Source organism: Bos indicus x Bos taurus, chromosome 18 (genome assembly GCF_003369695.1).
Source record: "Bos indicus x Bos taurus breed Angus x Brahman F1 hybrid chromosome 18, Bos_hybrid_MaternalHap_v2.0, whole genome shotgun sequence".
Taxonomy (NCBI): domain Eukaryota; kingdom Metazoa; phylum Chordata; class Mammalia; order Artiodactyla; family Bovidae; genus Bos; species Bos indicus x Bos taurus.
In genome coordinates, this window is record NC_040093.1 from 14,421,981 (window position 1) to 14,537,464 (window position 115,484).

The following is a 115,484-nucleotide window of genomic DNA, read 5'->3' on the forward strand; positions in this document are numbered from 1 at the left end:
TGAGCACACGTCCACCTGGATGGATGGTTCTTCTGCCACTGAACAATGCCCATCGTCCCCCTGGGCTCACCCTGCACTGGGATGAGGTCAGGAAACCTGGGGACCCACAGTGACCTGAACCCTGGCTGATAGCCTCTAGTCTGGAGGTCAGAGCCCACCTCTGTCCAGGGCACATAGCCAACTCACATCCTTTGGCGTTTGCACCCCAGCAGCCCACTCCAGTACTCTTGCCTGGAAAATCCCATGGACGGAGGAGCCTGGAAGGCTGCAGTCTATGGGGTCGCTAGAGTCGGACACGACTGAGCGACTTCACTTTCACTTTTCACTTTCACGCATTGGAGAAGGAAATGGCAACCCACTCCAGTGTTCTTGCCTGGAGAATCCCAGGGACGGGGGAGCCTGGTGGGCTGCCGTCTATGGGGTGGCACAGAGTCGGACACGACTGAAGCGACTTAGCAGCAGCAGCAGCAGCAGCAGCCTGTTACATTGTCCCCGGGTCTGCTCATGGCCTCCAGGGGGCAACATTGGGCCAAACAGAAAATTAACAGGAAATTAGCAGGTGAACTTTGTTTTGCCTAAGGAAGTGGAGAAGGAGCCTGATTTCCATCCCTCCTTCTAAACAGTGGTCTCCAACCTTAAGGGCACCAGGGACCGGTTCCATGGAAGACAATTGCGGAGGGTGGAGATGATTTTGGAATAATTCAAGCGCATTACATACTGTGCACTTATATCTATTATTATTACATCAACTCCACCTCGGATTATCAGGCCTTAGACCCCAGGGGATCCCTCCTCTACAGACCCTCAGAGCCCCTCATATGTGCCCACATTATGCTGCCCAACCTTCTAGGGGCCTATGGGCACCCATGCCAGCTCGCATCCCTGCCTGCAACCACCCATGGGAAAGATCACAGTGACCACAGAAAGATCAGCCAGGGTGACAGAGGAGGCCCTGTAATGGCAAGAAGGACCTGAATAGTTCTGAACCAAGGCTCAGGCAACAGACACGGAGAGGAGAGTCTCCCGGAACTTGACCCGAGGACCAGGGAGCCCAGAGTCAGCCCACCCCTCAGTACCAGGTTCCTCTCTTCCCAGGACACACAGGAAACCTTTCCCTTCTCACCTGCAAACTGCAGCTCCTCCTGACACCGGTTCTGGGTCTCTGTCCCTGAAAACAGATGCCAGGCTGGTGACACTCGAAAGTGGAGGTCAGGTCCCCTCTCCAGTCATTGCTAATCTGACTCCTTTCTCTCCTCCAGAGTCAGTGTGACCTTCAGGTGGGGAGTGAATGCAATCTTCTCAGATATTTGAGAACAACAGGAAGACCCTGGGCATCCAGCTGGGTTTCTGTGTCACAGGAACAATTACCAGCAAAATTTGGAAACCCCGGGATCGTGATTGTGCTGAGAGACCCCAGACCAAAACACAGCAGAGGCCAACACTGGGGTGGGTGGGGCAGCCTAACCGGTGTTCTGGGGTCTCAGCCAGGCTGGGCGAGCGTGTGACCTGGCGGCTGCTGAAACAGCATTTCTAAGGTGTCACCTGGGGGTTCGCAGTCTTCATGAAGCTCCACAGGTGATTCCCACGCACCGTGGGGAAGACATCCCTGTGACAAGCGTTCCTCATGCACCCCCCACCCCCAGGCTCCTCCTCTGAAAGGAAAAGCCAGAAGGGGATGACAGAGGGCTGTCGGGGAGGCTGAGTGTGCATCTGATCCAGAGCAGTAGGGACCTCGGGCCCAGACACCCCAAGGTTGTGCTTTTCCAGACAAGGGTGTGTGTGTGTGCCTGTGTGTGTGTATAGATGTGTGTGTATGTAGGTGTCTGTGTGTAGCTGTGTGTGCAGGTATGTGTGTGTGGAGTGTGTGTATGTAGATGTGTGTGTGTGTGTGTGTGTGTGTGTGTAGGTGGAGAATCACTGCTGTAGAAAGCAGGGGACTCAGCAGAATTCAGGGAATAGAAATACAGACAGAGAGGGAAGGGGGAGGGGGACCACCAGGGAGGGAAGGAGGAGAGGGGAGGCAGAGGGCGGGGCCTGGACAGAGACCCCGCCCCGGGCCACGTGACCCAGCGACGTGCTCCTGCCCCCGGAGGAGGCACAGCACACAGAGGGAAGGACAGCGGAGCTCACACAGCAGGCTGCAGTGCTTCTGAGCGTTTCTGGACCAGAAGTTCTCCTCGCAGAGAGGGACACAGCAGACAGCAGGCGCCATGGAGCCCCCGTCAGGCCCTGCAAGCAGGAGGCATGTCCCCTGGAACAGGCTCCTCCTGGCAGGTGAGAGGGGACGATTTTCAGGGAGTGGGCAGAGACTGGAGAACAAGAGACTGGCTGGTGTCTGGGGGAGACAGGGCTCTGAGAGGGGACAGAGGGCTTGTGTTCACACCTGAGCGCAGAGGACAGGGGAGGGTGGGGGGCTCAGCCACAGGAGACTCTCCATGAACTAGAGCTGGTGAGGGGTGGGAAGACCTCAACCGCTGTAGGTTTCATGAGTTATTCTTCACTGAGCAGTAATTGTTGAAAACTGATGACAATAATAACAGTTTATTGTGTCAGTACAGAAAAACAACCAGAACAGTAAACACTGTCCTTACCCGCACCCTTAGAAACTGACAAATAAACAGCAGGCTGTGGAATTCCTGGGACCTCTCCTTCCTTCCCCCCCAGGTACTAATGTCTGGAGCCTGGTCCTGGCCCTGGGTTTCAAGCAGGATCAGACAAGCCCCTGCCCTCACGGAGCCCACGCCCTGTGGGGAGGAAGACAGACAAGCAGAGAGATCAAGAGTGTGCTGGCAGGTGCTACAGGCATCACGCAGGAAAGGGAGCGGAGAAGGGTCAGCAAGTGAGCACGAAGGGTCTTTACAGCAGCTGGTCGGGGCTAGGGGCATCTCCCAAGAGGCCCTGAGTGTGAGCAGGCATGTGAGGGCAGCGAGGGAGTGAGCCAGGGGACAGCGGGGAAGCAGAGGAAAAAACGAGCCCAGAGGGGCTGAAGTGATGGGGGTCATGCTGATGACCTTGAACCACACACACACATACATGCACACACACCCACACCAAGGCTGAGGGATGAAGAGACCTGCTCAGGACCCAGGGCAGCATTTTCCCATCCCCCACACAGGGCACAATATTAACTGATTTCTCTCTCTTCCCTCCTAGTCTCCCTCTTAACTTTCTGGACCCCGCCCACCACTGCCCAGCCCACTATTGAAACGATGCCCCCCCTTGCTGCAGAAGGGTCGAATATTCTTCTACTTGCCCACAACCTGACAGAGAATCCTCTAGCCTATGCCTGGTACAGAGGAGAAAGGGTAGACAACAGCCAGCTAATCGCATCATATAGGGTAGACACTAACGCAACTACCAAAGGGCCTGCACACAGCGGACGGGAGACACTTTACCCCAACGGAACCCTGCTGATCCAGAACGTCACCCAGAAAGACACAGGCTCCTACCTCCTGCTCATTACAAAGGATGATTTACAGACAGAAAGACAAACTGGACACCTCCATGTACTCCGTGAGTGCCTCCTCTCTGACCTCGGGGTGTTGGGGGATGAATTCTGTTCTGACTAACCCGGATGGCACCTCCATCCCCTCTGCATTGTGTCCCGTGTTGGGGTTTGAACATTCAGTGCAGCGCGCACACTGTGGAGACCAACTCCAAAGGGTCAGAAATGCTTTCCAGGAAGCCAGGCCCTGCAGACACTGTGTAGAGAGAAGGACGGTCTGATGAGGGACTCGGCAGAGGGAGAGCACTCTTAGTCAGCCCCCTGGGCCCCTCCCCATGACCATGACCCTGAGGAAGACCCTGCAGGACTCAGGGAAGACCCTGGCCTGAGGGCCCCCAGGGATCCTCACAGAGAAGCTCAGCCCCAGGAAGTCCCTCCCAGACCCTGTCCCAGGGCTCCTGCCTCCAGTGACCCTGGGAAGCCTGTGCCAAATCTGGAGGCTCCAAGCTGGTCACCAGCCAGGGCTCAGCCCCAAGAGCCACATCCGTGCAGGGGCACAGTCTGGTCCTACTCATGAGACTCAGCATGGACAGCACACAGGTACAAGGTCCCCAGGAATCAAGCAAATGCCCTAGGGGACTTAGAGACGCCAGAAAAATCTCAGCACCCCCAGAGAGGAACACAGAAAGGAAGACACTGCTGGCAGCTCCTCCACCACAGGGTGCTGCCCAAGGAGCTCTCTCCTGACGCTGGTTGGTGAAAACTCGGAGATATGTGAGGCGGTCTCTGAATCTACCCTGTTCTGTCCACCACTAAACGCTGCTGCACAATCAACCCCCAAGGAAGCCTGTGCTTCTCCCAGACATAGAGCAGGTGGCCTCACACTCACTGAGCTCAGGTCCCCATGCATTTGTCCTGCCACACACAAGCCTGCCTTATTCTTTAAAGTCTGGCTGAGAGGCGAAGGATGCCAATTTTGTTGAAAGATGCTTTCAGAGGAGCCAAAAGTATAAGAAAGTGAGAATGTTAATCGTTCAGTCATGTCCTACTCTTTCCTATTCCATGGACTGTAGCCCACCAGGCTCCTCTGTCCATGCAATTCTCCAGTCAAGAATATTGACTGGGTGGCAATTCCCTTCTCCAGGGGATCTTTCTGACCCAGGGACTGAACCCAGGTCTCCTGCACTGGCAGGAAGATTCTTTACTGTCTGAGCGTCCAGGGAGGCTCAGGGCAATGTCCTCTCTGTTATCTGCACAGCGGTGCTACCCACACCCGTCATCACCAGCAACAACTCCAAGCCCTGGGAGCACAAGGACACTGTGGTGTTAACATGTGGACCTGAGACTCAGAACACCTCCTACATGTGGTGGATCAGCAATCAGAGCCTCCCCAAGAGCACCAGGCTGGAACTGTCCGAGGACAAGAGGACTCTCACAGTGGTCACCGTCACAAGGAAAGAGAAAGGACCCTATGTGTGTGAAACCCGGAACCCAGTGAGCATCAGCCGCAGTGACCCATTCACCCTGGATGTCCTCTGTGAGTAACCTCTGTTCCTATGTGGCCTGAGCTGCCCACCCAAATGCACACTGCCAGAGGCCAATCCACACCCATCCCTCTCAGGTCTGAGTACATGGGCCATCACCCCTGGACACCCAGACTGGCCATGACTTCCTGTCCCAGGCAAGCCCAGGCAGGTCCACCTTGAATGAGCACAGGGAGGGGATGGGCTGCTCTGTGTGGGTGGCTGAGGATCACCAGAATATGATGGGAGAAACAAATTAACCTCAGACTCACAATGAGTGAGCATGAAGGACCCAGGGGCCCCAATACAGACCAGGAACTTGCCTTCCCTCTGATTGCACCACGTGTGGCTTTCTGCTCTTTGCTCTAAATGGTCCGATCACCCCACCACTACCCCTCAGACTCCTCTGACCATCCAGAGGGGAACCTCAACCTCTCCTGCCACACAGCCTCTAACCCAGCCACACAGCGCTCCCCGCTTCTCAGTGTGAGGCCCCAGGAATACACCCAGGCTCTCTCTATCCCCAATCACAACATGTACTCTCAGATCCTACATTCTCTGACTGTCCTGGATAGCCCCACAGTCAGAAGATCAAGGTTCCCAGGGCTGAGAGCACAGAGCTGTCTAGTACTAGAGTATTGTCCCAGCAACCAGGCAAGGGTCCCTCTTGTGTGATCTGGGGGTCAGAGAAGATGTGCGATCATCTCTTTCCCGTTGCCGCCTGAACAAAGACCCAGGGCCTTCCTCACAGTCATCTTTACAGAGGTCTTGGGCCCCAAGACTGAGGAGGGAGCAAGGCCCAGGCCCCTGACCCAGTCTCAGCAGTCACCGCTCTGTCTCTCCACAGACCCAGTGGCACGGCCTTCCCTCCAAGTCAGCAACACCACAGTCCCAGAACATGAGGGCCCCGTGGTCCTGACCTGCCTCACAGATGAGACTGGGGTCTCCATACGCTGGCTCTTCAAAGGCCAGAGTCTCCTCCTCGCAGACAGGATGACACTGTCCTCAGACAGCAGCACCCTCACCATAGACCCCGTCAGCAGAGAGGACGCCGGGGCTTATCAGTGTGAGGTCTCCAACAGGGGCAACTCCAGCAGAAGTGGCCCCCTCAGGCTGAGGGTGACCTGTGAGTGACCACTGTCGCCTCCTGTCTTAGTCGTTCAGTGGTGTCCGACTCTTTGTGACACCACGGACTTGAGCTCACTAGGCTACTCTGTCCATGGGATTTCCCAGGCAAGAATCCTGGAGTGGGTTGCCATTCGCTACTCCAGGGGATCCTCCTGACCCAAGGATCGAACCCGTGTCTGCTGCACTGCAGGCAGTCTTCCCGGCTAAGCCTCCAGTGAAGCCCATTTTCACTGGATAAGCTTCTTTTATTAACTCACCAACAATTAGCCTATCATCTCATTTCCTTCACTTCAAGCAATTAGAACATGTGCTGTCTCTCCCCTCCTCATCCCCTGATTTCTCCTGGCCCTCTGCTGTGAAGCCTCGTTGCCAAGACCGCTGGAAGCAGCACTAAAATCAGTACCTGGGACTTCCTGGGCAGTCCAGTGGTTAAGAACTCCACCTTCCACTGCAGGGGGTTGCTATGACCTCCTCCAGGGGATCTTCCCCACCCAGGGACTGAATCCGTGTCTGTTATGCCTCCTGATTGGCAGGTGGGATCTTTACCACTGGTGCCTCCTAGGAAGCCCTGGTGAGTCATAAAGCCTAAATCTCCTTTTTCTTATGTGTACAGTGGTGTTTGTTATGCACTTTATAGAGCTTTGTGAATACGCGCTCCGATGAAGGTGGAAATTAACAGCAGACATGTTCAGGCAGTAAGTGTCAGGATGTTAGTTCGCACTGTTGTGATTGCAGGCTTGCTGCCACACTCAACTCCAGGTCCCTCACTTGGCTTTCTTAGTTGCACCTTCGTCTCTACAGTGGAAGTGACACCGTTTCTTCACAGGATGGGCGGTGGTCATGTGTGGTGAGAGCTGGGGGCCTTGAGGACTGCACTTTGTGGCAACATAAACTCCTATGACTGTGTGTTGTCTGTTGGTCGGTTAGGTCTCTGGTTTACAGTGTTCTCACGGTCTCTAGTTGTCACTGAAATCTCTCTGACTGCTGTGTCCATTATTGAAAGTGGGGTGTTGTAGTATCAGTGTTATGACCGAGCTATTTCTCCCCTCAATGCTGTCCATTTTTGATTCACAAATCTGGTGTTGTTGGGTGCATAATGCTTATAATTGTTCTATTTCCTTGATGGATGAAACTTTTCTTGATATGCAAGGTCCTAATTTTCCTTGCAGGCTTTTTTGATTTAGAGATGATTATAGCAGACACTCATACAGCCACCACAGTTCTCTTTTTATTGCTATTTGCATAGAATGTCTTTTTCCAGCCTTACTTCAACCTTCTATGTTTTTGTATCTAAAGTGAGTCTCTTGAAGAGAGTATAGAGAGGGGTCATAATTTTTATCCATTCTGTCAACCTCTGCCTTTAATTTGAAGGTTGAGGCTATCTATCATTCAAATACTTCCCAATAAGAAAGAGCTTCTGCCATCTAGCTATTTGTTATATGTCTTACATGCTTTATTCATTAATTCCTCTATTACTTCCTCTTTGGTATTTAGATGATTTCCTTTCATATGTGTCATTTTGATTCTGTTCTTCCCCTTTCCAATGTATTTCAGTTCTTTTCTTAGCGCCTAACTTGAAGATGACAGTTATATCTTAAACATATAACTATGGAGTTGAAATACCAACCAGATTCTATGATGTATATTACAAATGAGGTGCTCTGTGCATCTCCATCGCCTCCATATTACACACTTACTGTCCTATATTTCAGCCGTCCTTGTACAATATATGCCCGTTATATAGATTTATAAACATTGTCTCATGTAATATCTTTGAAATAAAAAACAAAAATGAGCCATTACATAAAAGATAATAATACCGGCTTAGATAAGATAGCTACCTATTGTGTAATTTACCTCTCTTCTAGGTGCCTGTGGCTCTGAGTTACCGTGCAATGTTTGTTCAGTCATCTTAAAGGTTTCCTTTCACACTTCCTATATGCTGTGTCTCCAGGGAATGAGTTCCCTTGACTGTTGTTTATCTGGAAAAGTCCTAATTTGAGCTTCATTGAAGGAGAGCTTCTCTGTACATTGCTTCGCCAGTTGGACAGTCTTGCTTTTAGGACTTCAGTCGGTCATCCCAACGCCTTCTGATGTGGAATTCGCTTTTCACACTGTTGAAGATCTGCTGCACACGCTGAGTCACTCCTCTCTCGCTGCGTTTTTCACTTCCTCTTTCCCTCGGTCTCTCAACAACTTGACTCTATTGTGTCACAATGTCTATATCTTGAGTTACCCCTTTTTGGAGTTCCTCAACCATCTCTAGTATGTGATCTCATCCACTTTTGGAGGTTTTAAACCATTCATTTTTATATATATTTTTCATTGTTTTCCCTCTCTCTTCTCCTTCAGGAACTGCCATCCTGCATATGTTTGTCCACCTGATGGAGTTCTGCATAGTACTTTGCCTGGGTCACTATTTGCCTTCTTTTTTTTTCCCTTTCTACTCCCCAGTCTAAATACTTCTTTTTTTCTATCTTCGTGTTCATGGATGCTTTCTTCTACCTGCTCAGACGTGCTGAGGAATCGCCCTTCTAAGTTATTGTTTTCACTTCTATTCTTCAGCTCCTGATTTTCTTCAACCCTGTTTAAATAATTTAACAATGAGGAAGAACACATCGTTCTTGAGAAGCAGGTGCTCCTCAGACCTGACCAATGTGGAGACAGCCATCCCCTCACACTGTGCACTCCAGTGCTTTAGACATGGACACTGATTATGTGGCTAGTGGGTCAATCTCAGACAAGCACACTAGGAGCAGAAAACCACAAAGAGAGGAGGCTAGTTGTGGACCCTGAGAAGGAAGGCTCATCCCACGGAGCTCTCAGATGGCATCAATCAAGGAACTGGACTTCTCCTCAAGTTTGATGTACTCCCTTCCCTCTCTAGGGGCTTCTCATGTGGGGCTAGTGGTAAAGAACCTGCCTGCCAGTGCTAATGCAGGAGACTAAGGGATGCAGGTTGATCCCTGGAGGCAGGAAGAACTCCCTCTCAGGAGGAAATGGCAACCCTGAGTCCAGTATTTTCTACCTTGAGAATTCCATGGACAGAAGAGCAATCCCAATGAACTGGAACCACAGACAAAGGTCACGCTCTTTGGTAGTTAATCCCTCCCTCTTCGAAATCCCACGAGCCTTCCAATCTGGGTGCAAAACAGACCAAGTGATATGGGCAAGCATCCAATGGTCGGTGAATCAATGAGCCTCAAGTCTGGTGTGAGAGCTTTTGCCATCTCTCCATGCTTCCAACAGAGCAAGATTCCTGCTGAAGGACAAGTGGGGCCTGAAGACCAGTCTCCAGGGTACAATCTGTCACCTGAGGGCTCCTCTGTCTGCCTGTGAACCCCAGGGAAGTGAAGGAACTAGGGCTCCACAGTCACCCCAAACTTCCTCTTCTCCATAAATGTACCATTGACAGGGGTAACTCTGATACCCAAACCCAGCACTATACTTCCCAAGGGCTCAGGTCTAACCCATCCAGCATCCCTAATAGTCATGTAAAACGCTTGAGATACCCAGTATAATGGTCACCGGGTTACCAGGGGCCTCCCCTATCTTTCATGGGGAAAAATTCTGCAGGAATCACCTGGGTTCATGTGCACCACCTGTGGAACCATGGTGTTTAAATGGAGCAGCAGAGGGAGCTACTGAGGGTATCTCAGGGGTCCTGGCATCTGGCCAACCACAGAGGCACAGCCACAGGACTTAGTGAAAAGATGAACAAAAGGATGGGTAGGGGATAAAGGAGGGATGGTGTGTGGCAGAGAGGTGGACATATGGACACAGGTGCTATCTCCTCACAGAATTTTTTCCGTAAAGGGTGAGGATGTTGGAAATGAACGTTTTCCTCTAGTCCCCATGCAGATGCAGTTTAGGGGGATACAGTGGCACTCAGTGTGCACACAAGTTAACCAGGACTGAGTTCTAAGAGGATCCCTGAGCTGGGAGCTCGGACATGGAAGGATTCACCTGTCCTGCTTCTGCTGAGTCCACCAGCCAGCTCCAGGCCTGATGCAGGGAGCTGCATACCTGTGTGTCGAATGAATGAGCCCCTGGCTCACACTCCACGGGGGCCGAGATTTGTGGTGAGGATGTTCACTGCAGAGCAGATGGTCAGTGTGAAAGGCGGGATGCTCGCTAGTGGCTGTTCCAGACTGAAAACAAATTTGCAGTGAAGTCACCCCAATGGCAGAGCAGGTCCTCAGCCTGTAGAAAATCAATGTTTCCATGGTGTTCTGGATGTTTGAGAAAGGAGATGAAGACCTGACAACTTCGGGAATAACATTTAATTCTGAACTATTCTTAGCAAATATTTTATTTATTTTTTTATTTCTGGCTGCACTGGGTCTTCATTCTTTTCCACGGGTTTTCTCTAGTGTGGTGAACAGGGGCTACTCTTCGTTGCAATACGCCGGCTTCTCATTGAGGTGGCTTCTCTACTCCCAAGCAGGGGCTCTCGGGAAGCAGACTTCAGTCGTTGCAGCTTGTGGGCTCAGAGCACAGACTCAGCAGTTCCGATGCATGGCCTTAGTTTCTCAGAATCATGTGAAATCCTCCTGACCAGGGATCAAACCCGTGTCCCATGCTTTTTCAGGAGGATTCCTATCCACTGAGCTACCAGGAAAGTCCTCTAAACAATGCTTAACTTGTAGGTAGACACTGGTTCATCATGGCCACCCCGCACACGAGGTTTCCCTAGATACCTGCCTCCCACAAGTGTAGCGCCTCCTAAATATTCAACATTCCACACCCAAGGTGTACATTTTATCAATTGATGAACCTACATGGATACATGGAAATTACCCAGCTTCTATAGTTTCCATTAGGGTTGACACTTGGTACCGTAACTTGCATGGGTTTGAGCAAGTGATCATCAGCAACATGGGCTTCCCCAGTGGCGCCATGGTAAAGAATCCTCCTGCCAGTTCAGGAGACCTAGGTTTGATTTCTGGCTCAGGAAGTTCTCCTGCAGAAGAAATGGCAACCCACTCGTGTTCTTGCCTGGGAAATCCCATGGGTAGAGGAGCCTTGCGGGCTACAGTCCATGGGGTCACAAGAGAGTTGCACATGACTTAGAAACTAGAACAACGCAAGGTCAGTGACAGTCCTGCTGCCCAAGTCACACCAGCAGGGCTAGTGAGCACAGACAGGTGGTTGTGAGTCTGCAGGGCTAGTGAGCACAGACAGGTGGTTGTGAGTCTGCAGGGCTAGTGAGCACAGACAGGTGGTTGTGAGTCTGCAGGGCTAGTGAGCACAGACAGGTGGTTGTGAGTCTGCAGGGCTAGTGACCACAGAGCCGATGGTTGTGTGTCTGTAAATTCAAAAAGGATGACATACATCACTTGTTTATTTACCCACAGGCAAATACGGAAACTTCATGTGTGCGGTGGCCATGATGAACCAGTGTCTACGTACAAGTTAAGCATTGTTTAGAGGACTTTTCTGATGGCTCAGTGGATAGGAATCTGCCTGCCAAAGCACAGGACATGGGTTTGATCCCTTACCCCCACTTTTGCTGTGAAACTGAAGCAACTATAAAAAATAACCTTTAAGACAACTGAACCACCCTGGCGCCAACCCTGCTCATGCTCAAGGAAGATGGAGATTCACCTTTGAAACTTCAAATATCAAAAGGTAAAAATAAATAAAAACAATCTAATAAATTAGAATACAAAAGAGGCCATTAGATCCAAATAATTCAGTTACTACAATCATCTACAGGGTGACAGGGACACTGAGTCCAGAGCTAGCGTGCTTGATCCCTGGGTCCCTTTTGCTGAAAGAATCTCTGATCAGGGGCCTATGGAGACGCCCCACCTTCCTTCCCACCGTGAAGACCAGGTCTCCTGATGGGGGCAGAGACAGAGAAGGCGGGAAGATGAGGTTCAGAATCACTGCACCACCCCTGGTCTTCCAATTCCACCTGGCCCTGCCCCCTGTGGAAGACACTAATGGGACACAGGAGAAAAGGAAATGCAGCCTTTTCATGTCCACATGGACCCTCTGGCACAGGCAGGACACACAGACGTTTCCTCACCCTCCTCCTACTTACAGATGCTCCAGTCCTGCCCAAGGACTGAGAATGTTGCATCTGGATCCTCTTCTACAGAGAGAAATTGGCCTGGTATCAACACAAATCTCACCTGGATGAAATCTTGGAGTGGGGTATATAAGAGAAGATCTTGGATGAGAGACATTGGAAATTCAGAGTGGGACATGATTGAGCATAAATGATATGTAGTGTTGAAAGGGTTACTCGCTAGGTCGTATACGATCCTTTGCGACCTCATGTCTGTAGCCTGCCAGCACCTCTGTCCCTGGGATTTGTAAAATGATATGTAAACACTTGACATATGCCGAGTTGTCTTAGGAGAAAACCTACTTGTGGTACTTTCCCTTCGACGCTCCCCTCCGTGGCCACCAGAGGGAAGCAGAGCTCCTCCATAGTCTGGAGCCTCCACAGGGCTGCCCACCTCCTTCCCACTTAGCTCCCACCGCCCAGCAGCCTCTGACCCTCAGCAACCTACTCCTTCCACAGTCCTCCCCACTCTCCCAGTTCCCCACACTGGACTCTGTCAGCCGTTCCTCCCAGCCGGGCCCATCTGAAGGCCAGACTCCCCTAGGTAGTTCTGCCCTCTGAGCCCCATCCTTCTCTGCTCACCCTTCACATCTCAGTCAAAAGATCACTTTCTCAGGGGGTGCCTCCCATGACACCCAGTCCAGCTGAGATTCCATGACAGATTCCAGATGCACCAGACCCTTCCCTTTCAGTCTATCCCTCCATCATAATTAGCTCCTTATTTCCAGGATGTTCTCTGAGTGTCTGTCTCCTTGTCACAAGGTCAGGTGTGTGAGCCCAGAGTCCAAATCTATCTTATTCTCTTGAGTCCAGGACACAACCCAGGGCTGACATGTCACACATGCTCAATAAATACTCTTTATTTTGGGGGGGCTCCAAAATCACTGCAGATGATGATTGCAGCCATGAAATTAAAATTGCTTACTCCTTGGAAGGAAACTTATGGCCAACTTGGACAGCAAATTAAAAAGCAGAGACATTACTTTGTCTGCAAAGGTCTATCTAGTCAAGGCTATGGTTTTTCCAGTGGTCATGTATGGATGTGAGAGTTGAACTATGAAGAAAGCTGAGCACCGAAGAATTGATGCTTTTGAACTGTGGTGTTGGAGAAGACTCTTGAGAGTCTCTTGGACTGCAAGGAGATCCAACCAGTCCATCCTAAAGGAGATCAGTCCTGGATGTTCATTGGAAGGACTGATGTTGAAGCTGAAACTCCAATACTTTGGCCACCTGAAGTGAAGAGCTGACTGATTTGAAAAGACCCTAATGCTGGGAAAGATTGAGGGCAGGAGGAGAAGGGGACAACAGAGGATGAAATGGTTGGATGGCATCACCAACTCAATGGAGATTTCGGTAAACTCAGGAAGTTGGTGATGGACAGGGAAGTCTGGTGTGCTGCGGTTCATGGGGTTGCAAAGAGTCTGACACAACTGAGCGACTGAACTGAACTGAACTGAAATAGATAAGGGAATCTGCATAACAGAAGCCACCCCCACACCCCACCCATGTGACACCGAGGGGTCAGAGAATATTCCTTGTGGACACAGGGGCTCTGGCATCACAGTGGGAGGAAACCTGCAAGTGCCCACAGCTGCTCCAGGACGGGACTTTATTCATCCTGGAGTCAGGAGTGAGGACAGGGGCCTCTTAACTGTGAGGAGTCAGACCTCTGCTCATTCCCAGATATTCACACCCCCTCCCATCTCTACTCAGGAAAATCTGGTAGTCTCCCTGGAGGGCCTGAACTGGCAGCTTGAGTCCTTCTCCTTCTCTCTGAGAGCTACCTGGCTGACTTCCAATCCTCCATCCCAAGGGAGTGCCCACAGGGGAGGGGGAAGCCCCAGCGTGAACTCGCGGGAATCGGGGAGCAGCTCCTCATCCCAAGGTCCATGATCTGTGGGGACACCTGGGTCTGGTCCCTGGAGACATCTCAGCCCCTCCCTCCAAAGGTGTCCTGGGAAACGAGGGGAACTTCTGGAGCAGAGGGAAGAGGGGAACACAGTTCTGCAGTTGCTCCATCTCAGAGGGGTTGAGGTCCCAAGGGGGTCTCCCCTCCCCTGCCAGAGTCTCCACTTGGAGCTGCCTCAGGTCCTGGCACTGTGGAGAGGCTGAGAGCAGACCACTGATGGGGCACAGAGAACTAGGATGCGGGCCCAGTGCCGTGAGGTGGTCCAGCCCACAGGCCACCACCCTCTGTCCAAAGCCCCAGACACCCCCAGCTGGCCCCTCCTTTGAAGCCTCGGGTACTGAGAGCTCCTCCTGAGCACACGTCCACCTGGATGGATGGTTCTCTCCTGCCACTGAACAATGCCCATCCTCTCCCTGGGCTCACCCTTCACTAGGATGAGGTCAGGAAGCCTGGGGACCCACAGTGACCTGGACCCCAGCAGACAGCCCCTCAGTCTGGAGCCCACCTCTGCCCAGGGTGCAGAGCAGTCTCACACCCTTTAGCGTTTGCATCCCTGTGCAGCCCATTACATTGTCCCCAGGTCTGCTCATGACCTCCAGGGGGCGATATGGGGCCACACAGACAACACGAAATTAACAGGTGAACTTTCTTGGGCTAAGAAGGTGAAGGAGCCTGATTTCTATCCCTCCCTCTAAACAGCAGACTCCAGTCTTAATGGCACCAGGGACTGGTTTCATGCACAATAATTGCGGAGCAATGGAGGTGGTTTGGGGATAATACAAATGCATTACAATTATTGTGCATTTATTCAGTTCAGTTCAGTTCAGTCGTTCAGTCGTGTCCAACTCTTTGCAACCCCATGAATTGCAGCACGCCAGGCCTTCCTGTCCATCACCAACTCCCGGAGTTCACTCAGACTCACGTCCATCGAGTCGGTGATGCCATCCAGCAATTTCATCCTCTGTCGTCCCCTTCTCCTCCTGCCCCCAATCCCTCCCAGCATCAGAGTCTTTTCCAATGAGTCAACTCTTCACACGAGGTGGCCAAAGTACTGGAGTTTCAGTTTCAGCATCATTCCTTCCAAAGAAATCCCAGGGCTGATCTCCTTCAGAATGGACTGGTTGGATCTCCTTGCAGTCCAAGGGACTCTCAAGAGTCTTCTCCAACACCACAGTTCAAAAGTATCAATTCTTCGGCGCTCAGCATTCTTCATAGTCCAACTCTCACATCCATACATGACCACTGGAAAAACCATAGCCTTTTCACCTCAGGTCATCAGGCGTTAGACCCCAGGGGACCCCTCCTCTAACAACCCTCAGAGCCCCTCCTGTGGGCCCACACTACACTGCCCAACCTTCTAGGGGCCTATGGGCACCCATGCCAGCTCCCATCCCTGCCTGCAGCCACCCATGGGAAAGATCACAGTGACCACAGAAAAATCAGCCAGGGTGAGAGAGGAGGCCCTATAATGGCAAGGAGGACCTGAATAGTTTCTGAACCAAGGCTCAGGCAAGGAGAGGGAGAGTCTCCCGCAACTTGACCCGAGGACCAGGGAGCCCAGAGTCAGCCCACCCCTCAGCACCAGGTTCCTCTCTTCCCAGGACACACAGGAAACCTTTCCCTTCTCACCTGCAAACTGCAGCTCCTCCTGACACCGGTTCTGGGTGTCTGTCCCTGAAATCAGACGCCAGGCTGGTGACACTCGAAAGTGGAGGTCAGGTCCCATCGCTCATCTGACTCCTTTCTCTCCTCCGGAGTCAGTGTGACCTTCCAGCGGGAAGTAAATGCAATCTTCTCAGGTATTTGATAACAGGAAGACCCTGGGCATCCAGCTGGGTTTCTGGGTCACAGGAACAATTACCACCAAAATTTGGAAGCCCCTGGATCTGTGCATTTTGCTGAGAGACCTCAGACCAAAACACAGCAGAGGCCAACACTGGGGTGGGTGGGGCAATCTAACCGGTGTTCTGGGGTCTCAGTCAGGCTGGGCGAGCGTGTGATCTGGCGGCTGCTGAAACAGCATTTCTAAGATGACACCTGGGGGTTCGCAGTCTTCATAAAGCTCCACAGGTGATTCCCACGCACCTTGGGGATGACGTACCTGTGACAAGCATTCCTTATGCACCCCCCACCCCCAAGCTCCTCCTCTGAAGGGAAAAGCCAGAAAGGGATGACAGAGGGCTGTTGGGGAGGTTGAGTGTGCATCTGATCCAGAGCAGTGGGGACCCCGGACCCAGACACCCCAAGGTTGTGCTTTTCCAGACAAGAGTCTGTGTGTGTGTGTGCGTGTGTGTGTATAGGTAGGTGTGTGTATGTAGGTGTCTGTGTGTAGCTGTGTGTGTATGTATGTGTGTGTAGGGGTGTGTGTGTGTAGGTGTGTGTAGATGTGTGTGTTTGTGTGTGTGTGTGTGTGTGTAGGTGGAGAATCACTGCTGTAGAAGGCAGGGGACTCAACAGAGTTCAGGGAATAGAAATACAGACTGAGGGGGAAAGGGGAGGGGGGCCACTAGGGAGGGAAGGAGGAGAGGGGAGGCAGAGGGCGGGGCCTGGGCAGAGACCCCGCCCCCGGGCCACGTGACCCAGTGAAGTGCTCCTGCCCCCGGAGGAGGCCCAGCACACAGAAGAACAGCAGAGCTCACAAAACGACTGCAGTGCTTCTGAGCGTTTCTGGACCAGAAGTTCTCCTCACAGAGAGGGACATAGCAGACAGCAGGCGCCATGGAGCCCCCGTCAGGCCCTGCAAGCAGGAGGCATGTCCCCTGGAACAGGCTCCTCCTGGAAGGTGAGAGGGGACAATTTTCAGGGAGTGGGCAGAGAGTGGAGAACAAGAGACTGGCTGGTGTCTGGGGGAGACAGGGCTCTGAGAGGGGATAGAGGGCTTCTCTTCAGACCTGAGGGCAGAGGACAGGGGAGCAGGGGAGGGTGGCGGGTTCAGCCACAGGAGACTCTCCATGAGCTAGAGCTGGTGAGGGGCGGGAAGACTCAACTGCTGTAGGTTTTATGAGTAATTCTTCACTGAGCAGTAATTGTTGAAAACTGATGACGATAATAACAATGTGTTGTGTCACTACAGAAAAAGACATAACCAGGACAGTAATCATTGTCCTAACCCGGCACCCTTAGAAACTGACAAACAAATAAAAACCAGGCTGTGGAATTCCTGGGAACTCTCCTTCCTTCATCCCGAGGTACTAAGGTCTGGAGCCTGGTCCTGGCCCTGGGTTTCAAGCAGGATCAGACAAGCCGCTGCCCTCATGGAGCCCACGCTCTGTGGGGAGGAAGACAGACAAGCAGAGAGATCAAGAGTGTGCTGGCAGGTGCTACAGGCGTCACGCAGGAAAGGGAGCAGGGAAGGGTCAGCAAGTGAGCACGGAAGGTCTTTACAGCAGCTGGTCAGGGGGAGGGGCATCTCCCAAGAGGCCCTGAGTGTGAGCAGGCATGTAAGGGCAGTGAGGGAGTGAGCCAGGGGACAGCTGGGAAAACAGGAAAAAACGAGCCCAGAGGAGCTAAAGTGATGGGGGTCATGCTGCTGACCTTGAACCAGGAGGACACACACACACACACACACACACACACACGCACGCACGCACACACACACAAACACACGCACACACATACACTCACACACTAAGGCTGAGGGATGAAGAGACCTGCTCAGGACCCAGGGCACCATTTTCCCATCCCCCACACAGGTCACAATATTAACTGATTTCTCTCTCTTCCCTCCTAGTCTCCCTCTTAACTTTCTGGACCCCGCCCACCACTGCCCAGCTCACTATTGAAACGGTGCCCCCCCTTGCTGCAGAAGGGTCGGATGTTCTTCTACTTGCCCACAACGTGACAGAGAATCCTCTAGGCTATGCCTGGCACAGAGGAGACAGGATAGACAACAGCCAGCTAATTGCATCATATAGAATAGACACTAATGTAACTACCAAAGGGCCTGCACACAGCGGACAGGAGACACTGTACCCCAACGGAACCCTGCTGATCCAGAGCGTCGCCCAGAAAGACACAGGATCCTACACGCTGCTCCTTACAAAGGATGATTTACAGACAGAAGGACAAACTGGACATCTCTGCATATATAGTGAGTGCTTCCTCTCTGACCTTGGCGTATTGGGTGGGAAAGTGAAAGTGAAAGTTGCTCAGTCATGTCCGACTCTTTGTGACTCCATGGACTACACAGTCCATGGAATTCTCCAGACCAGAATACTGGAGTGGGTAGCCTTTCACTTCTCCAGCGGATCTTCCCAACCCAGGAATCTAACCCAGGTCTCCCACATTGTAGGCAGATTCTTTACCAGCTGAGCCACCAGGGAAGCCCAAGAATACTGGATTGGGTAGCCTGTCCCTTCTCCAGCAGATCTTTCTGATCCAGGAATTGAACCGGGGTCTCCTGCATTGCAGGCAGATTCTTTACCAACTGAGCTATGGGTCAGGGTGAATTCTGTTCACACTCACAGGACTGACCGACCCGGATGGCGCCTCCATCCCCCTCTCATTGTGTCCCGTGTCGGGGTTTGAACATTCAGTGCAGCGCACACACTGTGGAGACCAACTCCAAAGGGTCAGAAATGCTTTCCAGGAAGCCAGGCCCTGCAGACACTGTGTAGAGAGAAGGACGGTCTGATGAGGGACGCAGCAGAGGGAGAGCGCTCTCAGTCCAGCCCCCTGGGCCCCTCCCCGTGACCATGACCCTGAGGAAGACCCTGCAGGACTCAGGGAAGACCCTGGCCTGAGGGCCCCAGGGATCCTCACAGAGAAGCTCAACCCCAGGAAGCCCCTCCCAGACCCTGTCCCAGGGCTTCTGCCTCCAGTGACACTGAGAAGCCTGTGCCAAATCCGGAGGCTCCAAGCTGGTCACCAGCCAGGGCTCAGCCCCAAGAGCCACATCCGCGCAGGGGCACAGCCTGGTCCTACTCCTGAGTATTGGCATGGAGAGCACACAGGTACAAGGTCCCCAGGCGGTCAGTCAACTGCCCCGGGAGCAGCATCCCCAGGGAGGAACAGAGGAAGGAAGACACTCCTAGAAGCTTCTCGTTCTCCAGGGTGCAGCCCAAGGAGCTCTCTCCCGAGGCTGGTTGATGAAACCAGGACAGACGCCAGGTGGTCTCTGAATCCCACCCTGTTCTGTCCACCACTAAACGCTGTTACATAATAGACCCCCGAGGAAGCCTGTGCTTCTCCCAGACGTAGAGCAGGTGGCCTCACACTCTCTGAGCTCAGGTCCCCATGCATTCGTCTTTGATACACAGACCTGCCTTATTCATTAAGGGCTCAGTCTGGCTGAGAGGTGAGAGATGCCAATTCTGATTGAAGATGCTTTTAGAAAAGCCAAAGGTAGAAAAGGGCAATGTTCTCTCTGTTATCTGCACAGCGGTGCTACCCACACCCGTCATCACGAGCAACAACTCCAACCCCGGGGAGCACAAGGACACTGCGGTGTTAACGTGTAGATTTGAGACTCGGGACATCTACTTGTGTTTGATCAACAATCAGAGCCTCTACAACAGCACCGAGCTGGAACTGTGCGAGGGAAACAGGACTCTCACTATGTTCAATGTGACAAGGAATGACACAGGACCCTATGTGTCTGAAGCCGGGAATCCAGAGAATATCACCCATGGTGACCCATTCACCCTGAATGGCCTCTGTGAGTAATCTCTGTTCCTGCGTGGTCCAGGCCTCCTGGCTGAATCCACAGTACTGGAGGCCAGGCCATACCCATCCCTCTCAGATCCAAGTGCATGGACCCTCACCTTTGGACACCCAGGCTGGCCATGACTTCCTGTCCCAGGCAAGTCCAGGCAGGCCTACCTTGAATCAAGACTAGGAGGGGATGGGCTGCTGTGTCTTGAGAGGTTGTGACGAAAGAAACAGGTTAATATCTCAGGCTCGGGATGAGCGAACATGAGAGGTAATTGTTGAGACTTTCTACAACAAAGCTGTGATCCAGACAGAAGGACGCTGTGGCCCTAATACAGACCAGAAATTTCCCTTCCCTCTGATTGTACCACGTGTGGCTTTATGCTCTTTGCTTCAGATGGCCCGGACACCCCCACCACTTCCCGTCAGGCTCCTGCTACCATCCAGAGGCAAACCTCAGCCTCTCCCACCACACAGCCTCTAACCCCAGCCACACCGTGTCCCTGGCTTATCACCGGGAGGCCCCCACAATCCATACAGGAGCTCTTTATCCCCAACATCACTGCAGATAAGAGTAGATCCTGTAACTGCCTTGTCCATAACTTCATCACTGGTCCCAGTAAAACCACAGTCAAGGCTATCACAGTCTCTGGTAAGTGGCCCTTGGCCCATCAGTACCAAGCTTTGTGGTAGAGCCTGTAGGTTTTCAGAAAAAAATCTGAAAGAAGTTACCTCCCAACTTCACAGAATTTACAAGCAAATTCCAAATCAGCCCCTGAACCCTCCCACTACATCTCAGCAGACCCTTCTTCCTCCTTCTGTCTGATTTCTCCTGGCAGACCTTGGGTCCAGCCTGGAATGCGGGGGGTGATTCTCTCAGCCCCTGACAGCTTCATGTTGGGGGAGATAGGAAACAAAGAAGGGTCCCCAGGGTCAAGTGCCTTTTGTTGTTGTTGAATTGAAGAAATAGATATTAATCTCTTACCAGATGAGATATGCTACTTGCTCGGTTGCTCAGTTGTGTCCGACTCTTTGCAGCCCCATGGACTGTAGCCTACCAGCCTCCTCTGTCCATGGAATTTTCCAGTATTTGGAAGAATACTGAAAGGAATTGCCATTCCCTTCTCCAGGGGATCTTTCCCAACCCAGGGATCAAACCCGGGTCTCCTGAATTGCAGGCAGATTCTTTACTGTCTGAGCCATCAGGAAGTTCTATGAACTCCGTTGATTTCTTTAAGCACCATGGGTCTCAGACGTATGCACACCTAGCAAGAATGACACCCCCTCCATCATAGGGAGGGAAGGATCAGAACAGATGTGCGTAAAGGATTTCCCCACAGTGCCGGCCACACAGAATGGACTGGAAACAGTCGGCTAATATTATTATTACTGAGCAGGAGTTGAGCAGACCTTCCCTCTAAGACTGACAATAGGGATGGGAAGGAAACACAAGGGCAGGGGCCGTAATGTAAGAGGAAAGAGCCCTTAACAGGAACACAAATAGGACACAGAGCTGGCTACAGTGAGAGAATGTCGAGTTAGAGGAAGTCCGAGGTTTCAAATGTGATTAAAATAGAGAGAGAGAGATGCAACCACCTGCAACAGGAGGGTTGGGAAGACACCGTGATGACAAAACACACAACCACTCACAGACCCCAAAGTATTTCCTTCCTCCCGAACCAGGCCCTCTCCCCTGTAAGACTTCTTGTGGTTTCCCTGGTCAGGTGAACTCAGGCCTTCACCTTCATCTCCCCCTTTATCTTCTCCTTTCAGGCCAAGAGAAGAGCCCAGCCCTCAATAGGGAGATCGTTATCGTCATCATGATTGGGATCCTGGTTAGGTTGGCACTGGTGACCACTCTAGAGTGCTTTGTTTTCCTCAAGATGACTAGAAGGTACAAATGGCGATGCCCGATGCTAATCCTGTCCCCCAGGCTGACGCCAAGCCAGGAAGAAAGACACCCTAGCCTTGGATTCTGGGCCTGGCTCTCCACAGCCTCCCCACTTCCCCCAAGGACATTCCGTCTCATCCATTGGCCCCTCCTTCACCAGATGCTGACCTGGGGTGGCTTCCCAACACCTTCTGCATCTGTAAATTAGACACTCCCCACTGCTGTTGTCCAGGGTTTACCCTGTGGCTCAGTGGTAAAGAATCTGCCTGCAATGCAGAAGATGTGGGTTTAATCCCTGGGTCGGGAAGATCCCCTGGAGAAGGCAATGGCCACCCCCTCCAGTATTCTTGCCTGGGAAATCTCATGGACAGAGGAGCCTGGCGGGCTACAGCCCATGGGGTCACAAAGCATTGGACACGACTGAGCGACTGAACAAGAACAACCCACTGTTTTCCTAGTTCCCAGAGCAGACCTGCAGCTGTGCTGGCAGGGGCAAATGCTCAGTAAGCGGCACATCCTGCTATTTATTTAAATCCAGTCACCCTGAAAGGAGAGGTTGACAGCCTCAGAACCCAAGGGTCATCGTGGCCAAAGAGACTGAAGCCACCTGGACAGGCCAGGTCGGGTCAGATTCTACCATGAGGCACATGTGTTAACCACAGCCCCTGATGTATGAGATGGGAGAACGTGGATCCGGCCAGGACAGCAGGTCGGGAGCTGAGCTTTATACCTCTTTCCAGGCAAATAAAGATAGAGAACGAGGCCATTGTCTAATTTCAGCATCTCTCAGCCTGAGGGGCTGGTCTGGCCACCTAAGAGCCACCATAGTCACGAGACTCAAGATGCACTGGCTCTCCAAGCGTCCTCCATGCGTTCTGGCCTTGCTCTCCTCTGAGGACCTGACCCTTCCACTCAAAGCCTTTGGTCTGATTCCTTTACTGGGTCCTTTTTCCCTTCTCAAGTCACTTTCTCCCGGACTATCATTGACCTGCACATCCTTCCTCTCTGAGCCCAAGATGGATGTGGCTTCTTAAGGACTTTCCCTAGCTCCTCTCTGCTGGGCCCTCTCCCCCTAAACAGCATTGGTGGAGAATGGAGTTCTGTCCATTCCTTGATTGGGTTTCCCTAGTGGCTCAGTAGTAATGAGTCCACCTGCAATGCAGGAGACGAAGAAGACAGAGGTTTGATCCCTGAGTCAGGAAGATTCCCCTGGAGAAGGAAATGGCAACGCACTCCAGTATTCTTGCCTGGAGAACCCCATGGACAGAGAAGCCTGGAGGGCCACAGTCCACGAGATCCCAAAGAGTGGGATGTGACTGTGCATCTGACCACATATGTACACACTCCCTGTTTAGAAAAGGGAACGCTCCTTGTTCCCTGTTTTGACACCAAAGCTGTGACCTCCTCCTGCTTCTTGCAACCCTCAAAAATAATCTTGACCTTTCCTAGGGCCAGTGGCCAGAATGACCTCATAGAGCACCAGCCTCCAGCAACCACCTTGGGTGAGTGTCTTCTAAGCCCGGGAGCATCTGGGACACCCTGGTCCTATCCTCCAGTGCCTGCTCCAGCCAGCCGTCCCCCTGGGGCTTCATCACAGGGGACCCACACTGACTGGTCTGTTAGATGTATGAGTTCTGAGTCATGGGTCACCTCACTGGACCCTAAGTGCCCAGAAGGTCTCTCCCTGGGTGATGCCCCTTCTCCCATGGTTCTCCGGAAGCTGAAGACTCCCAGCCTCTCCTGGAGGATGGGCTAAACTTCCTCACACCCCTGATGCTAACTGCTGTCTCTGCTTCTAGGACATGGTCCCTCTGGCAGCTCTGTCTTCCTGGTAAGCACGTTCTTTCCTTGTCTCTTCTCCCTGCGGTCCCAGCTGTGCAGACTCAGGGCAGTGGGACTGTCCAACATTTCACAGTACAGACACCCTTCACTCCAGGGTAGCCAGCAACATGAACCCCATCCTGGTCAGGACTGGGATTCAATTCAGGGGCAGGACACCCCCACACCCTGCACTGAGCCTGCCTGGTCCCTTCACAGTTAACCCTGGAGTCCAGCCAGGAATAGAGTGGGCACTAGGAGCTTCAGACAGAGCTCTCGGGCTATCAAGGGTGGAGCATGCAGCGCAGATGGGGACTGAAGTGAGGGCTTCAGGCTTGGAGGTGGCTGCTTGGGAGGCAGGGCTGGTCACTTCTGAGGAGAAATGACTCTCTTCTCTGTCCCCCTGACACCCACTTTCTCCCCTGCCCAGGCCTCCCTACCCAGCCCCAGGCCAGCTGTTCCCATCTATGAGGTGAGTGTTGGGGATGAATGGTCTGATCCTGCACTTGTAAGGGTACTTTCTTGAGGTCCAGGAAACAGCAGCAAAAATGGAAAATGGATGAAGAGGAGCGATGCATCTGGAGCCAGAAAGCCTCCAGCACAGCCGGATCCCCCACAAAGCAGCCCTGTGGACCCCAGGCCAGGGAGATCCTGGGACCTGTTTTGAGAAGTTTATAGGGGCTCAAAGGCCTCTTCTTTCTTTACAGGAATTACTCTATCCCAACACAGATATCTACTGCCAGATCAACCCCAAAGTAGATGTGGTTTCTTAGTTTGCTCCAGGAACTTCCCCTTAAGGGCTGTGGAGAAGAGCCCACCTGAGACCCCAGAGTCTGAGTGAGGTCAGACACCTGAAGCAGAGAAACAGCTGTGACCCCTGAAGATACTGGGGGGCCTGGGCTCAGCCTTAGTGTCCCTCCTGGCCTTCTGGAGGCCCTGACAAGGCTGCCCTGAGCCCTGGATGGGTGAAGACAAGGACTTTCATTCCCCAAGGAACTGAGGACTTCCAAGGAAAGTGGCTGGGCCTGTGACCCACTGTGGACCACCTGAGAGATCTGAATAAAGAGGACTTTCCTCTCGTTTGCTCTTTTTGTGCACATGGGCTCCTCACACCTAAAACTCACCCAGGTTCCACAGCAGTGGGACAAACTGTCTCCTCGATGTGACCCGCGGGCCTCCTCCCACCTGGGCCTCATCTGCAGCCCCCTCCACACACCTGAAGAACTGAGGTCACCTGGGAAGGGTGATCTTCCCGTGTAAGTTCACATGGGTCAGTTTACCCACATTCACCCAAACAAAAGTGGTCTGTGCACTAAGGCACAGAGCCCAGAGTTCAGGAGGATGTTCGGCCACTGCCTGAGTGTTGTTTGTTATGAGATAAGAGACAGTTACAAAACCTGCTAAGTTTCACATCATGATTTGGCTCTAAGATACTCCTTATCTCGTATGCACACAATGTTGGGTTAGAGAAGGTGACACCTCTTGTTGTTTCCTATTGCTTCTGTAGCAACTTATCACAAACCTGTGGTATAAAACAACACAAATGAAGATGTCAACACAGCTCTGTTCTTTCTGGATGGTCTAGAAGAGAGTTTGCTTCCTTGCCTTTCCAAGCTGTGAGAGGCTACCTGTTTTCCTTGGCTTGTGACCCCTTCCTCCATCTTCAAAAGTCAGCCGTGGAGTATCTTAAAGTCATGCTCTGCTTCCATCATCACATCTCTTTCTCTGGCTCTGCCTCTCCTGCCTTCCTTTTTCTTTATAAGGACCACCCTTGTGATTATGTTGGGCCCAATCAGATAACTCACCATAATCTCCTAATCACATGATCCTTAATTTATAAATTCCCTTTATCTTGGGACATCTGCAGAGATTCTGGGTATTAAGATGTGGACAGGGACTTCCCTGGTGGTCCAGTTGATTTAGAATCTGCCTTGCAATGCAAAGGACATGGGTTCAATCTCTGGTCGGGAAACTTAAGATCCCACTTAAGCCACCTAAGCCTGCATGCCACAACTACTGAACCTACACACCACAGCTAGAGAGTCTGTGCACTGCAACAAAAGATCCTGCATGTCGCAACTAAGACTCAATGCAGCCAAATAAATAAATAAAAACTTAAAAAATATGTGGTCAACTTTGAGGGGCCGTTGTTCTCTCTGTCACATCTCTCAAGGTTGTCATCATCGTCTTCTCTCACCGCAAACTCCTCATAGTGGTTTAGTTGCTCAGTTGTGTCTGACTCTTGCGACCCCATGGACTGGGAATATACCAGGCTCCTCTGTCCATGGGATTCTCCAGGCAAGAATAGTGGAGCGAGTTGCCATTTCCTTCTCCAGGGGGTCTTCCCAACCCAGGAGTCGAACCTGGGTCTCCTGCATTGCAGGCAGATTCTTTACCGACTGAGCTACAAAACCACTACTCATGGGCAATCTGGAATTGGTCTTCCTGACTGTGGGGTTAGTTCCTGATTTGATGTGCACAGGCACCCTCACTGTCGTTTAGCCATGGAGACAGAAGCCAGTCAACACTCCCTGAAGCCCTCTCCACCTCTTCCTTGTTAGAACGCTGTGTTAAGAATGTAAAAAAAGCAGATGCAGCTCCTTTGGGCAGCTAGTGTTGGTCAGCACCATGGGCAGGGTCTTCACTGTGCTCATCCCAGGGGCTGCACAGAAAGGACTCAATGAAAAGGAACGACTGGAAACCCAGCCCATTTCTATTCTTTCTATGAGAAAGATCCAACGAGGCAGAACTTTTAAGGGATAGCCTGCTTCGCTCTAATTTATAAGTCGTGAACCTTTTGCACGTGTCTGGACAGTACTTATTGGCACATCTTCTACAACTTGCCACACTGCTGCTGACCACTGCACCCAGAGTATGGCCCTGGGGAGGCTGAGAACTTAACTCTGGCATCTCAGGGAATCTCCCCACCCCTGAGAGTCAGGCAACTGTCTTGCCTACAACATTAAGGGAATATTTCATGATTAACCTTCTGAACCTTGGTGCCTGACCTTGGAAACACACCCATCCATCACCCAGCCTGGAACACCACCTGAGCACAGCCTTCTGTTCGCTGAGCCCCAGCTGAGCTCCCTAGACAGCAGGCTGAGCAGAGCTCTAGGCTACTTTCCCAGCTCCTCCAGGCTGAGAGCCCTGTGCTGGGTGTCCTTCCCAGCAGAGCAAACATTTTTCCTGAGGGAACAGTGGAGCATGAAGACATATTTCCCAGGGCAGAACACCAAAGAACTGTTCCATCTGCCTGCAACCCCCAGATGAAGAGAAAAGACTGGGACCCTCACAGTCATCCCATCTTCTTGATCCCATCCACCTCACACTCACAAAACTAAATCTGACCCTCCAGACTCAGCCCTGCCCTTCCCAGTGGCTCAGGTCCAAGCCATCCATTCACAGAACCTAGTGTAAGAATCATGAGTGCTCTTATTTTTATTCTTTCTTCTGCTTTGAGTTGGATTCTTTTTGTTGTCATTTTTCTAGTTTCTTGTCATAGAATCTTAGATTATTAATTTGAGGTGGTGTTTCCTCTTTGCTAATATAAGCATTTTGTTGCATAAAGTACCCTTCTCGGCATTACATAAGCTGCATTCTATTAAATGGTTGGAGGTTTGTTAATTCAGTATTTAATTCAATTCTTTTTTTTTAAATTTCCTTTGAGACTTCATCTCTGGCCATAGATTATTCAGAAATATGTTGTTTATTTTCTAAATGTTTCAGAGATTTTCTTGTTGTCTTTCTATTGCTGATTTCTACCGTGACTGTATTATTGTCAGAGAACATACTCTGTTGGATTTACTTTATTTTTATTTATTATTTTTATTTTATTTTACATTTGGTCAGAGTTTAGATACGATACCAAGCCTAAGCAATGAAAGAGAATGAACTGGACATTGTTCTCTTTGGCCAGTCTTTGAAAGGTCAGTTAGCAGCAAATCCTCATAGTTTTCCTTCATCAGAGAATTTCCTGATTCCCCTTTCATTCCCAAAGGATAAATTTGCCAGATGTAGAATTCTTAGTTGACAGTTCTTTCCTTTCAGCACTTGAAAAATATGCCACTTCCTTCCACATTTTCAGGTACAAAATCTACTGTCATTTAAATTAGAGTTTCTGGGATTTCCCTGGTGGTCCAGTGGTTAAGAGTCTGAGTTTCCACTGCAAGGGGCAGAGGTTCAATCCCTAGTCAGGGAACTAAGATCCCCCATGCCTCGTGGCCAAAAAAAAAAAAAAAATCCTGAATAGGAAATGGGTTGTTTCTCTGGATTTTTTTAAATTGAAGGATAACTGCTTTACTGTATTGTATTGATTTCTGCCATGAATCAACCATAGGTATCCCTATGTCCCCTCCCTCTTGATCCTCCCTCTCACCTCCCTCCCCAACCCACACCTCTAGGTTGTAAAGATATTTTTTCCTTTGTCGTCAGTTTTCACAAGTTTACTATGTATCTTAGTGTGAATTTGTCTAGATTGATCCTACTTTGAGTTCACTCAGCTTCCTGAGCCATTATTGTTTCAATTTTTTTTGCAGTCCATGTTTTCTTTCCCTCTGCTTCTGGTATTTCAATGGTACAAAAGTTAAATCTTTTTATTATTGCCCCCAAAAGCTCTGGGACTCTGTTCACACATCAAATTCTTCCACAGAATAGAAAAAGAGATACAGTTCCGGACTCATTCTGAGATTAAAACCAGAACCAAAAGGAGAATGTCAGGCCAGTCCACACTTACGAACAGAGAGGCAAAAATCCTAAACAAGGTTTTAGCAAACCAAATCCAGCAGTATGTGAAAACAGATGACACACCATGACTAAGCTTTGTTGGCCCCAGAGAAGTAAAGGTTATTTAACATTATAAATCTGTAAATGGAAGTGGGGGCCACAGCACCCCATCGCCTTCCTACAGGAAGCTGCAGTGGTCTTAGGCATACCACACAGTGAAGATCTTTGGATTCTGAGAGTTTTATACGGTTTTAAGACTTGCCCTACATCTCTGCAAACACCCAGGAGAAAAGCACTTATGACTTGTACGTGTCTTTGCATGTAATACATCAGTTTTTAGAGTTTTAAAAAATCTACATTGTGTGCCATATTAATATCAAAGGGAAAACTCCTGATTATCTCAATAGATATAGAAAAATAATTTGATAATATCTGCCATCAGCTTATATTTGTAAACTATTACACTAGGAACACAAGGGAACCTCCTTAATCTGATTAAGAATACCTAACAACATCTACGTTCTCGTGTTTTTTGCAGCATTATTCACAATAGCCAAGACTTGGAAACAACCTAAGTGGCCATCAGTGGATGACTGGATAAAGATATAAAGAGGATGCAAGACAGAAAGATGAAATATCATTCAGCTATGCAAAAGAAAGGAAGCTTTCCATTTGCAAAAAAAGAAGAAAGGTGGATGGACTTTGATGGCATTATGCTAACTGAAATCAGTCAGACAGGCAAAGATGCATACTATATGACAGAGGCCACAACCTTTTTTAGCACCAGGGACTGGTTTCATGGAAGACAACTTTTCCACAGATGGGGGCTGGGGGATCATTTCAGAATGATTCAAACACATCACATTTTTTTGTGCATGTTATTTCTATTATTACATCAACTCCACCTCAACATCAGGCATTAGATCTCAGAGTTTGGGGGACCCACGCTATATGACATCACTTACATGTGGAGTACAAAAAAAAAGCCAATGCATAGAAACAGAAAATAGGATGGTAATTACCAGGAGTTGAGGGGTGGGGGAAATGAGGAAATGTTGCTCAAAGAGTACAAACTTCCAGTGGTAAAATAAACAGGCTCTAGGAATCTTATGTACAGCACGCTGCTTATAGTTAATAACACCGTATTGTATACTTGAAAGTGCTAAGAGAGTAGGCTTTAAATGGTCTCACCACAAACAAGAAATGGTAATTATGAGATGGATGTGTTAGCTAATGCTACGGTAGCAATCATTTTGCAGTACACATATATTTCAAATCATCACAGTGTACAACCTAAATAAGTGTTGCATGTTCATCATATGGGGCTTCCCTGGTGGCTCAGTGGTAAAGAATCTGCCTTCCAATGCAGGAGACGCAAGAGACGCAGCTTCCATCCCTGGTCTGGGAAGATCCCCTGGAGGAGGAAATGGCCACCCACTCCAGAATTGTTGCCTGGTGAATCCCATGGACAGAGGAGCCTGGCAGGCTACAGTCCATGGGGTAGCAAAGAGTTGGCCATGACTGAACAACTGAGCATGATGTCCCTTATATCTCAAAAAGGCTGGAAAAAAATTTTTTTAAATCTATCTCCCTCAAAAAAGCAAGCAAACAAGACACAGCAACATTGTTTTCTAGAAAAATGGCAGTATTACACTGAAAATCAAGAACAACCCAAGAATGCCCAGCACTGTTACTGCTGTGCTGGGATGTCCCAACCAGCACAGATCGACTGTCATTATCCACAGATGCTTTTTATCTACACAGAAACCTCTCCCTAAAACCCTGTAAACAAATTATTAGAAATAATAATATAGTCTAGCAAAGTGTCTATCTTTAAGATCAATACACTGCACAAAAATTTATTGCATTTCCACGTTAGAAACAAATAGAAAATGTAACTTTAAAATGACATCATTTGACTTTTCACTTTCATGCACCGGAGAAGGAAATGGCAACCTACTCCAGTATTCTTGCCTGGAGAATCCCAGGGGCGGGGGAGCCTGATGGGCTGCCGTTTATGGGGTCGCACAGAGTCGGACACGACTGAAGCGACTTAGCAGCAGCAGCTGTCTGATAATACCAAAGTAAAAAAGAGAGGGAAGATGCATGGGAGTGAGGGAGGGTACCTTTTTTGATCCCAGAAATTCGTTGTGTAGTTATTTTACCAGAGTTTCAAAATAATTCAAAGAAAGTGCCGCGTTGGACCATTCCTTACACCACCTGTCTGACCTCTGAGCTGTTTGTAGTTCCGCAGTCACACCGTTGTTCCTCCAGCATGGAATGATCTTCCCATTCTCCAGATTTGAAATACTATTTTCCCCTGAAGCTAGGGAGCACAACACTCAAAAAGATAAAAATGCCACCCTAGGACTTCCCTGATGGTACAGTGGATAAGAATCCTGCCAATGCAAGGGACACAAGTTTGATCCACGGTCCAGGAAGATTCCACATGCCAGAGCAACTGAGCCCCTGTGCCACAATTAATAAGCCTGTGTGCTGCAACTACTGAAGCTCGTGTTCCTAGAACCTGTGCTCTGCAAAAAAGAAGCCACTGCATTGAGAAGCCCGCACACTGCAACAAAGAGTAACCACCATTCACCACAACTAGAGAAAGCCTGTGTGGAGCAATGAAGACCCGGCATAGCCATAAATAAATAAAAATAATTTTTTCACAAAGAAAAAAATAATAAAATGACATCATTTATAATAACCAACACTATAGATTATTTTGGAATAAATTAACAAAATATGTGCAAGATCCTAATGCAAAAAATTTTAAGCTTCCCAGAAAAATATTAAGACCTAAATAAAGAGATGTCCCATGTTCATGGATAGAAGGGTTCAGCTTCGTAAATATATAGACTCTCCCCTAAATTAGCAGTTAGTCAATGAAATTCCAACCAAAATCCCAACAAGAATTCCTTAGAACTTGACAAGTTGGTCCAAATGTACACGGAAGTGCAAAAAGTCCAAGAATAACCAAGGTTCTCCTGAAGATGAAGAACAAGTGGGGAGGGGGAATGACTTGCCTTATCAGGTAAAACGACTTATTAAAAAGCTGTAAAAATAATACAGTGAACTGTTGGCACAAAAGGAGATCAATTGATCGGTGGGAAGATAAGAATTCCAGAAAGAGACTCACACAAATACGAAACTTTGAAATACAACCAAGATGCCACTGCAGATAAATGGGGAAAGAAGGAATTATTCAATAAAAGGAGCTGAGCAATTAATTGTCTATATGAAAATATCTTAAAGACACACAAAAATCAATTCTAAATAAATTAAGAACATAAATGCAAAAATCCAAACTTACTGTTTTGGAGGAAACAAAGGAGAGCATTTTTTGGATCCTGGGATAAATAAGAATCTCTTTTTTTAATGTTATTTCATAATGAGATAGTTAATAAGACAGTGTGTCTTATTGTGGAAGACAGTCTGAGACATGAATGGAATCAGACTGTCAAGGGCCTTACTGTTATATTAAGCATGCAGCCTTTATTTTTGTTTTAATTTTTTTTGGGGGGGTGTGATCCCACTCTGTGTCTTACAGGATCTTAGTTCCCTGACCAGGGATTGAACCCAGGTCCTGGCAGTGAAAGCACTGAGTCCTAACCAATGGACCACTGGGGAATCACCAAGAAGGCTCTCTTAAGCAAAGCACAAAAAGAATCGCCATAAAACTGGAAGGTTGATAAGTTCAACATTAAAATCCTTTTCTTCAAAAGAGACCATAAGATATAAAGACAAATCATCTGACTGACACAGAATTAGTACATAAGATATATGCATACCTAAGGAAATCCTATGTATCCAGAAAAAAAGTTAAACAATCGTATAGAAAAAGAAACCAAAAAAAAAAAAATAGGCATTTTACAGACGAAGCACAGGCAATACACATCTGAAGAAATGCTCAACCTACTTGAGAGTCCCTTAGACAGCAAGGAGATCAAACCAGTCAATCCTAAAGGAATTTAGCCCTGATATTCATTGGAAGGACTGATGCTGAAGCTGACGCTCTGATACTTTGGCCACCTGATGTGAAGAGCCAAGTCACTGGAAAAGACCCTGATGCTGGGAAAGACTGAGAGCAGGAGGAGAAGGGGACGACAGAGGATGAGATGGTTGGATGGCATCACCGACACAATGGACATGAATTTGAGCAAACCCAGGGAGACAGTGAGGGACCGGGAAGCCTGGCATGCTGCAGTCCATCTGAACAATAACAGCTTAGTAATCAGGGAGATATAAATTCAGACCGCAATGAGACGCCATTTTACATCCACCAGATTGGCAAAAGTTTTAAAGTTGGAAAAGTCGGAGGTCACGTGGATGAACAAGAATTCTTTACTCTCTACCAGTAATGTATAATTGCTACAAACACTTTGGGAAACAATTTGGCATTATTTTCCAAAGCCAAACAAACCTACAGCCCAGCATTTCCATACCTGGTTGTACACCCAGGAGAAACTCTTACACATAAGCACTAGGGGACACGTACAAGAACACACAGCAGCAATAAGTGTCCCAAACTGGGAGGGTGGGGAGAGGGGAAATCCAAGCATAATTGACAAGGACTATATTGTGATACAAATAGCACAACAGGAGATAATACAGCAGTGAAAATGCAGGAACAAAACCACACACTGGAACATGGATGAATATTAGATATATGCATGATTTAAAGTTCCAGAGAACTACATATAATAAACCATTTTACACAAGGAAACAATTCTAACAACACTTATTGTTTAAATATATTATTCTTGAACTTCCTTGGTGCTCCAATGGTTAAGAATCCATCTGCCAATGCAGGAGACATAGGTTCAGTCCCTGGTCCGAGAATATTCCACACATTACCGGGCAGCTAAGGCTGTGCCCATGCTCTAGTGCCTGTGAGCCACAACTACTGAGCCTCAGCACCCTACAGCCCTTGCTCCGCAACAAGAGAAGCCACTGCAATGAGAAGCCTGCACACCGCAATTAGAGAGTAGCCCCTGCTTGTGGCAACTAGAGAAAGCCCTCACACAGCAACGAAGACCCAGTGCAGCTAAAAATTAAATAAATATTTTAAAATAAATATATATTATGCATATATGATCAAAGTATACAAAAACCCAAGCCAAGTAAAATGTAGGGTAGTGGTTACTTCGTGAGAGAAGGCAAAGAGATGTGATGCTGCTGCTAAGTCGCTTCAGTCGTGTCCGACTCTGCGACCCCATAGACCGCAGCCCACTAGGCTCCCCCGTCCCTGGGATTCTCCAGGCAAGAACACTGGAGTGGGTTGCCATTTCTTTCTCCAATACACGAAAGTGAAAAGTGAAAGTGAAGTCGCTCAGTCGTGTCCAACTCTTAGCGGCCCCATGGACTGCAGCCCACCAGGCTCCCCTGTCCCTGGGATTCTCCAGGCAAGAACACTGGAGTGGGGTGCCATTTCCTTCTCCAATACACGAAAGTGAAAAGTGAAAGTGAAGTCGCTCAGTCATGTCCAACTCTTAGCGGCCCCATGGACTGCAGCCTACCAGGCTCCTCCGTCCATGGGATTGTCCAGGCAAGAATACTGGAGTGGGGTGCCATTGCCTTAAGCACTATATAGGTAAGATGCAAGTTCCTCTTGATAGCCTGTTTCTTAGGTTGAGTGATATGTTTGTGGGGTTCATTAAATTGCACTCCATGGCCAGTTGTCTTGTTACATATAATCTTCTGTACATGGTAAATACGTCCCATCTCTCACATCGTGATTGGCACCTCCCATCCATCTAAAGATACCATGCTTTTGACTCACCAGTCCCCTTTGAAGGTTACTGATGTTCTCAAGCCCCTTGGCTAATGAGATAAGAATCTATGGGGGTTTCCCTGGTGGCTCAGTGGTAAAGAATCTGCCTGCCAGTGCAGGAGACATAGGTTCAATCCCTGGTCCAGGAAGATCTCATATGCCACAGAGCAACTAAGCCCGTGAGCCACAACTACTGAGCCTGTGCTCTAGAGCCCAGGAGCTGCAACTCCTGAGCCTGCTTGCTGCAACAACAGAAGCCTGCCAACCCTAGAGCCCATGCTCTGCAACAAGAGAGCAGCCCCTGCTCACCACAGCTAGAGAAAATCCCGGGCAGCAACAAGACCCAGCACAGCCCAAAATAAAATCATTTTTAAAAAGAGAGAGGGAATATACACACATATGCCTTGGCCCACCCACGCCCTGGCTCAGCCCTCTAAAATGATCTACTAGCTCAGCTAATCAGAAGTACAGACTAGGAGAAGCCCAGTGATAAATTTCACCTCGCAGCCTCTTGCCACAGGCTCTCTCTGGTCTCCATTCAGACCTGACCCACTTCCCATGACCTCCTTTGGCTCCCCAACCACCCTTCTAAAACTCATTCATAGTAATCAAGGTCCTCGTGACAGTCCAACTTCTGAGGTCAATGGCAGGCACTTCAGATCTCACTTGTCCAAGTCATTAACAGAGGTAGGATTTGAGGCCTCAGGTAGTTAAACCTATTTCTTCCACTGCAAAATGGAAACACAGAAGTGACAATATCTTCTTCATAGTACTGTACTAAGAATGAATGAGGTAAGGCACAGAAAATGCTTAATGCCGAAGTATTTGACTGTGTGGATCACAACAAACCGGAAAATTCTTAAAGAGATGGGAATACCAGACCACCTGACCTCCCTCCTGAGGAATCTGTATGCAGGTCAAGAAGCAATATTTAGAACCAGACATGGAACAACAGACTGGTTCCAAATCAGGAAAGGAGTATGTCAAGATTGTATATTGTCACCCTGCTTATTTAACTTATATGCAGAGTATATCATGTGAAATGCTGGGCTGGATGAAGCACAAGCTGGAATCAAGATTGCCAGGAGAAATATCAGTAACCTCAGATACGCAGATGACACCACCCTTATGGCAGAAAGCAAAGAAGAACTAAAAAGTCTCTCAGTGAAAGTGAAAGAGGAGAGTGAAAAAGTTGGCTTAAAGCTCAACATTCAGAAAACTAAGATCATAGCATCTGGTCCCATCACTTCATGGCAAATAGATGGGGAAACAATGGAAACAGTGACAGATTTATTTTGGGGGGGGGCTCTAAAATCACAGCAGATGGTGACTGCAGCCAGGAAATTAAAAGACACTTGCTCCTTCAAAGAGCAAGTGTCCAACCTAGACAGCATATTAAAAAGCAGAGACATTACTTTGCCAACAAAGGTCCATCTAGTCAAAGCTGTGGTTTTTCCAGTAGTCATGTATGAATGTGAGAGTTGGACTATAAAGAAAGCTGAGCGCCAAAGAATTGATGCTTTTGAACTGTGGTGTTGGAGAAGACTCTTGAGAGTCCCTCGGACTGCAAGGAGATCCAACCAGTCCATCCTAAAGGAGATCAGTCCTGAATATTCATTGGAAGGGCTGATGCTGAAGCTGAAACTCCGATACACTGGCCACGTGATATGAAGAACTGACTCATTTGAAAAGACCCTGATGCTGGGAAAGATTGAAGGCAGGAGAAGGGGACGACAGAGGATGAGATGGTTGGATGACATCACTGACTCAATGGACATGAGTTTGAGCAATCTCAGAGAATTGGTGATGGACAGGGAAGCCTGGAGTGCTGCCATCTATGGGGTCACAAATTGGATACGACTGAGCAACTGAACCGAACAGTAAGAGTACCCTTAGTGTCTACCTCCCCACCTCATAACAGAGTGCAGAGAGTTAAAGTGAGATTCCACAGGTAAATAGCCTAGCACAGAGTCTCCCATCATTATTCCTTACCTGTGCTCAGTCACGTCTGTGACTCCATGGACGGCAGCCCCTCCAGGCTCCTCTGTCTATGGAATTTTCCAGGCAAGAACACTGGAGCAGGTTGCCATTTCCTCCTCCAGGGGATCTATCTGACCCAGGAATCGAGTCTGCATCTCCTGTGTCTCCAGCATTGCAGACGGACTCTTTACCACTCAGCTTCCTCGGACACCCCCTTCCTCATCTGCTGCTGCTGCTAAGTCACATCAGTCGTGTCCGACTCTGTGCGACCCCAGAGACGGCAGCCCACCAGGCTCCCCCGTCCCTGGGATTCTCCACGCAAGAACACTGGAGTGGGTTGCATTTCCTTCTCCAACGCAGGAAAGTGAAAAGTGAAAGTGAAGTCGCTCAGTCATATCCGACTCTTAGCGACCCCATGGACTGCAGCCTACCAGGCTCCTCTGTCCATGGGATTTTCCAGGCAAGAGTACTGGAGTGGGTTGCCATTGCCTTCCCGAAGTTGCAGGGTCTGGTGTATCTGCCGCCCCCTTATGGCCAGAAAGGGGAGTAACATGGTCCTCTCCTAGGAGCCTACAACCTGAACCTTAGGTGAGAACTAGCCACCCCCAGCACTCTTTCCTCTTAGCTGCCAGCTTGCACACAAAAAAAGCAACTAGTTGGCAGAGGAAGTCTTCCCAGATCGCCAAATGTCTCAACAAAATCCCCTCAGTAGGGACAGAGATCTTCACAGGAGGCAAGAGGGATTCTACACTGGACAGGTCATTTAACCTTCCAGAGCTAGTTTCTTCTTTGCAAAATGGGGATAAAATCGATCTCTCTGGGCTCTTGTGAGAGTTGAATGAGATCCTGTATTTAAAACCCTAGCCTCAGATAAAACTCTAATTCAAAAAGATACATGTACCCCTATGTTCATATCAGCACTATTTACAATATCCAGGACATGGAGACAACCTAACTGTCCATCAAAGATAAATGGATAAAAATGGTGGCGCTAGAGGTAAAGAACCCACCTGTGAATGCAGGAGACACCATAGGAGACGCAGGTTCCATCCCTGACTCAGGAAGTTCCCTGGAGGAGGGCATGGCAACCCACTCCAGTATTCTTGCCTGGAGAATCTCATGGAAAGAGGAGCCTGGTGGGCTACAGTTCATGGGATCAAAAAGAATAGGACATGACTGAAGCGACTTAGCACAGCACAGCACAGTGATACATATATACAATGGAATACTCCTCAGCCACAAAAAAAAGGATGAAATAATGCCATCTGCAGCAACATGGATGCAACCAGAAATTAGCAGACTAAGTGAAGTAAATCAGAAAGAGGAAGACAAATACCATGTGGCATCACTTTCATGTGGAAGCTAAAACATGACACAGATGAACCTATCTATGAAACAGAATATAGACAACAGACTGGTGGTTGCTGACGGGGAAGGGGTTGGGGGGGAATGGAGTGGGAGGTTGGGGTTAGCTGATGTAAACTTTAATAGACAGGATGGATAAACTACAAGGTCCTACCATATAGAACACAGACCCATATTCAGTATCCTATGATAGACCAAATGGAAAAGAATATTTTTAAAAGAACATATATATATATATATATATATGTCCATATATATATATGCATATATGTGTGTGTGCTAAGTCGCTTCAGTCATGTCCAACTCTATGTGACCCCATGGACTGTAGTCTGTAGCCTGCCAGGCTCCTCTGTCCATAGGATTCTCTAGGCAAGAATACTGGAGTGGGTTGCCATTTCCTCCTCAGGGCATCTTTCCAACCCAGGGATTGAACCCATGTCTCTTAGCTCTCTTGCACTGGCAGGTGGGTTCTTTACCACTAGAGCCACCCAAGAAGCTATGCGTAAGTACATCACTTTGCTGTACAGCAGTAACTAACACAAGATTGTAAACCAACTTTACTTCAATTTAAAAAGAAAAAAGGCAACAACAACAACAAAATACTGCATGATATCACTTGTGAAATTCTAAAAATAGTTGAACTGGTAGAAACAGAGATTCAAAAAGTGGTTGCCAGGGGCTTGGGTTGGAGGAAATAGGGGAAAGTTGGTAAAAGAATACAAACTTTCAGTTATACGATGAATAGGGTCTGAGGATCTAATGTATAATATGTTGACTATTGCTGATAATACTGTATTGTATAATTGCAGTTTGCTAAGAGAATAGAGGGGCTTCCCAGGTGGTGCTAGTGGTAAAGAACCCATCTGCCAAAACAAGAGACATAAGAGACATAGGTTCAATCCCTGGGTGGGGAAGATCCGCTGGAGGAGGACATGGCAACCCACTCCAGTATTCTTGCCTGGAGAATCCCATAGACAGAGGAACCTGGCAGGCTACGATCCATAGAATCACAAAGACTTGGACTGAAGCAACTTAGCATGTATGCACACAAGAGAGTAGAACTTGTGTTCTCATCAGAAAAAGAAAAAAAGGTACATATGGAGGTGGTAAATAAATGTGTTAGTTAATACAATGGTAGGAGTCCTTTTACAATATATATGTATATGAAATCTTCATGTAGTACACTTTAGATATATTGCAATTTTGTCAATTACATCTCACTAAAACTGGAAAAAAAAGTGACCTTGCAGCATGAGTTTAGCTGGCTCAAAACATATCTCACCCATGTCCCACAAAGCCTTTGTATACAAGTCCATTTTAATAAACTTTTTGCATCAAAAGAAAAAAGAAACCCTAGCAGACACTAACACAATATCTGACACATACCAAATAGATTGTATTTAAAAATCACCCTGAAAGCTGCAGTTTGAATTCATAAAGACTTCATTTTATTGTCTTTAATGGAAACAAGTCTTTATTAAGTCACTTTTAATATCAGAAAAATGAAACTCTTAAAATTATCTTTATAATAAATTGATATTCATGCTATGTCTATCTTTTTTTAATATTTAAATATATATTTATTTGGCTGCCTCAGGTCTTCCCTGGTGTTGTTGTTCAATCACCCAGTCACGTCTGACTCTTTGTGACCCCATGGGCTGCTGCATGCCAGACCTCTCTGCCCCTCACCGTCTCCCAAATTTTGCCCAAGTTCATTTCCATTGCATCAGTGATGGCTCGGCAGTAAAGAGCCACTGAGTGGCTTCCCTGATGTCTCAGTGGTAAAGAATCTGCCAGCTGCCAATGCAGGAGATGTGTGTTCTATCCCTGGATCAGGAAGATCCCCTGGAGAAGGAAATGGCAATCCACTCCAGTATCCTTGCCTGGGGAATCCCATGGACAGCTATAGCCTGGCAGGCTACAGTCCATGTGTCCAGAGTTGGACACGACTGAAGCCACTTAGCTGCACGCACCCTTCCAATCTTAGTTGTGGCACACAAGCTCCGGATCTCATGGGCAATAGTTGTGGCATGTGGGCTTAGGTGCTTCCTGGCCTGTGGGAATCTTAGTTCCCCCACCAGGGATTGAACCCATGTCCCCTGCATTGCTAGGTGGATTAAGTCCCTTTTTAAAAAATGATATTTCCTTTTAAAAAAAATGTTTATTTGGCTGCATCAAGTCTTAGTTGTGGCCTGTGGGATCTAGTTCCCTGACCAGGGATTGAACCCAGGCCCTGCATTGGGAGCATAGGGTCTTAGCCACTGGACCACCAGGAAGTCCTTGGCCATCTTAAGTCAAAGGCCCTTTACCATTAAATATGTGGTTTTACACTTTACTCAAATTGAATCTATAATCCTATGACTTCCCTACAAGGCCTTTGTTCTAAATACTTATCTGGCTGCACCGGTTCAGTTGCAGCACACTAGATCCTCAGTTTTTGTTGCAGCTTGTGGGATCTTCAGTAGCAACATGTGAACTCTTAGTTGCGGCCTGTGGAATCCAGTTCCCCGACCAGGAATCAAAGCCAGGCCTCTGCATTGTGAACACAGCGTCTCAGCCGTTGGACTGCCAGGGAGGTCCCAAGCCTTGATTTTAAAGGGGAGGAAATGGAGGCCCAGAAAATAGAGGAGATTTGGCCAGGATCTCAAAGTCAATGGCTGAACCCAAGCTGGAACTAATGCTCCCAGGGGGAAAAGGGGAGCGTTTGGGTTCCTCCAGCACGCTGGCCATGGTTCTGTCACTTTGCCAATGATCCTCCTCCCAGAGCACCCTGCTCACTTCAGAGTGAGGACTGCACTTTGCCTGTCCCTCCCCTCTGCCTGCCCCCCCATCTCTTCAGCTCTTTCACAACCCCACAACCCTCATGGCCCACAAGACAAGGCAGAAATGCAACTCTGTAACTTTATTTGGCTCTGTGAAAAGGGAGGGGTGTTGGTCTGGTCCAGCTAGATCCTCAGCCCTTGAAGGCAAACAGGAGGCCTAAGAGGATACCCCAAGAAGGACTCCGACAAGGGGTCCCTGCACCAGTAAACAGGGCCTTCTCTACAATGTTGATGACCTCAGTCACTCTGATGCTCCCAATATGGTGAAAATGGGCGAAAACGCTGGTATGTTCACGAGCACAGCCCATGAGGAGGAAGGTGGTATTAAGAAACCCTGCAAGGAAGAGAGGGGGCAGTCAGGGACACTTTCAAAATGCAAGCGTCCTGCCCCTCCTTCCAGACACCCCTCACCAACCAGGACCCCTGCTCACCCCTCCAAAGACCCGGCATCAGGCACCTTCCCCTGTTCTCCTTGGAATTCTGCACCACGACCCCCAGCACCTCCCCAAGCCCCACCCGCCTCCCTCAGGGATGGAGAGGCAGCAGGCACGGAGCGGGCATCTGAGAGAGAAAGTCTCTGTCCTCTCACCTGCCTGGACTTTCACCGTGGAACTGTAACACTTGGTAGCGTCTCTGGGGCAAGACTCACTGGAGACAAAATTTGGGAGGCAGCTCTTAGAGTGCTCGCCCACACAAGTTGGGCAACTGTGGGAAGAAGATTTTAAAGTCTTGGGAGTCCTGGCCTTGAGGTGCAATATAGCATTCATGTTGGTGAGGTTATTGCACAGATAGGTCCGGCAGACCCGGCTATAGGAGGCGATGGACAATCCAGGTGGCGAAACCAGGTAGGAGACTTGCGGGGGGTAAGATGAGGCTGGGCTGCAGCCTTTAAAACCCAGGATTCCCTTTCTGGTCCCTGCAGAGCAAAAGATTGGAGAGCTCTGATCAGTGTCGTTGGCCACACCCAGTCCAACCTCCCACCCCCACCCCACCCCACCCCACCCTGCCCTTGCTGCTCACTCTGCCCCACCACCAGCTTTGCATCTCCCCTACTGTCCATTCGCTGCTCAGATCTCCCAGGTTTTATCTGCCTGTCCTCACTCCTCTCTCCACAGGAGGAGCCCGTCTGCTCCTCTCTCCCGTGTGTCCCAAACTTGTCTTCTCTCCCACCTCCATTCTGCCCTCTTATCCAGCCCACAGCACAACCAGCTGGGTCCTGCCCCTCTCCTGCTGGTGTCTGGATGTTGTTCCCAAAGATAAATATCTGGAACTGAAGTCCAGAGTCCCTGGGTGCTGGGAAGGGAAGTAGGGGTCAGAAGACCAAGCCAAAACAATGCAGCAAAGTCACCCCCGCCCACCTGCCTCGATGAACACCAGCGTCTCCTCACAGCCCTCATTCAGTTTGCACACCATGCTCCTCAACAGAAACCATTGCCACCTATGGAGACCTACAGCTCTGAAGAGTGAAGATGTCGCTTCATAGCACAGAAGAGCTTCAGCCCCTAAAGAGAGAATCTTTATCTGGTCAACTGCTCCTCACATTGCCTTCTCAACCCTTGAGCTGCAAATCAAGAGCTCAGCCTCCACAGATCTTGTCCCCTGAGGGACCCAGATAGGCAGCTTTCCCTCCCCCAGTGACAGGAATCCAGGCCCCCCATCCTCCCCAGCCAAGAGGGTCCTGAAGCATCCAGCCCCACAGGACATACAAGGCAGAGAGGAAATGGCCCCCAGGAGACAGAGCAGTTGCATGGGGCTGAGATGCTGGGGTCCCATGGTCCTGTGTTTGGGTCCTGGATTCTGGAACCAATTTCAATCTAGGTCTCAAATTCCGTTCTTGTTGGCCTCTAGATCACTGTTTCTGAAGCAGAAAGTTGATTATCAGTTCCTGTGACATAGGCTCCCTGAGACTTTCTGGGACACAGGTCTTCATCTCCATGGTCTTTCCTCCAGCCTAACCTGAACCCACTCCGTGAGCTTCTCAAATCCTGACTCTCACTCTCCCGCTTAGTTTCTGCCATTGGAAATGGTGCCGAGCAGAGAAACGTGGCTTATTCAAAGGATAACTATTTATGTAGGCTGTTCTCCATCCAGAGACAATGAGATCAGAACAACAAATGCATGACAGTCAACTGATGTATTACTAAGTAACCCCTGACTTAAAAAAAGAAATGAGAAAGTATTTAGTACTGAATAATAGCAAATATGCTACATGTCTCACACACACACACACACACACACACACACACACGTGCGTGTAAAATCTGATGAAAACTGAATAAGGTCTGTAATTTAGTTAAAAGTGGTGTTGTTGTTTAGTCACTCAGTCATGTCAGATTCTTTTGCAACTCTATGGACTATAGATGGACAGGGAAGCCTGGTGTGCTGCAGTCCATGGGGTCGCAAAGAGTCAGACACGACCGAGTGACTGACTGAACTGAACTAAACTGATGGACTGTAGCCCTCCCAGGCTCCTCTGGGGGAGGAGTCCATGGGATTTCTTGGGCAAAACACCGGAGGTTGCCATTTCCTTCTCCAAGGGATCTTCCCAACCCAGGGATCAAACCCACATCTCCTGCATTGCGGCGGGATTGTTTACCACTGAGCAACCAGAAAAGCCCCAAGAGTACTGTACCAATGTTAATTTCCTGCTCATTTACTACAGTCATACAGAATGTCCCTATGGGGAACCAGAAGAAGTTGCAACTTTTGCAACTTCTTGTGAGCTAATAATAATTTCACAATCAAAGTGTTTTTTTAATTGGACAATGATTTCTAAATCAATATTTAGAAGTAAATTTATAATTTAAGTACATTTATAAAGAAACAATAAGAATTATAAAATATGCTTATGAATTAACTCAAGAAGTTATACAAGGGACAACAAAGCAACCTTCCCAAAAAGGAATAAAAATGATGACCAGAAATCAATGAAATTGATTACAAAAACTATTTACAAAAAACTAACATTCATTCTTTGACACTATTACTAAGATAATCCTCCAGCAAATCTACTCAAGAAAAAAAAAAAAAGAGAAAAGATACAAATAAAATGCGGAATGAAAAATAAGAACTGAAAGACATCATACGTTCTGAGAATAATAAAACTGTCATTAACAACTCCACATTTGGTACTTCCCTGGTGGTCCAATGAATCTGCCTTCCAATGCAGAAGACATAGGTTTGATCTCTGGCTAGGGAACTAAGACCCCACATGCTGCAGAGCTACTGAGCCCATGCACTCTAGTGCCCAAGCACTACAACTAGAGAGAAGCCACAAAACGAAGAAACCTCATGTCGCAACGAAGACCCAATGCAGCCAAAAATAAATTTCTTAAAATATATATTTAAAAAACAAGTCTACACTTACAAATTTTAAATATATCCACTTCATAAGTGGATAAATTTCTAAAATAATATGAAACGCCAAAATGGTCACAAAAGTGTAGGCAAAGTCTTAAGCCAATAAGAATGGACAAGGATCTCAGGCAAATTGATAAGAAAAAGAGAAAAATTTCAGTAGGGAAATAGGCCAAGTATTTGAAGAGGCAATTCTCAATTCTCAGAAAAGCAAACCAGAAAGGCTAACAAGCACAAGAAGAAACACTCGTGCTCAACAATAATCATAGAAATTCAGTGTATTCAAACGAGCATCTACCAGACTGACAAGAGAGCAGAAAGCTGGAAAAATACGAATGTTGGTAGAACTATGGGGCTGGAGAGTCCCTTGTGCATTGGTGCTTATGGGGTAGTTGTGGCCAGGGATAGGGTCCTCTTCTGGACCCTGAAGAATGGAGGCGCCAAGGGTTCTGATCAGTGTCTCAAGCCCAAAGTATCATTCATTGTAAGAAGTCTGGCAATACTTAGCCAAATTAGTTTTCAGTTCAGTTCAATTCAGTCACTCAGTCGTGTCCAACTCTTTGTGACCCTATGAACTGCAGCACGCCGGGCCTCCCTGTCCAACACCAACTCCCAGAGTTTACCCAAACTCATGTTCATCGAGTCGGTGATGCCATCCAGCCATCTCATCCTCTGTTATCTCCTTCTCCTCCTGCCCCCAACCCTTCCCAGCATCAGAGTCCTTTCCAATGAGTCAACTCTTCGCATGAGGTGGCCAAAGTACTGGAGTTTCAGCTTCAACATCAGTCCTTCCAATGAACACCCAGGACTGATCTCCTTTAGGATGGACTGGTTGGATGTCCTTGCAGTCCAAGGTACTCTCAAGAGTCTTCTCCAACACCACAGTTCAAAAGCATCAATTCTTCGGCGCTCAGCTTTCTTCACAGTCCAACTCTCACATCCATATATGACCACTGGAAAAACCATAGCCTTGACTAGATGGACCTTTGTTGGCAAAGTAATGTCTCTGCTTTTTAATATGCTATCTGCTGCTGCTGCTGCTGCTGCTAAGTTGCTTCAGTCGTATCCGACTCTGTGCGACCCCAGAGATGGCAGCCCACCAGGCTACACCATCCCTGGGATTCTCCAGGCAAGAACACTGGAGTGGGTTGCCATTTCCTTCTCCAATGCATGAAAGTGAAAAGTGAAAGGGAAGTCGCTCAGTCGTGTCCAACTCTTTGAGACCCCATGGACTGCAGCCTACCAGGCTCCTCTGCCCATGGGATTTTCCAGGCAAGAGTACTGGAGTGGGTTGCCATTGCCTTCTCCAATATGCTACCTAGGTTGGTCATAACTTTCCTTCCAAGGAGTAAGCGTCTTTTAATTTCATGGCTGCAGTCACCATCAGCAGTGATTTTGGAAACCAGAAAAATAAAGTCTGACACTGTTTCCACTGTTTCCCCATCTATTTGCCATCAAGTGATGGGACCAGATGCCATGATTTTAATTTTCTGAATGTTGAGCTTTAAGCCAACTTTTTCACTCTCCTCTTTCACCTTCATCAAGAGGCTTTTGAGTTCTTCTTCACTTTCTGCCATAAGGGTGGTGTCATCTGCATATCTGAGGTTATTGATATTTCTCCCGGCAATCTTGATTCCAGCTTGTGCTTCTTCCAGCCCAGCGTTTCTCATGATGTACTCTGCATAGAAGTTAAATATGCAGGGTGACAATATACAGCCTTGACGTACTCCTTTTCCTACTTGGAACCAGTCTGTTGTTCCATGTCCAGTTCTAACTGTTGCTTCCTGACCTGCATATAGGTTTCTCAAGAGACAGGTCAGGTGGTCTGGTATTCCCATCTCTTGAAGAATTTTCCACAGTTTATAGTGATCCACACAAAGGCTTTGGCATAGTCAATAAAGCAGAAATAGATGTTTTTCTGGAACTCTCTTGCTTTTTCAATGATCCAGCAGATGTTGACAATTTGATCTCTGATTCCTCTGCCCTTTCTAAAACCAGCTTGAACATCTGGAAGTTCACGGTTCATGTATTGCTGAAACCTGACTTGGAGAATTTTAAGCATTACTTTACTAGCGTGTGAGATGAGTGCAATTGTGCTGTAGTTTGAGCATTCTTTGGCATAGCCTTTCTTTGGGATTGGAATGAAAACTGACCTTTTCCAGTCCTGTGGCTACTGCTGAGTTTTCCAAATTTGCTGGCATATTGAGTGCAGCACTTTCACAGCATCATCTTTCAGGATTTTAAATAGCTCAACTAGAATTCCATCACCTCCACTAGCTTTGTTCACAGTGATGCTTTCTAAGGCCCACTTGACTTTGCATTCCAGGATGTCTGGCTCTAGGTCAGTGATCACACCATCGTGATTATCTGGGTCGTGAAGATCTTTTTTGTACAGTTCTTCTGTGTATTCTTGCCACCTCTTCTTAATATCTTCTGCTTCTGTTAGGTCCATACTATTTCTGTCCTTTATCGAGCCCATCTTTGCATAAATTGTTCCCTTGGTATCTCTGATTTTCTTGAAGAGATCCCTAGTCTTTCCCATTCTGTTGTTTTCCTCTATTTCTTTGCATTGATCGCTGAGGAAGGCTTTCTTATCTCTCCTTGCTATTCTTTGGAACTCTGCATTCAGATGCTTATATCGTTCCTTTTCTCCTTTGCTTTTCGCTTCTCTTCTTTTCATAGCTATTTGTAAGGGCTCCTCAGCCATTTTGCTTTTTTGCATTTCTTTTCCATGGGGATGGTCTTGATCCCTGTCTCCTGTACAATGCCACGAACCTCCGTCCATAGTTTATCACACACTCTATCAGATCTAGTCCCTTAAATCTATTTCTCACTTCCACTGTATGATCATAAGGGATTTGATTTAGGTCATACCTGAATGGTCTAGTGGTTTTCCCTACTTTCTTTAATTTCAGTCTGAATTTGGCAATAAGGAGTTCATGATCTGAGCCACGGTCAGCTCCCTGTCTTGTTTTTGCTGACTGTATAGACCTTCTCCATCTTTGGCTGCAAAGAATATAATCAATCTGATTTCGGTGTTGACCATCTGGTGATGTCCATGTGTAGAGTCTTCTCTTGTGTTGTTGGAAGAGGGTGTTTTCTATGACCAATGCGTTCTCTTGGCAAAACTCTATTAGCCTTCACCCTGCTTCATTCTGTACTCCAAGGCCAAATTTGCCTGTTACTCCAGGTGTTTCTAGACTTCCTACTTTTGCATTCCTGTCCCCTATAATTAAAAGGACATCTTTTTTGGGTGTTAGTTCTAAAAGGTCTTGGAGGTCTTCATAGAACCATTCAACTTCATCTTCTTCAGTGTTACTGGTTGGGGCATAGGCTTGGTTTACCATGATATTGAATGGTTTGCCTTGGAAATGAACAGAGATCATTCTGTCGTTTTTGAGATTGCATTCAAGTACTGCATTTTGGACTCTTCTGTTGACCATGATGGCTACTCCATTTCTTCTAAGGGACTCCTGCCCACAGTAGTAGATATAATGATCATCTAAGTTAAATTCACCCATTCCAGTCTATCTTAGTTTGCTGATTCCTAGAATGTTGACATTCATTCTTGCCATCTCCTGTTTGACCACTTCCAATTTGCCTTGATTCATGGACCTAATATTCCAGATTCCTATGCAATATTGCTCTTTACAGCATTGGACCTTGCTTCCATCACCAGTCACATCCACAACTGGGTGTTGTTTTTGCTTTGGCTCCATCCCTTCATTCTTTCTGGAGTTATTTCTCCACTGATCTCCAGTAGCATATTGGGCACCTACTGACCTGGGGAATTCCTCTTTCAGTATCCTATCATTTTGCCTTGAGCGGCAGCTGTGCGGGCACAGGAGGGCCAAGAGGAGCTATTCCATTTACAAGGTCAGGAGGGACGACCGTGAGGAGATACGCCTCGTCCAAGTTAAGGAGCAATGGCTGCACTTTGCTGGAGCAGCCGTGAAGAGATATCCCACGTCCAAGGTAAGAGAAACCCAAGTAAGATGGTAGGTGTTGAGAGAGGGCATCAGAGGGCAGACACACTGAAACCACGATCACAGAAAACTAGCCAATCTGATCACATGAACCACAGCATTGTCTAACTCAATGAAACTAAGCCATGCCTTGTGAGGCCACCCAAGACAGATGGGTCATGGTGAAGAGGTCTGACAGAATGTGGTTCACTGGAGAAACTGAAAGTGGCCCAGTCATGTCCAACTCTTTGCGACTCCATGGACTGTCCATGGAATTCTCTAGGCCAGAATACTGGAGTGGGTAGCCTTTCCCTTCTCCAGGGGATCTTCCCGACCCAGGAATCGAACCAGGGTCTCCTGCATTGCAGGTGGATTCTTTACCAATTGAGCTATCAGGGGTCACTGGAGAAGGGAATGGCAAACCACTTCAGTATTGTTGCCTTGAGAACCCCATGAACAGTATAAAATTAGGTTTATGAATAGTTATTTCTGGAATATCCTAGGTACACAAGACAGGGATTTCCACCTTCAACTACAAAAGAATACATAAAAGGATGTGGCAGTATGGTGGGGATAGTGAGCTGAAGGCAACATGGGCATCCCTCCCTGAGACCAAGTGAATACATAACACACAGGGGATGTATACCATGGAATATCATGCACTAGTTAGAAGCAGCTGGTTAGCTGTACACATCACATGCACATGGATGGATCATAAAAACACTGTGCTGATTATTTTTAATAATAAACAATGTCACTTGCATAAGTTAAAAACATCATGCATATAAAACACTGCACATCTTGCCAAGAACACACGCAGACTAAAAGAGATATGCATGTGCCATCTGAAATGAGCACCTGTGGGACAGTTAGGGAATAAAAGTGGGGAACTGGGGATTACTGGAAATTAATAAAATGCTGTAGGTAGTACAAAGTTCTTAAGACTTTGAACTCAAAGACAGACCAAGGTTGGAATCTTTACCTCTCCACTGACTAGCTGTGTGATCTTGTGCCTCTTATTGAACTCATTCATAAAACATATTAAAAATATATCTCATAGACTCATTATTAAGATTATTAGCATAAAGTGCCAGGCAAGTGCTAAGCTCTCCAAAATGTTGCCCCCCTGCCCCCCCATCTCTCTCTCTCCACTATCTAAAAGATCAAGGTCAATCTCTTTAGCTGGCATTCAAGCCTCCCACACACAGGCCACCCTTCATCCCTTAGATGGGCCCCAAACAACCTTTCCAATTTTGTCTAGTACTGCTCCCCTGCACAGCAGTCCAGATAGAGGTCACTTCTGCCACACTTTTCTGACCAGAATACCTGACACAAAGGATGCGTAACCCAGAAATCTGCAGCAAACCAAGAAGCCAAGACCAGCAGAAAAGATGGGACATGGAAAGGGGGAATGAAGGCAGACAAAGGATCAAAGGAGTTTGACCGAGCAGGGGACAGGGCACACACCTGCCTGGAATGCAAAACCACAGGCCCCAGCAATCTGAGTACAAGCCAGACACAACCAGAAAAGACTGGAATAAAATCCTCAAGGAAAAAGGGTTGAAGTAGTGGTCAGAGGAGACACCATTCCTACAAGAGAAACCACACTGAGAAAGAGGAGCAAATTAATGGAACGGAAACTTGCAGGGAGACAGAGGATGAGCAGCAGAGAGAGCACAATTGGGAGTGGCAGAAAAATGAGAAGTTGGGCACAAAGTCTGGGGCAGGAAGGAGACTATCTGAGAGGCTCAAAGACAGAAAAGGGGACAGGGCGGGATACATAGAGAAAAGGGGACAACACAGAGGATGGGGGTGGGGAAACCGTGAGATGGGTCTAATAGGCTACAATTACAGAATGGAGGCCAGCGAATGGGGTGAAATCCGGGAGGAAGATGAACACAGAGGGTGGAAAAGGTTAAAAAGAAAAATCACAGAAGTATCTCGGGAACCAAAGACGGGGATAGGAGGGGAAGAGGGACAGACTATGAGGGGATGAGGCATGTGGAGAAAGGGTTTCGAAAATCAGCAGGATGAACAGGCAAAGAGAGAGACTCCAGAGAAGGAAAACGTCAAATTTAGGGAAATCAGCATGAACACAGCCAATAAGAGACACAAGGAAAGGGCCACAACGTTAGAAGGTGGGACCCGGGAGGGAAACAAGGATATCACAGGTTGGGGAACATAAGAGAAATGTAGATTGAGTTCGGGGAGTGGGAGAGAAGCGAAAAAACACACGCCACGTAGTGAAAAGCCAAGTCCTGGCCACCAAATGCTCCAGAGGCGGGGCGGTGCAGCTCAGGCCGGAGGACGAAACTGCGCATGCGCCGATGCGTCCAGATCAACGTTCCCGGGAGGCCCGGCCAGGCGGCCGTTCCTGGGGGCGGGGCCAGCTTTGTACTGGAAGTGGTACTCGACGCCCCATTGGCCACCTCTCCCAAAAGGGGAAGAACAATTTGGGAAGGCAAATCACAAGGAGAAGGGATAAATGCGAGACTCAACTCGACGCGCTATTGGCTGGATTGATAGTCCCGCGCGAGGAGAAGCGGACCGGAGGTAAAGGGGCGGGCTGTCAGTGCAAGATCTTGAACCGCATTGGTCGGTCTCCTCAGCGCCGGAGACGCCGCTTGAAGTTCATTGGTCCTTTCGAGAAGGGGCGGGAAAAGTGGTGCGAGCGCAGCCGTTCCTCACGCCACTGCCTCACAGCCTCCTTTCGCCTCCTCCAGATTGACTCTTAACTCTACTCCAGGCTGTGGTAACTCCGGACTGACGAGACGAACACGGTCCCCCCCCTCCATGTCTCTTCCCCTCCCTCTCCTGCTCTGGACTCCCCGCCCCAGGCATCCCCTCGCCTCCCTACTCGCGCTCCTCGCGCCCCCTTTGCCTTTCCCCCGCCCCGCGGACCCTGGGTGCGCTCCCCGAGCCCCGCCCCCTCCCTGAGACCCTGGAGCGGGGCGGGGCAGCGGACCCAGCGTTTGGGGGGACAGCTCCAGAATGGGGTGCGCGCGAGAAACAGCTGAATGGGGCGGTGGGGCGGTGGAGCGGGAGGCTCGAGACTACTTGTTGGGAGTCGGTGAAGGCGCGTGATGGCCGGGTTTGCCTTAGTTTGGAAGGAGTGTGGGTGCAAGAGAGGAATTTGGGCCGTGGGGGGGGGGGGTGGTCTTTGTGCCTAGATCAGGGCCTGGCACGTGGAAGGGGCTCAGTAAGCCTTTGCTGAGGAAATTAAAATAATTCTTGAAAGTGGGACAAGGGATTCTTGAGAATGATATATTTACTGGGGTGCAAGGGGGTCTGATTAAAAGGGCTGCAGGGAGAGGTTGAATTGCACGGCACACATGAGGGTTAAGGATTGAAAGGGGAACATGAAAGCATGTGTGGGAATTGGGTAACTGCAGGAGGGAAAGATGATAATTGCGGAAGAGGATGCCAGGAAAATCGTGGGAATGGAGTGGTGATGAAAAGGGGAGTGTAAGAACTGTTGCAGGGGGCATGCGAGTGCCTGAGTGTGCCCCAAACTGGTATATGTGCTTGGGAAGGTACAGATGAGCAGAGAATAATGTTTGGATCGAAAGATACATAAGAAAGGAAAGAGGAGAGAGGTTCTTGGAGAGGAGGATACCCTAGGAAGGGTGAAGAAGGGAGAGAGCCAGGGGAGAATCAAGGGTGACAGCTGAGTCCCAGGATGGGCAAACTGGGAAAACCCTTCTGGTGTGGTCTCCCAGAGGCAAGAAGGACAGTCAGGACAGGACCCACGTGGCCACCCTGACCCTCCACTCCTGCCCCTAGATCCATGGACCCCAGTGAAATGCCTGCTGTCCACCACTGCCCTTCAGACTCTGCCACAGGGGGTGAAACCAGAGCCCCCCAGGGCATGGAACTTATCCCCAGGAGAGCTGTCAGTCGCTCTCCAACCTGTGCCCGTTGCCGCAACCACGGTGTCACTGCCCACCTCAAGGGCCACAAGCGCTTGTGCCTCTTTCAGGCATGCGAGTGTCACAAATGTGTCCTCATCTTGTGAGTATGAGATCCAGAGAAGGGAGAGGATGGGCCTCATCTAAAAGGTGGCTGACTTGACTTTTGACTCACAACTCCCCCTCTTTAGGGAGCGCCGAAGGGTCATGGCTGCCCAGGTGGCCTTGCGTAGGCAGCAGGAGGCGCAGCTAAAGAGGCACCTAACCCAGGGACTCATGAGAGGGGCAGCTCCTCCCAGAGCTCCCAGCCGTGTCAAGAAGGGAGTCACTCAACCAGGGGTCCACTGTAAGTGTCACTGGCTGTGGCCAGAGGAATTTAGGCAGGAAAAGCTTAAGTAGGGAGAAGAGCCCCACTCTTGCCACTGAATTGATATATGATCTTGGGCAAGGAGTTTCTGTTCTCTGGGCCTCTCCCTGCCCAATGTAAAATGTGATTAAGTGTTGGAAGGATGTAATGAGATCAGGGGGTAGAAATGGGACAGAGGGAGATAAAAATTCAATTTTGGGCTAGAGTGGGAGGCACTCAGGAGAAAGAGCTTCCCAAAGCTCTCCCTGGTCCCTCACAGCTGGAAAGGAGAACATAGCTCCCCAGCCTCAGATTCCCCATCATGTTGTTCCACTGGCACTGACATCTCCTGGAAAGGTAAGGAAGGCCTGTGCCAGTCCCAGTGGCACAAGGTCCCCTTGGGCCCTGAGGGAGTGACTCCTGTCCTAGCCCCTGCCCAGATCCCTTCCTTTGTGCCCACAATACCTGGGTTCTAGGTCCAGCCCTGACTTGCTATGTAATCTTGGGCAAATCACTTCTATTCCATGGGCAAAATGATGGGGTGGGATTTTGCAGCCCTTCAAGCTCTGAAGTTTTGGGGCCCCAGTTCTATCCTAGAACATTCCTTCTCCAGCCTTAAACTTGACTTCAACCCGTGCTCCCTGCCATTGCAGGAGAACTCTCGGGGCCCTCTGCTGCTCAGTCGTCCCCCAGAAGCCTTGCCTTTGCCCTGGACTCCAATGCCTCCAGGCCCTTGGGCCCCTGGGCATTGGCTGCCTCCAGGCCTTTCCATGCCAACCCCAGTGGTGTGCCGCTTGCTGTGCCAAGAACCTGCTATCCCACTGCATCCTTTCCCTGGTAAGATGAATTCAACATTAATTCAACAGATATTTGAATGACTGTGTACCACTGTGTCAGAAAGAGAAGAGCGAAAGGATACAGGGTAGGAAAAGGCAAGACAGAAGCCGTGACCTCTGAACACTATATACTTTGCATTCTCTTTTCCTCATTAGGTTTTGACCCTGGCACCACCCTCCGGCTGCCCACTCATGGGCCTCTCCCAACCTGCACAGGATCTCACCCAATACTGACAGCTCCTCTTTCTGGAGAATCCCAAGGGCCTTCTACCCTGCCCCGCACGTGAGTAGGGAGAAAAAGACATGTGTTTGTAATGTGCCTAACCCTGTGCTGGACACCATAGTAGATGATGAAGAAAAAGACTAAGACTATTGTGTGAGGCAGAGCTCTCCTAACTGGCTAGCTATGAATCTTTGTACAAGTATCTTTACTTCTCTGAGCCTGTCTCCTATTAGTAAATCAAAGACAGTACTATCTTTTGGTAATACTAAGAATTAGCAATAATATATTGAATACACTTAGCACAAGCCTTGGCCTTAAACAAATAGTGGCTATTAAATCTGCTTAAACAGATAGGGTTGAACTGCCTACTGACGTGAGGGGTCGGGGGACATGATGGTAAGAACTTCAGAGGCCTAGGAGAGAGGCCAGAGGCCATTAGACAAAGTTTCCTAAAGGTTGGCTAAGCTCCTCAAGTTCCATGGGGATTAAGGAACTGGGAGGGAAGAAAATCAGACACTGGTAGGGCAGGAACAATCATTCAAATCCCTCTAGGTGTTTTGTCCATTGTTTTTTAAAGTGACACCAATTGTTTCCCATAATCCTTACAGTAGCTCTGGGAGTAAGAAGCTGTAAAACGTTTCCATTTTACAGAAAACAAAGCAGGGCAAACAGAAGGAGGGACTTGCCCAAAGCCACAAAACCTAAGACCACAGGCACTCAGAATCCCAGATCAGAACACAGCAAAATCCTGTTCCTCTTTTCATGTATACATGTCTGTCAATGAGTTTAATCACCCTGGCATCTTTTTTCCTTATTTCCAGATGCTCAACTCTGATACTCCAGCCCTGTGGCACCCCAGACCCTCTTCTGCTACAGCCACAGGTCCTGAAAAAGAAGTGGGATCCAGGACCCTGGGAGGAAGTTCAGCTTGGGGAAGGGAAGAGTAGGGAATAATGAAGTAACCGGGGACAGGGAGCCTCTGGTGGGTGGGCAGAAGTAGGGATTCCCAGTCTGCATCTCTCCTTTGCAGGCCCCCGGACCCTCTCGCCTGACCTGGACCTCTGCCTCCTCAGAGTGGCAGCTGCAGCGGGAGGCAGCTGAGGCTCTTGTGGGACTGAAAGATTCATCTCAGGCTCCCCGCCTGACTCCTGGCCCCGCCAATCCTGCTTGGATCTCCCTGCTCCATCCTTGTGGCCCACCAGGTAACCTGTTCTCTAAAAGGAAAGGATGGGAAAGGCATGACTGAGAAACAGAGGTGCTGGAACAAGCAGGGACTAACCAAGGAGATCAGGAGGTCAGCAAGTTGAAGATCCCAGGCCCCACGCTTTTCAACCTAGCCCCTTAGATTACAGTTGAGAGTTATTCAGTGAATTTATTTTTGTGTGTGCTCAAAAGCAAATGTCCAGTGCCCTGATGTCAAGGAAAGTGAGGCCCTGAGAGAGGCCTGAGAGTATACAGCAAGTCAGTGGTAAAGCCTGGTCTCCTCACTCCAGCCCAGGGCTTCTCTGGACCCACAGTGCCTGCTGAAGTCTGGAGAGGGACTGAGGAGGTATCAAGAGTCTGGCCTGGACCCTTAATAATTGCTTTTAAACAGTTTCCTATTTGGCAACTTGCCTTTAAAGGCATCCTATTTGGAAAACCTGGATGCTTTCACAAAGTTAGTGATAAACTCGAAGAGAGCTACAAGAATCTTGAGGCGTGAGAAACACCTATGGGGAAAGGGAAGGCTGAGATTTATCCTGTCCAAAATGATGGGTTGGGCATGCAGTGCAGGTGAGGAAACTGGCCTGAAGGAACTGCTGAGAAAGAACCAGGTGAGTCTGGAAGGGCTTCTGATCATGGAGGTAAACAAGCAACCATACATGAAGGGGAACAAGGGAATATTTCTGAGCTAGGCAGGGATGTATTCAGAGACTCTGAGCTTTAGAAAAATAAGTATGGTGGCTGTGATGGAGGGGTTGGATGAGGCAATACTAGAAGTGGTAAAATCGGTGAGGAGGAAGTGTTTGCTATAATCCAGGTGAACAAAGATGGGCCTGGATATTAGATGGGGTAAAAAGGGAGGGTTTGCTGGGAGGGGAGATGGATGTGACCTGGTCTTGCCCTCTTCCTTCCTTCCTGTAGCTGCTGCTGGAGGAAGAGGATTCCAGCCTGTTGGGCCCTCTCTCCGGCCCAGCCCAGCCCCTTCCGTGGCTCTGCATATTGGGCGACTGGGATCCATTTCCCTCCTAAGCTAGAAGCCCAGAAGTGGAGACCCCTGGGGTAGGGGGCAGCAGCAGCCTGTAGGCATTGCACATTTGGTATTTTACTCACAGATTTCTGCATGGAATTTAATGTAGTACACGCTTCAGGCCCTTTTAAAGCTCTCAGGTGCTTTGTTAGCTTTTGGTTCCTTTTGTAGCATGGCCATCTCCTTGGCCAAAGGTGGATATTCTCTTACCTTCCTTGGGTCCTGGGACCTTTTAAAATCCCCAACAAAAAGAAAGTGCAGTTTAAGCTAACCAGTATCTAAATAGATTTCTGCATGAGTTCATGTTCCAGGGTATTCATTTGACATGTGATTCTGTATATACCTATGCACTCATGTCTGCCTCCATGCATGTGAAAACAGAAGAGTATTTTCGTTTTGTGTCTTGGTTTGTGTGAGTAAGCAAGAAATAAACCAGTATTGTATTAAGCCACTGAGATGTGGGAGTTGTTTTTTTACCACAGCTTAACCTAGATAGCATATTAAAAGCAGAGACGTTACTTTGCCAACAGTGGTCCGTCTAGTCAAGGCCATGGGTTTTCCAGTGGTCATGTATGGATGTGAGAGTTGGACTGTGAAGAAAGCTGAGTGCTGAAGAATTGATGCTTTTGAACTATGGTGTTGGAGAAGACTCTTGAGAGTCCCCTGGACTGCAAGGAGATCCAACCAGTCCATCCTAAAGGAGATCAGTCCTGGGTGTTCATTGGAAGGACTGATGCTAAAGCTGAAACTCCAATACTTTGGCTACCTAATGCTAAGAGTTGACTCATTGGAAAAGACCCTGATGCTGGGAGGGATTGGGGGCAGGAGGAGAAGGGGACAACAGAGGATGAGATGGTTGGATGGCATCACCAACTTGATGGACATGAGTTTGGGTGAACTCCGGGAGTTGGTGATGGACAGGGAGGCCTGGCGTGCTGTGATTCATGGGGTTGCAAAGAGTCGGACATGACTGAGCGACTGAACTGAACTGAACCTAGTCTATCCTGAGGGACAGAAAGGACTTGTTCACTTCAGTCCTCAAAATGAAAGTCACTTACTCAGTAACTACCACAAGTAACTACAAACTTGGATTTCTTTGTATGGCCAGGTAAGAAAGAGTGGTAGGGAAACACAGTAGTTGATTCACTGATTGAATAATTAAGTGACTGCTCTGTGCCAAGCATAGACAGTTTCCAGCTGTTCAGAGGGGCACAGGTTGAAATACCTACAGGGCCAAACAGATCATATAATGAGTAAAGAAGGCCAGAGGAGCCCTGGCAAACTGAGAATGCATGCCCCACCTAAGGGGGCAGCTTCCTTTTAGCCCTAGTGAATTGTTGCCAGGCAGGAATGTGGGCTCAGTACTGCCATATCTTCTGATTTTTTAAGAGAAGCTGGAAAACTAGATTTCTGTTTTACATTTCTTAATTTTCAAATGCTGGCTCAGTTTTTCTTTGAATCCTGTGCTGTGCGTAAATCCTATGTAGGTCAAACAAAGCATACCTTCAGGCCAGCTTTGGTCAATGGAATGCCAATTTAAATGCTCATCTGTTGTTTAGCTGCTATGTCGTGTCTGACTCTTTGTGACCCCATGGACTCTAGCTTGCCAGGCTCCTCTGTCCATGGGATTTTCCCCGACAAGAATACTGGAGTGGGTTGCCATTTCTTTCTCCAGGGGATCTTCCCAACCACAGGATCAAACCCACGTCTCCTGCATTGCAGGCAGATTCTTTACTGCTGAGCCACCAGGGAAGCCCCAATGCTAATCTAACATAATATTTTTATAATGGGGAGACTGAGACCAATCAGAACAGGAATAATCAAATTAGTCTTTATAAAAGGTTTTTCCTAAACTTGGGAGGTTCATGTATCTAAGATTTGAAGGACCTATAAAAGCATGGTGACAATTATCATTTATTGAGTACTCACTGTATGCAATTCCCACATATCCTCACAGCAACGCTGTAAGCTATGCATGATTACTCTGATTTTACAAACAAAGGAACAAGCTTAAAGAGAGAAAATGACTTGTCCAAGTATTTTAGGAAAAATTTGTAGGCAAATACTGAAGAAAGGTTCCTTTTCCTTGCCAGGCCCAAATCAATTGTGCTTAGTTGCTCAGTCGTGTCCAACTCTTTGTGACCCCCATGTAAGCCGCTAGGCTCCTCTGTCCATGGGGATTCTCCAGGCAGGAATACTAGAGTGGGTTGCCATGCCCTCCTCCATGGGAACTTCCCAACCCAGGAATCAAACCTGGGTCTCCTGCATTGCAGGTGGATAAATCAATTAATAGATAATTTTTATAATACAGAGAGTGAAAAATTCAGGAGACAGACAGACATCCCAAGGGTTTTTCAAAAAGTCTTTGCTTTTGCATTCAAGATAGCAGTAAGTAGTAATATCTTACTCACATTTGTTTCTTAGTCCTCTGCTGTCAAGTTTTTCTTCTTGAACTGTTCCAAGTACGTGGTGACCTGTTGAGCTATTCCAAAGATACTAAGATTTGGAGACCCCCATCCCCATTCCCACTCTTAAAAGGGCCAAACAGAAAGTTCATGCCTGGGAGGATGATTCTGCCTGGGCACTGATTCTGTTTCCTAATGTTACCTACACACCTCTTTTTATTCAAGATAATTGATGGTGATGGCATCCAATTACAACTTGCTGTTTTCCAGTTTGGGGTCTTGAGAAGATGAGTTGCTTCTAATTCTAACAGATTACAGAGCAACAAATCTCTAACACTTCTCAGGACTAGGACTCAGTGCAGGATAACCAAAGGATAACCTAAGTCGGTTTACACCTTCCTTCCCTGACCTTGTTTTAACTTAGATGTATGATTGCCCCTTAACAGACCTGCCTAAGCCTTGTGCCATGCTCTCTCAGTGACAGAGAGCCAAGCTCTACAATCATGGGGGAGGGAAGCATTGCAACATGCTAAGACCCTGCTATTCAGGGCTGACCAAAGGTCCCCAGTACACCAAGCTCACACAGCTGGGAACAGTAAAAGAGAAAGTATAATTTGAGGTTAAAGGATGACATGAGAAAAGGGAGGGGGAAAAAGAAAGTGATGAAGACTGGAGAAAGGAGCTGGGGGCAGGCCACTCCTCATGGACCCATTTCTCTGCAGCCCATCTCCCCTTCTTGTCAGACTTAGCAGGACCTTTTACAATCCTGGCTAGATCTAGTTTGTCTGTCAAATTGTCAGGGCGCCCCCATTGCTTCCCCAACCACTTCCCCAGGGAGAGAGGTGGAGGCTCTGCAGAACTCAGGTGTGGGGAAAAAGGCCGGTTTACAGATTGTTCATGCTCCTACATGGCTGAAGCATCCTTCACTTGCAGTTGTGAGGAGCCAATGGGCTCTTGGCCTCTGACAAGCCTTTGGAGATTAAAGCTAATAGACTGTAAGCACTGTCTCGTATGTCACTCCCTTTCCTAGCACCCATTACCAGGTGAGGAAAGGTGTTGCCCAGGTCCAACAGGGTACTGAGTAAATCATCCCTCTTCTAAGCTTCCTTCATGTATCATCCTCATTCGTGTTCTGCAGAAATCAATGAGTTTCCAGATTTGAAGCATCATCCTGCTCCTCTCCAAAGAGACACCCACTTCAGGAGCTCCTTTTACATTGTGCCCTTTGGGAATCCACACTCTCTTTCACTCAGTCCTGTGTGAACCTGGTCCCCTCCAGACTATGCTCCTTGACCAATGTAGCACCATCATACCACCTACCCCCATCCAGTTCTCTACTCAAACCCTCACTGCCTGATCCACGAGACCTCATCCTGCATCCCTGTCACATTGTGTAGCTGGCTCTGCAGCCGCCAGCGTATATTCACATAGACAATTCTATAACCCATGCCCTACATAGACCCTCATCCTTTTCATCTGACTTAATATCTCTAATAAGCCCCTTAGATAGACTTCCTTACATTCCTCAGGGGCCCTTGGCCCCTAGTTTACAAGCCTGATCACCTGGGCCTGTCCAGCCACGTTCTCCCCTCTAACAGAGCCTGCATGCAACTCCTCTCTGGCCACTCAGCATAAATGACTAAACACGCTGTCTTGATTCCTTAGGAATTTTTTTTTTCCGCTAAAAAGTCCATGTACTGTAACATGGCTTCATCACAACATGAACAACTTCCCACCCTCAAACCATTTTTTAAGAGTTTTTTTCTTTCAAGCAGTTTTGAGGTTCACAGCAAAATTGAGCAGAAAGTAAGAGCTCCCATATTCCCCTCGCTCCCCAAAGCCTCCCCTCCTATCAGCATCACACATCAGAGTAGTACATTTGTTAGAATTGCTGTCTACGCTGACACATTGTAGTTTACATTTAGGATTCATATTTCAATATTTTCTCCTCGCAGCAAGTCAGCAACTTCATCAAACCGCAGGTGTGTCCTCTGTGTTCTTGGACTTTAGTCGGATTAACCTAGATAATGCATGTAACACTGTACATGTTTACCTGTTTCTTGCACAGAGTAGGCACACAAAAAACATTTGCCGATAGAATTAGTATTGTGTGCACTTTGTCTGAAGAGGGGCTTCCCAGGTAAAGAATCTGCCTGCATTGCAGGAGGCCTGGGTTTGATCCCTGGGTTGGGAAGATCCCCTGGAGGAGGGCATGGCAACCTACTCCCCTATTCTTGGCTGGAGAATCCCCATGGGCAGAAGAGCCTGGTGGGATACAGTGCATGGGGTCACAAAGAGTCTGACAGGACTGAGTGACTAAGCACACACACATGTCCGAAGAGACTCGGGCTTTAGGAAGCAGAGCTGAACTTCGAAGGTCCCGCCTCTGCTTCCCTGTTCCTGCCCTTTTCTGCTCCCCGCCTCCAGGGCCTCATTCACACTCCGCTCTCCAGGGCCACGGTGAAGCAATTTCCGCCCTAAGAAGGGTGGGGCTTCCGTCTCCTGCTCTCGCGAGTACTGCTGGTCGAGAAAGGGCGGGCTGGCCGCCTTTCTTCCGTGTCCTTCCTCTGAGCTCCTGGTCACAGTTCCGCCCTTACTAGCCCCACCTTCGGCCAGAAAAGCCACTTCCACTCGGAAAAAGGGGTCGTCCCGCTGGAGGCGCCGGTCTATTTCCTGCCCAGCCAGTTTCCCCGTAACTTCCGCCAGGAGATGCAGCCTCCGCCGCTATTCGTTCCATTCCACGATTGATGCAAACGAAACTAGATTCCCTCCTGCTCGAGATTAGAGCTCCTCACTCTATCTCGCTGCAGGAGAAAGAAGAGCGAGGAGGAAAAAAGCTTCCACCCTCCCACCAAACCCGCCCATGTCCGCGGAGGTGAAGCCGCCTTTGCCCTGAGAGAGGTGGAGCCAGCTTTTTTTGTAAACCCGTTCTCGCGAGCTCTAGGAACTCTCGCGATAACTGACGCCCGACTTGTGCGCCCGGGAAACCCCGTTGCTCCCTTTCCCCTGGCTGGCAGCGCGGAGGCCGCACGGTAAGAAGAGTGCTCCGAAACGACCCGGGCGCGCGGAGTCGGGGCTCGGTTTCCGAGCCCGAGGCACGTGCCTGGGAGCTCCGGGGCACCCGCGTGGGGCCGTCCCGCCCCCTAGAGCCGCGGCCACGTGCGAGCGGCAGGTCTGGACATGTCTGACCCGCGCGGTCCGGAAACCGCGGCTGGGCCAGGTGGACACCCGGGAAAGCGCGGGTGGCGTGGAGGGCAGAATCAGGTGTTTGCTACATACAGCGTCTTCACAAACGGGGTCAGGCAGTGTTAATGCGCCCCAAAGAGACCGTGGTCATCGGTAAGCTCTGTAAGACCCTCAGGCGCCGGGGCCTCTAAAGCGGGGAATTGCAAGTAGGGCCTTCGGAAAGTAAGGGGAGTGCGGCGGTTCCGTCGCCGTGGGGCTGGGCCCCGACCGTTGGCAGTCTTCTCCATCCATCCTGTGTTCTCATGCTCGATCTTGCCCGCAGATGCCTGGAGTTACTGTAAAAGATGTCAACCAGCAGGAGTTCGTCAGAGCTCTGGCAGCCTTCCTCAAAAAGTGAGTGTGGGGACTGGGTGGGGGTCGAGTGGGTGGGGGCTCTGGTCTTGCCCGACGCCTCTGGGCCCTCGGGCTTTCTTTTTCTGGCTGGGGGAGCTTGTTGGAGGTTAGTGTGGAGTCCACTCTTTGTACATGAGGCCTGGGTTGTGTTTGAGTTTCAGTATTTTTCCTGTTGTGGGGCACATTGGGCTCCTGGTGGTGTATAGTTGTGCTGACGGAAGGGAATTGGGATGGAGTTTGTGGAGGCTCCTGAATTGTGCCTTTCTGGCTGTCCTGGTCCCAGGTCCGGGAAGCTGAAAGTCCCTGAATGGGTGGACACCGTCAAGCTGGCCAAGCATAAAGAACTTGCTCCCTACGATGAGAACTGGTTCTACACACGAGCTGGTGAGGAACTGGGGCCTTTGGATGGGGCGTGGAGGGCGGGGTGTCCCCTTTGTGAGGTCTTACTTTTCCCCCAGAAATTCCGAGAGAAATATTTGACTGTCATTGCGTGCTTTGTGTGATGTAGGGTAATTTTGTGTTGTGATATTTGTTCATTTGTAAGCAATTTTACGTGAGGACCCTTGCTTTCCTCGGAGCCTCAAGGGAATCCCAGGGACAATGAATAAAGTGTTCATCTTTTGCCTAGAGGTAGTTCGTTTTCTAGAGAGTCGTTGTGCTTTCAGTTTGTTTCCTGTTTTCATTCAGGTCATCACACTAGCCTATCTCCTCTTTAACAAGATGTTCATAACAAAGGGGTTGGAAATGTGACCCAGTTATTCTAAATCTTGACAAGTCTCAAGTGCTCAGAAAACGTTATGGTCACCCTGTACCACCTCCTTCTCTTAGCCTTTTATTAATCCTTCAGTAAGGACTGACTTAAGTATAGCCCCTGACTGCACAGTGTTAGTACTGTCTTGTCTGTCTTTTTAATGATTGAAGTTTCTCCTGTGTCCCCCATGAAGCTTATTTTGGGAGTGGGGGATGGGATTCAGCCCTGGATTGTTCCAAGGCAGCAGCCTCTGCACAGGCCTTCACTATGGCCTCCCAGCCTCTCCACTCCCAAGCCTTCCTCCTCTGTAAAGTGGGTTCTGTCCTGACCACAGCTTGTCTCCATGTGGGAAGCAGAGTTTAGAAGTTGACAAAACTCCAGCATGACTTTGAGAAGAGCTGGCCTTGGTCAAGTTGCCCAGTACCTCAGAACATGAAGTGTTTGTAGTCTGAGCCCTGATGACTGTGAGGTGAGTGGGGTAGGTAGCTTATCCACCTACTCACTTCAGTGTTTTTAGAAAGAAAGATGGGGAGTGGGACAGCGTGGACAAGACCGCCACTGCCACCCCATCCATCCATCTTGGCAAGCAAGGTTTGTGTGGTCCTGACTGCTTTTTTGTGATGCCCAAAATTTGGAGAGAGAGTAGTTTTTCTCATTTCGTGGGTGAATATGCACGTGTTATATAATCTGTACCTAACAGAAACCTCCCGTATAGGGACTGGTGGTAGCTGATTCACTGTTGATGTCAGAGTGGGCAAGACATGAGGTGTGCCTGCTCCTGAGACCACAACCCACTCGGCCTTGTCATCACTTGGAGTTGGTGGTGGGCAGCTGTCTTCCCTTGGCAACATTCTGTACTTTGAGTTTCTAGGTAGCGGGAGGTTGGGGGGTGGGGAAAGGCCGTGGGTAATACACACCTCGTTGAGCCTGCTGGTCATCTCTGCAGTTGCTGTGGCCCTTTCTGTCCATTGTGTACCTTCCCTAACATCTCACACTGGGTGTGTGCCCTCTGCCTGCCCTGCTGGTCTCCCTCTGGATTTCCAGAGCCCCCTTTTGACTGGACTTTCCCAGCTGGCCTAGTGGCACAGATAGCAGTTCTAGACCGAGGTTTGTCAGGGCACAGACATGGTTACTCGTTTACAGTCACAGCAGAGGCGAGGGTTGGAGCTATGACAGACTACTGTCTGGCCCTTAACAGGAAAAGTTTGCCAACCTCTATTGAAATCTGGAGTGCTCCCACTGAGTTTGTTCAGTTCATACTCCTTAGAGGAGAGTCATGCAAGATAACTTGTTTGCCCAGGAGGAGACTGAGGTACTGACAGATGAAGACCCTGGGAGGGTGTGGCAGGCTGATCTCAGGTGTAGATTACAGGGGCAGGGTAGGTGACAGGGCCTTCTAAGGGTGGTCTGGAAGAGCTGCGGTTATCTGTAGGGATGAATCGCCTCCAGGCAGTGGTGTTGGGGCCAGTGTGTGAGGGATGAGGTGTGGAGATGAACCGTTTCAGGAGAGCAGGGACCTCTGAGGGGAGGAGCAGGGTCAGGGGAGACATTAAGGGCTTTGAATGGGGCACTACATCGTAACCTGGGTAGACACGAGTGCTCAGATGGGCCTGCTTGAGAGGGAGGTAAGGATACGGTGTGTGTCTGGCAGTGAGTGAGCCGCTGCTGGATGGGGCACCTGAATCCCTTCTCCCCGCCACCCCATTTCTTCCTCCCCCCCCCCCCCCCCCCAGTGCCATACAGCTTGCAAAATCTTCGGTCCCTGCCTGTGGATTGAACCCAGGCTCTGGGCAGTGAGCAGAGTCCTAACCCCTGGACTGCCAGAGAATTCCCACTGAATTGTAAGGTGGAGGCCAGTCCCAGTCTGAGCAGTTTCCTTTTCCCGCCTTAGGATTCAGTGGGTCAGGATGGAGCCATGAACGTGAAATTAACACGGGCTGTTGGTTTGCTAGGCTGTGAAGACTTGTTTGGTCTGCCGTTTGCCAAGTGGAGTATGACCTGCCCCCTCATCCACTTTGGGGCCCAACAAGACACCTAGCTGGGGTTTGGGGGTGCTGCGTGGTTCCTCCTACAGTTTGAGGCAGGAGTGACTCCTCATCTGGGTCTCCTAAAGGGAGCAGAAGGATGCCTTTGGAGGGGCTGAAGGAAAAGCCATTTGTGGCAAAACCTCGTTCATTGAGGCCATCATAAACACCATTGGGGTGGCCTGGATTTGTGCCCTTACAGCTCTCCTTCAGGAGGAGGGGCTGGGGCCTCGGCCTAGGTCTGAAGGGCTGAGGAGAGGAGGTAAAAGGGGTCAGTGTTTCTGTAGAACTCAATATTTTGACTGTTAATTCCAATTTGTGAAGTTAATACTCCTGCTCTCCCTTGTAACGGGTCAGAAAAATAACCTGCACAAACTGCTGTGATGTGGGGGGGACCTGGTACCTGCCACACCAGGTGGTCGGGGCAGGAGGCCATTGCCATGCCACTTGGCTTATGGGAGTTAGTTCCTCGACCAGGGGTTGAACCCAGGCCCTTGGCAGTGAGAAAGCAGGATCCTAACCGCTGGACCACCAGGGATGTCCCCCACACCTGCTAGTCGTAGTGGTGTTAAGTTGGGCTTTGTTGGGAGTTTGTTCTCTCCCTTTCGCTGCTGGGACTGGAGTACGTTGTCCCCATGAGTACCGTGCCACTAACCACTAGACATGGGTGGGCTGTGTCACAGCTGATGTGGAGCCATGTTGGGATTCAAACTCCAGCTATGAGGCACTCACCCCTTTCCGTGGTGAGATTGGGCTGAGTGCTGTCCTGCTTCGGCAAAATTCACGTCTAGTGTGCAGCCTCTTCTGGGTGTTGGTGAAATTGGGGGTGTTCATCTTAACCCTTCTGTGGGGCTCTCATGCCTTCCATAGCCCAAGTGGAGAGCGGGTCTCCACATGGAACCAGGGCATGGCCAGACAGGTGTCGGTGGCGGGGGAGGTGGCCACTGGGCATCTGCACTGGTCTTGAAGGCCATTTTTCCATGAGGTTACTCCCTTGGCAGAAAGGTTGAGGGAAGGGGGCATCTTATAAGAGGTGAGTCTTTTGATCCTGGCAGTGGGTAGGCTGCTTGATGCCTGGAAGAGGGTCAGAACCCTGGTATAGAGGATGGCATGACTTCCTTGGTAGCTCAGACAGTAAAGCATCTGCCCACAATGCGGGAGACCTATGTTCAATCCCTGGATTGGGAAGATCCCCTGGAGAAGGAAATGTCAACCCACTCCAGTATTCTTACCTGGAAAATTCCATGGATGGAGGAGCCTGGTAGGCTACAGTCGATGGGATCGCAAAGAGTCGGACACGACTGAACGACTTCACTGGCATCTGTCGGCAGGTGGTCACAGTGCAAATCATGGGGACAGAGAGAACCAAGGAGAGTGATGTAAAGGGAGCAGGGCCAGAGGCAGTGATACCAGGGAGAGGCTGCTCAGTGGTCCTGGTGAAGTGGCCCGTGATAGGCCCCTGTAGCCTGTGTCCGCATCTGGAGGTGGGCCGACAATGGGCTGTGTGCAGGAACTGCCTTGGGAGGGGCAGCTGGAGGGGAGGAGGAGCCCACCCCAGCTCTTGACACAGGAGGGTCGTGGACATGGTCCAGTGCCCTGTGACTCTTGGCAGCAAGTCATTATTGAGAAAATAACTTCTGACTCATTTTCAGGACCTGGGAGAATCTTAACGTGCGGGGATCTGGAGTCTCTACCCTTGAGCTTTCATCCAAGTAGGGCCATGTGGTGGCCAGCATCTGGGCCCCAGCTCTTTCAAACCTCAGTGGCTCCCTGAGGTAGAAAACCAGAAGCTTCTGCAGGGCTGTCTGTTCCTCCAGAGCAGCCACACTATCAGGCTGGCTCCAGAGGCCATCTTAGTACTCACAGGAGAGAGCGTAAAAGCAGGTGGCACAGGGCCTGGCGTTCCAGTTGAACAGGAGAGATTTCCAAGGAGACTGGCCAGGGGACTTGCCCGAGCCAGTCTAGGGCTAGAAACCCCAGTCCACAGAGCAGGTTGACGTACCTTCCAGGTTGGGATTGTCCATGGCGTTAGGATGTCAGCACCGCTGCCATGGTGAACCCGAGCTCTTCAGGGCAGGCCTGGGACAGGGGGCAAGCAGTAGGTCCTTTCTACAACTCTCCAGCCCTGCAGAGTTCCCAGACAGCTGGTTGTGGATGGCCATGGCTTAGACGTTTGCTGGGCTCTGTCCGTGAAACCTCAGGTCTGCCTCACCACTTGGCCAGGGCAGTCACAGCTAAGAAAGTCCCGAGGGCAGCAGGAAATGCCTGGTCACATGGCTGCGACAGTCCCTCCACTGCCGGTCCCCCCAGGCTCCTGAACTAGGGGCAGTGGAGCCTTGTGTGCGTTCTCCTGTTCTCCGTTTCCCCGACTGTAAGATGGTGAGACTCTGCTCCCTGTGGAATTCAATGTGTGACTCTGAGCACGGCCTGTGCCTGAGAAAGGTTCTCAAGCCTCCCTTCCCTCCCACCCAGCTTCCACGGCACGGCACCTGTACCTCCGGGGTGGCGCTGGGGTTGGCTCCATGACCAAGATCTATGGGGGGCGCCAGAGGAACGGCGTCATGCCCAGCCACTTCAGCAGAGGCTCCAAGAGCGTGGCCCGGCGGGTCCTCCAAGCCCTGGAGGGGCTGAAAATGGTGGAAAAGGACCAAGATGGGTAAGCCAGCGAGGGGAAGCTGGGCACGTGAGGGGGCTTGGGGCCAGGTCCCCAGTGGTGCCTGAATGGAGGACCATCCTCCTCTGCCCGTCAGGGAGGTGTCAGGTGTGTCCTGGCCCTCGGGCAGGCAGGGGGTTCAGAAGAGTGAGCAGCCGAGGGGCCTCGCCCCGACCTCTCTGGCTGACTACTCCAGGCTCCAGGAAGGTAATTTAGCGACTGTCTGCTTTCATTAGCCTGCTCGTTAACTTTTCCCAATTGATTTTTCGGGGCTTTTGATCTATTGCTTGCAGAAACGACACCCCATCAGCTCAGGATGAGGGGGGGTTCCCATTGCAGCCTCCAGCTTGTTAGAATGCAGCCGACTGGGGACCTGAGTGGGACTTGGCTGGCGTCATGAGGTCCTGCGGCCAGGCGCCTCCTTGGGAAGCCTGACTTGTGTCCAGGAGAGGCCTGGCCTGGGCCAGGGATGCTGGTGCGAGTCCGCGCTCACCTAGGCCTGTGTGACCCTTCTCTCCCACAGGGGCCGCAAACTGACGCCTCAGGGACAGAGAGATCTGGACAGAATCGCTGGACAGGTGAGTGGGGACTTCAGTCACCACCCAGGGGCCTCTGGAGCCTGGATTTTGACAGTTTCCTCCTCTGGAGGGTACAGCCAGGGAAGCAGGGGTGCAGGAGAAAGAACGTTTCTAACAGACTTCCCTTCATGGGGGCTGGGAGACAGGTTGGAATGCAGGGCCCTGGGTGAAGGGAGCCCCGGGCCTGGGTGCAGCCAGCTGGGTCTCTTCTGCAGGGCACGTTCCCTCACAGGGCACGTTCCCTCGCAGGCCAGTCTGTCTCCCCAGGTCAGCCTTCTAATTCTGACTGCAGGGTTTCTTCCTTACTCCTGATAAGGGGCATCAGGCAGGGTGCCCAGAACCTGGCCTCCGTGTGGAGGCCGACTGACTAGGCACCCTGGGCCAGTCTCCCTGTCTGGGGTAGTGCTCTCAGCCACCTCACAAGGTAGTGGCGAGGATTCCTGAGCTGCAGCAGCAGGAGCCCCGGGGCCTGGCATGAAGCTGTTGTTGGTTTTCTTCTTTGTGTGTTGTTGACTTAGGCCCCCTGGGAGCCTTGGACTGTGGAGTCCCTTAGTTTCTCAGTGGCAGACAAGAGTGGCATATTCAGCCGTCTGGGAGCGGGAGGTGGCCTGGCAGGCGGTAGGGACAGTGCAGGGCCTGGCACCAGCAGCAGTGTGGATTGGGTTAATGGGCAGAGGTCAGAATCATACTACAGTGCTCTCGTGAGTCCCGGTTTCTGCTTCTGTAAAAGGGGGAAGTGCCCGAGGCTGTGAGCCTCTGGTGAGATCAATACATAGGAAACCACAAGTCAGGAGGCCTGGTGCCCCCTGGTTAGTGGGGAGCTTCGGTGAAGTGCCCCAGCACAGGGCCACAGCTGATCGTAACTATTTGTCTATCTTTCCCACAGGTGGCAGCTGCCAACAAGAAGCATTAGAACAAATGATGCTGGGTTAATAAATTGCCTCGTTCGTAACCCCGGTCTGGGTCTCCTGTTTTGGGGGGTGGGGCAGGAGGACGGAGTGCTTCCCTTCCTTTGTGAAAGAGGCGCCAGGGGCTTCCTGGATCGCTGTAGTACTCAGCAGCCCCAGAAGCCTGAGGCCTGGCTTCCAGATTCAAACGGGTTCTACCCCAAGTGGGCAAGGTGCTGGTGCGCGACCCAGGGCCTTTGCGTGTCCGCAGAGCAAGTCTCCAAAAAAAGAAACTGAAAGTTCAAGCAGTGGCCCTGCTGGAGCAAAGCAGGAGGGGCCCTGGGGCTCAAGTGCTGCTTCCCTGGAAGGAAGTGGGCAGGGGCAGCCGCCCTCACTCCGGGCGGTCCTTGTGTGCCTTCCGCCCAAGGTTTTGACCTCTGCCTCTGTGCACTTCCTTTCCCTGATCTACTTGGGATCCCTAGCCTGGGCCCTGCTATACCCCCTTCAACCAGGGGAAGCTGCAGCATGGACCCAGTTGGGACCAGGGTGCTAACTTCCTTCCCCAGGGGAGGGATGTAACACCTGCACAGAGGCTGTGGTCTGGGGCCCGCTCCGTGCCCTGCCCCCTCTGGGTCTCCGTGGTGATTGGCTCTTGGCATTGATGGGACCTTCCCTGGTAGCTCAGACGGTAAAGAATGCTTCCCTTGCAGAAGGGAATGGCTGCCCACTCCAGTATTACTGCCTGGACAATTCCATGGACAGAGGAACCTGGTAGGCTCCAGTCCATGGGGTCACAGAGTCAGACACTGAGCAGCTTTGAATCTTAGAGGGAGAAGCCTTACCACCCTAAGAACCAGGCCCACCTCCCAGCTGGGGAAAGCCAAAATGCTGAGGCTAACCTGTCTAGGCCACAACCCCTGAGGTTCCTCCACCCTAAGTTACCACTGAGATCAGACCTAGTGCCATGCCTGACTTCTGGACTCGGAGTGACATGGGTTTGAGTTCCACTACTGCCCATAATTGCTACGATCCTGAGCAGCTTACCCTCAGCCTGCTCTTGTTTGTAAAGCTACTTATTCCTGCCTGAGGGATTCTGGGAGAGTCCCTGTCGGCTCAAAGCCGCATACCTGGTGTACCGAGATGTTCCAAGTGAAAATACCAGACCACGGAGTCACAGACCTTTGGTACTACTGCCCCCAGCTCAAAGTTGTCAGGGCTGGGAGTTACTGATGTGAACACTAGACTACAGCCTACCAGTGTTTCTACCCGAGTACTCCAGTCACTCTAGTGTCCGAAACCTTGTGACCCCACGGACTGCAGCGCTCCAGGCTTCCCTGTCCATCGCCAACTCCTGGAGCTTACTCAAACTTACCCATCATGTAGGTGATGCCATTCAGCCATCTCATCCTCTGTCTTCCCTTCGGCCTTCAATCTTTGCCAGCATCTGTCTTTTCCAGTGAGTCAGTTCTTCGCATCAGGTGGCCAAAGTAATTGGAGTTTTAGCTTCAGCATCAGTCCTTCCAATGAATATTCAGGACTGATTTACTTTAGGATGCGCTGGATCTCCTTGCAGTCCAAGGGACTTGGAAGAGACTCCTCCAACACCACAGTTCAAAGGTGTCAATTTTTTGGGACTCAGCATCTTTTTGGTCCAACTGTCAAATTCATACATGACTGCTGGAAAAAACCATAGCTTTGCCTAGACAGACCTTTGTTGGTAAAGTCATGTCTCTGCTTTTTAACATGCTGTCTAGGTTGGTCATAGCTTTTCTTCCAAGGAGCAAGCGTTTTTTAATTTCCTGGCTGTAGTCACCATCTGCAGTGATTTTGGAGCCCAAGAAAGTCTGTCACTGTTTCCATTGTTTCCTCATCTATTTGCCATGAAGTGATGGGACCGCATGCCATAATCTTACTTTTCTGAGTGTTGAGTTTTAAGCCAACTTTTTCACTCTGCTCTTCATCAAGAGGCTCTTTAGTACTTCTTCCATTTCTGCCATAAGGGTGGTGTCATCTGTGTATCTAAGGTTATTGATATTTTTCCCAGCAATCTTGATTCCAGCTTGTGCTTCATCCAGCCAGGCATTTCACATGATGTACTCTAAATATTAAGTTAAATAAGCAGGGTGACAATATACAGCCTTGACATACTCCTTTCCCGATTTGGAACCAGTCTGTTCCATGTTCAGTTCTAACTTGCTTCTTGACCTGCATACAGGTTTCTCAGGGGCTTCCCTTGTGGCTCAGCTGGTAAACAATCTGCCTGCAATGCAGGAGACCTGGGTTGGGAAGGTCCCCTGGAGAAGGGAAAGGCTACCCACTGCAGTATTCTGGCCTGGAGAACCCCATGGACTGTATAATCCATGGGGGTCGCAGAGTCAGTCACGACAGAGTCTGAAGTACTAGAGGTGCTGTATAACCATATCACTTAATACTTTTGTGAAGTAGGTGCCCAAACACACCCACTGTTTCAGTTCAGTCGCTCAGTCGTGTCGAACTGCGACCCCATGAAATCACACCAGGCCTCCCTGTCCATCACCAACTCCTGGTGTCCACCCAAACCCATGTCCATTGAGTCAGTGATGCCATCCAACCATCTCATCCTCTGTCGTCCCCTTCTCCTCCTGCCCTCAATCTTACCCAGCATCAGGGTCTTTTCAAATGAGTCAGCTCTTCACATCCAGTGGCCAAAGTATTGGAGTTTCAGCTTCAACATTGTTTGGAGATGGGAAAAAGTAGTCACAGGATGCATGATTTTCCTCATGACCTACAGCTAGGAGGTGGCAAAGCCAGCATTTGGTAGCTACAGCCAGCTACCTGGGCTGTAGCCCCTGAAGGCCTTAGAAATGAGGAAAATGAGACCCAAAGGGTTACACTCCTGGGCATGGCCTTGAGCCAGTCACTCCTTGTTTGGGACCTAAGTTTCCTCTGGTCGATTGAGAATGAAATTTCCCAGAATTGTCCTGGGAATGCAATGCCAAGCATCTGGTTAGCTTGCCCAGTGCCAGATACCAGGGGTGCTGGGTAAGTGGGTCGTGGAAGTGCCCAAACCAGCCTGCCTGAGAGGGCCTGCAATGCGTCGGATGCACCCCTCTGGCCACTGGGGGGCAGTCAAGGTCCTGAAAACCAGCTTGGCCAGGAGTGATGCTGAAAGAGGTGAATTCCCAGGGTTGCAGTGACTGGACCACCCAGGTATCTTCCTACGTGGGAGTCAGAAGGAGGAACTTTAGTACAGAGGGGCTTATAACCCCCTATACAGAGAGGAGCCCAACGGAACACCTGGGTCCCTGGAGGGAAGGGGGGAGGGTCCAAGGGCCAGAGAAGAGGAAGTGTGTCCTAGGAACCCTGCTCTGTGATATTCTTACAGCCTCACAAGGTAGAGGGGTTGTGCCCAAGTTACAGGAGGAGAAACTGAGGCTCAGATGACCAGAGCTGAGATTCAAACCCAGGAGGTGTGATCTCTTGAGGCCCACGTCCTTCTGTGTGGGTGACATTTGAACTTTTTTAAAATTACAAAAGACTTCAATACACAAAACAGTATAATAGTGTAACAAGGACCCATGAACCCACTACCCAGCTTAAAAAGTAAAACGACCTAAAACTAAGAGAGACAAAGCCTTCTGTGTACCCTTCCCCCAGAGGGAAGCCCCCTTGCGAGTGGGGTGTCACTCCCCTGCATGGGCTCACCCCTTTCCTGCACACACGTTTCCCTAACAGCACACGTTGCTTTGCCTTTTGAAAACAAGTCAGCTGGATCCTGCCACAGTCCATTTCTTCTCATTTTTTTGTTGGTCCTGAGACGCAGCCCTGTTGACAAGAAGCTCGGACTCTTCTGCTGTGTGCTACTTTATTGACAACCAATACTTAGGCCACCTGATGCGAAGAGCTGACCCATTGGAAAAGACCCTGATGCTGGGAAAGGAAAGCAATGACAGAGGATGAGATGGTTGGATGGCATCACCGACTCAATGGACATGAGTTTGAGCAAACTCCAAGAGATGGTGAAGGACAGGGAAGCCTGGCACGCTGCAGTCCATGGGGTCGCCAAGAGTCGGGTACGACTGAGCGACCAAACAACAGCCAGCAGCCCACTCCAGTATTCTTGCCTGGACAATCCCATGGATAGAGGAGCCTGATGGGCTACAGTCTATGGGGTTGCAAGAGTCAGACACGACTTAGCGACTAAACCACCACCACCGTGAGTTTAGTTCAGTCGCTCAGTCGTGTCCGACTCTGCAACCCCATGGACTGCAGCATGCCAGGCCTCCCTGTCCATCACCAACTCCCAGAGCTTACCTAAACTCATGTCCACTGAGTTGGTGATGCTATCCAACCATCTCATCCTCTGTCGTCCCCTTCTCCTCCTGCCTTCAATCTTCCCCAGTATCAGGGTCTTTTCAGATGAGTCAGCTCTTTACATCAGGTGGCCAAAGTACTGGAGTTTCAGCTTCAACATCAATCCTTCCAATGAACACTCAGGACTGATTTCCTTTAGGATGCACTGGTTGGATCTCCTTGCAGTCCAAGGGACTCTCTAGAGTCTTCTCCAACACCACAGTTCAAAAGAGTCAATTCTTCGGCACTCAGCATTCTTTTTGGTCCAACTCTCACATCCATACATGACCACTGGAAAAACCACAACCTTGACTAGACACACCTTTGTTGGCAAAGTAATGTCTCTGCTTTTTAATATGCTGTCTAGGTTGGTCATAACTTTTCTTCCAGGGAGTAAGCGTCTTTTAATTTCCTGGCTGCAGTCACCATCTGCAGTGATTTTGGAGCCCCCAAAAATAAAGTCAGCCACTGTTTCCCCATCTATTTGCCATGAAGTGATGGGACCGCATGTCATGATCTTACTTTTCTGAATGTTGAGTTTTAAGCCAACTTTTTCACTCTCCTCTTTTACTTTCATCAAGAGGCTCTTTAGTTCTTCCTCACTTTCTGCCATAAGGGTGGTGTCATCTGTATATCTGAGGTTATTGATATTTCTCCTGGCAATCTTGATTCCAGCGTGTTCTTCATCCAGCCCATCATTTCTTATGATGGGATTTTTTTAATTTTGGGGGGATGCTTGGACTCTTCACATAAGTTAAATAAGCAGGGTGACAATATACAGCCTTGACGTACTCCTTACCATAGCTCCATGTATACGTTCATTCTCCTATAAAGGAATTTCTCATCTGTTTCCCAGTTTTGGCTGCCAAAAATCTCCCTGCCATGAATTTCTTCCTAGGTGTCCCCTTATGTGTGTGTGTCTTATATGTGTGTGCACATGTGTGACATGGGCCCCTAACAGCTCACAAACATCTCAACAACTTCATATCATTCCACTCCCCCACCCCTCAGGCTTCATTTTCCTCCCACTTGACCTAAAATGATGTTCAAAGGAACCTGGGCACACGTGAGTGACTTGGAATCCCTGCTCCGCCACCAGAGTGTAACACTGGGCAAGTGACAGATGGTGCCCCTCTCTGTGATGGCCTGAGTTTCCCCCCTTTAAATTGGTGGGGGTGGGGGCGGTAAGTGGCCTACCCTACTGACCTGTGGCTGAAATGAAAGAACACCAGGAAAGAGCCCATTGTGGCCCTTGGATGTCAGGAATATCATCTTAAGTCACAGCACCAGGGAGATATTTTCATCCTCATCTCTTGGATTAAAAATGCTGAACCTCAGGGACTTCCCTGGTGGTCCAGTGGCTAAGACTCCATGCTCCTAATGCAGGGGGCCCGGGTTCAATCCCTGATCAGGGAACTAGAACCCACATGCCACAATTTACTAGAGTTCGTATGTCACAATTAAGACCCTGCGCTGCCACATAAATAAAATGATACATATATACATTTTTAAATGCCGAAGCTCAGAAAGGAAAGCCATCACCTAGTCACAGAATTGGTGAGCCTGCCTCATTTATTTCTCATGTGTGTATGTTAGTTGCTCAGTCGTGTCTGACTCCATGGAATTCTCCAGGCAAGAATACTGGAATGAGTAGCCATTCCCTTCTCCAGGGGTTCTTCCTGCATCTCCTTGTATGTATGTGCGCATGGGATTGAACCCTTGTCTCCTGCCTTGGCAGGTGGATTCTTTACCACTGAGCCACCAGGGAAGCCCTTATTCCTCATAAACATTAATAATAACCAACCTTTACTGAGCACCTATCCACGTGCCGGGGTCTTGTGTTCAGCGCTGTGCATGTACAACCTCTAAATTCTCCTTTCCAACCCCAAGAAGGGAGGACACAGAGGCTCAGGGAAGCCGCCCTGCAAGGCAGGGGACGTGGGTTTGAACCCTGGTCAGGGAACTAAGATCCCACATGCCATAAGGCAATAAGCCCAGGGCCACAACTAGAGAATCTGTGTGCCCCAGCGAAGGATCCCGCATGACACAGCAAAGATCTCATATGCTGCGACTGAGACCCAATGCAACCAAATAAATTAATAAGTATTTTAAAAAAAGAAGTGAGGACACAGAGGCTCAGAGAGGGGACAAGTTTTGCCCAAGGCCAATGAGAGGCAACGACCAAGCTTGGAACCACCACCACCCTTGACTGCCTGTGTGCAGCAGGCCCCCCAAACCCTAGCTCCCTCGGGCGGGGCGGGTTTCCTTTCCAGTGACGAGCCAGGCCTTGAACCAATCTCTTCCCCCCACCCAAGCAGCCTCCTCTCAGGGGAGTTGTGGTGGCCACAGGTGCAAGGAGCGGTTCCTCTCCACTCACGGCTTGAAGCCTCCTCCACCAGGGGCTTCCCCCTAGCCCGCCAGCCAAAGAGCCCAGCAGTGGGGCCAGCGAAGCCCATCTCCGCAGGGCCGGGCAGGAAGTGGGGCGGGGTTTGGGGCTCAGCCGAGGTGGGATCTGGTACCCCAGGACTGCTGCAACCCAGACTAACCAACCCACTGGGAGAAGATGCCTGAGGGTCCCCAAGCCCTGCAAAGCCCGCCTGCCACCATCTTTCTCCTCCTGATCTCCGCTGCTGGCCTGGGTACGTGGTTAACAGGCAGGTGCTGGGGGAGTCAGTAGTGGGAACTGGGAGATTGCTGAGAGAGGCCCCAGGCAGAGGGGGAGGGAGAGGAGCTGGCAGGAGGCAGGCTAGAAAAGACCCTGTAGAAACTGCATCTGTCTGCTTGATTGTCCCAAACAGGCCGGTGGGAAGCTGGAGGGGGCTCAGCGAAGTTGAAGGCGCGCGTCCTGGCCCGGTGGAGGGAGGCAGGGGCAGGAGACATCTTCCCCACCCGCTCGCCCCCCAGATCAAAATAAGGAACTAAGGTTGCCCTTGACTGACTGAGCTCCAGAGCTGGGGGCAGGGACGGGACGGTGGTGGGTAGCGGTAGCGGTCAGCTTCAGTGGGGAGAAAAAGCTTTCTCCTTTTCTGCCTTGAATCCTAGTCCTCACCTCTACTTAGGGAACCCCTTCTCAATGTTGGGGGAGTAGGTGACCTTCCCCCTTGCCCTCCCACACAATGCCAGCTGGCAGGGCTGTGACCACCCTGTTTGACCGAGGAGTTGAGAGAGGCGGCCAGTCACCCCAAATTTCCACTGGGAGCTGAGATTGGAGTGACTCCCCCGGTTGCTGTCTCTTGCCCCACTTCCTCCTCCTTCTCTCTTCCTCACCTCTGCCCTCCTCCTTCCAAAAGAGGCAGAGCCAGCCATGCGGACTGGCCCAGGAGGAGGGGCACAGAACTGGGCCTACCGCCCCCCCACCGTTTCTGGGCCGCCCCATCTCCTTCCACCCAGCTGAGGCCCTCCCAGCCCTAACCAGCTAGCTCAGCCCAGTCCCTGACCTCACCCCTGGCCCTCAGCTTGACACCCTGGGGTGGGCCCAGGGTCACAGGGCAGGGCAGGCTCACAAACTGGCAGGAAGAGGCCCAGGGCCAGGGGACTCCTGCTGCCGTGGGTCGCAGCTGGCCCACTGGTAGAATGGGTCGATGACAGAACCGATTTCTATGGGTTCTGTGATAATTACACAAAGTAAATAAAGTGCCAGTGTGGGGCTGGGCAGGGGCTGGGTGAGAAAATAATCCAGGAGGGCCTTCAGGAGGAGGTGATGCCCAAACTGATTTTGGAAAGAGCTTCCTGGCCTGGGGCACTGCTAGTCCTAGGGAACTGCCTATTCAAGTGCCAGCGAGCTCAGAGGGCATGGAAGCACAGAGGAGGGGGAAGAGGGAGGAGGTGGCTCTGAAGGGGCAAGTGGGGACACCCCCCAGCCCCCTGCCCTCCACTCTGGGTGTGTCACTCACACTTCTCCACACCCCACCCCACACACACATACACACACAGCCAGGAGGAGTCCTGCAGCTACCAGGGGTCAAGCTGGGTCAGTGTCCCCATTGGCTGTCCCTGACCCATCTGCCTCCTCTCTGCAGGCCCCGGGTGCCAGGCCCTGTGGGTGGAGTGGGGCCCACCCTCGGTGACGGTGAGCGTGGGGGAGGAGGTGCGCCTCCAGTGCACGCACAATGGCAGCAACACCAACGTTACGTGGTGGCACGTCCTCCAAAGCAACTCCTCATGGCCCCCTGTGATGTATCGCGGGGACGTGGGTGCCGGGGGCGAGCTGATCATCAAACCAGTGAACAAGACTCACAGGGGCATGTATAGGTGCCAAGTCAGTGATGGCAAGAAGATTCAGCGCTCCTGCGGGACGTACCTCCGCGTGCGAGGTGAGTGCCCATCCCGTCCATCCGCCGGGAAGGCGGGTTGGAGCCCGTGCCTGCATCGCCTGCATCTCGGGCATCCTGGGTCTCCGGCTTTCACGCAGTGGCCAGTCTTCTCACCTGTAAAGCGGGAGCGGCTTCCACGGTCTTGGGCCTCGCTGGAGGGGGCGTGACCTAGGGGCGTGGCCATGGGGCAAGGTGGGGCTCTGAGCCGTATTCCCTCCTCACAGACCCGCTCCCTAGGCCCTTCCTGGACATGGGGGAGGGCACCAAGAACAACATCATCACCGCCGAGGGCATCATCCTCCTCATCTGCGCCGTGGTGCCTGGAACACTGCTGCTCTTCCGGGTGAGCCTGCCCCCCAGGCCCACCCCGCGGGGACTAGCGGACCCCCAAGAGTCCCTCCCGCCTAGAACTTGGCAGAATGGCAGCACCCACCTCCCAGGCGCCGAGGGCCTGAAAATTTAATAGAATGAACGCATTTGAAACTGTGCTGGGACCAGAGGGGCGTCCTTGCTCAGTCTCCCCTCAGGGTTCTCTTCACCTCTGGCCCCAGGGATGTCTCACTGGCCCCCTCTATCCAGGAGGGCTGTACCCTTCAGATGTAGCCAAGGCTGGGGGAGATGGGAACTGGTGTCATCCCGGAGTGTCTGACCCCCACCAGCGTCTCTTTGGCATGCATGTGTGCTCAGTCGCTAAGCAGTGTCCTGTTCTTTTGCACCCCGTGGACTGTAGCCCACCAGGCTCCTCTGTCCATGGGATTTCCTAGGCAAGAATACCTGAGTAAGAATACCTGGCTCAGCAGTAAAAGAATCCACCTGCAATGCAGGAGACGTTGGTTCCATCCTTAGGTCAGGAAGATCCCCTGGAGACGGGAATGGCAACCCACTCCAGTATTCTTGCCTGGAGAATCCCATGGACAGAGGAGCCTGGCAGGCTACTGGCCACAGGATCGCAAAAAATGTCGGACACAACCGAGCGACTAAAACAACAACAAATTCTCTTTAGGCCACAAGACAACTATAGCCACTTAGTACTATTGCTCTATTTGTGGGGAAGAATGGGCAGTGGTACAATCAAAAGGATACTGGCTTGGACCCAGAGTGGCCTGCCACTTACAGGATATGTGACTCTGGGCATGTCCCTTAACTCCTGGCCTCCAGGAGGGTCTGAAAACATGATCTCTATCCACGGCCCCCCCTCCGCCCCCACTCACTGAAGCTCCCCATCCCTCAACAGAAACGATGGCAGAACATGAAATTCGGGGCTGATATCCAGGATGACTACGAAGACGAAAATCTCTATGAGGTGAGTGGAAGGAAGGTGGGGGCAGGTGCAGAGCGGGGGCAGGTCTGCGGAGTAGGGTGGGGGGGTCTCCTAGGGCTCCTCCTTGAGGCTGGTTGGGGGCAGGGAACCGGGCCTCGGGGCACTGAGGCCCACCACCCTGTTTCCTCCCCAGGGCCTGAACCTTGATGACTGCTCCATGTATGAGGACATCTCCCGGGGCCTCCAGGGTACCTACCAGGACGTGGGCAGCCTCCACATCGGAGATGCTCAGCTGGAGAAGCCGTGACCCTGCTGGGCTGACCCGCCATGCACCCAACCCGTGTTTCACCCTACTTCCCCCCGAAGCCGCTCTCTTTTCACAATCTTTCCTGGGAGTGTCCTGACTCAACTTCCCCCTGGGACTGTCCACTCTTCTTCCCTCTAGGTCATCCTCGTCCTCATCCCCTCCACACACCCTAACTGATCCTCCCCCTATTGCCTTTCCCTGGCTTCCCCCACCCACCCACCCAGCGGGTGATGAGCCCTTACTCACTGCCTCTAGGGGAGCTGAACGTAGCAGCCTCCTTAGTGTCACCTCCCCTCTGCCTGCTCTGTCATGGCCACTTAGTGATAATAAATCCTTCCCAACGGCAGACCTTCGCAGGAGTCATGGATCTCGTGGGGACCATTCCCCTTCCTTTTCTGAAACCGAGAAATCCAGGACATCAGCCCCCTCCTCCCCCAGCCCCTGTCCACTCCCCACACCTGGGACCAGGTAGCCAGTCTTGGCCATCTCCTGAAAATACAAGAAGTGTCTTGGGAAGGGTCCTACCCCAGGCTCTGTGCCTCAGCAGAGGGGGACACAGCAGGGTCCCAGGTAACCAGTTGTATTCATTTATGTGCATCTGAGTTGCCAAAACACAGTGTACTCTCTGCTGGGACTGGTACCAAATCCTGACCATAGCCACACCTGTTCTCTGCTGCAAGTGGACTTGTAAAAGTGGGATTTGGAGAGCCTGTGGCAGTAAATTGGGGATGGTGGGAAGACCTGGAGGGGATGACAGAGAAGGACAGAGGTACAGTGTGTCTGAGCTACAGAGGGGAGGGAAATTGAGACAGAGATAAGGATGGAGAGACAGAGCGAGTGAACTGAAAGACACCGGGGAGACAGGGCATCAGAAACAGATGCCAGGACAAGACAAAAAGGCAAGAAGGGTCCATTGAAAATGGACATGGAGAGGCTGACCCCTGAGACTCTAGGAAAAGCAACAGATGGGGAAATGACTGATGGGGATGCTGAAAGATCCAGACCCAGCGATGGGGAGAGAAGCCTCTGAGACAGAAAATGACAGAGTTTAAAAGACAGCAGGGAGAAGCAGAGGCCCGGGAGCAAGAGGGAAAGACCTCAACGGAGCAAGAGAGTCAGCGACAGAGGCAAAGAGAGGAACACGGACAGAAACACACAGAAGCAAAAACAGAGACCAAGAGACACACAGAGACTCAGAGCAGGGGAGGCGACACGCAGGTGGAGACGGACGCAGGGCCCCCAGCCTCGCCAGGGAGGTGATGGCCGACGTCAGGCAGATCTGAGAAAAGTGGTGCCCGCGCCCTGCGGAGGGACAGACTGACAAAGCCGGGAGAAGCTGGGCGGGGTCCGGGTGGGGCCGATGCCCGCAGGTCCAGGGCGGAGCGGGGAAAGGAGGGCGGGGCCGGCGGCGAGAAGGGGAAGGAAGCGGAGGTGCCGGGCGGGCGCGGGGCGCGGGCAGGAAGCAAGGAGGGGCGGCGGGGCTGGGGCCTCCGGAAAAACGCCCCAACTTCCTGCCCCGCCAGAGCCAGGAAGCGGGAGCCGGGACACCGGGACCGGGATCGCCGAGCCCGACCTCGGGCGCCCCGCCGGTCACCACCCCGCGCGGACACCAGGTACACCGTCCCTGGCCCCGCCCGGCCTCCCTCCCCTCGGCTGCTAGGGGAAGTGGGGAGGAGGAGGGAGGGGGCTGGGCGCTGCTGGCCTTGGAGGGGCCTCCTACCGGCCCGGCTGAGCCAGCAGCCGCCCATCCCTGGGCCTCAGTTTTTCCATCTGTCAAAGGGGACAAAGAGAGGAGAAGTAATACTTGCTGAGGGCCCGGGAGGTGAGATGAGGGCTGCAAGCCCGGGGTCAAAGCTTCCCAACCGTCCGGCGGAGGATGGATGAGCACTCCCATTGCACGGGTGGAGAAACTGAGACCCAGGGAGTAAAACCAACTCGTCCCAGGGCACGCACATCGTGAGACTGAGTGGAGTTGGGATTTGAACTCGCAGGTGCTTTCAGCCAAGCGCCGTCCTCAAGCCTGCATACTTTAGAGCCACTCAAAAGGAAAAGTGGCAATAGGCCATAGGCTGTCTTGAAGCTGAAAGTTGCAGAACGCGTTTGAAAGCATTTTTTGGAAAGGTCTTTTTCTGGGTTGGGTCAGGAATTATACCCTGGGAAATAGGTTGTAGGGGACAAAAACTGGAGATCGTTCCCCATTGTACAGATGGGAAGACTGAGGCCCGGAGAGAGTTACTTACTTTTTCCGCATGTTAGATGAAAGGATTTTGTTTTGCAGGATTTTGTTTTGCAGCCCCAGCAGAAAGTGTGCGGGGGTGTCTGGGGCGGGGGCACTGCAGGGAGAATTAATGTATAGGCGTTGGGAATTCAAACGGTCCCACGTTGGGGCTGCGAGATAGGACGGGGACCCCAGTCTGGGGGGGGTCGGCTAGGGGTCGGGGCGACTACGTGATCTCGGATTGAACCAACACTGATCTGGGGGCTGGAACTATCCCCGCCTCCAGCCGGGGGGCGGGGGGCAGGGGGCGGGGTCCAGGAGACTGACGGGGGCAGTCGATATACGGAAACGCCAGCCCTCCTAGACAGGCCAGAGCGGCCCTATCTGGCCTGCGTGGCTCAGCGGAGAGCTAGAGCGGCCGGCAAAGAGGAGTAGAGTTTTCTGGGCTGGAGCCCGGCAGGAGCGGGCTAGAACGGCTGGCAGGAGGAGTGGAGCTGGACGCAAAGGCCTACTCCGGGCTGGCTAGAGCGACTCCGAGTCGGGGGTGGGGGAGCCCGAGCCGGCGCGCGGAGGCTTCGGTTCTGGCTGCTGCGGTGCTTCGCCTCCGACCTGGAGCAGGTGAGGGACGCGGCCCCCGGCGGGCGTCAGACCCTGACTCCGCACGTCCTCCCCAGCAACCCTGACCATGCACGCTGCCAAGTCCCGTGTAGGATTTAGGGCCCGTGTACACCCGCCACGTCCTACATACGATTTGGGGCTTGTGTAGACCTGCCACGTTCCATGTAGATCACTAGGTCCTACAGACCCTCTAAGGGGTCCTGATGACCCCGCGTGGATGTGCAGCTCCTTACAGAAGGGGGGTTTCGATACATCAATACCATCTGCTAGAATCCGGGGCCCTATGGACCGTGGGTCTCGGGGACCACCAACCTCCCCATAGAATTCTGTACCCCTTTTAAATCTCCAGAGGTCCCACACACTGGCTTCTTTCCCTTATGGACTTAACGATCCTGTGTGACTTACGATCCTGTGGCCAGGGATCCTTGTAGACCACCATGTGTCAAACAGAATCCGGGGCCTTAGGCATTCCAAGGACTAACCTTGACTACTCTGTGTTTTAGTTTCTTTAAGGCTCCCAGAGGTTCTTGGAGACCAGGGTCATCCACTCAATATCTTAGAGTCCCTGAACTGTGAGTCACTCAGTCGTGTTCGACTCTTTTCGACCCCGTGGACTGTACAGCCCGCCAGACTTCTCTGTCCATGGAATTCTCCAGGCAAGAATACTGGAGTGGGTAGCTATTCCCTTCTCCAGGGGATCTTCCTGACCCAGGGATTGAACCCGGTCTCCCGCATTGCCGGCAGATTCTTTGTGATCTAAGCCACCAGGAAAGCCTGTTGTAGACACCGAGCCCTGCATAATACCCAGGTGCCCATGTAGTCCTTGCGCATGCCCACTTTGTTCTCGGACCCCCATCGTTAAGGACCTTGTCACCCTGCCCTCATCTCTACAGCCCCATAAACACAGCACCCTCCTGCTGCACCGCAGGCCTTGTCATTTGCCTTTAGATCCATCTGACCGCTTCCACCTATCACTCTCTAACTTTGCAGGACTCCTTCATGACCCATCTTTTAAGGAGCCACCCTCCTCCCCAATCCTCTCTGAGCCCAGGCCTCTGTGGAGTAGCTGAGTCCAGTCTAAACTCCTGCCCAGGCCACAGTGTCCATGTACCCGGACACCATAGGGAGAACTGCTGTGTCTCAGCTTTGATTGAGATTGCAGTTTCCTAAGGTAGGCATGTGGATTCCCCATGCTCTCAAAGCAGCACATTCTGGGAGTTAAATGCATAAACTCTGGAGCCAGCCTGCCTGGGTCAGAATCCTGGCACTGCCTCTTATAAGCTGTGCCTCAGTTTCCTCCTCTGTAAAATGGGAATAGCAGTAATAAGACAACTGCTCAGGGTCACTGAAAGGATTGAGTTTATACCTGTCAAGCACTAATACTGTACTTCATGGCACTTAGTACACATTATGCGTTAGCTATTATTTCCTATTGTGGTGATGAGGAATGAAGGCAGTAATACTTATCAAGTGCATGTTCCGAGGCCTGCCTGGCACCTAAGCATTTGCTCAGATAAACCTTTGTCCTTGCCTTGGCCCTTTTGGAATCACCCCTGCCTCTGTCGAACTTTTTCCACCCACCCCGGAGTGGGATGAGCGTGGACCCTCCGTGTCCATGGTCATGCCTTCCAGCCCAGAAGCTGCAGCTGGTGGCCTGGTGAAGGTTTTCTGACTCGGATGGGAGTAATAATAGCATGGGGCTGCTTGTGGTTATGAGGCTTCAGTGAGTTACTCTGTGAGAAGCACTTAGAGCAGCGCCTAGCACACTGTAAGTGCAGTGTAAGTTCAGCTCTCATAATAAATAATTACTACTATTCTTCTGCCTTGGTTTGCAACTTTATTTATGTGAACATTTAACAATGCTCAGATCTGAAGTCACCCAAGCTTGGATGTTGGACAAACACACTTTATGGAAAAGAATCAAAATGAGGCCAGCTTGGGTGAACCCATAGGATGGCACTTGGACACTCCAGAAGGCATTATTGTTTAATGATCAGAGTCAAAAGGCCGGCTGCCGTTTATTGAGTGCTAGGGAGGAGGCCAGTGGAAGAGGAGAAGGATGGGACACAGGCGACCAGGCGACGAGGGTTATAAATAGCTTTGGGCTGTGGGGAGAACCCACCCCCCCCCCCCCCCGCCACCGTGGTACACCCCACCCGTTTCCACAGCTCCTTCCTGCCTGACACACGGGCTCAAGTGGCATTAGTCAGACTAATTAAGAACACCGACGATGTTGGTGGGAAGACACAGGGAGAAGTGGAGATTCTAAGGGAGACAAGATGGGAGAGACAGCGAGAGATGGGAGAGAGAGGCGAGACAGCGAGCGACACGGACAGGTGCGGGGACAGTGGCTGCAGGAACCAGACATGGGGAGACAGAGGCTGCGAAGAGCGAGGAGGGGAGACGGGGAGCAAGAGAAGATAGGGTGGGGCCTCGGCGGATGTGGGGGGAGGGGAGGCAGAGCCGGTGGGAAAAAATGAGCCGGGTCTGAAGGAAGGGAGAGCAAAAATGAAGAATCAGGGAGGAAAGAGGCAAAAGACAGGAGGCAGACTCAAGGGAGAGACAGCCAGGGAGCGGCAGCTGGGGAGAGGCAAGCTGGCAGACAGACAGACGGGACGGGTGGGTGTGGGGTGAGGGAGACAGAGGCACCTGGGGGGATGAGCTATCTGACGGCCGTCCCTTACTTTCTGGGATGGGAGCCGGAAAGATGCCAGGGCCCCGAGGGAGAGAAGTGGCTTCAAGGCCTCTTGGTCCCTGAAGGAGGAGGGTTCGCAGTTTTGTTTTCTTCTGTGGAGAGAGCTGGGGGTTGGGGGATTTGCTATTGTGATTTCCTGTCACAGGAAGTGGGGCTAGTGGGTTCAGAGGCAACATCCTGCCCCAGGCCTGTCGCAGGTCAGAGGCAAGCCCCCACACCCCGGTTATCTCCCTCCCAGCTCCCCTCTAACTTTTCCAACTCTGTTGGCCTGCAAGCCCTGCCCGCCTAGGACCCAACTCCCCAACCCCTCCTCCCTTACTTAGATCCAAGAGCCCCCAGGCCCTTCCTTCATCAGGGGACTCCAAATCGCAGGCTCTTGGGCCACAGCTCTCTCATGGACCCAGGCTCCTGGCCTCCAGCTGCCCCCAACACGCGGCTCCCTGTCCTCGGGCTCCCCGCCCTGGCTGGCCTCTGAAGGGCTCTTTGTCGCCACACAGAGGCCCCATTGAGCTGTGGAGGCCGGGATGGGGGGGAGAGGAGGCTGTTTACTCACCTTCGCACCTGGGCCAGGAATCTGTGAGTAACCGCCCTGCTCTCCCCGCCTCCCTCCCCTCTAACCGCGGCCCCTCCTCTTCCCCCAGCCCGGCAGTGCCCATGGAGGCAGAAGACGTCGCCCGAGGGGCGGTGAGTGGAGAGGGCCGAGGGGTGAGGGAGTTGGGTGGGGGGCGCTGTGCGGCGGGGAGCAATGCGGGCTGAAGCCATCCCTCCCCTTCCACAGGCCCCGGGGCCCCCCCGACCCGGCCTGGCGCCCGTCAGCATCATTGGGGCAGAGGACGAGGATTTTGAGATTGAGTTGAAGACGGTGAGAGGGAGGCGGGCTGGAAAAGCCTCTGTCTCAGGCTCCCCGGGGCCCCAGCCCTCCAGCCCCATGCCCAGCGTCCGCACCGGCTTACACCCTGTTCTCCATCCTCTGATGCTGTCATTCGGCCTTCTGTCTCTACCCATCTCTCTCTCTTTTTTAAAGATGTATTTAGTTTATTTTTTGGTTGTGCTGGGTCTTCATTGCTGAGCTCGGGCCTTCTCTAGTTGTGGCGAGCGGGGACGCAGGGCAGGGATGGGGGGGTCTTCTCTTTGTTGTGGTGCATGGGCTTCTCAACTGCGGTGGCTTCTCTCCTGTTGCAGAGCACAGGCTCTAGGCGCTTGAGGGCTTCAGTAGTTGCTGCACGTGGGCTCAGTAGTTGAGGCGCCCGGGCTTAATTGCTCTGCAGCATGTGGGGTCCTCCCAGACCAGGGATCGAACTGGCATCCCTTGGACTGCAAGGCAGATTCTTAACCACTGGACCACCAGGGAAGCCCCCATATCTCTTTCATCTTCCTAATACCTCCTTCCTCATCCCCTCACCCCATCCTCAGTGCCTCCTTTTGATATTACAGCACAAGCTGTCAGCCGGTTTACTCTGATTGCAGTTTTTATCGCTGCCCACTCCCCGTAATGACAGCTCAGATCCTCGTTCCATCTCTCCTGATTTCTCTCCTCACCACCCACCGTTAGAACATGAAGTCTCATCCATCCTCCCCACCCCCTGACTGGCCACCATCCCAGCAGTGGCATCATCAGCACCCCCACCTCCCAGCTTGGATCCTTTGGGGGAATTGCTGGGGAAGAGGAGCGGGGATCAAGCCCCAAGCCCCTCCTATGCCCCCCTCTGTCTCACTCCCATCCCTGCCCCTCAGAACCCTGAGGAACAAAACAACCAGTTCCAGAACCTGGATCAGGTGAAGCGGCGCCCGGCCCACCTCATGGCCCTCCTGCAGCACGTGGCCATGCAGTTTGAGCCGGGACCCCTGGTGAGGGCGGGGCCGGGGAGGCACGGAGGCGGGGCCGGGGAGGCACGGGGCGGGGCTGGGACCTGCCGCAGTGTTCAGTGCTTTAGGCCCGTGAGGATGTCAGGAGGGTCTGGGAAAGAGACCCAGAGCACATAGCTTGAGAGCCAGGAAGCCAGCCATGGGGCCCAGACAAGGTTGCAGCTGCCAGTGTAAATTTCTGAGCAGAGCAGGGTGCAGTTTCGCAGAGCAACACAGAATCCAGCAACCTGGAGAAAAACCATGCCCCGGCTGCTGTCCCATGCCCATGGCAGCATCACCCGTCAGTGACAGCGCCCTTAGCCCCAGAATCTTAAGTGCTCTGCAGGTGCCTCCAGTCAGTGCTTCAGGGCTGGTGGTTGGGAGAAAGCCAGTAGCCTTTTCGGGCCTAGGCAGCACAGCAGGCCGTGGTCCAGAAACTAGGCGACTGCTACAAGCAGCCCACGAGGCACAGAGGACATAATGGACGCGACAGAAAACTTGTATCAGGCAGAAAATACCGGGGAGCTGTGGATGCAGAGCGTACTCTCTGGGAGATGCCTGCAGAGTCTAGAGAACCCAGCAGGTGGCTTAGGGAGGAAGAAGGCCCAGTGCTGGCTGGAGAAGGCTCTGTGGATTGGGGTCCTGTCCCATGAGGACCCCACACAGTCCAGCATAAGCCGGGAGTTGGGCTTAGACCAGAGCACTGCTCTGTACTGGACGTGGGTCATAGTGTTGGTTGCTCAGTCGTGTCTGACTCTGCGACCCCATAGACTATAGCCCGCTAGGCTCCTCTATCTGTGTAATTCTCTAGGCAAGAATACTGGCATGGATAGCCATTCCCTTCTCCAGGGGATCTTCCCAACCCAGGGATCAAACACAGGTCTCTCACAAAACAGGCAGATTCTTCACCATCTGGAACCACCAGGGAAGCCCCCTCCAGAAAACAAGGAGACTGATGGAAGTAGCAGAAAGGGATGCCTGGGGGTGGCAGGGAGAAGGCTGTATTGACTGACACCAAAGTTTCAGAAACAGGAAATCAGGAAATTGCCAGAAAAGTGCTCCCCCCACCCAGCCTCCCCTAATGCCTGAGGCACTGGCCCTCTGGGCAGAGGAGTCCCCCTGCTGAGCCTGAGTGTTTCTGGAACTTGAGCTCCTGGAACTTAGCCCAGGGATTGTGCTGGTTGCTGTGTCCCTTTCCAGATGTGGAAACTGAGGCCTCGCCAGGGCCAGGGGTGTGACTAACGTGACCCAGATGGCCTTTGGCGTTTTGAGATTTGTCCTCATGTTGTTCTCTCACCTCATTGACTGGTGGAGCGGCCGGGAGATGGTTGTGGTCACCTGGGCTGCTTCCTGTTAGCCTCAGATGGAGTTTTTATTTTTTGGGGGGGTGGGGAGGGGGCAGGCATAGATTACTGGGGCGAGTTCTTAGCCGACTGAGACCATGTCCCTTACCTGATGAGAGTCTGCCAGGAGCCAGGACAGGTTGGAGGCCCCACAGCATTGCCAGTGTCACCCAGCAGAGGGCTCCTCCACAGGCAACCTCAGGGAATGCTTGATGAATGAATGAGTGAGCGAGCGTCACTCGTCCTTCTGTTTATGTGATTAGCCCTGCTGTGCGCTAGGCCTGGAGACACCGATGAATCAGAACCTCCTGGCTGCCACACACACACACACACACACACACACGCCCTTGAGTAACAGTATTGCTTTGCAATGAAGAGTTGCAGAGACAGACTGCCAGAAATGCAATCCCAACTTTGTCAGTTACTAACTGTTTTCTCATTTGCAACACGGGATAATGATGGTCCTCCCCATGGTTGAACAGATTAATGCAGGTAAAGGGTTTGGACAGTGTTGGGATGCACTGAGCCCTCTTAGTATAGCTGGGGGCGGTGTAACAGCAGCTGTTGTTAACAGCAGCAGCAGAGAGAAGACAGACCAAAGAACTATTTCACAGGAGAGAAAATTAAGGGAATGGTGCAGTGGCCCCAGGCAGCTGAGAGGGAGTCAGGTGTGGGGATGGGGGACATCAGGGAGCACTTCCCAGAGGGTTTGCATCCCGAGGCTTTCCAAGGGGCAGTGCAGTTGGGTGGGGCGGGAAGAGGATGGATCACGCTCTGTGTCCCCCAGCTCTGCTGCCTGCATGCGGACATGCTGGGCTCCCTGGGCCCCAAGGAGTTCAAGAAAGCCTTCATCGACTTCTACCACAGCTTCCTGGATAAGCACTCGGTGAGAGACACCGAGGGGGCCCCATCCCCAACCCCCTGGGCAGCCACCCTACTCCTCCCAACCTCCACCCTGCTGAAGGCAGCGTGAAGGGAGCCCTGGCCCGCCTGGTGGGAGACCTCGTGCCAGCCTGGCTCTCCATCTACTGCTCCTCCTGTCAGAGCATCATTCCCACCTGCTGCCTGGGCTACCATCCCTTCATCCCATCACGGCAGCCCCTTTACCGCTGCGTCCTCCCCTTCACTCCATTCTCTCTCCTGAGCAGATTCTACGAGTGATGGTCCCTCCTGCCGTGGCCTTTGAACTTGGTAAGAAGACAAAAGGGGACTTTGGGGTGAGGGAGAGGTCTCTAGCAGGGACCAGGAACCGCCCCCTCCCCCCACCCCCCGGGGTGGGAGGCCACGCTCTCACCATGGTCCTTGGACAGCAGAGATGCCTTCCTGTCTCATGGCCACCCCAGCCCAAGGAAGCATGGCTGTCAGAGTCCAAGGGTGGGCAGGGATAGGGGTGGACTCACGGCCCAGGGAACTGGCCCCCAGCCCGGGCCCTGTTGTCCCCGCAGACCGCACGCGGCCTGACCTCTTTCCTGAGGATCTCCAGCGGCAGTTCGTGCAGGAGGTGGTGCAGAGCCAGCAGGTAGCCGTGGTCCGGCAGCTGGAGGACTTCCGCTCCAAGAAGCTCATGGGCATGACACCCTGGGAGCAGGAGCTGGTCCAGCTGGGGGCCTGGGTGGCGCGGGACCGTGCCAGCTACGAGGCCCGGGAGCGGCACCTGGCTGAGCGGCAACTGACCCACCTGGAGGAGATGCAGTGAGTGGGGCAGGTCTCTCCTTAGCCCAGGGGGCACCCTCTGCTATCCCATCCTCGTCCCATCTGCTTCTGGACTCCCTCTTCAGCTTCAGGGGTCATTTCCATGCATTTGGTTTCCTCTTCTGACTTCTGGGGCCCTTGTGTACACACTTCAGTCATGTCCAATTCTTTGCGACCCCATGGACTGTAGTCCGTCAGGCTTCTCTTGTCCATGGGATTCTCCAGGCAAAAATACTGGAGTGGGTTGCCATGCCCTCCTCCAGGGGCTCTTCCTAACCCAGGGATCAAACCTGTGTCTCTTAACATCTATCTGCATTGCCAGGAAGGTTCTTTACCACTGGTGCCACCTGGGAAGACTTCGAATTTTCACCCATCTGGTTTTGCATCTTCCCTTCCCAGCTTGGGGGTCCCTCCCAGTTCCCAGGTCCCGTCCGTGGTCTTGCATTCAGGCCTGTGCTTTGGGTCCTGCCCTTGCAACTCCCACCACCCCGAGTGAGGGTCTCTCCTCCAGCAGTTGTCCATCCCAGATGCTTCGGCAGAGTGCCCCCGGCCATCCCCTCTTTGAAGGGGACAGTGACCTGTTGTGCTGCGCCCCAGGCTTAGCACATTGGTCACAGACTTCTGTCTTCTTACAGGCACACCATCTCTAACGATGAGGAGAAGAGGTGATGGAAGCAAAGAGGGCAGTGGGGAGTTTGGTGTCATGGGCCCCAGGGAAGGGGGAGTCTACCTGGGGGCCTGGGCGTTGAGCTGCACGCCTGGCCCTGTTCCCTAGAACCTCCTCTCTCTCCCTTTGCTCAGATGCCCAGCAGGAAATGTTGGGGCGGGGGTGGGAAGCTGGCGGAGGGGAAGCTGTAGGGGCAGTGGGGTCCCTGCGTCCTTGGGAGCCTGCGCGTCAGTCCGTGTGCCCTCACCGTCCCCTCCCCGTCACCGTCCCCTCCCCACAGCGCCGCCGTGGTCAACGCCATCAGCATGTACATGCGGCACCTTGGGGTGCGGACCAAGAGTGGGGACAAGAAGTCCGGGAGGAACTTCTTTCGGAAAAAGGTGCTTCCCTGAGTGCTTCCCCCAAACCTGGCCTTCTCCTCCCCAGAGAGGGCCTTCCCCACCACCCGCCCCCGGAAGCCTCTGCGCCCCTGAGGTTTGAGCCCTCTGTCAACATTGGTCCAGAAATGCCCAGCTCCCCCTCCCCCGACTCCTTCCCCAGATGATAGGGAACCGGCGGTCAGATGAACCGACCAAGACCAAGAAAGGCCTGAGCAGCTTCCTGGATGCCGCCCGCTGGAACCGGGGAGAGCCCCAGGGTGAGGTGCCCGGCCTTGGCCCTGCCCTGACTTCCCTGTGTTGCCCCCACCTCACGATCCCATCTCTCGTTTCACCCCCAGATTTTCGACACCCGAAGGTCGAAGTTGATGGTAATGGTCCTAAACCTAGAGCATCATCCATCCTGGTGACCTAAGAGGGGAGGTGGGGGGACCCACAAGGTCTGAGGGGAGGAGAGGCAAGGGGCTGGGACTCCTGAGTCCGAGGGTGGAGGAGGGGTCTCCTGGGCGACAGGGAGGACCGAGCACAGCAGCCTCTTAGATCCCCCGGCCCTTGTGGATTTGAGTCGCTTGACTCTCATACTCCATTTTCTCCCTTGATACGTCTCCAGCTGAGAAGCCAGGCCTTACAGAACGTAAGGGAGGTCAGGGGGCGCCTTCCCGGGACCGGAATCTCGGAGGCCCTGGGCAGGACACCCCCGGAGTTTCTCCGCACCTTCTGTCTGGGGACAGCCCTGACCGGGAGCCAGGTGAGTTTCCTGGACCCCACAGCAAAACAGCCCCTTGGTCCTCCGCCTTCCCTGCTCCTTGTCACCAGTGTTACTGATAACCACTTCCTTCCCCTGGTTTACCCTTTCCACGGCTTTCCTCCTAAGCTCTGACCTCTGTCCTGGTGATGGATTTCCCCACCTCCTTGGACTACATTTCCCACCAACCCCCATGGTTTCATTTCCCAGAACCCTTTCTAAGTCCATGGCCGACCAGCCCCCTTAGATGGTGAACCTGGCTGCTCCTTGGAAATGTCTCCCACTCCTTGTGTGACCTCCCCCCAGACAGCCACTTGGCCAGGGCCTGGGTTCAAATCCTGGTTCTGCAATTTACTTGTGTCAGATTTTAGAAGCCTTCCTCTCTCTGAACCTCAGCCTCCTCCCCTCTAAATGGGATACATTCTCTTCCCACAAGTCCCAGTGGAGTGTAGGGAGAATGAATGAATGTGGAGGCATCCAGTCTCCTCTCCAAGTGGGAGACTAGCACCCCAGTTTTGCGACATCTTCACCCACTGGGCCCTGGCCGCCATGTTTTCAGAGCTCTTTCCATCTGTCTGTGTATGTGCTTAGTCACTCAGTCGTGTCCGACTCTTTGCGACCCCATGGACTATACGGTCCAGGGAATTCTCCAGGCCAGAATACTGGAATGGATAGCCTTTCCCTTCTCCAGGGGGTCTTCCCAGCCCAGGGATCGATTCCAGGTCTCCCGCACTGCGGGCAGATTCTTTACCAGCTTCCATCCGTCTGTCCCCCACTAAAATACAGAGCAGCCACGTGGTGCCGGCCAGGCAGTGGATGGCTCAAGGAGTGGAGGCCCCCAGGGTGTAGGGGGGTGTGGGTCTCACCACCACAGGGGCCTTCCAGACAGCCTTGCTTCCCCCCTCAACATTGTCCCCACAGGTGTTGACGCCCTCCTGGAGGTGGGGGACCCGCCCCCACAGGGCCCAGCCAGCCTGGACGCCCCAGCGCCGCTGGAGAGCACGGAGGAGGCTGCCGACACAGAAAGGTGCCCGGAGCTGGGCGTGTTATGGGCGGGGGGCGCGTGTTGGGGGTTGTGCTGCCACTTGGCCTGCCCGTCCCCAGCGAGCCGACTCCACTATGCCCTGCTCCTGCCTCTTTGCCTCCCCTCCCTTCTTCCTCCTCTCTGTCTTTCCTCATCTCTCCCTCCATTCCTTCTTCCTCCCTTTCTCCTTCCCTTCTTCTTCTCCTTCCTTTTTCACTGACTTTTTTTTCTCCTCTCCCCTTGCTCCCTCTTTCTCTCCTTTCCTCCTTCTTCCTCGTCTTCCACTTTACCCCCTCTCAGCTCTTCCTGGCCCCTCTCCCTCTGCCCCTACCACCACCCCATCTTCCATCCATCCCCCCCACCCATTCTTAAGCCTCCAGCCCAGCCTCCTTGCTCCTGCCTCCCAGCGCCCCCTCCCTCCCTCCCCCCAGCCCTCTGTGCTCCATGCCCGGGGGCCCTGTCCCCCTCACAGTTGGGGGGCAGGCTCTGCCCCCTGCCAGTCCTCGTGCTGCTGCTTTGGGGACCCTGTGGTGGGTGGGGGAGGTGAGTCGGGTTCCCTCTGGGTCCACCTCTGACCCTGTCCCCCTCTCTCCCCAGAAAGTGGAAGAGGTGGGTGCCTGGGCCCTGGGTAGGGGGAGGGCTAGCCCCTCCCCCATTTCTCCCAGCCCCTCCCCTCCCCCCAGGGGCCACCCCTTCCCCTACACCCCTGTGAGGGGTGGGTGGGGACACCACCCTCCCAGCCGAAGAGCTAAGTATTGAAACCCCCCTCCCCGCCTCGCCTCCTGGCTCTGCCCCCCATCCCCCTGCCTCAGGGAAGGGAGGGGGCAGTCCTTCGCTCCCTACTGGGTTCCCTGTCCCTGACCCTCCCCGGCCAGTTTCAGTATCCCTTCTGACCACCCCCCACTGCCCCTGCACCCCAAAGTTACACTGGTCCTTCTGACTCTCTCCTCTCTTCTGTTGCATGTTTGATCCCTGTGCTGGTCTCCCCTCTGTCTCCCCCTGTCCTGGTGTCTCCCCGTCTCTCCCTGTCCTGGTCTCCCCCCGTCTCCCCCTGTCCTGGTCTCCCCCATCTCTCCCTGTCCTGGTCTCTCCCTGTCTCTCCCTGTCCTGGTCTCCCCCATCTCTCCCTGTCCTGGTCTCTCCCTGTATCTGTCCGGGCCTGACTCTGTCCTTGGCCTCGGGGTCCAGGCTGTCAGGGCGTCTGGGGCGCTCAGAGAGCCTGCGGGTGAGTGACCGCCGCCGGCCTTCCCGGGGTAGCCTCGGGGCTAAGGGCCGGGGTGGGGGCCGCTCCCGGAGCGACGTGGACATGGACCCCAGCTCCGCCACGGCCGTGCTTGGCCCTACCCGACGAGCCACGTACGTCACTGCCCCCCCCTTCCATCCACCAAGGCAGCCTGGAGAGTCAGGGAGGCTGGGGTGGGGGATATCAGATACTGAGGTCACTGTGGGCCTCCAGTGGTCACAGGAGAGGGGTGAGTGGCTGCTTTCCAGAGATCTGGGGGCTGGTCCGCAGCTTGGGCCACCCTAGGGGATGGGTGTGGAAGGAGTCAAAGGCTCTTTCCTGGGATGCCCTGAGCCGGGGACCTGACGAGGCCTCTGTCCCACAGCCCGGAGCCTGGAGATGAGGGAGAGCCGGGCCGCTCAGGACTGGAGCTGGAACCAGAGGAGCCGCCTGGCTGGCGAGAGCTTGTCCCCCAGGACATTCTGCACAGCCTGCCCAAGAGCCAGGTGAAGCGGCAGGAGGTCATCAGCGGTGAGTGCCACCCCCTTCAGCCCACTGTGGCTGAGGACACAGCCCACCTCTGGCAAAGACAGATGCAGGGGGATGGCCATCTAGGTGTTGCTTACACCAGAGCTTGAAGGCCGCCCAGTTCCTCAGAGGGCCGTTTGTTAGCTAAATTGGAACATCTCAGGGAACGAATGGGAAGGCAGCTGCTGGAAGTGACATTTCCAAGGAATGATTTTGTTTTGACCATGCTGCACGGCATTGGGATCTTAGTTCCCTGACCAGGGATTGAACCCACACTCTCTCCCTGCAGTGGAAGCACAGAATCCTAACCACTGGGCCACCAGGGAAATCCTCTCTAAATAATTTTTTATAGTGCGGGACAGTGTTGACGTGAACAGCCAGAAACGGTCTATAAAAGTTGCATTTCAGGCATAAGCCTTTGTCTCCTTGTTTGTGAAACGTGGGCAGTGATAACTCCTCTCTTAAAAGCCCCACAGAGATGAAGATGAGATGATTCGTGCATTCAGCACAGTGATGGGTCCAGGGTCAGAGCATTTAGCTGTGACTGCTGTTACGACTATGATCTTAAGCACTCGGGAGAAAAAGATTCCCACCCAGAAAAGTTTGGGAAGATAATATATTATTAGCAATGCTTGCTTCTGAGCTGAGAGATACCATTTTTGTCTTAATTCTTCCCTGTGATTTCAAATTGTGTCTGTGTTGAGGGAGGTTTGCCAGATGTAGAGTGTTTTGGGAAGCTCATTTGGAAGTTAACTTACAGATTATTTAATGGTTGAGAAGGATTCTCATTCAGAAGTTTTAAGGCAGTGGATAGATGCCCTTTGGGTCACAGATCCTTCTGAGAGTAATAGTCAAAACATTCCCAGTGCCATCTGATAGAACCTTCTGGAATGATGGTAACATGCAATAAATATCTGTACTTTCCAACATGGTAACCACCAGCCACATAACAGCTGTTGAGCATCTAAAGCCCAACTGAGAGCTGAATTGTGCATTATATTTCATTTTAATTAAGCAAAGTTTAGAGTTATTGGCATGGCTAGTGGCTACCATGTTGGACAGCATGGCAGTTTCTTTCACCAGAAATACATGCATACTTAACATACAAAATCATGCATTTAGTCTCTGGGGATTTTGGGGATCCCTGGAACTCGGGCATGCACCCCCCGGAGGCCCCTGGATCCCAGGCCATCAACCTGTCAGAGTCATTGTACCAGAAACAGCCTGAGAAACTTGCTGGATGGTTAGACTTGAAACGCAGCTGCATGCAGTAAGGCGACCAACTTGTCCCCAATTTGCCTGGGACTGTCCTGGTTTGGGGACTTCCCAGGTGGTGCAGTTGGTAAATAATCTGCCTGCCAGTGCAGGAGATGCCGGAGACACGGGTTCGATTCTTGGGTTGGGAAAATCCCGTGGAGGAGGAAATGGCAACCTACTCCAATATTCTTGCCTGGGAAATCCCATGGGTGGAGGAGCCTTGTGGGCTACAGTCCATGGGGTCACAGAGAGTCAGACGTGACTGAGCGTGCATGCCCACACGACCTAGTTAGCGCTGAAAACCTCATGTCCTGGGAAACCCATGGTATGGGGCAAACCGGGACTACTGGTCCCCTTGGCTGCAGCCGCCGTAGGAGAAAGGCAGTGGCGTGGAGGACTTCTCAGAGGCTACTTCAGGGGCGAATGCTCCACCCAGAGTCATCCTTGTGCCATCCCCTCCCCAGCCTGCCTCTGAGACGGCCCCCCTACACCCCCGGAGTCTGCATGCTCGCCAACCCCAACTGTTCCTTCTGTCCACTGTCCCCGCAGAGCTCCTGGTGACGGAGGCTGCCCATGTGCGCATGCTCCGCGTGCTCCACGACGTCTTCTACCAGCCCATAGCGGACGGGGGCTTCTACTCCCAGGAGGAGCTCCAGAACATCTTCCCCAGCCTGGACGAGCTCATCGAGGTGCATTGTGAGTGCGGGGCTGTGGCCCTCCCATTGTCCCACCTGCCAGCTCTCTGTTCCGTTGCCTTGCTGTTGACCCCGGGCAGCCTCTGGTCTAGCACTGGGGAGGGCCACACCCCAGATGCCCAGAGTTCACCTCCTAGGGACACATCATCAACAGGCATGGGGCAGGGAGTCGGGGGCGGGGGGCGGTCACCGGCCCCAAGGATCCGACACATCCACCTGCAGTCCAACCCCCCACCCCCCAGTACCAGACCAGCTCTGCATCCAATCTCGAGGACCCTGACGGAGCACCGCCTTTCGTCTCTGCTCCCTACAGCCCTATTCCTTGATTCCCTGATGAAGCGGAGGCAGGACAGTGGCTACCTCATCAAGGAGATCGGAGATGTGCTGCTGGCCCGGGTGAGAGAGCCCAGCCCAGGCACCGCCTACTTGCCCCTCCCCTCCCCTCCACTGCCCCGCCCCCTCCGCTGCCCCGCCCCTCCACTCCATCGCCCCGCCCCTCCCCGCCCCCTCCTCCTGGCTGGGGACCTGGAACCCAGGCCCAGGGTCTCAACCTTACCCGCATCCAAGCCCCAGGGGTCTGGGCCTCTAGCCATGTCCTCCATCCCACCTGAGACACCCTCCTTGGCCTGCCTCTCGCTGTAGTTCGATGGTGCCGAGGGCTCGTGGTTCCAGAAAATCTCCTCCCGCTTCTGTAGCCGCCAGTCGTTCGCCTTAGAGCAGCTCAAAGCCAAACAGCGCAAGGAGCCCCGGTTCTGTACCTTCGTGCAGGTGAGGTGGGGTGGGAGGTGGTCTGGGCCCCAGGGTCCCCGGAGAGGGGGGCCGGCGTCCTGGTGTCTCAGCGCTGCTGTTCCTGCAGGAGGCCGAGAGCCGGCCCCGGTGCCGCCGGCTGCAGCTGAAGGACATGATCCCCACCGAGATGCAGCGTCTGACCAAGTACCCACTGCTTCTGCAGAGCATCGAGCAGAACACAGGTAGAGACAGCAGCCCCGCTCCGTCCTGGCGGACCCTGGCTTTCTGGCCTCCAGCCTTAGCCTTGGGACCTGGAGCTTCCAGGGTTGGGGTTCACCCCTGGCCCGGTCTCCCCCTTTGCCCACAGAAGAGCCGGTGGAACGGGAGAAAGTGGAGCGGGCAGCCGAGTGCTGCCGGGAAATTCTGCAACACGTCAACCTTGCCGTGCGGGACATGGAGGACCTGCTGGTGAGCCAGACAGGGCCCTGGGCCAGGGCGGTGGGGTGTGCGTATGCAGGGGTCCGTGGAAGCCAGTGACCCTCCCTTCCCTGCCCCTAGCGGCTCAAAGATTATCAGAGGCGTCTGGATTTGACCCACCTGCGGCAGAGCAACGACCCCATGCTGAGCGAGTTCAAGGTGCCCTCCCCGCTCCCCTCCCCTCCTCTCTGCTCCCCTCCCCTCCTCTCTGCCCACGCTCAGCATTCCCTGATAGCTCACCCAGGAAGCAAGAGGGGCCCCTCAGCTCTGACCCCACCCCCCTTATCTCCCAGCGGGGAATGAGCTGACCTGACCAACCCCCCGTGGTCATCCCCACCTTCTCCCACCCCACCATCGTCTTCACCGGCCATCACCCCTTCCTTCCTGCCTCCAGAACCTAGACATCACCAAGAAGAGGTTGATCTACGAGGGCCCACTGACGTGGCGGGTGACGAAGGACAAGGCTGTGGGTGAGCGCCAGGGCAGGCAGCGAGCAGGGCGGGGATGGGGGGGGCGCCTCAGGGCCAGGGTGTCAGGTGGGGGTGCTGAGCCCTGCCCCCCAACCCGCAGAGGTCCACGTGCTGCTGCTGGATGACCTGCTGCTGCTGCTTCAGCGCCAGGACGAGCGGTTCTTGCTTAAGTCGCACAGCCGGACGCTGACGCCCACGCCCGATGGCAAGACCATGCTGCGGCCAGTGCTGCGGCTCACCTCCGCCATGACCCGCGAGGTGGCCACCGGTGAGGCCCCAGGCACGGCCGTTCCCAGGATGGCGGAGGAACCCTCCGAAGAGCTGGGCGCGCATGCTCTGCGCCCAGGGGCGGTGGGGGCGGGGGAGGGATGGAGGTGGGTGGCTGGCAGCCCTGAGGCTGAGGCTGGGAGGGGGGACCCTGGACAGGACACGGCCGGGGTGCCAGGCTGGCTTGTGGATTTTATTAAGTTAAATGGGAAACTGCCCCCAGGTGTTTGCACAGAAGAGCTGCCAGTTTTAAGCAGTATTTTGAAAAAAATGCCCTGATTGCCTCTTGGGAGCTATAGGGAGCAGGAATTGAAACCTGGTGGGGCCATGATGGTGGGAGTGGTCCTGCAAGTCTTGTAGGTAGAGCAGACAGGGGACTTATTTCCTGATTAGATGAGGGAGGTCTCCGGAGGGGTGACAGAGTGAGTGAGTTGAATCCTGGGAGCCCTAAGGTCATGGGGGACTTCCCCAGGGGCACATTGGGGTGACCCTGGCTTTGAGTCTCGCTTTTCCCTCCCCCTGCAGATCACAAAGCCTTCTATGTCATTTTTACCTGGGACCAGGAGGCCCAGATATACGAGCTGGTGGCGCAGACGGTGTCTGAGCGGAGGATGTGAGCGGGGTCTGGGTTCCTGGAGCGGGTGGAGGAGGATGAGGAGGAGGCCCGGGCCCCAGGGCCTCTGGGGACAGGGAGGGGAGGAATGTCCTGGCCCAGGGTTTGGGGGCTCTGACAGCCCAGGGGTCTGGCCTGTCTCCTCAGCTGGTGTACCCTGATCACCGAGACCGCTGGATGCCTGAAGGTCCCCTCCCGCACCTCCCGACCCAAACACCGGCCCGGCCCCAGCAGGTGAGGGGGCCAGGAGAGGGAACTAGAGGTCAAGGGGCAGCCTCCCCGTGTGTCCCCAGAACCCGAGCTCCAGCCCAGTCTCCATGTGCGTGCATGTGCACGTGTGTGTCTGTGTGCATGCATGTGAAGGTGTGTGCACGTGTACACCCACCCCACCATGGCCCATCTGTCTCCAATCCAGGCCTCTCTGTCTTCCACTGGCCAAGCCTCTCTGTCTCCCTGTCTCCCAAATTCGACCTCTGTCTCTATCTCCGGACCTCCCTGCCTTCCCCACCTCCAGCTCCCTGTCTCCCTGCCCCTGCTGCCCACCAGGGCCAGGGCAGTGGGGTCACCCGGCACTTGCTCCCCCCAGCACTCGTGAACCCCTGCTTAGCAGCTCCGAAAACGGCAATGGCAGCCGAGAGATGCCCCCGGCAGATGGTGAGCCTTGATAGAGCGGCAGTGAATGGGGGTGGGGGGCTCCACAGGAAGCCTGGCAGGATCTGAGCCCCCTCTCCGCTCCCCGACCCAGGCCGGATGGAGAGACTCTTCAACTCCCTCCTGCCCTTCTGCAGACAAGGCCTCGAGGGCCAGCTCGCCGCCAAGGCCCTTCAGAAAGGTAGCTCAGCCCCACCTGCGCAGGGCGGCCACCGCCTGCCCCGACACTGCTTTCCCACCTGCCTATGCTCAGGTGCCGGAAGCAAGCCCACCAGTCCACCACATGCACAGCCCATGCTGCACCACCGTCCTTGGTGGCCCCAAGTTCCTTCGCCTCCTGCAGCCCCTATCCCTTCCTGACCTTCAGTTCAGCTTCTCCCCAGGTGCCCTCCCCCTCAGCCCCAGCTTCACACCCCTGCACCCCTCCTCACATACCCCAGCCCCTTCCTCAGGTCTGACTAACCAGAAGCTCCTTCCCACCATAGGCCCACACCCATCCCCAGCTACATCTCCCAGCCCTCGCCCCCCGCACCTCTGACTCTGTCCCCTCACCCCTGTCCAGTGCTGACCCTGAAACAGCTCCTGTTGCCTTCGGAGGAAGACAGCGGGGCAGGGCCTCCCCTCGAAGGGGATGGGGTCCCGGGGGGCAGCCCCTTGAGCCCAACGCAGCCCCAGGAAATTCGGGAGGAGCTGCTCAGCCTGGAGGAGACCATTAAACAGCTAGAGGTGGTGTGGCCTGGGGGTGGGAGCAGGGAGGAAGGGGCTAAGTGGAGGAGCCCTTCTCACTGATGATCCCCCAAAACCAGGAGGTGGAGGAGGAATTTTGCCGCCTGAGACTCCTCCTGTCTCAGCTTGGGGAGAACACCGTCCCCCAGTCTGGCTGTACCTGAGGCCCCCTGCCCCAGGCAGGTGAGTGAGGGACCAGGGGAGCCGGGCACAGGCCAAAGAGGAAGCGCCCGAGTGGCCCCATCAGATGCTAACAGCTGCACAGTCCCGTCCATTTCTCTCCCTCCATCTTTGATTTTCTGCATCTCCCCACTCCGCCTCCTGTCTTCATCTCTGTTTCTCTGGCTCTTCTGTGCTGCTTCCCCACCCTCCCTTCCACCCTATCCGTCTCTCTCCATCTCTCCCCCCATCTCCCTTTTGCTCCTGCCTCTCCTCTGCCCCCAGGCGTTTCGCAAGAAGGAGCGGGCCACCCACCACTGCAGGACCTGACTACCCAGCGTCTCCAACCCCAGGGGCCTGAGGAGAGGGAGCCAGGCTGCCCCAGGCCACGCCTTGGGGGAGTTGGGGGTGCCCAGATGGGATCACTGCCCCCCCGCCACCTCCCACTGGCTTCGGTCTTCTCTCCCTCCTGCTTGGGGGACTCAGGGCTTCATTCCGGGGGGGCACCACCTGGCCCCCATTCCTGGGCCATCTCAGTATTGCCTGGGTGGGGGGGTGGCCAGGCCCTCCAACCCCCACCCCTCAAGTGCCTTTGCTCTGTTTTTATATCCTGAATTGGAGGTTTATTTTTTAATATATATTATCTAAGGAGAGGTCTGAGTGTGTGAGGGCGGGGAAGGGCCCCAGAATGGCGTCTGGAAACCGCTCCCCCCCAAGACTGTCTGGCATTGCTTCCTCCATCTGTCCCACTGCGTCGCCTCTGCGTTCATCAGATTCCGTGTCTTAATGTTGACTCCCCAGGGCCAGCCCCCCGACACACACACCCCTCGTGGCCCCCACTCCCAAGCCCCCTTGGTCACCCACGACGATGCTGGGCATCCAGCATCTCACACTTCTTTCTGTTCGTTTATTTTTGTAGTAAATCTCTGGGGTTGGCTGATGGGGGTTGGGGGGAGAGGGGGCCCTCCTGGGTGGGGGCTGGGGGCGGGGTTATTGCTCTGAGCTCCCTGTCCCCAGGGGGCCTGTGGGCAGGGGTGGGGGGCGGGCGTCAGCACTGGGGCCGGCACGGGGGAGACAAGGCCGCACAAACACTCAGGTCACAGCACAGGGGCAGGTGGGCAGGGGGGAGGCTGGGCGCCATATTGCACTTCAGGAGAGGGGGGTCAGGCGGGGACCCCCCCGCTCACACTGGAGCCTGGGGAGGAGGCTGGAGGTCATCGTGTCCCCTCCCCTCGCTGGAGAGGGGAGGTGACACCCCCCAGTCTGGGGCTGGGGAAGAAGCCTGGGGCAGCCATGCGCCCAGGCCCAGCCTCCGGCAGGACATCAAGGGCAGACCAGACCATGGAAGAGGCCCCGCGGGCGGCTGCCCTGGTCTCTGCCCCGGCAGAATCCATCTCCCCGCAGCGGCTCAGCTGCCGACCCCGCCTTTGCCCGCCTTGGCCTTGGGGGGCACGGGGAGGCCCTCGTCGCCGTCACTGTCAGAGCTGCAGCCACTGACGTCGGTGATCTCCAGCTCTGAGTCGCTGTCCTCCTTCCCGCCCAGCGCAGCCTCTGGACCCCCGGCCCCCGGTAGCGCCAGGCGCTGGGCCACAGCCAGGCCCGCGGGGCGCTCCGGGCCTAGGCCCTCCCCAGTGGCGGCCAGCAGGGGCGTGGCGGTGGGGCCGCCCCCTGCCCCTGCCGAGGGCAGGTGGCCCAGAGAACTGGCCAGGGGGTTGGGGTAGAAGTGTGGTGGGTAGAGAGGCGGGGGCAGCTTGGGGAAGGGGCCAGTGAGGTATGGGCTGAAGTTCCAGGGGTGCTCAGGGAAGGCGCGGCTGAAGTGCCCCAGCAGGCCAGGGGGCTTGGAATAGCCAGTGGCACCTGGGGAGAAGGTGATGGGCACAGGGGGTCAGGTAGACTGGGTCATTCCTTCCTGCCGTGTTCCACCTGATTTCTCCCATCGTCCTCCCACACAGCATCTCCCACCCTCACGTGGCTCCCCTCATTTCCACGTCCCTGCCTGCCTCCCATTCATTTAGTGCCCCCCAAAGCTCTGCTGTCAGCCTGACCCCTTCTCCAGCTGCCCTCCTCTCTGCTCCACCTCGCTCACGTCCTCTGACTTCTAGACGCGCATGTGCACACATGCGCACACACAGCCTCACCCAGGGCCTCCTTCCAGCGTCCTGGCTTCTCCCCCTTCTATTTTTGCCCATCTTCTTCCCTCACACACGTACAGCATGCCTGCCCACCCCGGGGGCACCCCTGGACTCCCAGGCCCTTACCAGAGCCCAGGAATGGGAAAGGGCTGTCTAGACGCAGTTTGTCTGTCTCGGGGGTGAAAAGGGGTGCCCGGGCCCCCGGCTCTCCCAGGCGTGGAGCAGAAAACAGGGTCTGCAGGGTCTAGAGAGGGAGGTGAGGGAATAGGTACCGCTCAGACAGGCTGCCCCCTCCCCAGGAGGTTCAGGGCTTGGGGACCCCAAGATCCAAACTCACCTCAGGGGTGAGGGGAGGAGCATCTGGGCCAGGGGCTCCCCCAAAGGGACCAGGGGTCAGCAGAAGCGGGGAGCCCGTGGTGGCAGCCGCCACGTCCAACAACGGGTAATTGACGAGCACAACTTTGCTGAAATTGAACTTGTAGGTGAACCTCTTCCCTTTGGTCTTGTGGAGAATCCGCTTGTTGTAGTAGTAGCTGTGAGCAGAGGGAGGACACTGATGCAGAGATGAAGGCAGAGCCCCCAACACTTGCTTGGCGCCCAGCACAGAACACAACAGCTTGGGGAAACTGAAGCCAGAGTCACAGGGCCAGGCAGGGGCTAGGATCCTGCCCTGTGTGGCTCTGAAGTCCAGGGCTTTGGTCCTTCACTCACAAGTGGATACTTATGGTAGCTACAGGCACAGAGCCCTGTGCGCTGGGATCCCATACGATTCTGCCCCCAGGAAATTGAGGGAAAGCCCCCAGGGGACAGGGCCCCAGAGGGACAGTGAGGGGAGCAGGACAAGGTCCCCAGCCCCTCCTCACCGCAGAGCCCGGCTCAGCTTGTCATAATTCATGTGAGGCTTGCACTTCCGGATGCCCCAGAGCCGAGCCACCTCGTCGGGGTCCTTGATGACGAACTCCCCATAGTCCCCTTGCCAGGCGATGACACCCTGGTACTCCTCTTTCTGCAGCAGCTCCAGGATAAAGTGCCACAGCTGGATCTGCCTGGAGCCGGGGGACGACTCCGGCTTGTAGGCCCAATCCGGGAAGGCAAAGCCTGGGGATGGGAGGCAGGGAAGTGGCCCCAGGTCAGTGCGCCGAGTCGGGGGCTCGGGGGACCAGGAGGCATCCCCCTCTCCCCTGACCCCTGGTCTCTAGTGAGCAGCCTCAGGCATCTTTGGGGAGCATCTCCACATCTCCCACTCTCCGCACCCCACTTGGTGTCCAGTCCCCAGACTGTCCAAACAGAGGGGGAGACCTCATTGTCTGGGGGCCCTGGGTTGGCACTTGCAGCCCAACTCCTGCCTTGGCACAGCTGGGCTGGAGGGTGGCAGGGACCAGATTCCCCTGTCCTTGATGTTGGGGAGGGTCTGGGAGGGGCTTGCAGGAAAGGGCACGCCCTCCACTGCGTTCTCCCTGCACTGCCCCAGCCTGGTCCTGCCAGCCCTGAGGTCTGATCTCTTGTGTACTCTGAATGGCCTCTGATTCCTGCTATCTCTTCTCCCTGTCCCTTGTCCATCTCTCCCCGAAGTTCACCACCCTGCACCCCTCCGCCGCCCCTGCTGACCTCACCCTGGAACATCCAGGCTGGGCCTGCGTACACATGCGCCTCCGTACCCGTCCGTATATTTATACCTGTCACTTCCCTGTGTCCCTGCCCTGCCTCTGTGCCATGTCCGTCTGAGAGTATGTGTGTGTGCAGATGCCCACAGCACACAGCCTGTCACACAGACATCCGCTCACCCTCGAGGGACCCCCCGGCTGTATCAGAGAGCCACACTCCCGCCGGAGCATGACACTACAAACGTGCCACCAAGGCATTCACACCAGGCACACACAATTGCAAACATCTCAGGCCCCTGAGCGCTGGGACCCGCGAACAACGCAACTGTGATGAGAAGACACAGAACCCCAAACGCCCACATGAAGCACCCTGTGGTGGAGACCGTGAGTGCTACGCCAAGACGCATGTGTCACCCTTACAGTCACACCCTCGTGACACCCTAACAGTAGAGCACCCCCTCATCCCACCCCTGCCACAGACATCCAGCTCTTTTTTTTTTTTGGTTGCCTCCTGAGATCCCTAGTTCCCAACGAGGGACTGAACCCACGCCCCCTGCAGTGGAAGCTCAGATTCTTAACCACTGGACCTCCAGGGAAGTCCCACAACCAACTCTTAGCATCCACAGCTCCAATGAGCACCCTGCACCCCAGTGTCCAGACATACAGATGCTAGGTGGAGACCGAGGGGCTCTCCCACCCCTGTATCTCACCGCCCACCCACAAGGCTCCAGGCCCTGGGTCCCACTTCCGTGCCACAGCCTCTGTCCCCGTCCCCCTCCTCAGAGACCCCAGACCCAGGCATGAAAACAGAAGGCAGAATTAGCCTACAATCTGCAGGAAAGGAGGGTGGTTGGGGTGGCAGGGTCAGGGTCTCTGAGCTGGGAGACTGTTGGTATCCACTTGCTGGTGTGGTCCCAGGCAGTTCCTTGCCCTCTCTGGTTTGTTAGAATTTCAGGGATGAGGCAAGGAGAAGCAGGGTCCCAGCCAGGCTGCCCAGGGTCTGCCCGAGGCTGGGGAAGGCCAGGCAGTTTCCTCCCTAAAGAGAATTTCTCTCTCAACTCCGTCTGGGGTTTTTCTCATCTAAGAAGACAGCCGAATGAATCAACAACACATGAGCTCTGGCCCATTTCACACCCGGAACATGTCCCAGCGACTGTATCACACAGACACGCCCAATGACCCCGAAGATGACAACATGCAGACACACACCCCGGCCTGTCCTCCACGCGTGTTCTCGGGTGTGCTATACGTGCCGACACAATGAGAGGCAGGAGGACCCACAATCTCGGCACACAGACACACACGCACATCAAGACAACACAGCCCCCAGTGCACAGCCACTCTCAGTGACACACGGAACCAGCCCCACGCCCCAAACACAGACACAGCCCCTGACACAGAGGCCTGGGGGACCACCCATCCACCCACGCAACCCAAAATGCAGCGAGATTAGACCTCCGTTTGGTTCAGAATGCCACACGCCACGGAAGGAGCAGTCAAAGGCTTTTTGCCTACTGAGGCGAGCTGGCAGACAACCCGCCCCCGCCAACCCGGAATTGTGGACACTCCGAGTCCCAAAGACACACAACACACTCAGTCTGGAGACACGCTCAGGTGACCTCGGACGTGCACGGACAAGCAGGCAGAACCAGTTCAACAAAGAGATGGACGCACACTTCCCCAGTGCGACCCGTTCTTCTTGGAGGGTGACACAGAGACACACCAGGATCCTAAATAACCAGCACGGAGTCTTCTCACCTCTCACTCTGTCTCGTGGTGTACACACACACACACACACACCTCTCCCTCTCTCTCTCACTGCCCATCTGTGGAGCGTGTGACTTGGACCTAGATGCATGTCCAGATCCTACTGTCGTCCACATCCCTGGTCTGGGTGTCCACTTCCAAGCAAACCGTCCTCTTTCCTGTTCCAGCTGGTTGGGCCGCGCCTCCGTGTTCCCCTGCCTGGGTCTGCCCACTTGCCCACCAGCGCCTGATCTAGTGCCCCCTCTCGTCCCCGGCCCTGCGCCATCAGCGCCCGTCTGTCTCAAGTCTCCCTGCTCCTCTGCCCGCAGGTCCTGGGTGGAAGCAGACTGCGGCCGGCCGAGACCCCAGGTCTTCAGGCCCCGGCATCCTTGTCCCACTCAGACCTCCACACCTCACCTGTCCTCCAAAAGACCCTCATGTCCCAGCAGGCAGGTGGCAGGGACATCTGGCCGTGAAGTTTTTAGTCAAGTTTTTCATTAAGGGGTTGGATTCAGGCGACTCTGACCGAGACCCCAGACCCCGGGCAGAAGGAGGAAAGACAGTGAGAGATGCAGAAAGGAGGGGCCAGGGGACTGGGAAGGCCCCAGGGCTGAGGAAACGGTGGGGCAGGTCTGGGCCAGTTACCAGGGGTCCAGAGAGCCGGCAGGGCGGGTGGGGCGAAGAGAAGGTCGGAGACGCAGCTACAGTCCATGTTGGAGCCAGCCCTGTAGAGAGGCCAGACAGACAGATGGATGAGGACAGGATGGAGCAAGCAAGAGAGACAGACCCAAGTCAGTTGGGGGCTGGCACTGCAAGGGGACGTCCCCCTCCACCCACCCAGGCCCCAGCCGCCCTCACCCCTTGCATCCTGACCCCCTCCTCCCCCTGCAGGCACCTCTCTGCCCGCTGGTCCCATCATTCCCAGTCCCTCTCCCGGCCCTGCGCCCGGTCCTTCCCTCCCGGCCAGTCCTCCCGGCAGCCTCCCCTTCCTCTGTGCCTTACCACTAACCGCGGGCTCCCAGCCTCCCTCCGCGCTCCTCGCCACTCACTCACTCACACTCCCGGCTCACACTCGCGCCCCGCACCACCCCGCACCGTCTCTGCCGCTGTCTCTCCATCCCTCGCCTCGCGCCTGACCTCTCGGGGTCCGTCTCTGCGTCTCGGGCTCTCCCTCGGTCTCCCTCTGTGGCTGTCCCCGGTCTGTCCCGCTCCCCACCTCTGCGCCCCCACCTCCACTCCGCCCGGCTGGCCCCGGGGCTGGCTGGTCCAGCTCGCGCACCGCCCCGCACTCTCATCTGTCCGCCCAGAGCCAGCCAGCACCAGGCGGGGGGCGGCCTTCCGACGGGCTGGGAAGGGGCCGGCCCAGCCCCTGCCCGCCCTGCCCTCCGCCCCACCCACCCCACAGAGCGGCCCCCAGCGCCCACAGGAGTGCTCCCTCAGATGCCCTCCTTAAACCCGCTGTCCCCCTCAGACCCCCGCCGCTTGGGCCTGCCTCCTCTGCAGACGGCCCCCCTCAGACAGCCCCTTCCCCTTAGGTCTGCCTCCCCCCATAAACCCCTCCCCCTTGGATCTGCCTCCCCCCTCAGACACCCCCACCCCTTGGATCTGCCTCCCCCTTCAGACACCCCCACCCCTTGGATCTGCCTCTCCCCCTTCCCTCCCCCCCCTCCGCCTTGCAACAGGTCCCCCCTCTCAGACCCCCACTTCCTGGGACACCTCTCTCCTTGGGTTCCTCAATTCTCAGATACTGTCTCATCCCCTGCTCATCCCAGCCTCTCAGACCCTTCCACCGTTTGTTTTCTGCCAGCCCTTCCCCCTCAGATACCCCACCAACCCCGACACCACCACCGCCCTCAGACACCCACTTCCTCAGACATCCGCTCGTCTCAGACGCCCACCATCCCAGACACCCCAAGCCCCAGATCCTTCCTCCCCTCCAGACCCCACCTCTCAGAGGCTGTGCTATCTTCATGCTCCCTCCCTGGGGTACCCACCCACCCTTCCCCTCTACAGACTCTTAAACACACCACCCCTCTCACACGCCCTGCCTCTCAAGGATCCCACACACCCCAGAAACCCGTAGCGTTCCCCCCATAAACCCCACCACTTGGACACCAGAGGAGCCTTGGCAGCCCACTACCCCCCACCCCCAGGCTTGCCCAGTTACCCACCCACAGCCACCCTCAGGCCAGCCTCCAGCCTCCCCCCCGCCCGCCCCCGTGTCTACTGAGGTCCCTCAGATGGCTCCCCCGCCCCAGCACTCAGGCCCCTGCTGGGGGCAGCCCCTCCTCTGCTCCTATACCCTCATCTCCCCCCAGCTCCCCAACTTTCTCTGTTTCTCTCCCTCCCTATCTCTTCCTCTCCATCCTTTCTCCATCGTCTCTCTTTTCCCTTCTCTGTCTCCTCCCACCAGCTCTGGTCCACTTTGCTGTCTCTCTCTGGTCTGTTTTCTCATCTCCTGTCCACCCAGGTGTCTCGCCCCATCTTTCCCCACCCAGCAGTCTCCCCCGCTCTGCCTCTCTCCCTCCATCACTCAGTTTCTGTATCTCTGTCCTCCAGGACCACGCCCCCCCATGTCCTCTGGGGTCTGTCCCTCTCTGTCCCCCGGCCCTTCTCTGTCTCTCCCCTGTGTCTCCCCAGGTCTTTTGTCTCTCGAACTCTCTGCGCCATCTGTCTCTTTTCCTCCCTTCTCTCATCTAACTCCCATCTCTCCGTCTCTCTGCCCCTGTCCGCCCGCCTGGCCCATCTCAGTCTCTCTTCTCTCCCATCTCCCCACCTCGCTCCATCCACCTCTCTCTCCCCCACCTCCCTGGCTCTCTCTGCCTCTCCGGGCCCCCCTCCCTCCTGCTTCACACCCCCCCACCCCGCTCCCACCCCCTGTTGGCCCCTCTCATTTCCGTGTTGGTTTTGATTTCTCTTCCCGACGCTTTCAACTCCCCGCCGCCTCCTCCGGACACGTTATAACGAGGAGCCGTGGGATCGGCGCTCCGGGCCCTGCTCCCACGCTCCCCCCCGCGTCTCTTGCATGCAGGCACGCGTCTCTGCCATCTCGAGGTCTCTGCCTGCCACTTCTCCCCTCTCTGTCCCCCTGCCCGGGTCCTGTTGGGCCCCCACCCCCTCCTGTTCTGCCCCCTTCCCTGCATGTCTGCCCCTGACTGTCCGGGCACCAGGGTGCCCCATCTCTGCTTCCCCATGTCTCTCTCTCTCTGTGTCCCCACGTCTCTGGGGCTCCACACCACCCTGTTTTTATGTCTGGGGGTCTCCACCCCAGTCTCAGTGTCTCTGTCTCCCCATCTCTGCGTCTCTGTTTCTGTCCTAGTAGCCCGCATCTGTCTCTAGGGACCCCTTTGATCTTGCCCTGCCCCTGGCGCCCCCCTGGCCCCATTGATCGCTGATCGACCAACGGAGGGCGCAGGGCCTGAGGGGCCGGCCGGGGCAGTGGGCCTGGCAGGGGCCTGGCTGGACGGCTGGACAGACGGACAAACACCCAGCCCGCCCCCCGCCCCCGCCGTGGCTGCAGAGGAGGAGCGGCTGCAACCCCGCCCCTCCCCACCAGTCCGCACGGGGCGGATGGGGACTCCGGGCAAGCTTTAATTTTTAATTTTATTTTGCTTCCTCCACACACCCCCCCGCCCCCCCATCTCCACCGCCAGCAGCCATGGCACCGAATGTGTGTGCGTGTGCGCGCAGCAGTGTGGAGAGGGGCTGGGCCGGCAAAGGCTGCCTCCCTCTCTTTCCTGCCAAGGAGCTACACAGACCCACACAGCAACCCAGACACACACACGCCACAGTGCCACACAACACATGACACCAACACAGCTCAACAAAGTGACACACGCCACACCGGCACACACAACACACATCACAACAGTGTGTGACGCACAGGTTAACCAACTCATGTACACCAAGACTGCCACAACCAACACCATCACGCAGCCCCTGTCACACAGCAACCCAGGCACACACACCACCAGGTTACACACCACACAGAGACATCCATGTCGGAACACACATATACCATCACGGCCATAGACATCGACACAGAGACAGACACACAAGTGTACACAGATGTATGCAACATACACACACACAGATTCAGTCCCTACAGAAACAAAGACACACAATCATAAATCATAGACAGGTACACACTGACATAGAGGCACCGTCATACCCCAAGGGTCACGAATACAGCCACACAAAGCTGCAAAGCACACACGGACACAGTGCCAGCGTGGACACACACGCACACCCAGGCACACCCAGCAGCACAGCCAAGCCAGTCACACACACGTGACGTGAAAGGACACATTCACACAGACAAGCACCAGAGACCGTGTGTGTGCACACTCTCCATCATGCAAGGAGACAGAGGTGCACGCACGACGCCAGCACAGCCGGCAACACACACGGCTGCACACGTACGCACAGCACCACACTCAGACCCACAGCCCAGCGGGATGAGGCTGGGTGGGGGTGGCGTGGGCACTCAGAGATAAGCCCACTCTGGGGTCCCAACACTCCTGCCACCGTCTGTCCAGCTGTCTGTCCATCCACTCATTTGTGGACACCCCCAAGCCCGGATGTGTGTGAGGTGGGCACTGAACCAGGCCTGCTTATGCAGTTGTCTCTCTCCAGTGGGTCTCTCTCTCTCTGTCTTTGTTGCCCCATCTGTCTGTCGGCCTCTATCTCCAAATATCTCCATCTCTTAATGTCTCTGTTTCTCGTCTCTGTCCTAAGCATCTCTGTCTCCTGGTCTCTCTTTGCTTCTGTCTCCTCATTGCCCACCCCCTTCACCCCAGCCCCCTGGGCTGGGGTTTAACCAGTTGTTTTGATTTCTCTAAGCTGCTCCGGCTGCCTCGGGAGCCGCCTCAGGCCTTGCACCCCCCACCCCAGCCCCTTCATCCCTCACCCAGCCCCCCCACCTCCCCTTAACACAATCTGCACAAGTGGAATGAAAATTGATTTTTTTTTTAAATTTCATATCTTCTCCAGGGCTCTGTCTAAAGAGGAGAGAGACGCGGCCCAAGACCCTTCTCCCGCAGCCCCCACACGCATGCACACACACACTGACAGACACACACATCACACCCGGACACACAGATACATCCACACACACCCCCCTTGGTGCTCCATCTGCACCCAGCCTGGTACACACGCCTCCATATACCACACACCCATGTAGGACAGACCTGTGCACACAGCAGACACACAGTAGACCCCCTGTGCATGCACACACACTCTCTCTGGACACACATGACTAGGCACCCTTCACACACACCGCACATACATACACACACTGTCCCACCTGGGTGCACACAGCTGGCCGCCTGTTGTCATACACTATGTTAGCACACACTCCCTGCACACCTGTCTGTACAGACTATTCCACATCCATGGGTACACAAACCTAGGCCCCAGGACCTCCCATGATAGGTACCAAGGAGAGCCCCGTGGCTGTCCCAGGGAGGAAGGGGTCAGGAAGGTGATAGGGGCTCTCCTGCCTGGCCTTGCCTCCACTCCCAAGGTCACCCACTCTACCCCCCGCCCACATCCACCAAATGGTCTGAACTGACCACAGGCAGGGGTGTTCTTGTGTGTGTATACGCACACACACACACACCCTTGTCTCTACTTCTGTCAAGGCCACACACTGTCATCCCCACAACCGCCCAGCTCGTTTGAGACCTGGCTCATCCCCACAGGAAACACAGGGACGGAAACACAGGCAGCTGTGACACACAGACTCAAAACACACACAGTGATACCATACCCAGGCTGATACTCACACGGCATCGGAGATGCAGCCCCACACATCGCTGAGCATCGGTTTACACAAGTGGTGCACACGTACACCACCAAACAGCTCACATGAATACACAACCACAGACACACACAGCCTTCCACACCCTTCAGGGCTGGCCACATACAGTCTCGTTCATGTATTGGTCATGAACTGATTCCCCTTATCCAGCTCCCCAAATGACCACACACACATGTACACACACCCAGCCCACGCCTGACCCCAGACTCAGACACAAGCCCACACACAACAGCACCCCCTGCACACAAAGACACCGCCACACACAGCCAGCCTCTGATGCAGCAGTTCGGGGGGAACTTTTGCGACCGTGTCCAGAGCTGTCCCTGTGCCATGTTCCTCATACCCACGTTCACCAGCCTGGCTCCTGGGGTCCCACCAGGGCGGCACTCTCGGTCCTTCCACCCCGCCTCCCTCCGAACACGGCACATCTCCAGGGCTTCGGGGGCAGACAGCTGAGCATCACACCCCAGTCACACACGTGGGCATAAACACGACACGCGTGGTTCAGTTCAACCCCAAGGCCTCACGCACCCACACTTAGTCACTGTGCCCAGGAGCACACACCTCTCCACAAGCCACGTTTACATGTGCTGTAACACAGGTCCCACGGTCCCACAAAAAGGCAGCCAAGCCCCCCCAAAGCATCAGACACACCACAGACACACACAGTCCAGACAGCTTGCACACACAGGCGTGCACACACCCCCAGGAACCTCTGCCCAGGCTGACTGTGCAAGACGGAGGGACAGTTTGGCAGACAGACGGGGCACCGGCTTCCAGCCTGGAGAAGGTGGGCGTGGGGTGCTTGGGAGGCACGAAGCCAGGGCAGGAACAGAGACCTCAGACCCACCCGCACACTGCCTGTCCCTCTAGCTGGCATCTCTGAGGTGGTGTGTGTCTCTCGAGGTCTCAGTCTCTCTCCCTGAGCTCCAGTCTATGCACGGATGTCTCTGGGGCTGCGGCCAGCGCTCCGAATGGTGTCAGGAAGGGGGGGTGGCGAGGGAGCGTCCCCTGGGAGGTGGGAGCCGCAGTGCCACGCACCCCGCCTACCAAACAGCGCTGGGGGAAGGGAGAGGGAGGGAGGCGCAACCGCAGATGGACCCAGAGCCTGGGCTCTGCTCCCCCACCCCTGCCCTCCCCTCCAAGACCCAGAGAGATGGAGCGAGCACAGGGCTGGGGGAGACTGAGAGACACCCGCAGAGGGAGAGAGATAGAGAGACAGAGCGATGGGGAAAGGGAGATATGGGAGAGAAGCGCAGGGGGGAGAAGCCCAGAGTGGTGAAAAAGACTGGAACAGAGACAGGAGAGACGCAGAGAGAAGACAGGAGGCCAGAGAGAGTCTCACAAAGACCAACAGGAGCGAGACAGAGAGACACAGAGACCACAGCCGGGGCGGGAGACCCGAGTTAGGGAAACCCGGGAAAGAGGAGTGGGTCTGAGAGAAGCTTCACAAAGTGAATTAGAGCTGGAGGTCACGGGGAGAGAGCTGCTGGGAGGAGAGTCCCCGGGTCAAGGAGGAAGGAGAGGAGGGGGCAGAGATGCGGAAAATTGAGGGATTAGGGCAGAGGTACAGGAGTGGATGAGGGGGGCTGCAGGGCCCGAGGCCGAGGCCGGAGCAACGGTGGGGAAAGTCAGAGTCCCGCTGGCACAGGCAGACCCCAGGTGCGGGCTCACGGCCACCTCAACGCTCACCTGGGCTCTTCTGCAGTCTTGGGGGAGGGGACCAGTGTCGGGGGGGCCTGATCTAGTTCCTGGCTGCCACCCCAACTCCAAAGCTTGCCCCCTCCTCCTCCTCACCACCACCCCACTCCAACCCCAACCCCAACTCCAGCCCCTGCATCCACCTGAACCCCAATGGAGTTGGGGTTCTCTTCCCAAGCTGGTCCTCAACTCCTCCGGGTGAATCCCAGTCTCATCCTTACAGCCCCAGGCCCTGCACCACCTGCCCCCCTGCCCCCTCACTGCTGGATCCTCTGGCCCCAGGCTCTGTGTCAGAAACAGTGGCAATGACTGTGGCATGGTGGGGGTGCTGGGGAGGGGGGAGGAGGGACAGGACACCGAAGGCAAGGGTGACCAGCTAGTCCCAGGAGCCACGAGACCACAGGAGCCCCTCTGGACTGCACTGGCCGAAGGGCAGGGAGGTTGTGCGTCCTGCTCACAGGGCTTGGCACCAAGTATGTGCTCAGCAAATACTGTTGGACGGGAACTCAGGCTACAGGGAACAAGGCAGGGAGACAGAGGGATGGTGTGAGTCAAGGAACAGAAAGGCAGAGACCCATGGACAGCAGTGGAGGTGGGGAGGCAAGACCTAGGGCAAGGAGGCAGAGAGGTGGGGCACGAGGGCAGGACCCCTGTGTCCGGAGCCAGGCGTGGGGCTGGGCTGGCTGGAACCAGGTGCCTGGGCTTCGGGGAGCCCACAAGGGCCAGAGAAGGGCCAGGGTCCGGCTGGACTGGGGGAGGCTCGGGGCTCCAGGGGCATCTCACGGTGCTAATTCAGCGCCATCGATCAGATGGGATGAGAGCAATAAATTATTGTGACAAGATGCAATCCTGGCCCGCACACTGCCGCCGAGGCAGATCGATCCCTGTCCCCAGCCCCACACCGGGTCCCATGCCCAGGCTTCGGCCAGCCGGGACACTTCTGCCCACCTCTCTCTCCATTCCCCCCACCACACACATGCTTCCACTGACAGCCAGGCGGGGCTGCAGCCCTGGGAAAGAGACAAGAGCAGAGAGGGACCCACGGAGGGAAGGTCAGCCCCCATTTTTCCCCCTCCCCACCAACAGCTCGCATCCTCTGGCTTCCTTCAGTCTCTCATCCACACTATGACCTGGGAGGTAGCAGCTGCCATGATACCCATTTCACAGATGCAGAAACTGAGGCTCCAATCGGGAAAGTAACTTGGCCAAAGTCCCACAGGGGTGAGTGGTGATATCTGAACTCAAATGCAGATCAGTATGACTTGAAGTCTCCCTAAGATTTCCACTGTCAGTGGAGAGGGCAAGGAACAGAGACAGGAGAGGAGAGAGGTGACAGAGAATGAGATAGAGAGTGCAGGACGCAGACAAACAGAGAGTCAGAGCGCTATAGAGAGATAGGGAGGGATACAGAGACATTGAGAGAGACAGAAATGGAGAAAAACAGAACAAAGGGAGGGAGGAAAAGAGACAGATCCAGGGATAAGCAAAGGGGGATGGGCAGATGGAACAGAGATGGAGACAGAGAGAGGGGATAAAAGACAGGTGGGGGGATAGGAAACAGGAGCCAGGAAAGAGGTACGTGGTGTAGAGACGGGTAGTTCCAGAGACCCAGGTGTACGTGGGGAGACAGGTGTGTGTCAGCAGACTGCGCTCGCTTGGCAGGGGGGCAGGTGGGAACCAGGAGGCGGATGACAAGCTTGGCCGGGGCGGGGGGAAGTCACTGTCAGAGAGAGAGAGGTGTGCCAGCAGGTAGGTAGGGTATCCAAGGACAGGAGTGGAGGTAGAATGTGGGGTGTTGGAGAGCTAGCAGGTGATGGGCAAGCAAATGATGCAACAGTGATGAGGTGGACAGATGTGTCTGTGGGGGAAGGTGGTCACCTGATGGGCAGGTGTGGGGGACAGGGACACTTGCATGCCTGCAGTCAGATGGCCTCAGACTGATGCAAATCTCCAGTATCTACCAGCTTCCGAGCCCAGAAATGACTCCATTTCTCTGGACTCAGTTTCCTTCTCTGCAAAATGGGAATAAGGGATAAGATAAGTGCCTCCCTCCTAAGGGTCTCATGAAGATGAAATGAGACAATGGATATGAAGAACAGAAGACACCGACTGTCACAGAGATGGGTGTTTAATAAGCAGTGGCCAGGGACAGGTTATGAGCAGGTGCTACTCAGAGAGCGGTCCGTGGACCAGCAGCAGCAGCGGCATGACCTGGAGCTTATTAGAAACGCAGAGTGTCAGGCTCCTCCCCAGACTTGCTGCACCAGAGTCTCTGTGGTGAGATCCAGGTCTCTGGGGTCCCACAAGCCCTCCAGATGTCTCCTCTGCCCGCTGTAGTCTAAGAACCCCTGACTTAAGAGCTTCTGCACGCCGCAGCGGGCAGGTGCATGGACAGCCGCGAACAGGTGTTATACGTGTTTAACAAATGCCACAGGTGTTGCTTATGCTCACGGAGAAGGGTATTCCCTGAGGAGATAGATAGGTGGTGACAAGTTCTGCGGAAAAGGGACAGGTCATTCCAGAGGGAAGTGGGCTGGAGACAGGTGTGAGGGATCTGAAGGTTAGGCTCTAGAAGGGCAGGGGCGACAGATTGTATGAGCAGGTGGCTGAGAGGGACGGGGTGAGTACACAGTGTTTGAAGAAGCTATGAAGGAACGAGGGCCACAGTGGATGTGGTGAGTTGGGGAGAAGGCTAGAGTGTTGGGAGTCAGGTGCGCGTCTGTGGGGCTGGAGCAGGAATCCCCTTGGGGACAGGCTGGGGAGTCCGGCAGTCTGGCAGAGACCTGGATGAAGAGATGTAAAGCAGAGAGAGACTAAGGAGAGGGTGCATGGAGGGCTCAGTACCTGTTTGCTTGAAGAAATGAGTGGGCGTGGTACCGGAGCAGCTGATGCCTGAAATGGACAGGTGAGCAATCAGCAGGTGTGTGGAGATATTGGTATGATCTTGTGAGGCGAGGCAAAAGAAGTGAGGGACATGGAACGTTAGGTATGTGGGGAAAGAAAAGAGGCAGATAAGTAGTACCTGCAGGGACAGGTATGCAGGTGAGGCAGGTACCTGTGGACCAGGACAGATTTCTGGCCCGAAGGCATGCCAGCATGGAGCTGCACCTTGGGAGACCCAGAGAGAGACAGCGAGGACGGAGGCCAGCAGCACGGGCTTGAAGGAGACATGGCAGGGGAGGGACCCAAGAAAGATGGCTACACCTGATACCTGGGGGCCACTGCACGTGAGAGCCATGGGGGGATGGTTAGGAGAGACCTGAGGTTGGCGCATGCGCTCTTGTCTGGGATGGGTTACCTGAAATGACAGGTATGGAGGAAGCCTTGGAAGTCGGTGTACTTACGTTAAACGATGGGAGACAGGAGACACAAGGGAGCATGTGAGGGAGTTAGGTGCAGG

The 115,484-nt window shown here is 53.1% G+C and overlaps 8 protein-coding genes across 19 annotated transcripts; 6 read left to right on the plus strand and 2 right to left on the minus strand.

Moving 5' to 3' along the window:
• The first annotated feature begins 2,113 nt into the window (after nucleotides 1–2,113).
• LOC113876432 (carcinoembryonic antigen-related cell adhesion molecule 6-like) lies at nucleotides 2,114–6,158 on the plus strand. The gene is made up of 4 exons (XM_027515633.1): nucleotides 2,114–2,274; nucleotides 3,154–3,513; nucleotides 4,704–4,982; nucleotides 5,816–6,158. The coding sequence occupies exons 1-4, from the start codon at nucleotides 2,211–2,213 to the stop codon at nucleotides 6,100–6,102; spliced, it is 990 nt and encodes a 329-aa protein (XP_027371434.1). The 5' UTR covers nucleotides 2,114–2,210; the 3' UTR covers nucleotides 6,103–6,158.
• A 10,555-nt stretch (nucleotides 6,159–16,713) lies between these two features.
• On the plus strand, nucleotides 16,714–24,518 carry LOC113876431 (carcinoembryonic antigen-related cell adhesion molecule 4-like). Of its 2 annotated transcripts, XM_027515632.1 has the most exons (8): nucleotides 16,714–16,863; nucleotides 17,812–18,171; nucleotides 19,462–19,737; nucleotides 21,504–21,624; nucleotides 23,071–23,123; nucleotides 23,421–23,452; nucleotides 23,870–23,911; nucleotides 24,147–24,518. In XM_027515632.1, exons 1-8 carry the CDS (start codon nucleotides 16,800–16,802, stop codon nucleotides 24,210–24,212), a joined length of 1,014 nt encoding a protein of 337 aa, XP_027371433.1. In that variant the 5' UTR covers nucleotides 16,714–16,799; the 3' UTR covers nucleotides 24,213–24,518. The 2 variants fall into 2 exon arrangements, with proteins under 2 accessions (XP_027371433.1, XP_027371432.1); XM_027515631.1 differs by lacking the exons at nucleotides 23,071–23,123; nucleotides 23,421–23,452; nucleotides 23,870–23,911; nucleotides 24,147–24,518 and having other exon boundaries at nucleotides 21,504–21,900.
• Nucleotides 24,519–40,172: 15,654 nt separating this feature from the next.
• Nucleotides 40,173–49,744, minus strand: LYPD4 (LY6/PLAUR domain containing 4). The gene is made up of 6 exons (XM_027514612.1): nucleotides 49,665–49,744; nucleotides 48,897–49,019; nucleotides 41,814–41,965; nucleotides 41,466–41,609; nucleotides 40,697–41,023; nucleotides 40,173–40,441 (listed from the first exon to the last, which is right to left on the minus strand). Exons 3-6 carry the CDS (start codon nucleotides 41,878–41,880, stop codon nucleotides 40,239–40,241), a joined length of 741 nt encoding a protein of 246 aa, XP_027370413.1. The 5' UTR covers nucleotides 41,881–41,965; nucleotides 48,897–49,019; nucleotides 49,665–49,744; the 3' UTR covers nucleotides 40,173–40,238.
• Nucleotides 49,745–50,128: 384 nt separating this feature from the next.
• Nucleotides 50,129–55,423, plus strand: DMRTC2 (DMRT like family C2). Of its 2 annotated transcripts, XM_027514613.1 has the most exons (9): nucleotides 50,129–50,181; nucleotides 51,213–51,440; nucleotides 51,529–51,683; nucleotides 51,964–52,040; nucleotides 52,337–52,520; nucleotides 52,676–52,802; nucleotides 53,564–53,624; nucleotides 53,773–53,944; nucleotides 54,867–55,423. In XM_027514613.1, the coding sequence occupies exons 2-9, from the start codon at nucleotides 51,217–51,219 to the stop codon at nucleotides 54,977–54,979; spliced, it is 1,113 nt and encodes a 370-aa protein (XP_027370414.1). In that variant the 5' UTR covers nucleotides 50,129–50,181; nucleotides 51,213–51,216; the 3' UTR covers nucleotides 54,980–55,423. The 2 variants fall into 2 exon arrangements, with proteins under 2 accessions (XP_027370414.1, XP_027370415.1); XM_027514614.1 differs by lacking the exon at nucleotides 50,129–50,181 and having other exon boundaries at nucleotides 51,217–51,440; nucleotides 52,340–52,520; nucleotides 54,867–55,275.
• Nucleotides 55,424–59,893: 4,470 nt separating this feature from the next.
• On the plus strand, nucleotides 59,894–67,914 carry RPS19 (ribosomal protein S19). 2 transcript variants are annotated; one of them, XM_027515634.1, is made up of 6 exons: nucleotides 59,894–60,409; nucleotides 60,886–60,956; nucleotides 61,240–61,340; nucleotides 66,204–66,387; nucleotides 66,908–66,962; nucleotides 67,849–67,914. In XM_027515634.1, the coding sequence occupies exons 2-6, from the start codon at nucleotides 60,886–60,888 to the stop codon at nucleotides 67,873–67,875; spliced, it is 438 nt and encodes a 145-aa protein (XP_027371435.1). In that variant the 5' UTR covers nucleotides 59,894–60,409; the 3' UTR covers nucleotides 67,876–67,914. The 2 variants fall into 2 exon arrangements, with proteins under 2 accessions (XP_027371435.1, XP_027371436.1); XM_027515635.1 differs by having other exon boundaries at nucleotides 60,391–60,716.
• Nucleotides 67,915–74,514: 6,600 nt separating this feature from the next.
• On the plus strand, nucleotides 74,515–78,414 carry CD79A (CD79a molecule). Its single transcript, XM_027515636.1, has 5 exons — nucleotides 74,515–74,820; nucleotides 76,201–76,494; nucleotides 76,719–76,837; nucleotides 77,729–77,797; nucleotides 77,949–78,414. Exons 1-5 carry the CDS (start codon nucleotides 74,745–74,747, stop codon nucleotides 78,060–78,062), a joined length of 672 nt encoding a protein of 223 aa, XP_027371437.1. The 5' UTR covers nucleotides 74,515–74,744; the 3' UTR covers nucleotides 78,063–78,414.
• A 982-nt stretch (nucleotides 78,415–79,396) lies between these two features.
• Nucleotides 79,397–99,733, plus strand: ARHGEF1 (Rho guanine nucleotide exchange factor 1). 9 transcript variants are annotated; one of them, XM_027515642.1, is made up of 32 exons: nucleotides 79,499–79,675; nucleotides 81,402–81,554; nucleotides 81,889–82,069; nucleotides 84,235–84,277; nucleotides 84,372–84,455; nucleotides 85,328–85,441; nucleotides 87,569–87,667; nucleotides 87,930–87,972; nucleotides 88,227–88,473; nucleotides 89,109–89,138; nucleotides 89,421–89,520; nucleotides 89,681–89,777; nucleotides 89,859–89,888; nucleotides 90,128–90,265; nucleotides 91,184–91,289; nucleotides 92,475–92,642; nucleotides 92,894–93,039; nucleotides 94,843–94,989; nucleotides 95,302–95,384; nucleotides 95,631–95,756; nucleotides 95,845–95,959; nucleotides 96,085–96,185; nucleotides 96,276–96,353; nucleotides 96,589–96,664; nucleotides 96,765–96,932; nucleotides 97,457–97,544; nucleotides 97,692–97,778; nucleotides 98,131–98,198; nucleotides 98,290–98,376; nucleotides 98,758–98,921; nucleotides 99,002–99,104; nucleotides 99,366–99,733. In XM_027515642.1, the coding sequence occupies exons 4-31, from the start codon at nucleotides 84,248–84,250 to the stop codon at nucleotides 99,083–99,085; spliced, it is 2,904 nt and encodes a 967-aa protein (XP_027371443.1). In that variant the 5' UTR covers nucleotides 79,499–79,675; nucleotides 81,402–81,554; nucleotides 81,889–82,069; nucleotides 84,235–84,247; the 3' UTR covers nucleotides 99,086–99,104; nucleotides 99,366–99,733. The 9 variants fall into 9 exon arrangements, with proteins under 9 accessions (XP_027371440.1, XP_027371445.1, XP_027371443.1 ...); XM_027515639.1 differs by lacking the exons at nucleotides 81,402–81,554; nucleotides 81,889–82,069 and adding an exon at nucleotides 91,884–91,895 and having other exon boundaries at nucleotides 79,397–79,675; XM_027515640.1 differs by lacking the exons at nucleotides 79,499–79,675; nucleotides 81,402–81,554; nucleotides 81,889–82,069 and adding exons at nucleotides 80,620–80,898; nucleotides 91,884–91,895.
• A 387-nt stretch (nucleotides 99,734–100,120) lies between these two features.
• LOC113876438 (ETS translocation variant 3-like protein) lies at nucleotides 100,121–105,282 on the minus strand. Its single transcript, XM_027515647.1, has 5 exons — nucleotides 105,208–105,282; nucleotides 102,076–102,310; nucleotides 101,550–101,745; nucleotides 101,339–101,456; nucleotides 100,121–100,937 (listed from the first exon to the last, which is right to left on the minus strand). Exons 1-5 carry the CDS (start codon nucleotides 105,272–105,274, stop codon nucleotides 100,489–100,491), a joined length of 1,065 nt encoding a protein of 354 aa, XP_027371448.1. The 5' UTR covers nucleotides 105,275–105,282; the 3' UTR covers nucleotides 100,121–100,488.
• Between the last annotated feature and the right edge of the window lie 10,202 nt (nucleotides 105,283–115,484).

Bases quoted from the DNA above. Each gene is read 5' to 3' on its own strand.
- LOC113876438 (XM_027515647.1), bottom strand. From the start codon at position 105,274: ATGGACTGTAGCTGCGTCTCCGACCTTCTCTTCGCCCCACCCGCCCTG. The intron at 101,457-101,549 runs GTGAGTTTGGAT...CTCCCTCTCTAG, and splicing joins CTCCTCCCCTCACCCCTGAG to ACCCTGCAGACCCTGTTTTC. The intron at 100,938-101,338 runs GTAAGGGCCTGG...CCTTCTCCCCAG, and splicing joins TTTCCCATTCCTGGGCTCTG to GTGCCACTGGCTATTCCAAG.
- LOC113876432 (XM_027515633.1), top strand. From the start codon at position 2,211: ATGGAGCCCCCGTCAGGCCCTGCAAGCAGGAGGCATGTCCCCTGGAAC. The intron at 2,275-3,153 runs GTGAGAGGGGAC...CTTCCCTCCTAG, and splicing joins GAACAGGCTCCTCCTGGCAG to TCTCCCTCTTAACTTTCTGG. The intron at 3,514-4,703 runs GTGAGTGCCTCC...TTATCTGCACAG, and splicing joins TGGACACCTCCATGTACTCC to CGGTGCTACCCACACCCGTC.
- RPS19 (XM_027515634.1), top strand. From the start codon at position 60,886: ATGCCTGGAGTTACTGTAAAAGATGTCAACCAGCAGGAGTTCGTCAGA. The intron at 66,388-66,907 runs GTAAGCCAGCGA...TCTCTCCCACAG, and splicing joins GTGGAAAAGGACCAAGATGG to GGGCCGCAAACTGACGCCTC. The intron at 66,963-67,848 runs GTGAGTGGGGAC...TCTTTCCCACAG, and splicing joins TGGACAGAATCGCTGGACAG to GTGGCAGCTGCCAACAAGAA.
- CD79A (XM_027515636.1), top strand. From the start codon at position 74,745: ATGCCTGAGGGTCCCCAAGCCCTGCAAAGCCCGCCTGCCACCATCTTT. The intron at 74,821-76,200 runs GTACGTGGTTAA...TCCTCTCTGCAG, and splicing joins GATCTCCGCTGCTGGCCTGG to GCCCCGGGTGCCAGGCCCTG. The intron at 76,495-76,718 runs GTGAGTGCCCAT...CCCTCCTCACAG, and splicing joins GACGTACCTCCGCGTGCGAG to ACCCGCTCCCTAGGCCCTTC.
- LOC113876431 (XM_027515631.1), top strand. From the start codon at position 16,800: ATGGAGCCCCCGTCAGGCCCTGCAAGCAGGAGGCATGTCCCCTGGAAC. The intron at 18,172-19,461 runs GTGAGTGCTTCC...TTATCTGCACAG, and splicing joins TGGACATCTCTGCATATATA to CGGTGCTACCCACACCCGTC. The intron at 19,738-21,503 runs GTGAGTAATCTC...TTCTCCTTTCAG, and splicing joins ATTCACCCTGAATGGCCTCT to GCCAAGAGAAGAGCCCAGCC.
- LYPD4 (XM_027514612.1), bottom strand. From the start codon at position 41,880: ATGGGACCCCAGCATCTCAGCCCCATGCAACTGCTCTGTCTCCTGGGG. The intron at 41,024-41,465 runs GTGGGCGGGGGT...TTTGCTCTGCAG, and splicing joins GCTGGTGTTCATCGAGGCAG to GGACCAGAAAGGGAATCCTG. The intron at 40,442-40,696 runs GTGAGAGGACAG...TCTTCCTTGCAG, and splicing joins CACGGTGAAAGTCCAGGCAG to GGTTTCTTAATACCACCTTC.
- ARHGEF1 (XM_027515637.1), top strand. From the start codon at position 83,197: ATGGGAGAGAGAGGCGAGACAGCGAGCGACACGGACAG. The intron at 89,139-89,420 runs GTGATGGAAGCA...CCCTCCCCACAG, and splicing joins TCTAACGATGAGGAGAAGAG to CGCCGCCGTGGTCAACGCCA. The intron at 90,266-91,183 runs GTGAGTTTCCTG...TTGTCCCCACAG, and splicing joins CAGCCCTGACCGGGAGCCAG to GTGTTGACGCCCTCCTGGAG.
- DMRTC2 (XM_027514613.1), top strand. From the start codon at position 51,217: ATGGACCCCAGTGAAATGCCTGCTGTCCACCACTGCCCTTCAGACTCT. The intron at 51,684-51,963 runs GTAAGTGTCACT...GGTCCCTCACAG, and splicing joins CACTCAACCAGGGGTCCACT to CTGGAAAGGAGAACATAGCT. The intron at 53,945-54,866 runs GTAACCTGTTCT...TCCTTCCTGTAG, and splicing joins CCATCCTTGTGGCCCACCAG to CTGCTGCTGGAGGAAGAGGA.